The 120,625-nt window shown below is 36.6% G+C and overlaps 11 protein-coding genes and 1 long non-coding RNA gene across 19 annotated transcripts; 4 read left to right on the top strand and 8 right to left on the bottom strand.

Moving 5' to 3' along the window:
* On the bottom strand, positions 505 to 3,187 carry LOC18789545 (U4/U6.U5 small nuclear ribonucleoprotein 27 kDa protein). Its single transcript, XM_007227445.2, has 2 exons — positions 2,484 to 3,187; positions 505 to 772 (listed from the first exon to the last, which is right to left on the bottom strand). The coding sequence occupies exon 1, from the start codon at positions 3,112 to 3,114 to the stop codon at positions 2,491 to 2,493; it is 624 nt and encodes a 207-aa protein (XP_007227507.1). The 5' UTR covers positions 3,115 to 3,187; the 3' UTR covers positions 505 to 772; positions 2,484 to 2,490.
* Positions 20,310 to 23,817, top strand: LOC18788561 (probable receptor-like serine/threonine-protein kinase At5g57670). The gene is made up of 7 exons (XM_007223032.2): positions 20,310 to 20,771; positions 20,875 to 21,129; positions 21,262 to 21,419; positions 21,551 to 21,630; positions 21,728 to 21,863; positions 21,961 to 22,110; positions 23,419 to 23,817. The coding sequence occupies exons 1-7, from the start codon at positions 20,564 to 20,566 to the stop codon at positions 23,587 to 23,589; spliced, it is 1,158 nt and encodes a 385-aa protein (XP_007223094.1). The 5' UTR covers positions 20,310 to 20,563; the 3' UTR covers positions 23,590 to 23,817.
* On the bottom strand, positions 27,566 to 43,691 carry LOC18792849 (WD repeat-containing protein 75). Of its 2 annotated transcripts, XM_007221983.2 has the most exons (17): positions 43,669 to 43,691; positions 35,744 to 35,889; positions 35,480 to 35,653; positions 35,182 to 35,367; positions 34,545 to 34,953; positions 34,264 to 34,382; positions 34,097 to 34,174; positions 33,170 to 33,310; positions 32,497 to 32,541; positions 32,220 to 32,386; positions 31,933 to 32,011; positions 31,767 to 31,852; positions 30,968 to 31,097; positions 30,385 to 30,517; positions 29,969 to 30,135; positions 29,109 to 29,307; positions 27,566 to 28,283 (listed from the first exon to the last, which is right to left on the bottom strand). In XM_007221983.2, exons 2-17 carry the CDS (start codon positions 35,861 to 35,863, stop codon positions 28,078 to 28,080), a joined length of 2,439 nt encoding a protein of 812 aa, XP_007222045.2. In that variant the 5' UTR covers positions 35,864 to 35,889; positions 43,669 to 43,691; the 3' UTR covers positions 27,566 to 28,077. The 2 variants fall into 2 exon arrangements, with proteins under 2 accessions (XP_007222045.2, XP_020423062.1); XM_020567473.1 differs by lacking the exon at positions 43,669 to 43,691 and having other exon boundaries at positions 35,480 to 35,649; positions 35,744 to 35,795.
* Positions 49,880 to 52,959, top strand: LOC18793217 (uncharacterized aarF domain-containing protein kinase 2). Of its 5 annotated transcripts, none has more exons than XM_020563384.1 (6): positions 49,880 to 50,128; positions 50,436 to 50,531; positions 50,679 to 50,787; positions 51,179 to 51,414; positions 51,998 to 52,141; positions 52,396 to 52,487. In XM_020563384.1, exons 2-6 carry the CDS (start codon positions 50,478 to 50,480, stop codon positions 52,468 to 52,470), a joined length of 618 nt encoding a protein of 205 aa, XP_020418973.1. In that variant the 5' UTR covers positions 49,880 to 50,128; positions 50,436 to 50,477; the 3' UTR covers positions 52,471 to 52,487. The 5 variants fall into 5 exon arrangements, with proteins under 5 accessions (XP_020418973.1, XP_020418966.1, XP_020418978.1 ...); XM_020563377.1 differs by having other exon boundaries at positions 49,885 to 50,109; positions 52,396 to 52,485; XM_020563389.1 differs by lacking the exon at positions 52,396 to 52,487 and adding an exon at positions 52,531 to 52,959 and having other exon boundaries at positions 49,887 to 50,109.
* On the bottom strand, positions 53,301 to 59,572 carry LOC18791418 (lysine--tRNA ligase, cytoplasmic). Of its 2 annotated transcripts, none has more exons than XM_007226808.2 (16): positions 59,225 to 59,572; positions 57,880 to 57,955; positions 57,517 to 57,585; positions 57,255 to 57,420; positions 57,070 to 57,163; positions 56,412 to 56,497; positions 55,998 to 56,116; positions 55,858 to 55,920; positions 55,548 to 55,673; positions 55,134 to 55,422; positions 54,946 to 55,042; positions 54,692 to 54,851; positions 54,101 to 54,244; positions 53,931 to 53,999; positions 53,704 to 53,847; positions 53,301 to 53,593 (listed from the first exon to the last, which is right to left on the bottom strand). In XM_007226808.2, the coding sequence occupies exons 1-16, from the start codon at positions 59,422 to 59,424 to the stop codon at positions 53,408 to 53,410; spliced, it is 2,088 nt and encodes a 695-aa protein (XP_007226870.2). In that variant the 5' UTR covers positions 59,425 to 59,572; the 3' UTR covers positions 53,301 to 53,407. The 2 variants fall into 2 exon arrangements, with proteins under 2 accessions (XP_007226870.2, XP_020417925.1); XM_020562336.1 differs by lacking the exon at positions 59,225 to 59,572 and adding an exon at positions 58,156 to 59,209.
* LOC18792040 (L10-interacting MYB domain-containing protein) lies at positions 66,114 to 67,086 on the bottom strand. Its single transcript, XM_020564809.1, has 2 exons — positions 66,724 to 67,086; positions 66,114 to 66,620 (listed from the first exon to the last, which is right to left on the bottom strand). The coding sequence occupies exons 1-2, from the start codon at positions 67,084 to 67,086 to the stop codon at positions 66,114 to 66,116; spliced, it is 870 nt and encodes a 289-aa protein (XP_020420398.1).
* Positions 71,662 to 87,461, top strand: LOC18788242 (protein MOR1). Of its 2 annotated transcripts, none has more exons than XM_020564721.1 (54): positions 71,662 to 72,193; positions 72,284 to 72,389; positions 72,480 to 72,603; positions 73,320 to 73,399; positions 73,497 to 73,674; positions 73,765 to 73,829; positions 73,925 to 74,007; positions 74,206 to 74,291; positions 74,466 to 74,579; positions 74,744 to 74,863; positions 75,501 to 75,603; positions 75,794 to 75,930; positions 76,397 to 76,462; positions 76,567 to 76,684; positions 76,780 to 76,820; positions 77,032 to 77,103; positions 77,211 to 77,318; positions 77,421 to 77,526; positions 78,546 to 78,658; positions 78,777 to 78,798; positions 78,990 to 79,090; positions 79,255 to 79,362; positions 79,469 to 79,574; positions 79,653 to 79,732; positions 79,813 to 79,962; positions 80,050 to 80,125; positions 80,213 to 80,337; positions 80,432 to 80,542; positions 80,621 to 80,770; positions 80,900 to 80,974; positions 81,068 to 81,146; positions 81,222 to 81,331; positions 81,425 to 81,523; positions 81,602 to 81,676; positions 81,775 to 81,870; positions 81,955 to 82,056; positions 82,158 to 82,259; positions 82,381 to 82,563; positions 82,661 to 82,772; positions 82,902 to 82,978; positions 83,066 to 83,145; positions 83,458 to 83,520; positions 83,660 to 83,786; positions 84,008 to 84,130; positions 84,255 to 84,332; positions 84,464 to 84,622; positions 84,710 to 84,868; positions 85,091 to 85,188; positions 85,296 to 85,452; positions 85,544 to 85,660; positions 85,755 to 85,850; positions 85,987 to 86,058; positions 86,177 to 86,453; positions 86,578 to 87,461. In XM_020564721.1, the coding sequence occupies exons 1-54, from the start codon at positions 72,034 to 72,036 to the stop codon at positions 86,832 to 86,834; spliced, it is 5,982 nt and encodes a 1,993-aa protein (XP_020420310.1). In that variant the 5' UTR covers positions 71,662 to 72,033; the 3' UTR covers positions 86,835 to 87,461. The 2 variants fall into 2 exon arrangements, with proteins under 2 accessions (XP_020420310.1, XP_020420305.1); XM_020564716.1 differs by having other exon boundaries at positions 78,777 to 78,864.
* LOC109949339 lies at positions 87,776 to 89,839 on the bottom strand. The gene is made up of 5 exons (XM_020564757.1): positions 89,798 to 89,839; positions 89,029 to 89,238; positions 88,852 to 88,945; positions 88,574 to 88,672; positions 87,776 to 87,964 (listed from the first exon to the last, which is right to left on the bottom strand). Exons 1-5 carry the CDS (start codon positions 89,837 to 89,839, stop codon positions 87,909 to 87,911), a joined length of 501 nt encoding a protein of 166 aa, XP_020420346.1. The 3' UTR covers positions 87,776 to 87,908.
* LOC109949084 (rust resistance kinase Lr10-like) lies at positions 94,080 to 96,085 on the bottom strand. The gene is made up of 2 exons (XM_020563369.1): positions 95,741 to 96,085; positions 94,080 to 95,601 (listed from the first exon to the last, which is right to left on the bottom strand). The coding sequence occupies exon 2, from the start codon at positions 95,455 to 95,457 to the stop codon at positions 94,372 to 94,374; it is 1,086 nt and encodes a 361-aa protein (XP_020418958.1). The 5' UTR covers positions 95,458 to 95,601; positions 95,741 to 96,085; the 3' UTR covers positions 94,080 to 94,371.
* LOC109948543 lies at positions 105,355 to 107,672 on the top strand. The gene is made up of 3 exons (XR_002271171.1): positions 105,355 to 106,148; positions 106,217 to 106,324; positions 107,304 to 107,672. It is a non-coding gene; the product is annotated as an uncharacterized LOC109948543 (long non-coding RNA).
* LOC109948542 (telomere repeat-binding factor 3-like) lies at positions 107,128 to 108,946 on the bottom strand. Its single transcript, XM_020561829.1, has 2 exons — positions 108,342 to 108,946; positions 107,128 to 107,521 (listed from the first exon to the last, which is right to left on the bottom strand). The coding sequence occupies exons 1-2, from the start codon at positions 108,434 to 108,436 to the stop codon at positions 107,326 to 107,328; spliced, it is 291 nt and encodes a 96-aa protein (XP_020417418.1). The 5' UTR covers positions 108,437 to 108,946; the 3' UTR covers positions 107,128 to 107,325.
* On the bottom strand, positions 111,342 to 112,634 carry LOC109949293 (rust resistance kinase Lr10-like). The gene has a single exon (XM_020564613.1). It carries the CDS (start codon positions 112,632 to 112,634, stop codon positions 111,537 to 111,539), a length of 1,098 nt encoding a protein of 365 aa, XP_020420202.1. The 3' UTR covers positions 111,342 to 111,536.

Here is a 120,625-nt window from a genome sequence, read left to right as displayed (position 1 = left end):
CAAAGTAGTGAATAGCAGTCCTATATATGATTCTCTCTCATAATATCCGTGTGGTACTCTCTTATTTTGCGATTACAATATGAACGTCTTGAGAGGGCAAATTTCTGGAGGCCCCAATATAGAGGTAAAATTCTACCGCTACTAGCCTACTAACTTTTCCCATAGACTGAACCGCAGATATGGTATTAAACTATGACTTATGCACTGCCTTAGAGGAAATTTCAGGATAATTGCAATAAAACCTGTAACAGATTCAACTCAGTACCTTATTAAGTTATTAATTTAACTTTGATCTTGCTTTAAGTTTGTACTAGTTGTCTTGTTTTATATAGTGGGTTTTAGCTCAGGGCCTTAAGCCACTATCATTTTGCCAGTATTAACAAGGCCAGGAAGGCCAGGAAGGAACTATGTATATCCTTGAGTTGAGAGATATCAGCACCTTTGTTATCCTCCTTTTCACTTTTCGCATTTTCCTTTTATCTTTGTTTTCTTGAGAGATGCCCACGTTTACAAGTAGCTAGTCCCATTAATGTTGCGTTTAACAACTAATACAACTCCGAAGAGGCGAACCAAATGACTAATTTGTTCAAAACCGAAGACATAAGAATCAATCAATCACAAGAATCTCATGGGAATCCATCATTGGATGCAAAATACAAAGAACTAGAGAAAACCTTACACGGTCTGACTGATTCGGGTCCATCCTGCCGATGGCTTTCAAGTATCCAAGTCTCTCCACATGGTTCAACTCATGCTGGAAGACCCTCCTCGTCTGCATGTAAAAGAACCTGATAATTAGAGATATCCGAAACTACAACGAAGAAAACTTTCACATGGTAATACTAATAACTTATCATCCCTGTCATGTACACAACCCAAATGCAAGGTTTTCTGGTCATTTTAAATGATAAATAGCTGAGATAAAACCAAAGGCCAAGTGTAAAAGAAAAATGCATTTTGTAGAATCCTCCAAGCAGCCCATTTTATGTCATGCTTAAGCTACACATACAAAAAACCACTTAATTAATCCCCAGAATACACCAACATATCATCTCGCATCTTTCACAGCTTTAAGTCATCACGTAATAAAGACAAATTCTAACATCTCTAAATCAGGAAAGTAAAAGAATTGAATCACTGAGAAAGATATTGAAGAAATGTCATAATTTCACATCTATGTAACAAAAAATCAAAATCGGAAACGGGAGGCTCATATGAAAAAACTTCCATTGGCAACACAAACCTATGTTTAAACAATCTAGAGGAGATCAACTTAATTCTTTACACAATTTAACCAGGTAACATACCATTTTGCTAAACAGACAACACATTCAACACCTTTCCAGTTCCATTGCCTCACCACAACACTTTGAGAAACGCTGTGAAAACATGTTTGTTGTATTCATCCCCAATCACTCACATTTTATTTACAATGAAATCACAAATCGAAGCATCTCAGCCCTAACCAAGAAGCAAGAAAAACTTGACCAGAGAGTACAATAAAAATGATGTGAAACAAAAAATTCAATTTGAATGACCAAAAAATTATGATGAAAAAAAATATGTTAAAAGTTAATTCACACATGACAACAAGACACAAATGTTCACTCATGTCAAATTGTACTTCTACTTAAAATGTAATGATCATTTTTTTGACAATGAATCTAACATGATCCACGGTTTATAAGAATGACTTAATTAAGGGAGAAAAGAAACAAATCCTTTTTATGAGAAAGTCAGGTAAGCATCCTAAAAAACCTTGAAAAATTGCAGATGACTTCCACAGTAAATAGAACTACACATTAACGAAATTAGGCAATTCCAGAACATATGAACAATGTTGCATTACAAAATCAAATCAGAACCCAACTTCAAATGTTAAAGGCACTTGCTATCATCTGCACCCAAACTTCACATATACTCTACATCTTCAAGTTTTTTAGATTAGAAACTAGCGAGTACTACCACACAAGAAAACCATATGTCAACATTCACCTAGAAACGATTATCACCATGCAAATTAACTAGCTACCTGAGTTTATCCCACAATGTCATAACTCCAATGCACTTCTCAAGCAGAACAAATCACCATCTGAATACTAGGAACACGACTAACCTACCCTAGAAGGCTAGATCCTACAAAATGGGAACAGTACAAAATAACATGGATTTGTTGATGAATAATTTAGGTCAATTGCACCATGAAAAAAAAAAAAAAAAAAACTTGAAATATAAATATTGTCATTCTAATTACCACAAACAAGAACAAAAGAAAGCATAAACTAGCATATACCACACTCAACAATATCCAACTTAGTTTGTAAACTCAAAACAGCAAAGTAAGCACATTCCAAAACCCTAAACCAAAGAGCAAACAAGGGGATTATAAACCCTAAAATATACCAACACTATCCAACTTATTTAGTAAACTTAAACAGAAAAATAAGCACATTCCAAAACCCAAAGGGATTATAAACCCTAACCAGTAATCTAGCGATTACGCTCAGCAGGCAAAGGCCGATTAAATCCACCGCGGCGATTCATATACTGTCTCGGCTGCCGCTTAGTGACCGCCCTAATGCCGCTCACATCGGCGCCAGGCACGGGCTTCCCTTTCGTCGAGTCAAATCCAGTCGGAATCCCAAATTTCTTCATCATCTCAATCTCGTCCTCGTCCAGGCCTTCGTCACCACCGCCATCGCTGCTCTGCTTCTGCTGAGTTTTCTGCTCCTTTGCGATGCCCTCGACGAAGTCAGCCACCGCCGCCTTCTGCCTCTCCCTCTCGTCCTCGGCTGTCGGCTCGCGCCTCTGCCGCTTGCGTGCCTCCGCAGATGGGCTACGGTTGTGATGGTGGCGCCGCCGGTGGGACCGGTCGTCCGGAGAGCGAGAGCGGGAGACTGAGCGAGTGCGTGAGCGGTACCGGTCCGGCGAGCGCGTGCGGGAGCGGGTGTGACGTGGTCTGGTGCGCTCCGGTGTACGCGACCTCTTGCTGCGGACGCGGTCCCGGTCCCGATCACGATCACGGTCGTCTCTGTCCCGGCGTCTTTCTCTGTCTCGATCTCTGTCTCGGTTTCGCTCGCGGTCCCTGTCCCTGTCTCGCTCTCGGTCCCCCATAGTCCCTGAGAGAGTAAATGGGGGGTTTCATGATTTTTGAAGGAGAGGATGCTTTTATCAGGTCGAAGTGAGTTGATTCCAGTGTTGTGTTTGGATTCAGAGTTAAGACCCCAAAAACTTAGATAAATAAATAATAGTATCAATAGATTCAAAAAACAAAAAATTACTTAATCAAATCTCAATACTATATTTAGGGCTCGTTTGGAAGCGATTTTTGCGATAAATTCAAAAAACAAAAAGTTACTTAATCAAATCTCATTACTATATTTAGGATTCATTTAGGAGTGATTCTAGCAACATTGGTCATGTTTACGTATATGGTTTAGGGTTGATAGATTCCTTACTTTCTCTATTACTGATACGTAAACATATGGTATTAGCAAAGGAATGTGGTTGATTCCTATTGTTATTGTTTACTAATTTTCATGAATCAGAATTCAAATTAATTTGATTACTAAAATGTCATACACATTTTCACCACAGCACATATATAATTCTTAAATTGGCTAAGGAGACCAAACTAATCATACAGCAAACCAGCAACAACCCAGTTCAATGATAATGTTAACAACACCTTTGTCCAGAGTCAATTTCAAACGAAAAAATAAACTCCAATAAATATATATCTTTCACCTACGTAACTAGTAAACAATCAAATAATAATAACCTACATAATCTTCATACTACTAAAAAAAGATATATATAATCTCCACAAAAGTCATTCACCCAGTACTCATCAATCACAATTACTGTAAGCCATGCTCCATAAAATTAAATGCATAATTTTTTTTTTCTTCATCAATCATAGTAAAGAAGACTCGCAGCAAATCATGCTCTTTGGCTAAAACGTTGGTGATACATACATATATATATATATATATATGCATTGAAAAAGAAGTTGGGGTGTCTTTGAACTTCTTACAGTGAGTTTTTATTTTTTTTAGGTTTGGGGTGTTTTGGAATTATAGTAAAGTGGTAAGGGTATTTTTGGAAGTTAATAAGGGAAAACACGAATGGGAATCGTATCGACTACCCTCCACTAGTTGATCTGATACCTAGTTTTAAGGGGATGTGATGTAATGACCCAAACCTAAAATTCATATTTAATTAGTAATTTATTATGTGGAAAGACAATTTTACCCTTAGAATAAATTATGAACTCAAAGTTGATTTTTTGACCGAAAAGGAATTTGACAATTCCACACACACCGTTGCGTAGAGCATGACGAAACGAGTTCGTAGACAAGAAGTGAGCTCGAATCGGAGTTTTAACGAAGAAAATACGATTAAAATATCACGAAGGGCAAAACGGTAAATTGAAAAATCAGATTTAAACCTCAGCTTCTCTCTCTCTCTCTCTCTCCCGTCGCGCGAACCCCCTCCCCCCAGCCGATTTTTTCTTTCCTCGCCACCACCATGTCCGGCCATCAATTCCGTCGGCACCGTTCCCAAAAGAACCAGCTCATCCTCCTCTACACGTCTCAGCCCTCAGCCGTTCCACTCCGTCGCTGCCGTCGTCGGAATTTGTAGAAAACCGATCGGTTTTGTCAAAACTTCCAACCGTTCGTTCTCCTTCAATTCTCCTCCAAATTTGTCGAGTAAGGTATGGATTTCCATGCTCTAGCTGATGGTTGGGTAGGTTTGCATCGAATTGGACCGTAGCTAGCTCAGTTTTCAAATTGGAATTCGACCGACTTTCGGCCTCCGTGTTCGACCACTTCCGGTCAGTTTTTGGGGTTGGTCCAAGAACAAAAGTGGTTCCAAATATGGTGTTATACCTAGGATAGGAGTTTAGAGCCTTGGTTTTGTGATTTTCCGGCGATGCGTTATCGCTTTGGACATCCATCGCTGCCGGCGCGTGCGGCGGCGCGTGGGCGAGGGTGGTGCCGTGACACTGTGTTCTGATGCGATCCTTAGGTCGTCACGAGCGCATAGGAATTCGCAGATCTCAATTTGAGCCTCGAACGGATTTTCCATATTGTGCGATTATTGGGTTCACTACTGTTGAGCCGTTGGATCGTAATCACTTTTCGATATGTTATTCTAAATAATTTTAGAAACGTATAGGATTCGACGGATTGTGAATCGGAGTCCCGAATACTCCGAAATCGCGAACCCTAGGGCTAGGGTTTAGAAATTATGCGATTGCAGGATTGTGATCAATCCGACCGTCCGATTGACACCAATACCCTCGGGACATGTGTCCTAGATGTATTGGACCTTCTAGCGGCTTCCGGATCATATTGTGACGTCATGGACCTGTGGGGTCCCGGATTGACTTTTTGGACTTTAACGCTTTTTGAGTCCCAAGATACCGCTAAACTACCCCACGAGGAAGGAAAGCTGTTATGGGCATATGGATCACTTTACATTGACGCACGTACTTGTAGGAGCCGGGGGTAGGGTTTTTAATTTAATACTATATTGTATTAATATAATATTATGGTCATTGAATCAGGCACCCGGGCACCAGTTGACTCGCAGGAGGGACCTTCAAGAGGTCCAGCGAGCTCGGACTATCAGTGAGTGGACTCTTTGTTTTAATAAATGAATTTAAGCAGTTCAGTTTCAGTTATAAGCTGTTTTATGTTGTTAAATATTTTATGTTGCATGCTGCCGAGTGAAATTTCCTTTAAAGAATATAGGAAAAGATATTCTCGTTAATTATCAGATAAATGACAGCATAATTTTAAAGGTTACAGAAAGTTAATGATTTAACAATTTTGCTTCAGAAACTTTTTATTTTCTTCAATCACCTTGTACCCAGTTATTAAATGTTGCCTTCGGATTATATTTGTTGCCTTCGGTTTAGTCAGCATGCTTGACAGTTGCCCCACGAGTTCCTTGGTACTCGAACTCGTGTGGAGCGAGTAATGCGGATAAAGGTGGATTGCGGTCCCCTGAATCCTGCGAGTTGCGGCTCGGACTGACCTCGTGTCACTGAGACCTGCAAGTATGTGTCACCTGCGGTGATGCAAGGAATTGACGGAAATAAGGGTACACCTAGGTGATAGTTTAAACTGTTTTCAAATGTATATAATTATATACATGCATTGATTTCAGAAATAAAGAAAATAAGTTAGTTGTATAACTGTTTTTACAGTGGGGTTAGTATATTCTTATACTATTTTCTCAACTTTGTTTTTGGGTCCACTCACCCTTATTGTTGTTTTCCGCCCACAGGCAGTAGACGTGCACAGGAATCCACCACCGGGCCATTTTCCATCTTCCGCGCCTTTCTTCTGATGTAGGATTTTTGTTTGTAAAAGGATTCACTCATTTGTAAATTCTTAGTAGTCGCTCTGATATGTTGCCCTAAACTGAGAATTGAACTGTTGGAATGTATATAGATGTATGATGGCAGTTGGTTGTATATATATACTTGTTTTGGCAGGTGAAAATATTTTGGTATTGAGCCAGTTACAAGGGAAACTCTGCCGGTTTTTCGGTAGACGTTAACCTTATTATTATTTTATCGTGTTTTGTATAGAAGAGCAAATAGGTCATTTGTGCCCGACATTCACCAGGTGTCGGACACGCACAGGGTCTGACTCAGATTCCTAAGCGGAATTTGGATCGGGTCCTGTCATGTGATTACGGATTTTGAGGTGAGGTCCACTTATTTTTTCATTCCTGATTGCAAATAAATGCATGGGAAGTCAAGAATGGAAATCATTCCCTTTCCTTCCATATCCATTACTGATACATAAACATGTCTTACATTCAGCGGCATATCCAGTAATTTTTTCATAGAAAAGGCAACATTTAAAAGATTAAATGCTCCCACAAAAAAAATATATTTAGACAATTAAATATCCTTAAAATTTAACCTTTTGAATCTGAATTATTTTTAAAAAGAATATATAAAAAGATATGTTACTCATCTATTTAACACTACATGAAGATGACATAACAATGAAAAAGACAAAAAAAAAAAAAAGGCTTATTAATAAATATTAAATATGCTATTAAGTGGACATGGAAAAATATAACCTATTCAATTAATAGTGAATTCCAGAGTTTTTTCTCAGGCCAAACAAAAACCTATTAATAAATATTAGATTGTTATAAAATAACCTGGAATATGTGTGAATATTGAGCTGCACGTAAAGTAGATGAGACACAGTATTTAACGAGGTTCGGCTATGCCTACGTCCCCGGAGAGCAGCAGTAGTAACTTTTCACTATGTAAAATAATAGGGCTACAACTTTAGTGTTTACAATATGTGTGGCTCACTGAATTTTCTCTCTGCTCTCTCTCTCTCTTCACTCATTCACCCTCTTTCTTCCTTCTCTTCCTCTTGTCTCTTTCCCCTTCACTTTTTCCTCTTCTTTGTTTCTTTCCGTTTCCCTTTCTCTTCTTTTCTCTTTTCCCTTATTTCTTTCCTCTTTTCTCTTCTCTCTTTCCTCTCTTCTTTCTTTCCTCTTCTTTGTTTCTTTCCTCTTCTTTTTCCGTTTCTCCCTTTCTCTTCTTTTCTTCTCTTCCCTTTCACTTTGCAGGTTGCCTATTTATAGGCATTGATAAATGGCACCCGTGATTCATCTTCACTATTCACTATTCACCCGTGAATAAACTCATGCACCAAAGTCTACAAACAAATAGTAAGTGGGCTCCACTACTTTATACTTTACAACACTCCCCCTTGGAGACCACAAATAATATGTCAGTTGCTTCATCAGACTTTGCTTGGAGAAAACCTAGTAAGGTAGAGAACTGATGGAAGGAAGAAAGAAGAGTACAACAATCTGTATAGCATACTTCTGGATGCTCCCCCTGATGTCTTCATAACTATCTTTTGGAGTGAGAATCTTTCGGAGTGAGTGAATGATGTAGCCACCAACAATTCATATAGTAAATATATTTCCAGTGAGCTATCTCTATAGAAATTTTCAGAGTTCGCGTTTCGAACAAAACTTGGGCTATTTGTAAGTTCACTTGAAAGAATATGCCTGTACAAGGTGTTATGCGGAGATAGCATCAAATATACCTCACATCATTCCAAAATGATGGTGATGGAGTTGAGCCCTATCTGGAAAATATGATGTCCGGTCGAATATACTTCCGGAAAATCATTAAAGTGTCCAAAGGATAATCCTCATAAAAATGCTTCAATACTTTCTCAGTATAAGCAAGAATCTCGTTGGCATAATGCTCGATTTTTAAGTCGAGATAAATATTTCGTGAATTCTGCAGAAGTTTTAATGTGTTGCAATCACATTATAATCAATGTACTCACTGAGGTAATTTATGCATATTAATATTGAGTACAAATTTTGTGCTTCAAGCACATGTCCTTTAGGGACTTGCTTTATGTAATGTCAATCCTCTCAACGGATTTTGTTTAAAAGGGATTAAACTTTATGACACATTATATAGCTTTAACCCAGCTATTTATACATCTTTAGGAAATCGCTTCTGGCGATATGCTCCGTGCATTTAATAACCCTTAAAGATAATATGTTGGTCTCCGTAATTGTGTAATAAGGGGGGGGCACAATTGAATCTGTAAATATGGAGAAAACCCAACATTCCTTGTTTCTGCTAGAAACAGTGTGTCATACAAAGTAGGTATATTCCCTTTTATTCCGAACACCCAAGTATAAATTTCAGTATTAACATATCTTGGGGTTCGTACTGTGGGTTTGTTCTTTCACGTTCATTCTCATCTATAATGGAATTACCTCGTTCCATTTTGGCCAATGATATTGTCGACATTTAATAATTGAACGTGGTTCCAATCAACACAGCCCATTGATGATTTGAGTAGCTACTCCAAAATTAAAAATTGTCATTCATCAATTCATGATCCCACCATTCTCATGTGCATGCGCATGCATCAATTATAAGCATTTCTTTGCTTTTGGGTACCCAAGCCACTGCAGGGGGCTTTTATTATGTGAGAATGTGGATTATAACCTCCAATGGAGCGTTATTTTATAGTAGGGCGTGGATAATCTCCATTTAGGGAGTTGGAACATTTAGAACCCATATATCTGTCATGCTGCAGGCATGCCACAGATTAATACATACATGTCAATTAATTTATGGGACTTTAACCCATATTATGGGACTTTAACCCATATAATTTGCTACGCATTAGGCGTGCATAATATCAATATTGACATGTCAAAGGATTGTCCTTTCGGGACTTCAATCCACATCATTTGCTACGCAACAGGCGTGCATCATATTGATCACTGCTATACCCATATTTTGTTCTTATGGGACTTTAATCTGTGCAGTGTATTATCAATGTATCCACAGATTAATACATACATGTCAATTAATTTATGGGACTTTAACCCATATTATGGGACTTTAACCCATATAATTTGCTACGCATTAGGCGTGCATAATATCAATATTGACATGTCAAAGGATTGTCTTTTCGGGACTTCAATCCACATCATTTGCTACGCAACAGGCGTGCATCATATTGATCACTGCTATACCCATATTCTGTTCTTATGGGACTTTAATCTGTGCATCATTTGCTACGCAACAGGCGTGCATCATATTGATCACTGCTATACCCATATTCTGTTCTTATGGGACTTTAATCTGTGCAGTGTATTATCAATGTATCCAACTTGCAATCTGTAAAATTTGCGTTAATAATTCATGGATACATACAAGCCATTCTTTTGGAACGGACTTATCTCCCCATTTGGTTACCTTTCAAGATAAAATATCAAATAGGTATATAAGCATAAAATAACACAAGTATTGCTTACATCCTTAGGTGGGAGAAACTTTTCTCAAGTATCATTCAAGCTCATATCGGCCCAGTAAATATAATGTAGCGCTTGATGATCTAGTTATATCCTGCAAGAGCAAAAATCACAACTCTTTTGCCTCTGTCAAAACAAATAACCCTCATAGTTAGGATTACTTCATGGATTCATTCTTCAGATGTTCATTCTAAAGAAATAAAATCTCTTATGAACAGAGAGTTATAAAAAGAGAAAAAATGCAAAAAGATTGTGATATTGATTGCAAGGTAAGGTAAGCAATCAAGGAAGGAAGCTGGTGGGAGCAGACAACAAGCTCAGCAATCAAGGAAGGAAGCTGGTGGGAGCAAACAACCAGCTCTCATTTCTCCTAGTCTAGAAGAACTTCCGGAGATTAGAGCATAAGGTCGCCTTCACAGTTCCCTGATGTGGCGAAAATGTGATCAGGGATAGTCTCGCTTCCTGAATGGATGATCAGAGATAGTCTTGCTTCTCGGGCATATTAAGTGCTCACTGATAAGAAAAACAAGTAGATATCGCATCACTAGGTATGGAGAAAACTGGATGTCTTCTGCAAAGAAAATTTCGTTAGTAACACATTTATACACAAATACAATGAATAGGTAGAACCGGTGAATTTCAAATTAACCATAGGAAAATTGCGAGATTCTCGGGATACTTTTGAAAAAGTAGCTCCGTGAAATCCGCAAAGCAAGATCGGCTTTTGACAAAAATAATACTTGAAAACGCCGAAAGTGCCGACATGCATTATCAGAGGCCACGTGAAGTTTTGGACTCTGGGAAAGAAAAAGATAATATGGGGATCTGAGATAATATTGGGATCCTGGAAACTGTAGCCATATTTCCTCCTATAGATATGGCCTTTGCAAAACTTGATTGGAGCAACTGCGTTTTAACTTGCTCCTTTCCTGTTATAATAATTGCGCACATTCTTAAAATTTGCACCTGTGGTTTTTACGTCTTTTCAAAATGACGGTTTGGAACCTTGTGCCTTATAGGTTCAAATAACCACATCGACTTTCCCAAATTTCATATTTCAACGTATGGGAGCCCGGAACTTTTGTCTTGGGCTAAACACAAATTCAGAATTTATTTGCCCTTTTCAAGTGGACATGAAATATGAATTGAGTAAAAGCCATGATAATATCACAATATAGTAGTGAAGAGCATTAACTACTACATACCCACAACTTCAAGTTCAGGATCTCTCATATATTTGGATCCATGGGCTTCCGGCTCAGATATAACAAAATATGTGGGGAGCCTCAATTCATTATTTGAGGTTTATATTAATATTATCCATTTCGCGGTGTATTCTTAACAACCGGAATTCACAAAATATATTTCTTCCTTGAGGTGTCGATTATAACAAAATCGAACTTTATTAAATTCATCATCTTCTTATGCCAAAGAAATATGTGGCGTACCACAATTTGCAATAATACCTCAAGGGTTGTCCATTTAATTGTTGGAACTTCAGGTTCTCAACACTGTTAGATTTTGAACTTCAGGCCAAAATCACATATTCTCATGGTATGGACATTATTCATCAAGTCATGAATACGTATCTATTCATCTGCCAGTACAGTTATCATCAATGTGTACGGCACCATGAAACAATACGGTACTGTTACATCATTAAGGAACTCTAGGTCCTTATTTACATGTCAGGGATCAAGAACCCTTAAGTCCGATCACATGTTTACAAATACAGTACCGGAGAGACTGCCAGCTCTCATATTAATATCATCATCAAGGATCTTCAAGTCCTGATGTAATTGTATGATGAGGATCAAGGAACTTCTGGTCCTGATCTGCATACTGTAAAAACTCATCATACAACACAATTAATCCATAAAATAAATTGCTGATAAATAAATTACTGGTATGGACGATAAACCCGCACCATACTTTAAATAAATGTAAATGTGCGGTAAAATAAATTCATAAATTAAATTGCTTGCTGTATGGACGTTAATCCCGCACCATACCTTAAATAAATTAAATAGCTTGCTGTATGGACGTTAATCCCGCACCATACCTTAAATAAAATTAAATGTGCGGTAAAGTAAATGTGCTTGTATGGGCACTAATTCTGCTCCATACATTTATATAAAAGCAAAGGCGTGGACGATAAACCCGCACCACCCTTTAAATATTGTCGTATGGGTAATAAACCTACACCATACCATAAATAAAATAAATGTGGGAATAAAATCACCACTAAAAATATAAGAAAGTGAAAATTACTGTAGGAAGCTTTTCCAACCCCCCCTTTTTTTTTCGTTGGAATCTTATCAACACCATGATTCATTAGTTTGAAAGCTAGACAAATTATGTTGGTTTTTCTTCTTTTACATCAACATAATGGTTAGTAGTATAAATAATAGTGCAGCACAAAAATTATACCTGAGAGCTTCTCGTGCTGATAACGTGTTATAAAATAACCTGGAATATGTGCGAATATTGAGCTGCACGTAAAGTAGATGAGACACAGTATTTAACGAGGTTCGGCTATGCCTACGTCCCCGGAGAGCAGCAGTAGTAACTTTTCACTATGTAAAATAATAGGGCTACAACTTTAGTGTTTACAATATGTGTGGCTCACTGAATTTTCTCTCTGCTCTCTCTCTCTTCACTCATTCACCCTCTTTCTTCCTTCTCTTCCTCTTGTCTCTTTCCCCTTCACTTTTTCCTCTTCTTTGTTTCTTTCCGTTTCCGTTTCTCTTCTTTTCTCTTTTCCCTTATTTCTTTCCTCTTTTCTCTTCTCTCTTTCCTCTCTTCTTTCTTTCCTCTTCTTTTTCCGTTTCTCCCTTTCTCTTCTTTTCTTCTCTTCCCTTTCACTTTGCAGGTTGCCTATTTATAGGCATTGATAAATGGCACTCGTGATTCATCTTCACTATTCACTATTCACCCGTGAATAAACTCATGCACCAAAGTCTACAAACAAATAGTAAGTGGGCTCCACTACTTTATACTTTACAACATAGATATGTTATTACGCATATTTATAAGTTATTGAAGGCTCATATTTTTGGGCTTTATCACCAAAACACAGGCTTGCTTTTGGAGAACTCAGACTTAAATGAAATGATATGTTTCATTAAAAGAGATCAAAGACAGAGAGCAGTGTCATTTGAGAAAAATAAAGTAGGTCTTCTTCTTAACTTGAGCCTTAGACTCCATAGACATTGGCTGGCTGTGCCTTTTTGTGTCTTACACTTTAAGGAATTTTTCGGCGAAGGGAGGTGCAACTACACCTCCTTGCGCTTCTGTGAGTCCGCTACTGACTACATTATTGTTGTGTAATTTTTTATGTTGTTTGTAATAGTTATTCCTAAAGGTGGGCAAAGTTGGATTGAATCGGTTTTACATCAAACTACAATAGAACAAATCACAATAGAACAGTTTGGTTTTGACAAAACTCACTAAGGAAACCAAATCAAATTAATTTTAGACAGTTTAGTTCGAACGGTTTAGGTGACAGGACCCGCTCCGGATTTCCCCTTGGAATCCATGACGAATCTTGTTTAATCTAAACTACTTAAGACTTCGACTCCTACCGGCAGGATCTCCCCTGTAATTAGAACAATTCTCAAATTTCAAAAACCTGCAAACAAATATATAAATAATCCCAACATCATGCACAAAGTAAGGGCACACACGACAGTTAAGACAATTCAAATAGACCCTCAGACTCACTACCGAAACTTAAATCAAGCAAATTAGAGCAAGTAATGATTATAATTACAATATGGGGAACAAAATGTAGAGAATGATAAAAGAAAGTGCCTACGGTGCGAACAACGGCCATTCCTCAAAGGATTCTAAGACTTGATCATTAGACCAAGTGGGAGGATGTTAGGTGTGTAGATGTCTAACTCATTAAAGTGTGGTCTCATAATCATAAAAGGATTCTAAAACTTGATATCAATTAGGAGTTCAAGTGCAATTAAACCTGCAGCTCTATTTAAGTTAGTGTTTTAAGGATAAACATATAAGAGCTAGAAGGATTCCTATTTAATTGTGAATTAGAAGTTATAAACCTAATGCAATAAGGACTTCTTAAGAGTTTCTTGATGGGTAAGACTCGTAGGTATATGCATATAAATACAAGTGCCCCCGCTCAACTGATCAACCCAACCCACACAAAAAAATTCACCCCATCTAGAATGAGTGTATGAAGAGATTGAATTGAGGAGATGTGCTCTTGTATATTCTTGATATTTGACAACTCTAATGGAAAACAAAAGATATGAATTCTATCATGTGCAGTCATTAATAGTTTACACTCCTAGCTTAGCCTTTCCACTTTTATTTGCCCTCAATCGCAAACCCTCTTGTCACATCCCTACATCAATATATCCCCTAGTTACTGAGTTCTCCACTGACTCCTCATTCGTGTTCTCCATCACACAATGGTTGACATATGGGATTGGGCTATAAGGTTTTAGGAGTTAAAGATCTTGTTTGACCAAATGTGTATGTCGCGGTTTCACCCCTATTCTCGCATGTTGGTCCCTCCGAGTTTCTTTATGAACCTTTTTTAGCCTAATGAAATACATGGACTGGAACTTGGAGATGGATTCCAGGCTAAAAATTTTAACTATTTGTTTGGATGAATGAATTGAAAATTTTATAAAATTCTAAAGTGGCAGAATTTAGATTTCCATCATTTTAATTTCTGGCAATTGAAGATTTCAGTGTTTGAATTTATGCATGTCGAATTTTGTAAATGACATAATCTAGTAAATGGCACTATAGAAATTATGAAATGATGCTTATTTTGGTGGAAATTAAACTTGAAAATTTAATGCCTCAATTTCCATGGTTTTTTCTGTATGTCATTTAATAAATTCCGTGCTTAAGTTGCCAAACAAAGAAATTGTCAATTTCTCCTCTTAAATTCCCAACTTTTAGCGAAATTCAGAATTGTTTTTCCTCGTTCAAATTAAACGTAAATTTAACTTTTAACCCATTGAATTGGAGATGGCCTTCTAAGGCCATAAAATGATATAACAAGCCAATGATCCTTTTTAAGATCTCTAATTTGGGAAGTGGGAGTTTCTGTTTGGATCGATTTTGTATTTTGTTGGTCTTTATGTTTTGGGCTGTTGTGTTTGGTCTTGGTGTTTTGGGTGTATGGGTCGATTTTGTATGTGTAGTGGATTAGCTAGATGTTCAACGAAATTACCTAATAAATATTTATTATAACAGAGTGTATATTTCCAGAAGTTGTTCAGAATAAATCAATAAAGTAATCAGTTTGCCTAATCCCGTCTTGGTTAAGGTCAGTGAACCACTTCCATTCCATGGCTATTTTGGTGCTCCTTGTAGGATCCAACAAAAGGCCTTATATATTTGGAAATCGTTCATATTATAATTATTATTAATTATGAAAATTGTTATTGACACCAATAAAAAGACAACTTGTACTCATTCCCTATATATATATATATGTATTTACAAAGAAGAAGGAGTGCATCATAACTTTTTTGAGTGTCAATAGCAGCTACCTTTATTACTTTTTTGGATTTAAGATCTTTCATGGTTCACAATAACAATTTACAAAAGAGTGAAGCTATTCTTTTTCTTAATTATTATAAATGATAAAATACGACAAATATCTTCTTACAATGAAGTAGAGATAATACTACCACCATATCAAATATATATCGTCATCGTGTGAGTTAAATATAAGAGCTCTTCCACTAAAGCGGAGATAAATATCGTTATATCGAAAACTAGTTGATAAGTGAAGTTCTATATTAACTTAGTTGTGAGTTGTAACCTGATCAAATGTAAAATAAGCATTGTATATTTCTATATACTGAATCAAATTTATAAGTAGACATTTACATGCAACAAACCTCAAGCATATACGAGAAGATTTAATGTAGGTTAGTAAAACAAATATCACTAGATTTAGGTATTATCAATGGAGAAGATCGAAAACCAGTCCTTGACTCCTTTCTCACACCCCCATGATTAATTATCAGGATCGAAGACAGCTACTATTCCCTTAACCAAGTCCTTTTCCTTGCATGCGTACACGGAGAAATGGAAAAAAGCAGTTAAGACTTGGACCCTCCCATCTTCCAAAAACTTTTGGGGACCAGTGATCCATGTTGGAGGAGCTATTCACCAGATCCAAAGTTTAAATAAATACCACTAATTTTAATTTTTAAATTTTTTGTTCTTAAATGGGTGTATGTCCAAGTATAAAAGAAAAAAAAAAAAAAAAGCGGCTTTGGAGGAAGACTTCGCTTTTCATTTTGTAGTAGAAGTCGTTTCTCATTTCATGCCAATAACAGTTTGACACATGTGTGTCGAACTTTTTCTTTTTTGAAGAGATTTGCTAGCACAATCGCATGCAGTGACGAACCCACCTAGGCACAAGGAGGTGCACCTCCCTTACTTTCCCACAATGAGGGAAAACAAAACCAAAAGGGAGAGTAGGGCTTCATTTTCCCCCTTACTTTCTCATGTGCTAGGTAACCATTTCCCGAACTTACCAAATATGGGAAAGCAATTGATTTCCCATCCCCAAGCGTCCTTTCCCATGAACCAAACGAGGCCTAGGTTTATTTGTGAAATCTCTAGCAACCACTTCGTTTCTTCTTCTTATTATTTATTTATAATTTTTATTTATTTATTTGGCTCACACTGTATTCATATAATCAATAGCAAACTTGAGAATGAAGAGGTTGTGTAGTATATGACTCGATGTATGATCATGATTTGTTTGTCTAATTGATAATTTGATATATATTTTAATTAGATTAATTAATATTGATTTGTGTTAAATTAATTGATGATTTGATATGAATTTTAGTAACACTAAGACCCTTATGTGTTGTCTAAATTTTATTTTTTAACCTTCTAACCTTTTAAATATTATTTCTCTCTTGAAAAATTCATGAAGTCGCCAGTAATTGTATGTTGCCAACTTAATGCCTAAAATGTCATTTTTTTGGTTACCAGATTTTGATGACTTTTTGGGATCCCTGGAAAGATCCCACCGCTCCCCAACAGAACCGTCTCATTTCAGATTCTTTTCTCTCGTTTAAAAAACGAATAATGTGAGTAAAGTAATGATTCTGTTTTTAATCCCACCCACACACAGAAACCTACACTTTATTTACCGCAACTTGTGAAGACCAGTAAAGCATCACTTTCTTTATTTATTGCAGAACTGCCCCTGCAGGGATAATTAATTTGGTGGAAAAAGGTTGCAACATTTTTATAGTTCTTGGTTGGCGGGGAAACATCCCAATCTGAATGCTGGTGTGTTTTCGCCCTGCTCAAGAAAACATCTCTATCTGTCTTCGGGTACCATGCGAGTGGTCGGGGAGTGTGATCGAACCGTTCCACTTGAGAACTTCTCTCAATAGATTGCAATGTAACTTCTTTTTTTCGCCTCCTCCCTTCACTAATTAATCTAAAAAAAAAAAAAAAAAACTTTCGCGTCCTTGTTAATTGTGATTGTTATTAACTAAAATTTTGTAATATTTCTTTTTTCAATATCAACAGATATTCTAAATTCAAATATCACTCTCTATTAATAATAATATATATATTTTGAAGCTTGGGGCTATACAGATACAGTCAAAATATAGAGTAACCGGGTAGACTTTACCCACCTATGATTCCTTCGGGCTTGGGGTACCTCTAGAGTTTCCCAACAAATTTTGACCAAACAATTTATTATAGTTTTGAAAACTGTTATTAGCCTTCTTTAAAAGCAAGCAACCTTCCTCATTTCCTTTTTCTTGGACTTTAGTTCATTTCATATTAATTAATTAATTAATTTTATATCAAATATTATTAGTCATTATATCAGCATGTTTTAAATCCAAACTAGTTCAATAATATTATTATACCCTGATGTATTTTTTCTTCTTTTTCCTAGTGCACATCCTTTTCTTTAATAACAAGCACCGGCGATTTGATTCATCGTTATTCAAAGACATTTTGTTTCACGCTATAAACATAAAAATAAATCCATGTATATATATTCAAGATTGACTCGTAATTGAGTGACTACGTTCCATACCCTAAGTCCTAGGATGGCATTTAATTTAATGGAGCCCTAATTCAATATGCTCCTACTCAATGAGTCACTCTCTATGCAATATAACAAAAGGCTACTTATTACTTGTAGCTTCCTAATCTATATGGTCCTAATCAATTTGTCAATTTTGTAACTGATTTAAAGCTACATGGTGGATGTATACTCTGAGGAGCTGGAGGAATTGTACGGTCGCTCGTTCACATTATATCAATAGTCAAATTTAGTATGTGTATGCGTAATCAACTGATTATAACAATTAATGACTCAAATGGACAATCCTTTAAAATAAGGGGGCAGTCTGGTAGGGTAGGGGAAGAACAGTCGCTTTTGTATTTGATATATTGTACGTAGGTACAGCTGTCTCAAAGTTTAAAGGGAAGCTAATGGAGATTAGGGGAAATAACTAGTTTAAAGAAGCTGGTGACATGGGGTGGTTGGTCTTGTCACGCTTTTACAAACTTTTGTACATAACAATTAAAATCACATGGATTAACAGTATCATGTTCCAATTGGTGTCCAGTCACTTTCACTGATTAAGGTTCGATAAAGAATTTGAATTAGTGATTAATAAAAGTTACTAAAACTACAAAATCAAAAACACATAAGATATTGATTAAACTCTATATACATAAAATTATCCGTAAATCATGCCTATAAGATAAACTTGAAGAATTTTGTTTTCGCGAGGATTTGAATTTGATCATGTCTTATATTTGTCATTTTATATTGAACCACTCTTTGTAAACAAGTTCATTTGACTTGTTTTGCTTCTCTGCATGTTTTTTGTGTTTCCAATATTAGGAAGAAAAATATCATTAAACTAAAAGTTAATTGAAATACCAAGAGAAAAAAACTTGTGTAGCATGAGAAATAGAAGCTATAGGTTTCAACTTTCATAATTGAGAAGTATTACTTTCCATGGCATATGCTTGAGAATAACAAGCCGAAAGCATACAAATTCTTGTGCATCTACTAAAACATAATTTTTTTAAATGTTTATTTATTTATTTATGATTTTGCTATTTAATTCAATTTTTTTTTACTAATAATAATTAATTAATGCATTTACTAATACCCATGCATTTTGGCGTGTATTAACACTAAATAACAGAAATGATGATCTCTTGCGTCAATTAAATATTACATTTTGAAACTTTTTCCAGGCAAGTCATGTCTTCCATCTTGACTAATATTTTGTTTGGTTTATCGTTGCACAAGGCCTAAAAATATTGCTTTATGATACTACGCATGCAAAGTCTTAAATATTGTTGCAAGCTTCATGACAATTACGGACAAATCTAATTAATATTAACAAAGGTCAAAGGCCATTACAATTACGGAAAAATTTAACATTAACATTAAGACAATTTGGTGCATACGCTTTAACTAACAATCAATCCAAATGATTCATGAAGTGAACTCTTATTTGAATGCATTAATTCATATTAAGCGATTGACTATAATATATATTACTGTGTAATAAATTACATGATAGACTAATAATTGGTAAAAGTTCTCAGACATGACAATTAATGGTTATGAGGAAAGGCCGGCCAGAAGCAAGTGGACAATCGAGAAGGAGCTGAGTTTGAGTTAGCCATAGACCCGTTCCCTTACCCCACCGGAGCGCAACCAAATGACCCATTGCCGCTCCCAATTGTCTTTTGTCTCATGCCACTTTGCTAAAGCTAATGTCCAAAACTCTAATCAAATATTTATAATTTATACCCTTTTTATTCTCGCTTTTAACTTTTATTTTCAGTAACAAAAGTCTAAAACAAAGCATAAACGGCTATAAGGCACAGCTCATGCAATATTTTGAAGGGAATTGAGCTCTAAAATTAGTTGGCAATAGGGGAGTACCACAACTATTTATAAGTATTTCTTCAACTTCCAAACATTTCTCATATTCTTCCATCTCACACGTCCCTGTATGTGTGACAAATTTTCAAGTCTAATATGTGAACAATACATATTGGGTGACATGGAGCACGTATGTCCCTTAAGCTTCACACATGAGCAAACTTGCTCTGATATCATGAAAGAAGTTGAAGTTTCACCCCAAGACCAATTGGCAATGGGGAATAACCCAACTCCTTATAAGTCCTTACTAGATTTCTTAATTTTCCAATGTGAGACATTTCTTCACACATTTGCCTTATATTGTTTAGCTTGGAGAAATCCTTTTTACCCCCATTAAGAAGTTAAAAAATCAAATTAGTCGTAGAATAAAGACGCATGTCATCTTTTAATTAAACTGTTATGCGTGCTAAACATTTGACACCAAGACAATCCTACAAATTGTTTTCTTCATTTAACCCTTTATCGCCCTTCTATAAGAGTAATTATCCCATGCATGGATTAACCATCATTCCTCCCAACCCAAGTCCCACAACCCCCGCACCCACAAAAACAGGACAAAACACTGCCTTTGAAGTTTGAACCAATATAAAGAAGCAGACATCCCTTGACCCTGCCTCTTAAATTGAGAGAGAAAGATAAGAGACTTTGGCTCCCTTTGCGTTTGTTTCACTTTAGCTGCTGGAGATTTGTTTCTGTGTTGAGCAACTTTGCTTGCTCTGCATATGAAACAGGGCTTTCCCTGGTGAAAAGTTTATAGCAATGAAATACATTAGGACCAACAGCTTGAAACGGCTATTCTCACTCAAATGGAGAAGTTTAGAAGAAGCCACAAGCCTAAATGGTTCAAAAGGGGAAGAAAACAATGGAAGCTTCAAGAACGTTGAAGAAGCTGAGCTTTCTCCCAAACCCACCTGGAAATGCTTTTCCTATGAAGAAATTTCTGATGCCACCAATGGTTTCAGCTCAGGTTTGTTTGCTTCCCAGATGAGTTTAGAAACTGTTAGATATATTTTTTTTTGGCTTTTCTTTGGGTGATAGAAATTGATATTTTGTGATGTGGGTTTTGTCAGAAAATTTGGTTGGAAAAGGAGGCTATGCAGAGGTGTACAGAGGAATTCTAAAAGATGGTGAGGAAATTGCAGTGAAGAGGCTCACAAAAGCTGTCACTGATGAAAGGAAAGAGAAGGAGTTCTTGAATGAGATTGGGACCATTGGCCATGTGTGCCATCCAAATGTCTTGTCACTTGTGGGTTGTTGCATTGACAATGGGCTTTATCTCATCTTCCATTTCTCCTCTAAAGGCTCTGTTGCTTCTCTTCTCCATGGTAAACTTGCAACAATGATTTCTGGAAAATACCCATCTTGTTTTGCTTATTTGTTTGTTGGGTTGGTTTCTGGTTTGTTTTTCATTTTTGGAATAATTTTTCTTATGATGGTTCTCGAAATCCTTGTTGTAGATGAGGATTTACCACCCATGGATTGGAAAACAAGGTACAAGATATCTATTGGGACAGCTAGAGGCCTCCATTACTTGCACAAGGGCTGCCAGAGAAGGATAATTCACAGGGACATCAAGTCCACAAATATTTTATTGACTCCAGATTTTGAGCCACAGGTACTCATTTAGAATCATGGTTTCTTTCTTGTGCCTTTTCTTGATCAAGAACAATGTTGATGTGAAATTTTGTGAAGTGGGTTTCAAAATGCATTCAATTTGATGTTGTTTTAATGTTTGAAATACCACAGATATCTGATTTTGGACTAGCAAAATGGCTTCCATCTCAATGGACTCATCATTCAATTGCTCCAATTGAAGGGACATTTGGGTACTCAAATCTTACAAGCCTTCATCAACCAAATCAATGATTTGAATCCATCAATCTCAAAATGATTGCTGATTTTATATATGTATATATTGTGCAGGCACTTAGCACCTGAGTACTATTTGCATGGAATTGTGGATGAAAAAACAGATGTGTTTGCTTTTGGGGTTATTTTATTAGAGCTCATTTCAGGCAGAAAACCAGTGGATGGCTCTCACCAAAGCTTACATAGCTGGGTAACAATAGCAACCTTCTTCAAAGCTTATTATATTGATTCAGTCTATTTCAAGTTACCCCCGTATGCCTCAAGGATTTTAAATCTAACTTCAACAGGCAAAACCAATATTAAACCAAGGAGAAATTGAAAAGCTAGTAGATCCAAGGCTTAGAGGGGCCTATGATGTTACAGAGCTGAAAAGACTTGCCTTTGCAGGATCTCTCTGCATTAGAGCATCTCCAACATGGCGCCCTACCATGACCGAGGTAGCTATTAATTTTAATTATTAAGTGCATGCCTTGCTTTGCCTTAACAACAACATATTAGATATTAATAAAGCTTATCATACATTGACTAATTGAACAAACGCCAATGTCACACATTTGCAACTGTATAGGAAACTCATAATTAAAAGCCAACAAATCTTTCTAAATAAACTGCGTGTAACCTGAGAAATCAGATCTTCATAGATATTTGTGTTTCCATGGTCATATTGATGAATCCAAATTCCAATAGTAAAGTTTGGTTGACTGGCCAACTAACACAGCTAATATGCATTAAAATCTAATGTCTTAATATATATATATATATGTACAATATATAGAAATTCTACTATTCGAATGTCACGGACGTTATTACCGTGCGAATGTTATGTATTTTTTATTACATTTTCTTACTTTCCTCTATGTTTACAATGACATACGCAAACAATAATAACGTGCGGACATTCGGATGAGAGAATTACTGTATACATATATTTATATAAAACTTAGATTTAGTTTCTGCATCAATTTCTGCATGTGGTGGATGGTCTGTAATGACTTTCTGCATCAAGTTTCACCAGTTAATACCAAAAAGATGAAACTCAGATTTAGTTTTTCTTTTTGGTAGTTGGTGGCAGGGCATTTGGGCTTTTTCACGCAATTCTGATTGCCCAACAAATGGTTCCATTCCACCTAACCTAAATATATATATATATATATATATATGCTAAATTGTCGAATATCTATAATAAGGGATTAATGCACCTGATTAAGAAAGATTAAAACTATGATCACCAAAATGATTGTGAGAGTGGGTCCTAATTTGACTCATTATTGTAAAACCATGTCAACTTCAGCAGTCATTTTCATTTGCATATTGGATACATAAAAACATGTATTATTCTGCACAAGGAAAAAGCACAACAATTTCTTCCTCATTCATAAATCAATGAGTTAAACACGGCATCAAATCAAAACTAATCAGTGAGCTTTGTGGGCTTAATTTAGTTGTGTTAATTTCCATATATAGGAAATTTTAATTGGGTCCCTCTCCTAATAGCTTGAATATTAATGTAAAGTCCAAAAATAGTCCAAATACTAAATTTAGCAGCTGAATTTGCTGTCAACAAAGTAACAATCTTGTGACACAAGGAAGTGTGTGTCTCTGTCTACAAATGAATGTGCCATCAACTTTAGGAGAAGAACTTGTATGTCACGGGAGTATTAGCTTCTCCTTCTCCTCTGCAATATATGTATATATACATACGTCAAATTGACGTAAATAGTAACTTAATTTGCCACCATTTGCAGGTATTGGAGGTCATGGGATCAGAAGGGGACATAGATAAAGAGAGATGGAAGATGCCAGAGGAGGAAAAAGAGCAAGATGAGTTTTGGGGTTTTGAGGATCTAGAATATGAGTGCAATAACAGTTCCTTCTCAATTTCTCCACATGATTCCATTTCAACAGGAAGTTGTTGATTAAATTAGCATCGACGTGTACATATAGATTTACAGATGTTTGGTATATATATAAAGCAAGCATGGAGACAGAGAGAGCTGTTGTTAGCAAGGCCACTTCACGTGATGAGATTGTTATAAAATTTGTAGTGATTTGACTCCACAGCGCTGGAACATCACTTCCTCCCAACACTTTTTTTCAAATATCTTTCATGCTTTTGCAAGATTGAGAAAATTGAGATTGAAAAAGGGGCTGATATGGTGGGATATGTTTAATTTTATGCATTTCAGTTACCATTAATTTTGATTTTTTTATTACTAAATTTTTTATGTTGGTGATTTTTTATTATTTTAAATATAAGCGATGATCTCAATCAGAAAAAGAGAAATAAATTTTCTCACATACAAGTGTTATAAAAATTCGAATTTAAGACCACTAACCTGCACATATTGTTGGTGAGATTTTAAATATAAATGAAAGTTGCCGACTTGGGAGAAGTAACATGCAAGACAAACAATGACATTTGACATTCATTAAGAAAATGTATTAAGAAATCAGGCAAGGACACATATCATGCATGAATTGTCATATAATACAGAAAAACAACTCATTATATGATAAGGAAAAAAAATAGTAACTTGGGATAAGATGTACATATGTCATAATAGTTTTAGCTAGTGGGATATAAATATAAGAAATTGCTCCAACATGTAAAAGGGTTCTTACATCATCCCACATGTTGTACTTTTATTTTTATTTTTTATTTCTTTTTATGAAGAACGTGTTGTACTTCAAGTGGATATTCTTGGCCTATAAAAATAGGATAGAAACTCTTATGCAATGGGTATAACGCTTTTTGCTATATCCAACTAATAACATAATAACACGTAAGATAGTTTTTTAATGTGTCATTGTGTTATTGGTTGGAGATAACAAAATAGTGTTATTCCTGTTACAAGAATTTTTTTTTCACAAAAACAGGGGAGAAGGCTGAGATTAGTAAATACTTTATAATTCACAATTATACTAATTAGGTGGAGAAATGATGTATGAAAGAGCACGATGGGGTGTGTACGTTTCAATACCAAATTAATTACTAATAGTTGACAAGTATTAAAAAAAAAAAGAAAAAAAAGAGAGAGAGAGTGTAACGACATTATTTTAGTGTAATTTTTAACATAGAGTGAAACAATTATTATATATCAATCTACAATATTTGATACGTTGCCGATATTTTGTCGGTATTGTATTGACAGTCCTGATCTTTTGGACCACAGGAGTCCAAGAGATTGTGGTCACCCATCGTTGGATATTAATCCAATGGTTGAAATTTTTTTTTTAAAATGAGTGCAAGAGTGAGTTCACCGTTGAATTTACATCCAACGGTGAGTGACCATAAATTTCTTGGACTCCTGTGGTCCAAGAGATCAGAACTGATTGTATTGATATTTAGTAATAATCTGTATAATACAATAGGAGTGAGACAAGGAGAGCTTTCATGAGAGCAGCTGGCAAAGAGTAAGTCTTCCTTACTGTCATATAATATAGACAATATTATTGAGAGCTGAATTGATAATAAGTATTTAAGAAACACAAGGAATTATAATTTCCGTTGTATTTTTTCCCTGGTTTTTTGTGATTATTGAGTAATGATTTATATTGGATTATATCAACTATTAATCTGCCTGCTGTCATGACTGAAGGCATGTATGGTTCGAGCCCTACCCAAAAGGTCCAGTAAAGCTGTCACTGATGGAACCCAAGAAAGGCAAATTTGTTGTTGTTGTTGTTGTTGTTCTTTCTCATAATATTGTATGCCAGCAAATCATCTTTTAAATAATTGTGTTGCTACATTATTTTCTTGCAGCTCCATTGCCGACGTCAATCATTGAATGACACTTTATAATGATTACAATTAATTGATGCTTGATTAGTTTTGGTCACACTAATTTTCTCATGAACTGTAAGATGGTAAATACGGTTATATGATATAACTTGTTTCCATGTTATAACATGTTTATAAATTATACTATGTGACCATACTTCAGTATTATTCTATAATTTCTCGAGACGACTTTGGAGTTGATCATTAATATGCGGAAAATAATAACAATTAAGAATCGACTTTCCTTTTATGTTCATTTTGGATATGTATGTGTCAATGTGAGCTAATCATAGCCAACTAGGTGACCAAAGTATCCCACCAAAAATAGAATTAGGGTTAATATATAAAGCAGGTGGCCCAGCCCAGGAGCAGTTATATATGCTTTGGACCATATATATATATATATATATATATATATATATATATATATATTAGAAAAACATAGTCATTAGAGACACAGATTTTATATACTAGATTTATAGGACACGATCCACCGGATAATGTATGTATATGCATTGGAATGAATTAATTTCAAAGGAATTTAAGAAAGCTAGCTATTTCGAAATAAATAATAAATAATAAAGTATGGCTTTACATGCAAACAGTGGCAGTTGATATTAAAAAAAAAAAGGTGGCAGAAAATGGACGGTGCATGTATGCTCAGAATACCATTATTTTGAGGCCACATATTATGTGCAGTGTGTTAGGTGAACAGTAACCATCCACAGAGAGAGAGAGAGAGAGAGATTAGTGGGTTGAAAGTTGGTTAACTTAAAAAGACTTGGGGAATAATAGGGTGGTGCAACGACAATAACTATAATGCACTAAAACAGTGGTGCCCTGGAGCTTTTAGGAGAAAACTATGGTGTACAAATTTAGAGTTGTTGATCAGTGCCCTAATTTAATTAAACTATTATTGGAGAGAGTTTTCGTGGGATGACAAAGCTTGCTAATGACGTTTAAAAAAAAAATTAATACGTATTATTATTATATTAGTTAATGTCCACTCTTATTAGCTTAATTAGTTGTTTTTTTGAGAGCATATTAGCGTAGTGATAGTTTAACAAACTTAAATGGGTTCACCAGATTGTCTTAGTTTTGATCTTAGATCGCTCCGTTATTATAATGGCCATTTGTGACTTGTTTGTATTGGTCTTTTGTGGCTAATGACTTATTTAGCTGAATTATGAATGCAATCCCGGAATTTCTCAACAACAAAAAAGAAGTTTCAACAAGGAGCCTATAGATAAGAGAAAGGGCTTGCTTGCTAGTCTAGATGTTCATTATCAACTTTCTATGTACATTGTATTTGACTGGCTAAATAGATTTATGGGAGCTATACTATGGCATATATTCTCCTATGTAATATTTTATATTGGTGGTGACTAATATTCTCTTATTAGACTCTATTTTACCAGACAAATATTTATGTTGATAAACTGTATATCTAAACGTTCAGAAATCAACGTGATGATGATATAAATTTGTAGTCTTATAACTTAATTTTATCAAGAGAACGTTTCTCCTTGTATGAATTTCATGTATGCATGAAGTTATCTGTAAGATTATGTATCTAATCTACAAAATAAACAATGTTTTAAAGTAGAACAGTGTGGGGTTAAATATTAAGGCATGTAGCACTCTATGATTTTAAAACTACTAGTGAGACAAACCACTATTAGAATCTGGACATTGGTCTCAAATGCAACAAAAAGCACACTGTTTTGGTTCATATACCGCATGCGCAACACCAAGCTATTGGGGGTTACAGACGTTGCTTGCCATTGTTTTTCAACAGCATTCTGCTATGTGCATTCATATGAATTTACGCGTGGATCATAATGCATAAACAATGGAGGAGAGTAATTAACTAGTACCGGGTACCAATGTACAGTACTTGGTATACTACGGATATTTTATCGATGTTTCCACGTAACTATCAAGTACGAACAAAATATCGAATAAAAATCCACCATGTACCAAGTACTGTATAGCAGCACCCGGTTTCAAACAATCTTTTCCCATACAAATGAATTGTGACTTCTTGCTTCCAGTCTACTAGAATAGATCCAACTTTCTACGGGCCAACCATGCTACATGAGAGATGCTAATTATAGTATAAAACACCAACTTAGCAAATTGACTTCAAAATACAACGAAGCTAGCCTTAGTATGATTCAGACAAAGGTTCAAAGTACTGTGCAATAAAGCACACAAAAGAATTTAAGATACAAACTCATCAAAATTTACAAAATTTTCTGTAGAAATATAGGATTACAAAATTGTGCTGTAATCGTCCACTTTAAATTACAAAATTTCTAAAGACAACGGAAATTCAATTGGATGTGAATTCCGTGCTTCTCATATGGCCTCGTACTTCGGTCAACGATTCAAAATAACTCAAGATCATAACCCTAGCCGAGGCTACTAAATTTGCAAGTTCTAAGTTCCTTAGATTTGACTTGGTGTTGGCATCATTTATATTGCATTCAGTTTTGCCTTCTGCCCCAAAGCCACCAAATCTATGTCACACCCCAGCATTATCTTTGTTGATCAACCAGGCATCTAAACCTTCCTCACACTTTCGCCTGATCTAGATTGCCGGTCGAGGGCAACAAACAGGTTATTCTACGGTGGCAGTCCTCTTTTCTAGCAGTGATTCCATAAATTCTGAACACAGTTTGGTAAGGGGCGGAAGATTATGCGATGACCCACTAAATAGGGTCTCCCAAGGCCTCTGTGATGGGGCAGATGGGGCCAAGAAGGCCTGATCTCTCTTTAAATCAAACCGTGGTAGCTCCCCATAGATAGATGCATATCCAAATTGCCCTGTTAAATGAAAAATTAAATTAGTATCAAAATAAAATACTGTAATATAGGTACACACAGGTACAAACTCAAATATCATTCATCATTATGAGGTTCTCGAACACAACAGCTGCATTAGTTATAACTTCTTCAGCTGGCTTAATTTCCCAAGCAACTCAAATTATGGTGCTAATTCTTCAGTTGGAAAGCATATATAGTATGTATGTAGCTCAACTGACATAAGACAGACCACTGAACCAGTTCCTCTCACAAAAGCTTACGTATCAGCATATAATCAACTTCTTCTAACCTAAACGCTAATTTATGATACATATATTAACGTATGTATGTATGCAAACTCTATCTGTACATGCGGACAAAAAGTTAACTCATGAATATACGTTAACTTTTCATTCCAAACTGAGCTTGAAACTCATGGCGACTATAGGCATCTCACTTCCTACTAGAAAATCTCCTTGAATATTTAGACCCAAGTCAAAACCTAAGTCAAAACAACATACACATTCATATTCTTCTGAACACAAGTAGTATACGCGGTTTTTTTTTTATAATGATAATGCACCACAACAAAAGATCTAATTCTAGTCTCATTTTTAATCTGAGAAATTATATATACTATGCTATGTTAAATGGCACAGGACAAAATACAGTGATACGAAAAATTTACAAAAAGTTGGACACAGAATCATCAATAAAAAAACATATACTATATTCTATGCATGTTTTAAAAAAAAAAAAAAAACAATTATACATCGATTCCTTGTTCAAGCGTCATGTTCATCTTTAATCAATCACTCACAAAACTAATGCACAGTGAAGCTCTACCTGTTTCATCAAGGGCAACATGACTCTCCCGCTTGGTTAGACTAAGTTCATTTGTTTCATTGCCATATGGGTCAAAGATGACGTACTCATGGTCACCATTCATGTACACAAGTAAAGTTTGTGGTGGTTTCCCATCTAAAATATTATATTGGAAGGAATGCTGGTTCCCGTTCAGAAAAGCAAGACCCCCACCCTTAGCCTGAGATATAAGCACAGAGGATTAGAATACAATTCATTCTTTTCTAATACCATGAAGTGCGTGCAATTACAACACAGAAAAGCATCACGAATTCACGCCTGTGGAGTTCGGATTAAAGAAAATAATTGTGTAGATTTGTGTGACTTGAAAGAGTTGGACCTTTCCAACAAAGTGACAGGAGAAAATGCAACCACACTTTTTATCAGAGAGGAACCAACCTCCCGCCTAAAATAAATTAATAAACCAATAAATAAGGCACACAAATGTGCACAGACCAGAAATCAAGCAGTTGAGTTATTTTCTCTTGAATTCTAGGTTTTTCCTTGTTTTGGTTTTCCTCTCGTCAGTTTTTTCTTTCTGTTGGGTGGGATTTATGGATTCATGCATCTGAAAACACATTTCAACATGCATGTCCTTGTCCATATCAGCCCTCAGATTCTGCATGGCACTGCTGTGCCCACCGAATTATAGATTTATATCTTTGTTCATAGAAAAACAAATAAATCAGTTAAGTCTTAATGTTAATGAAGGTTAAAGGCAAAATAACACCGCATCATTTCTTATATTTTTTGTTAAATGGATTCTAAGTGTAAAAAGAAAATGGGGAAGCATATACCAGAATGGCTCTCAACAAAAGGAAGAGATTTTAGGCACAGCATACCTTCCTTACAGACCACATGGTCAACGGAACAGGATCTGTTGCATTGAATAATAAGATTACCCCATCTTTCCCTACGAGAGAAGGTTCATTAGAGCCCATACCAGCAGATGATTTGGGAAGAAGGGCAAGAACTGCAAACGATGATGAATCTGGCGCACAGGTAAGATCTGAAAAATGCACAAATAGCAGAATTTCAAATCAAAGTGGGATGCCAGTGACATGACTGTCATGATCAGTAAATAAAGGAACATTCAACTCAATGCCAGTGGAATAAAGAATGGGACACAATGTTGTCAGCGTCATTCTGAGCTCTTTGGGAGTTATAAACATAGGCCTAGCTGGTTGAACCATTACAAAGTTCATGTGATTAAGAAAACCTCAAGGAAAAGAAATAAAAACACACGAGAGATGCAAACCTTCTATGTGAAGCTTGTACGACCAAAATTCAGATAGTTTTGACATGCTCCACACCGATAGCTGTGGTTTTGAACCTTGGGAGACAGACACAAGATACTCTGATTTCCCAGCAAAAGACAGGGTCACAATTGGCTGGAAAAATGAAGACAGCTACATGAGAGAGAGAGAGAGAGAGAGAGAGAGAGAGAAAGAGAGAAGCAATTCATGAATACTGAATGCGGTCCGTTGAATGGTTTTTCTATATCTTCTACCAACATTGTAGCTTGAACCAGCATAAAGCATAAACATGATGTGGTAAACATGACAACAAATAGCATATTCTAAGGATACTCTCCATTTAAGGCCTTTTAAGACCACCCTTGCAAAAATTTACTAAATAAATAAAGACAACCATGCTCAATTTGGAGCAGTATGGAGGTCTGAAATTCTTCATAAATGAAAGATCAAGTCCCAAATGAAAAGATTGGAAATAGACAGGCCATGACTGGTGCTTTTTCATGCACTAAGAAAATGATTCACACAAAATAATATATGTTTCTGAAAAAGCATAATCCAAAGGCAATTGGGATCTGAAAAATTCACCATCTGCGCCTCTCCAATCACAGCCACAAGTGCATTGTTGTCAGGGTCCCATAGTGTAATCACAGTTTCAGCTGCAACAGCCAGAACAGAACCATCAGCAGAAAATGCAGCAGCTGTCATTGGCTTCTTCCTGCAAGGGAAATCATTGTTCATAATACTGAGAGTTTTCAAATAAGTTCATGTGTGATGAAGACAACCAAGAACCAAGAGTTTTGAAAACAAGGTTATTTTATATGTGCTGAAAACATCTGATCAGTGCATTATTCTATTTTCTTTTACCACTGTATTATATCCCCAGCCATTTTTTTGCATGAAGTATATCCACACATGAGGTGTCAACCTTTTTTTCTAATAAGAAACAAAATTTCGTTGAAGGAAAATGAAACAGTTTAAAACAGATGACAAGGTGTACACTGGTCTATAAGACCTGAATCCTGGCAAGTAATCTCCAAGAAATAAAAAGACACAAAGAACAGGACTCTAAGACACCTACAGCATCAAAAGCTTTATTGAACAAAGGCCCAAGACCAAGAAATCCACACCGCAGAATTCACATAGCTTCTATGACTAACCAATATTCAGTTACAACATCAACATTGAGATCTGAGCAACAGCCAAAATAAATTTTGTTCATTAAACACAAAATAGAATTTTAATAATTCATTCATAACTTTTGACTATTCATGAATTAATCATGTCTTAATAGTTGGTAAATTAAAAAAAAAAAGAGAGTAAATGTAGGATATTCAGACTGCCTCGACAAGAAAGTTTTGTCTTCCAAGATAGAGGGGGGGCATACTTGTATGAACCTACAGCATGACACATCCAACCAGAATGTTGCAGTGCCTCACGTTTCTGCTGAATCTCATCACTGCAAACCCAAATCTGAAACCGTGACATACATTTGTAAATTTCAAAAAGAAACAGAATCCTCAACAATAAATATACAAATCAATCAAAATTACCTTGAAATCCCCACCATATGATGAACTGACAACCATACGACGGGTGGGATGGAAAGCCAGAGAAGAAATTCCTGCATCCCTATACAATAAATGAATATTCAGCTTCACAACTTTGTAGCATATAAGAGATTGTAAATTAAGAAGATACAAATTTTCCTCATGCTTAATAAGTTCAGTAGCAATTGACAGTCTATCAGAAGCAGGGCACTCAATGAATATCACAACTGAAGAAAAATATCAAATTCTGCCAACTACACTTTTCTAGGTAGAATCAGTCAGGTCCAAACCTGTGAGGTTCGTAAACAATGGTGGACATGGTGAAATTTTTGTTCTGTGACCCTGATGCCCAAAACTTAAGACAAACAAGACCACCTAATCCCTCCTCAGGCAGCTTAACTTCAACAGTGCTCATCATAGAGCCATCTCCAGATAGACACACCAAAGTCACTATTACCTGTGACCACAATACCCCAAGATATGGTCAAATTAGTGATAAGATGTTTTAGTAGAATGTAAATAAATGAGATGGTGCTCTCAAGCTATAAAGTAAAATGAGCAACTTACTCTGATTTCATCACCTGGTTGATGGTTTCTCTCCCAGACTTGAACCTGCGAAATGCCCAATCCAAAATAACTTAACTAACATATAATCACTTATAAACAACAGAGCAATCTCTCTCTCTCTCTCTCTCTCTCTCTCTCTCTCTCTCTCTCTCTCTCTCTCTCTCTCTCTCTCTCTGTATATATATTACATATACACACATACATATACTTTATGTATGGAAATAAATTTGATGCATATGAACAGGAGAAGGAGCAAGTACATGATGCATCCAACTGGAAGATCCTCTAGTGGCCCAAAACTAACAACAACAAAGCAATATCAACCTTTTTAATTTACAAGACTAAAACAACACAGACCCCCCCAAAAGTATATTTATTCAATTGAGAAAATATATTATGTCAAGAGGAATATTTCAATTTAAAACCAATTTACTCTTCCCAACATGTACATACAACCACAACCACAAACATATTTATCAACACAATAATTTCACAAAGCTAGCAGCTTTGGCTAGTACTTGCACCTAGGAATTTATGTTGTGGGTATTTATTTACCAATGAACAAACTCCCTTACAAGGACAATTAAAAAACCCAGAAAGCAATAAAAAGTTCTCTGTAGCAAATTCAACAATTATCCATTGAAACATCAAATAAACAACAAAACATCTTCACCTCAGAAACTTCACGGTCATCAAATAAGCTGTAGAATTGGATGCGATAATTCTCTGTACGCAAGGCAACCAACCCAGCAGTGTGATCAAAGGCAAACCTGTTGCATATTCCTTCATATATCTCTGGAACTGAATAAGGAAGCTGAAAAGTAAACAGTTCTAATTAGAAGCTTTGACATTAGTTTATTCCTCACATAAATATGCTGGAACTAACTTCACAGGCAGATTCACAAAAGGTGAACGAATCCATCAAAACATTCAGCAGCTATCCTGACACATTCATAAAAAAGGTAGCTTAAGCACCAGCTCACTCTCTCACACATGCACACATAAGCATTCAACCTGAATGCAGGGTTAGACATTTAAGGCTCATCTTAAGGCAAGGCAGTTATAGAATGTCTCATCCCACTATTATTAAAAATTTCATCATGCACATACATCCTGGTATATCCCTGAAAACATACAGCAGCAATGCTGGTAAATTCATACGAAATGTAGTTTAAGCATCAGCTCATTTAATCTCACATATGCACGCATTAACATTCAAGCTGGATGAGCAATTTTAGCCTCATCTCAAGGCAAAGCCGTTCTAGAATGTCTCCATCCTATATTAAGTAGAAATTTCATCCTCCATATTCATCCCAGTCAAGGTATGGTGCAGACTTTTTGATGTCCTTGTTATCACACTTGCCTCACAAACAAAGGACCAGTTGACTCTAGCCTGCTCATCAACATGCACCATACCTGTAGCCAGGTCCTAATGATGTGCACTGTCAATAGTGTACCCTACTAATCTGTGTTTCTTACGAAAACATAATGTTTTTACTAATAACTGCTACCTCAATCTGCTAAACGTTTACAATAAGTCAATAACACACAAAAGTATGGCCTTGAGAGACACAAACCAGAATTTCCAATTGAAACAAACCTTGATCCCTGAAATAGACTTCACGATTTCCATTAAGGGCATTTTTAGTATATGAATTTGATTATCTGCACAAGATATCTAAAAACCATATATCAGTGAAACCAGTAGAATTCATTAGTTCCTCACCACAGAGAATGCACGAATATGTTAATTGAAAATCTTCTTACAGAAGAAAGTGAAGGATCTGAAGAATCAGTCAAATATAGAAGCGGAGATCCAATTCTGGGCAAGAATTTCTTTTTCCCTGTGTCTAGCTGCCAGACCACAAGAACTCCTTCCACTCCGCCTGGATACCACAGAAGTGTCAAATATAGGACACTTATAGGACACTTACAAATTAAGAAATTCAGACAAAGAAATGTGGGGCGGGGAGGGAGAGATATGATGAGGAAAGGGAAAGACATATTCCAGGTCCATTTTCACCTGCAATTGCTCAAAATCCACATACCTGAATATAAATAGGCTCCGTCAGAAGAGAAAGAAAGGACATTTATTCCAGCAGGATGCCAATGCCATGTGGTGCAAGAATCAGCATCATCATCTCCCCTAACTCCAGGTCTTTCTTCCTCATTATTCTTTGATGTTCCATTTTCTAGTTTGCCACCATCAGAAAACGTACGATTACCAAACCCTCTCCAGGTTAGAATTCTCCCACTTACATCACCTGCGGCAACAATTGTCTTGGTCGGATGAAATGCAAGAACCGTCAAGTTTCTTGTATGATGCAATGTAATCTTCTTTGAGACTAAGAGTTTAGAATCTATAGCAGGGACTCTCCATATATGAATCTTCCGCTTGTTCCGGATGCCAAAGAATTTTCCCGAGGGACTGACAGTTATAACCTCTGGTTCTCGAGTCTACCAAATTGAGTAATAATATCAATATCAAATAGGGTATAAATACATCAGCAGACAATATATAACAATACATGATAACAGATAGGTATCAACCAATACGAAAAAGGACTAAACAAATAAAGTCGTAGAGCTTTGTAATGAATAATATCATAGCACTTCCTTTTTGTTTCCTTCATATACGCAATAGAAAAAACCTAGAAGCAAATAATTTGTATTTGATTCTTGCACCTCTGCGAAAACACCGCCACCCAAACGAGATTCAGTCAAATCACACTTCCGAATTTGCCCACGCAAAGCCTTCGGTGCATTTGCTTGCACTTGGGTATTCTCAACAGACAAGTAAGCGAAAACATGAACCGGCAACGCACTTTCTTGCATTCCTTTCTCTGGTTGGCCCAAAAAGGACGGAATAACCTGAAAATCAAAACCAAACAACGCTACCCATGAACATTCACTCGGTTCCCAAACAGAAAATAAAAGAATAACAATAAAAAAAAAAAAAAAAGCAACCAAGCTAAATAAATACCATAGAGAAAATGGGCATTTTAATATCAATGGTCTTCATCAACTCAGCGACTGCAAAGTCCCAATAGCGAAGGGTGCCGTCGAGGGAGGCAGTCCAGCAAAAGCTCAGAGCTTTGTTTCCGGGAACTACTATGACGGAGGTGACCAAGGCATTGTGAGCCTCCAAGGAAGCTATCTAAATTAAACACATAAAACCAAATATTATCAGAACAGGGCGGGTATGGGAGCGTAAATTGAGGAGGAAGAGGAGGGTAGAACTGGAAACCTGTAAACCGGTGGAGGTGCTAAAGATGGAGACGACGGTGCCTGTGCAGACGAGGAGGCGCTTGGCGTCGGTGGAGAAGGCCGGAGGTGCTGACACGTAGCTCTTGCCGCCCCCAATCATATCTCTCTCTCTCTCTCTCTCTCTCTCTGCAACTGTTTGAGTTAGAGATTCAGAGAGTTGAGCAGCCTCCTTTTGGTGTTTTGGAGGGTTTTTGTTTTAGGGGTTTAAGGCTTTGGCTACTGAGAATTCTTGTACATTTTTTAACGAAGAAGCCGTCGAGGGTCCCTTCAGGCTTTTTTTCTTTTTTTTAAATATTTTTTTTACTGTAGGGCCCACGCTAAGGCCCAATTAAACAAGGAAACCACATAAGAATGGGTTCGGCCCGATCACAATTCTTTGAGAAATTTTCACCAAGCAGTTTTTACTCTTTCCATCAAAGAAAGAAAAATCAATGGAAGCTCGTCCAGTCCTTAGATTTATTGGCTTTGTGATATAATTAAAGGTCAGTAGGTTTTAGGTTCGAGGACTGGCACCGATCGGATAAACGCATTACCAGAAAAATCAATGTCGGGAAACACAAATGGGGAAATCAAGAGAGCTAGGAAAATGGTCCATTTGGGGCAATTGCCCCTACTAGCTATTGGTGATTTATAGTTGGGAAAAAAATAAAACAGCACAATGTAACTGTTTGAAAAAAGGAAAAAAGGATAATTTGAGTACAGAGTAGTTGATAGGTCCAAGTTAAAGGGAAATATTTTGGATGGATATGAAATTATGATCCAAAAATTTTCAACTTTGGCACACCCAAATCATATATGACATCCGAAAGTTCCAAAATACAAAAGTTTCAAAAGAAAACCGAATTACATGGGAATGAAGCAATGGAAGGAAAGAGTTGGCCAGTCTCTTACATAAGCAGTTGTAACAACACATGCAAATATAGATTAAGGAATAAAAACTATATATTCTCTTAAAAATAAAAAATAAAAAAAAACTATATATTTGAACTGCATATACTGATCATCACATCACATCTCTCACCCCTAGATAAAATGATATTAAGAGGTAATGCTCTTTCATAAACACAATTGAAGAAGAAAATGGCATTTCATTGATTAGTTATCATATTTAGAGTCACATACTCATATACAACCAAGTGATCCTTTAACTAGCCCAACAGAATTATTGCTCATCAATACCTAATCCTCTTAATTTTAACTGTAAATACAATTGAAAATAAATTTAAAACTATATCCACAGTGCTCTTCTGTTATTATGTTTCCTTCCGATATCCTTCTCTTCTAGTGAGCCGGCAGACTTGCTTCCTTCTGCTGTTGGCAGCTTCCCCTCAGAAATGCTACTGCATGTATGGTTTGCCTAGATGAAGGGAAATTGATTTTGTGCAAATATATCCTTCGACTCGTAGCATGTTCCACCTAATCTGGATGATTATGAAGGATATGTATCATTCAACTTTTTAATGGCAGGGAGTTGCCAAAGCCCAAAGGTGATTGCTTATGTCTGTAGCCTAGAAAAAAGAAACAGAACAAGAACAAGAGATCTAATGAGACTCGTGGATAAAAAAAAAGACTTAAGTCCAGGTGGAGAGAGCATCAATACTCATACCTGCATGGTAAGAAATTAAGACTAGGGCATTTCTCTTTTGAAAGCTTCCACCATGTTTTTGCAGGATTTGATTGTTCATGGATTTTGGGATAGATTTTGACAACCAAATTCTTACTTGCAAGCTAAATAATTAAAAACATTGAGTAAAACAAGGATCATAAAACCTTTAAAGTACAATGTTATAAATTCAACAGAGTTGGTAGATAAATGAAAATTGAATGATAAGCAAATACATACCTAGGCTCTGGTAAATCATTGATTCGATGTTCTGGAAAATGGAAAGGCAAGCGCTTCAATATGAGCATCATTGTCCTCTTCATCTTGGCCTTCAGCCGCCTCACAAAATTCACCATTTTCTCTCTGTATTTCATATTGAACCCTAAAACCTAATCGGTAATCAGACGAATAGAAAGGACTGGTTTGGTTACGTGATACACTGTCTCAGAGTCTTTATCAGGTGATCTTTATGGATGAGAAGGGAGAGATTTTTCAGAGCACTGTACATTCAAGGAAATCTTCATTCTCAGAAGGCAGGCCCAATTCCTGATGGCTGGAAGTTGAAGAGTGAAGTCCAAAAGGATGGATCTAAAACCTCGTGCAACTGGTCAGCACTTTTTCACCTATGAAGCAGATATTAGGAGCAGTGACCTGATAAATAAACACATTAAAAAGTTAGAATATTCTGAATTTTAAATTAGTGATATAAACCTAGCTACAAAAATCAGAGGTGTAAACACTGAAACAGAAAATGTTCTCTAGCAACCAGAGCATTAAAAGTACTTCAAGGATTTAAAAGCTGACATTAATTATATGACATCTAGAGCTCAAGTTTGATAATGAGCTCGAACCCTCAGAGTTATTGAGTTAGAAAATTAAGATTTATTTCATCACAACCTGGGCTTTAATTGAACTAAACCTTTATATTTGCAAAAACCTGTATTCAAAATATTCGAAATAAATACAAAAGACTAATTTTCTTTTTAAAATTAAATAATATATATATAAGCCTACTGATAAAAGGTGACATTTTGGAAGCAGAAAATCAAGAAAGAAATTAAAAATAATTGGGTCTATTCAAGATCGACCCAAGCAAGACGTACCCCAAGAAAGATACTTTTTAGCATATTAAAAGCATCAGTACGCTACAAAAAATAGACCCAATTGGGACTGTTTTTGGGAATCAGATATATAGGCAGTCCAATTAACCACAGTTGGCATCAGCATTAGATTTTTCTTCTCCGAATCCTAAGAAAGCTTCTGTGCTCAGAGACTAAGGTTTCATAAAACAGAAACAGAACTTCAACCATACATATGAGAGTAAATTATGATAAGTTGGAACCATGCTAAAAAAATAGGGTAACTAACAATGATCATGAAGCCTAAAGAGGGTATGTTTACTGAGGTATACCTCTCTGGTAAATCAAGGATTCGATGTTTTCCAACCCTAGCTAGGTCAGGCTCAGTAACGGCTCCATCATCCTCCTCATCTTGGCCTTCGCACAGCTCACAAACTTTTACCATTTGCTCTCCCTATTTCTGTCTCAGTGGAACCCTAAAATTTAATCAGTAATGAGAGGACCAAAGAGGAGGGGAGAAGTTTGTGCACATTTCTGAGTCTCAATATGGTCAGTTTTATAGATGAAAAGGAGGGTTGTAAAACAATTGGCTCATTTGAAATCAGGGACTGGTATTAGGGTTCTCAAATCAGATATGGGATGTTATCAGCAGATTTGGTAAGTAATGTTGTTACCTTAAAAAGAATAAAGAGAGGTTGCCAAGTGCAGGGTATGCTTCATTTCAAATTGGCAAGTAAATCTGTAAAAAATGGAAATCGAATTTCAGGCAGCGGTAAGTAAATTCTGCAAAAAACGATGTTATAAACATACTCTTGGTCTTGTAATCTTGTTTTTGGACATTAGAGCATCTCCAATGGGCTCTCTAAATGACATCAATCCATGCAAGGAAGATATTATGGATGACTGGTTACAGGAAGGATTGAAGTTTTTTCTTTTTTCAGTTTCCAATACCTGATAAAAAATATTGACCTCAATTCATGAAACAGCCATAAAATCACATGACAGATTTCAAAGCAAGTTCTGCAGAGGCATTCGAAGGGGAAGACATGAACCCACAAATCATTCTAATGGCCATACATTAACACCAGTTACCGAGCACCAACCATATATTAACACCTGCAAGGCATTCCAATAAGCATATATTATATATACCAACAAAAGAAACCATTCGGTTGGCAAATTCCACTTTATAAACTGGAAGGAACATCCATGCACTTACATAAATGTATAAGCACATTGCATCATCCTTGTTCGTACTTGGTTTTGGACAACTTACATTACCAATTGCTTGCAAAACAAACCCAATGCATAAACTCGACTTTTGCCATGCAGCCTCCTCCAACTAAAATGAAAAACAATCATCCAATAAAAATGAAGGTTAAAATTCTCAAATAGTTCAGTGTACAGATGATGAGTAATTTAGTAATGATCAATTCCATGATGCAATATTTTCTTGTACCAAACAGAGCTCTACAACTTAGAGTTCCATAAAAAGTACGTAGGATTTTCTCAGAGGGAAAAAAACAGTTCTCCTGTTGATACTCTTCATCCAAGTGCTCTGACTTGCAAGAGGTCCAAAACGTATACAGTTCCAAAAGGAATTCTGTGCTAAACCTATTATCATAACTATCACCATCAAGAAACATAACGAGAATACTGCTCAACAAATTGCACAATTGACAAAAACCATAATAATCACATTGGGAAGAGACTACTTCTCCAACTTAATTTGTATAAAATACCAGCACGAGATCAATAAATCAATCAATTATCCAAAGCTTAATGTATCTCTACACGAGACTTCCACATAGTACTCGACAAAAGATGGCTAGTGACACAAATACACATGCTGTGTGAAGCAGATTCAGATATATAAGTGATATTGATCAATACCTTAAGGGACAAAATTAAATACCCCTTCGTGCATGCATTTATGAAAAGAAAACAACAATTCGAGCTTATATGAACATAATTGATCGTTTTCCATGCGGGAGGTATATTGAAATGCTGCAACAAAAAAGGTATTTTAATTACAACAGCCATTGAACATCGTTAGATTCATTTTCTGTTGATACTAAAACAAGACTATTGCCAAAAACACACAAGACTGTTGCCAAGCCTGTCTCGTAAAGAATAAAAGCTGCAAAGAAACACCAAACCCTAGTGACTCATCATTCAATAAAAAACAGACTTCGGTACAAAGCCTAAGGTACCTATTCTTAGAGGCACACAGTACGTACCATGCCTAAATTGGCACTAAGCTTAAATTTTGTCTCCTTTTTTTTATAAAGAATTTCATGCTTTGAAAGCAAATAGGGATTGGAAGTGAACCGAAAGCTGGAGAGAGTCCACTGGTTCAGATTAAGACAATAATTCGTAGCTGCCACAACTCCAAATACTTTGGATGAATACACACCAAAAAGAAGTAAAGTTGATGTAATATACTTACAAGGAGGGAGGCTTTCTATGTATGTGTTAAGTCCGCCGGATAAGTGTTGAAACAGATCTTCATTCGTCAAATTTGTCCCAAGTTTGGACTGTTCTGAAAGGAAGGATAACTGGCAAATGGTACACAGAGAGATCTTATGAGAGGGAAAATGCACTGTGATTGTTGCAGGAAAAAAAAGAACAAAGAAAAAGAGAAAGAGGAAGAATCAACAATCTGCATGAAGAAGAAAGGCCTTCATTGATTTATCATCAAATTTACAATCACATAATTATATAAACCAAGAGAGCCTTGAAGATCAATAGATTTATATCTCGTCAATAACAAATTCTTTTAAAGAAGTATCATTACAATTGGATCTCGTTTACAACTTTATCAACAATGCCCTCCAGTTGAGATGTTTGCTTCTCTTCAAGTGAGTTGGCAGGCAACGCCCTTAGCCTGAGTTAGGAAATGTGAACAAGTGCAAATGGATGGCAGGGAGACATGAACGCTACCATACTAAGCCCAGGACAATAGTCACAGATAAAAATGGGAATGCATGCCTTTAGGATTTGCATATATGAAGGGGACTTGATTTGCTGCGAGATAATATATCATTGGACTCCAACCATGTTCTACCTAAAATTAAGGGTATGGTTCTACATGACCCATTAGTAAGGCCATTAGGTTCTCTGCCAATAGGTCTATCGAGTCAGCCAATGCAGTTGCACTGGCTTCACAGCTTCTTCTCCTAGCTTGCTTATCATCAGCTCCTGCAATCAATATGACTGAAATCAAATTAAAATACAAAATACTCTATATACTGAAACATGAAATGTAGTCCGATGATCTAGAGCTGTATTTATATGATGGCCTTTTTATCTAGAGTAGTTGATAGGTCCAAGTTGGAATATCTCCATTCTCCTGTTGATTCTCTTAAACCAGGCACTGAGTTGCAAGAGTTGCAAGAGGTATAAAGTTCCAAAAGGAATTCTGTGCTACAACTACCATCATAAGTATCACCATCTAGATGTAGAAATACAATGAGAATGATTGGTCGAGTATTACCATCACATTGAGAAGCTTTACTTAATCCAATTTTACTTGTACAAAATATGAGCATTATCAAAAAAATTATACATGAATGAATTTTCCAAAGCTTAATGTGTCCCTACATGAGCCTTCCATACAATATTCAGTACAAGATGACTAGCGACACAATTGCACACATTTGTTAAGCAGATTCATATATATAACTCATGTTGATCAATAAATTTAAACAACACAAACCTCAAGGGAGAATATTAAATAACTCTTATTGTTTGCATTCATGAAAAAGGAAATACAACCTGTGCTAATACGAAATAATTGATGCATTTTCACGCGGACGGTATTTTAAATGCTACAACAAAAAAGGCATTTTAATAACAAGAAGCACGAAATGCTGCTAAATTCCGTTTTCTGTTGAGATTAAAACAAGAGGTGGGAATATTAATTTATTAACTATTAATTCTTAGACGTGTACAGAGAACGTACTATGGCTAAATTGACACTAAGCACACTTATAAAGCAAGTAGGAAGCATTGGAAATGAACTTAGACTTTGAGAGATCATCCATTTGGTTCAGAGATTAAGGTACACAAATAAAAAGAAGCCATATATACTTACAAGGAAGGAGGCTTTCTGCATATATTAAGTCCACAAGAGAAGGCTTTCTACAAGTCCACAAGAGAAAGTTTTTCAAACAGATCTTTGATCAAGTTCGTCCCAAATTGGTCTATTCTGCGAGAAAGGAAAAAGGTGAATGTTAAATAAGGAAATCTTATAAGCATGTTCCCTCTCTTCAATTGTTGCAAAAAAGAAGATGTACAATGTGCATGAAGAAAAATGGCCTTTCATATCTATTATCAGATTTACAATCACATAATTATATACAACCAAGTGAGCCTTTAAGAGCTGAACAGATTTAGAGCTCATCAATAAGTAAACCTCTCAAGTAACTATAAATACATGAATCATGTTTACAACTACATCAACAATGCCCTCATGCTAAGATTTTATATCTTCAAGTCAGCTGGCAGACTCCCTTCCTTCTTCCTTCTTCAGCCCGTATTATTAGGAAATGTGGGAACATTTGGATTTGGAGGCATCTTTCCTGTGTTTCAAGAACTGTCCCATTAATGCCTTGTTGCCTTTGAAAGTTTAGGGTTAGAAGGACCCTCAACAAGAGAGGAAGTAGAAAGGAGATATTTCTGAGAGCATTGTTGAAGGAAAGAATCATTCTCAAATATGGCAGATAAGCATTCGGAAGCCCCAATTCCTGATGGCTGGTTTCTGAAAAATCTTTGCTGAGATTGAAGGCTGTCTCCAAAAAATGGCTTTTGTTGATTCAAGACAACCACATTTCCCAACATATGGACCAAGCCACCCTTTTCGACTCTTTGCGAAAACAAATGAGATGTACTTCATATTAATATCTACAGCTAAATTTATATGAAACCTAGAACTTATAAAATTTATTTTTCATATGAACCATATATTCTAAAAGGGGATGTTAATTCTCACAGTTTGAGTCGGAAAATTAAGATCAAATTTATCTCAACCTGAACCCTAATGAGCTAAAACATTTTGTAAGTTCAGGGGATTTGGTGGATAAATGAAAATAAGATAAGGAAATATACCTCTTCCGTTAGATCATCGATTCGATAATTTTGAACTCTAGCTAGGTCAGGCTTTCCAATACCAGCACCATCATCGTCTTCATCTTCGCATTCAGAAGCCTCACAAATTTTCACCTCTCTCTCTCTCTCTCTCTCTCTCTCTCTCTCTCTGTGTCACGGTTTTTTCCTAATTTTATTTTTAAAAATCGTATAGCCGGGCGGCTATACTCGTATTTTAAAAAAATAGTATAGCCGTTCGGCTTAACTACTTTTGACACGTGGCGCCTCGGCGCCTAGGCGCTAGAAGGATTTATTAAATAATAGTATAGCCGGGCGGCTATACCCGCTTTTTAAACTGTTTTAGTATAGCCGCGCGGCTATACTTGGTTTATGTTTCTGAAAATAATATAGCATAGTACAGCCGCACGGCTATACGCGGTCGCAAATGTCTGCTCCACTTGCTATAAAAAGAAGAATATTAGAAACTTTGGCCAAATATAGACTAACATCAAATACATAATGTAGATTATTAAGGAGGGGAACTTGTAACAGAAGCTTTCTGAGTTCATAATATCATTGAGGAACTGCATTTGTCTACAACCACAACACACAAACAAGATAAATGCAACGGATCTCCAGAACTGTTAAGGAAAAACTAACAAGGCAAAACCTTTGAAGGTGAATTAGGGTTCAAGAGAGTTGAGTTTCATAAACAAACATAAAATTACTAATGAATTTCCAAGTTCCAATTGAAAAATCAAATCACACAACCTTACTCCTAGTCATAAATTTAGCTCTGCAGACCCATGGGTTTATGTATAGGCGCTAAATAAGAGTGTGGAGATGATCCTAAATCACTCTCTCTCATCCAACTAAGACTTAGGCTGACCATTTTGAAAATGCCACTCAGGCAGGGACTTCACTTTTGCAGCAAGCCGCACTTGAATTAGTTTTTCGCTTGCAATAGCCTCCCGTACCTTGCTTTGAACTGAATTGCAAAGGTCATGAAAATAGCTGCTCAGTTAGAACACCCACCTACATACATCAATTACCATATTAGAGCATGCATGATCTACCAATAAGGGCGATATATGAATATGAGTGTGGTATTAATATTCCGTTTCAGTTGGACAAAGCAGTCAGAAGTTTGGGGGCAGTATAAGAGATCAAGGAGAGGTAACTTGTATGGCAGAATAGCAGCAAAGGTTCTCTGAAATCTTCTGCGACTGGCTTTCGGGAATCCAGTTCATTTCAGAGAATGGAGTACAGGACTGAATATTACTTTCAGAATTCTTACAATATGCTAAAAACAATTTTTGACATATCCTTTTATATATATATTGTTTAGATTTAGAATAGTAAACGTAGACGTTCTAGAATGAAACATACATGAATTTACAATTAATAGTTCGAGTGTGGAAGTGCAGTTCAAGATGCCTCTTTTATTGTTCTAATACAGATTGAAAAGACCAAGGCAAAGAGGAAATCTGTTTTAGCCCTCAGGAACTTTCAAGTTACAAGCCAGAATCCTTCTGCATTGTTGCTTTCTTACTCCATATTTGGTAAAATAGAACTAACACCAAAATCTTCTCTCATCCAGTTTAAGACTTGTAGCTTAAAAGTTCCTGACGGCTAAAACAGATTTCCTCTTGTCTTAGTCTTTCAATCCTGTATCCTGAACTGCACTTCCACACTCAATCAATTGTACAATTAGGTGACTACTATAATATGGACATGCCACATCATGTGGTATGAGGATTGGTGTTATATTGGCTGATCTGACTGCTGCGGCCACCATGGGAACAAGTGATCAACCTTTCTTTCTTCATCTAGTGTTTTTAGTTTGAAGCTAGTATAGCCGCACGGCTATACAATAAAATAAAAAAAATTAAGAAAAAAGCACCATCTTTGTTGCATTAGTTTATACTCTAGAGATATTAATTTGCTAGTTTCAACATATCCAAAGTAGATATTAATCAGTCACTATGTAATAATTTAATATATATTATTTTTATTCAATAATATGTAAGAATTTTTTGTATAATACGTGAATTTTGTGTCTTATTGAAAATTTTATAAAAAATACATGTATTAAACATGAGAAATACTTACATAGATTTACAATATGAGTATTGTACGTTTACTTTTTAAAAAGAATAATGCTACTCTTACCGCATTTGTATACCACATCTTTATACAATCTTATGTGGCAGCTGAAGTGGACAGCCACATCAATTAAAATGATTTAATATTTTCTTTTCTTTTCTTTTATGATTTATTCAAATATTTGTTTTTCTAATTGTCTAAATTAAAATACACTTCATTGATTTAATTGATATGACATATAATATGGACATACCACATCATGTGGTATAGAAATGTGGGATAAAAATGTGGTAAGTGTAGCATTACTCTTTTAAAAAAGGGAGATTCACTATTATACCCAATATGAGGGTCCAAATTATAAAAATACCCTATATAAAATGGACTTTAAAAACACACCCAAAACTTATTTACAACATAACAAAAAAGCTTTTAACTTCTTATAAATTACAAAACTGTCATCAATTTCTTAAAACAAGCCCAACCCCAAAATCTCATAAAAATACCCAAAACACTCAATAGGGCATCAAAGTAACTTAATAATCAATATTAAATTCAATAAGGTCAACTATCATTTTTTGGGTTTGTTTATAGAAATTCGATTGTGTAGGGTTTATTTATAATATTAGTGCTAGAAATGGGTATATCACTAAATTTCTCTTTAAAAAAATGTGAATTTTACTGAGTCTTTAAGACATGTACAAAACATGGATGTATTATTGAAAAATACGTACATACGTGTATAATAGAGTATTAAAACGAGGACAATAAAGACTCGAGTAATGGCATGTGGATAATATTATAAACTACTCTTATTGATAAATGAAAATCAGAGAAAAAATTTAAAAGAAAAAAAGGATCCCACTATATATATTAATTTTTTTTTATTATAAATAGAATATCTAACGGTATAGCCGGACGGCTATACGCTATAAATACAATATAATGACTACAAGATAGAATGGATCTCCTTGAATTCATTCGAACACGACCATCTTCTAGCCCCTCTCTCTCGCTCAGATAACCGGCGACCTCTCTTTTTCAATCCTCATCTCTCTCTCTCTCTCTTGCTCATAGCACCACCATCACTGACCTTGGAGATTCCAAAATGGCTTTTTTTTTTTTTTTTTTCTAGGCGCAAGCGCCTGCCTAGACCGCCTAACGCTCGCCTAGTGACCGCCTAGCCCCAACCTAGCCCGCCTAGCGCCCGCCTAGCCCCAGCCTAGCCCGCCTAGCGCCTGCCTAGGCCATTTATTCAGTAATATTAACAATATGAGTGAGTGTGTTCAACGATTTAACTTGTAAAGAAGATTTCCGAACAACAACAGATAACCCAGAGAAGTTTCATGGAGTTATCACAATGGTGGCTCTTGGCCAGGTAAGTCTAATGGAGATGGTGTTATCACAATGTGCTATTTGCATTAGCTCTTTGTCTTTTTTGTTATTTTTGTTCATGTCTTGTTTTGATTTATCTCTATTACGTGCTATGTTTATTCATTTTAGCACCTCTTGTAGTCATTTTCACCATTAAAGTATAAAGATTTTTGCTTAAATATTGGTGGCTCAAGGCTGGTTTTGTTAGTTTCTGTTGATTTGGAAATCTTTCAGATAATGTCCCGTGTCTATTTGCTTGATATTACAATTTGCAATTCTATTTTTCTACTTGAAGCCTAGTGCTAGTTCTATTTGACTGAGACCTTTCACTTACATTTCATGAACATTAGTGCCCACTTTATATGAGTAGGCTAGTTATTGTTTTTATTTAGTCAACTAGGGTACAAGTACTACTTACCTGACATAGTATCTTTTATTTTAAACGTCTTTATTTGCTGATTGTAACCACTTTTCCAATCGAAATCTTCTGGTATATAACTGTTGTGGGATACATTTCAAAATGTAATTTGGGAAAGCGTGCCAAATGGTTGTGCTATTCATGATATTTTGATGCTTGTTCACAGAATTCTGACTTATGTGTTTGTTCTAAGACAATTGGTTAACGTTGTTGCATCTGTGTCTTGTAGCACTGCTGTGGTTGCTTACTGCAGCATGTATCAAGACGGGGTGGCCTCAGACTTCTAAGAGGGCAATTGAACAGGTGGAGCAGCGGCTCTCAAAAGACGGGTGGCCAGAATACTATGACGGCAAGGCAGGGAGATATATCGGGAAGCAAGTGAGGAAGTACCAGACCTGGAGCATCTCAGGATATCTGGTAGCTAAACTGATGATCGAGAACCCAGCCAATCTTTCACTAATCTCTCTTGAAGAGGACAAGGAGATAGCCAAGCCAAGGCTCACCCGCCTTTTGAGTCAAACCAGTGGCAGCAGCATACATGATGCATTACAGGTATATGAGATTTCTCTTTACCCATGAATGCTAGAGGAAAACTAGCCGATTAAACTGATTGAGTTGCAGTTTTGTGATTCATTAACATGATTTGCTAGTATGCTACTGAGATATACAGCCCCTGCATTTTCCTTTCAAGTTTCTTAATATCTGGTTTTGAATAGTAAATGGTCTATAGGCATTTTGGAAAGTAATGCAACATGGCCATTGTTCTGCTTACCAATCATTTGGCTAAGTATTTCAAGCTTTTATGGTGGGAATTTGCCTCCTATTTTCCTGCCAAATTCAGTTTGATAGGTGTGCAAATATTTTTCTTTGTGTTGTTGATAAAATTATTTTTACAAATGTGCCAAATTGTGATTTGGGGAAAAAGTAATGCAAGAAACAATATATATTCAAAAGGCTTGTAGCTCAAGTGGTTAAGACAAGTTCAGATTTATTTTCCTCTCAATATATAGATAGGGGCAAAAATAACTATATATAATGACTCTTAAAAGACCTCGACCCTCTAGTTCAGATTTGAACTAGTGTCAAAGTCTGTACTTTTACTCTTTGGCTGCTGATTATGGCTTTGAGCCCAATGCTCTGGACCCTGTATGTTCTTTGTTCTTTAGGTGATTTCTTTCTGTAAAATTACTAATGGATCTTGTTAAGAAATGGTAGGGAGAAAATGAAAATTAGTCTTGGGGTTACAATTTTCTCTTCTTGTTGGCACTTTTAGTTCAAAATTTTGGGGTCTTTAGATTTTGGGCTTGAACTTGAGTTGCTAGTTGTGGACTAAATTTGGGTTATGTGATTTGAACTGATTTTGTTATACGACGTCTCTCATGTTGCCATATCTCATTATCAAAATGATAATGTGAACCAGTTTGTGTAGTGGACTGCTTGTAGAAGTGTTCATGAAACTAGAACTATATGATGCTCAATGGAATAGTGACAAATTTCCCGAGTTAGAATTTAGAAATAGGTGCAGACATGACATGAGTGGTGGTGGTGGTGGTGGTGGCGGTGTCGGTGGTTGTGGAGGTAGTGAATGTGGTGGTGCAAGTGGTGGAGTTGGATGTGGAAGTGGAGGTGGTGTCATTTTTTAAAATGAATGATGGTATTGTGGGAATTTAAAAAATTCATTAAAGGTTCATCTCTGCTTTTTTGAAAGCAGCTTTGAAAAGCAACCCAGAGTCTGCTTTTAAAAGCTGCTGTCAAAAGACCACTTCTTTTAAAATAATTGAGATGTTTTATTTTTATTAAACACCTTAAACTGCTTAACTTTAAAGTGAAGTAGGTTTTTGCCCAAAACAAGCAATCCCAAGCAATTTTATACTACGAAATTCAACCTTCTTTGATCCACAAAATGTTGGCTGATCCCTATTTTTTGTTGTTGTATCTATGGTTTTAACCCGTATTATTTGTTATAAATAAAATCCAATTTTTTTATTCTTGCCCAATGGGCTAATAGTTAGAAATCATTAGAATGTGAGGTATTAGAAAGAATTTAAATTTTAATTCCCCAATATCTCTTGTATAAATAAAATAATTGTAGAAATAACTCTAGCCCAATGGGGTAAAGTGGTATTTTAGCCCTAAAACCTAAAACAATATGATAAAAATGAAAATTTCAAGGGTATAGCCGCACGGCTAAACTCTTTAAATATTAATATATTCGAATATTTTCCGGCTGTACTCTTCAAATATTAACACGAAGCTTGCACTCGCAGGTCACAGCCATTTCGCTTCTCTATCAAACTCAAGCTTCGATTGGTTTTCTTCTGTTTCGGCAGCTTCGTCCTCCAGGTTCGGCATCGAAAAAAGACCCAACCCGCCTAGGAGGCCCGCCCAGCCGCCTAGCCCCCGCCTAGCCGCCTAGCGCCCGCCTAGCCCCCGCCTAGCCGCCTAGCTCCCGCCTAGAGCCCGCCTAGCCCCCGCCTAGCCCCCGCCTAGCCCCACATCGCCGGCTTGTTGCAGATTTTGACGGAGAAAATTCTGATAGCGGAGACAGCAGAGCCATAGAATTGGACCATATTCCGGAGGAGATTGAGGAGGTGTCTGCCGTTCCGGAAGTGAAGGAGAAGAAGAAGAGCAGAAATGCTTTGAGTAAGGGGACGGAAGGTGAAGAGGTCCGAGCTATGCAGGTCTGCTTGCTTTTGAAAGGCGAGTTTTGATTTTTCGGAGTCTATCATTCATTTCTTGTGTTTTGTTTATGATTTAGTGTTGTCTTTGAATTATAAAATGGTACTTTTAGATTTGGCAAATTGAAAACTGAGCAGCATACAGTTTATTACAACTTACAAGGGGTATTAACTTTCTCTTTAGTATAGAAAGTTGTAAACTTTTGTTTCTTTTCTTTTTCTGTAACTGGGTTTGTGTGGTTATTTCCTTTTCTAGTGTTCGCTTCGTTTTTGGATGTAATATTTGTGATTTCGACTTGTTCTAATATAATGTTCCTGTTATTTGACAGGAAGCATTGCAAAAACTAGGATTTTACTCGGGTGAGGAAGACATGGAGTTTTCCAGCTTCTCAAGCGGGACCGAACGTGCTGTCAAGACTTGGCAAGTAAGTTTCAATTATCATTAGATGTTACTATGCATAATGCATGAAGAGTAAAATTTCAGAATCATCAAGTTGAACAAAAATTTCACAATGCAAAATATATATATATATATATATATGTTAGTCAACTTGTAATATCTTGTTTGACAGGCCTCCTTAGACGCCCCTCAAGATGGCATAGTGACTGCAGAACTTGAACAATTATATACGGTGGCACAAATTGAGGGTCCGGATGAGTACTCTGACTGCTACACACAAGGTATAGCCTTCTGATGACATACCATTAGCCTTTATTAAGTGGAAGCCGTTGATGTTTTAAGTTTCAGTACCAATATATCATTCCTCACTTGGAACTGAACATAATGGTTTGGTAAGTCATTACTTGCATTCCTCAACAAGTGCAGTGAGAAATGATTGCTTGGAAAAGGCTCTCCGATAGATGGAAGGATGGGTTTAATTATTAGTGAGAGTTCAGAAGTTCTGGTCCTTGCTACTTTTCAGTATGTTCCAAGTTAAAAGAATTTCTTCTTTTAGGTGGACAACTTTATGTGAGAATGTGAAGGTAAGGGCTTATAAGGAGTTGGGCTACTCCCCCCATTGCCAATTGGTTTTGGGGTGGAACCTCAACTTCCTTCACTTTATTCATGCAGACATGCATCCTGGAAATATCCCTGTTCGGCTGGCTCAGAGCAAGTCTTCCCGGAAGCGACTCTTCAAAACAAAGCCTCATGTCATTTTCCTTGACTTAGGCACGACTGCTGAACTCTCTAAAAGTGATAAGAGTGATTTCAAGGCTGTTGCTCTTCGTGATGGGCGTACTGCTGCTGAGTGCACACTCAAACTATCCAAGCAACACAAGTGCCCAGATCCAAAGGCTTTCATTGAGGTAAAATCGTGAGGCAACTTAAATTTATTACCAGAAATGATTGGGATAAGGTTGTATGATTTGATTTTTCAATAGGAACTTGGAAATTCATTAGTAATTTTATATTTGTTTATGAAACTCAACTCTCTTGAACCCTAATTCACCTTCAAAGGTTTTGCCTTGTTAGATTTTCCTTAACAGTTCTGGAGATCCGTTGCATTTATCTTGTGTGGGTGTTGTTCCTTATTAAATAACTTGCAAGTTTGATATTTGCCCTTTAAATATATATTCCTCCTTTATGCTAAGATTACGCAAAGAAAGAATTTCATATTAGAATGCTTTTCAATCCAACTTCCCCTGGTAATACTTTCTTGTCTCAAAGCATGAATTTTGTCAAGCACAATTGAAATATGTGATGTATGTGTAGTATTCACTCCTTTTTTTCGTTTATTCATCACTGTGTGTGTGGTTGTAGACAAATGCAGTTCCTCAATGACATTATGAACTCGGGAAGCTTCTGCTACAAGTTTCCCTCCTAAATCTACATTATGTATTTGATTTTAGTCTATATTTGGCCACAGTTTCTAATCTTCTTCTTTTACAGCAAGTCGAGGAGGCATTTGCTTTCTGGGGTACTCCAGAAGCTGATCTGGTCCATCCTGCCGAGTATATGCAGCAGTTACTCGAGAAAGTTAGGCGTCATAGAGTCAATGTCTGTACTTTCATGGTAACCACTTTGGCTCTTGAGGTAATTTCTTTTTCCTTTATCTACTGCAGCTGAAGCATGCAAATTCTCTTATGAATTTCTGTAATCTTTGCAGATTTAAATTAATTGTCTCAGAAAAACAAATATGATAGTTTTTTATATTATAATAGGTTTACCATGAGTAGCCGAAATAGACAATAACTGCTCTTACACAAATCTGAGAGGCAATTTGCTCCAATTTATATTATCATTGGTGTGGTCATCAATAACTGATCTTATACAATTATGTTTTGGAGGGATGGCTGCAGAAACTTGATCCTGGGTACTATCTGCAGCATTTTGTTAGAAATAGTTTTGGGAAACTAATATGAACTTCATGGATGAAGAATCATCCCAATGAATAACCTGACTCTGATACCATTAAAGTGCAGGTAGAAATTGAGTAATATCATCCCAATGAATAACTCAAAAAAGCGCTCACATGAATAACATGATTCTGATACCATCCCAATGAATAACTCAAAAGACTGCTCACATGAATAACATGACTCTGATACCATATTAGAATGTGAGCTTACAACTCGAAACCAATTGGCAATGACTACTCAAGATCATTTAAACTATGGCAAGGCTTTAATTCCCCGATGTGGGATTCTCTCTCAGCAAGAAGCAAGAAGTCTGCCATCTCACTTGAAAAGAACAATCAGAAGTGCTTCTCAATGGCGGGCATTTGATATTTTTGTAAACATAATTCAATTGTATTCTCAATGTTATGCAACAATCACAGAGTACTTTCCTCCCGTATACTCTGAAGAACTTGATGGTTTTGATTAATCTGAACAAAGTTGATGATCTGGCAATCTCTTTTGAGATATTCGAAGTATTTTGACATTTTTGTTCCCAATTGCTTTTCGAGCAAATTGGTAACACAAGAGAGCAACTTTAAGAACGGTGCTAGTTCAGGTAGTAAATGAATTTCCAGCTTAAGACTTTCCCCCTAGATGTTTGGAGTCATTCTCAATATGGGCTGGGGTTTCAATTTCATCAAATTACACCCCTAATATTTTCAAACCTGTACAATTTAACTCTTCCGTTAAATTGACCACACAGTAAGTAACAATGGAAAAGGACAACAAAATTCAGAAACCAAGCATATCATACACCGGACCGAAGTGCACTTTTTCAGAAACCAGGCATATCATGCATGTAAACATACTCGTACAATTTTCAGACTTGAGTCTTAAAAAATAAATTACAATATCAAATTACAATATAAATTTCACTGTCTTAACTTGAAAAAGAAAATTCTTAACGATTTATTTCATATATACAAAAGAAACATAACATTATGAAACTCGTCATCAAACAGCAACAGAATTCACGGGACACCAGAAGATTTTTAAAATTATGCCAGAAAGGTCTTCCAACATCAGAATTAGCCCCTTTAGCAGAAGGCTCAGCATGTGGTTTCATAGCCGGGAAGAGAAGAACTTCCTATCCAACCACAAACAATAGACAGTGAGAAACCATTAAAGGTGACATCTCACACGACCACAACACAAGATTATTGAAGGGGAGAGGGAGGAGGGATGGAGGGCACAAACCTTGATATTCTGTGAATCAGTTAACAACATACAGAGCCGGTCGATGCCCAAACCCCAACCGCCAGTTGGAGGTAAACCATACTCAAGAGCTCTACAAAATGTTTCATCCAAAGGCATTGCTTCATCGTCACCTGATTGTCGATCCTGAAACTCGAACCACAAATCATAAGAAAAAAAAAACCAAACAATTTATAACAAGATACCAAAACTAAACAGTGAAGTCATACCTTGAGTTGATCAGCAAATCGTTGGCGTTGTACCACAGGATCATTCAATTCAGTGTATGCATTGGCGAGCTGCCCAGCAAAATAACATTTGGTAACAAGCACAACGCAACAAACCAAAAGATGCCAAATAATTAAATAATTCAAACAAGTCTTCAAGTTGGTAAACATACCTCGTGCTTGTTGATAAACAATTCAAAACGTTCAGTCAAGCCCGGTTTTGATCTATGCCACTTTGCTAAAGGACTCATTATCTCGGGATGGTTAATGATAAATGTAGGATTTACACAAGTCTCTTCCAGAAAGTGCCCCACAAGCTGCAATGATAGAAAATGTCATCAACACAAGAAAAACATGAGATTGCATTACCACATTAAAATGCTATTCCCTGCCACCCAACAGCAACTATAGCAAAACTGGAATTTTATTATAACCAGATATGTTTAGCATTTGTGAGAACCATTTGAATCAAGTAATGGAAATGGAATGATTCAAATGGTTCTTAATGGTTTACATGAAGTTTTCATATATATACATTGGCATAGAGAATCTCAAAGTTATGTGGAATTTTTTTTTTGGGATGAGAATATGCCATCATAATTCTCACTCTATTGAAACTGCGATGAGTGTATTCAATGTCATTGCACCTATGAAAAATACCATTAGCTCCTCAAAAGACTCTAGTTCAAATTGGATAAAATATCCTGATTCATGTACTGGATTTAGAAGAATATTTTGGAAAGGGGAAAAAGAAAAAGGTTTACCTTGTCCAACAAACGAGTTGTTGTTTCAGGAGGAGAACATTTGATATCAAACTTCTTGCATGCCTCCTTAAGATATTTGTTAGCTTCATCACTAGAGAGATCTGCTGGATTTATGTTGAGATCTGCGATCTTATTTAATTCATCAACCATGTCGATCCTCCTGCAACACAGTACCAGTTAAAACCATCAGATAAGTTGTTTCAAATCTGTTTCAGTTATAACATGCATGACCAATAATGAATTAGTTTGCATACCTGAAAGGAGGAGTGAAGTCAATCTCAATTGGATCCTTATCGAGCCCATTCGAGTGATACTTGATTTTGTATCCACCAGTGAGTTCCTTGACCATCTCTATTTTAGATTTAATATTATATCAGCAAAGAAATCCAAGTAGTTTTAAAGACATGGAGAAGTGCAAAAGAAGCATATGTTTGAACCATACCACTCAACATTTCCTCGGTCAGGGTCATCAAGTCATTGTAGTCTGCATAAGCCATGTAGAATTCACAGGTAGTGAACTCAGGATTATGAGTCAAATCAATACCCTCATTTCTAAATTGTTTTCCAATCTCATAAACACCGGAACGAGACAGGTCACCAACAATTAACTGCTTGAGATATAGTTCAGGTGCAATGCGCATGAAAAGCTTCATGTCAAGTTCATTGTGATAAGTCACAAAAGGGCGGGCAGCCGCTCCACCAGCAATCATATTCATCATCGGAGTTTCAACCTGAGGGTGGGAGAAAATAGAAGAACCAAATGACAAAGATAGAAAAGACACAAAATGTAAGGCACCATCAACAAATGGCCATGAAAACGCAATGGATACAGAAAGCAAGCTGATGAAAGACTAACCTCCACGAAATCACGCTTGTCCAGGAACCTTCTAACATATTGAATGATCTTAGATCTGGTCTTGAATATTTGTCGAACCTCAGTGTTCAACATTAAATCCAGATAACGTTGACGATAACGAGTTTCCTAGCAAGAAATACAATTAAGTTAACAAGTAAAATAATGGAAAACGAGAACAGTATAAAAATTTGAAAACTAAGGGAATAACGTAGTATGACTACTTAATCAAAACCCAGAACTGTAATCTTAGTGTTCTCACAGATACTGTAAAAAAAAAAAAAGTGGTAAAAGTTTCTTCATCAATCAATACCTGGTCTTTTAAAATATAAGTTTCAGGATCCCTTGGGCTTCCTGGGACCCATCCATCAGTCTTCTGCAGAAGTTTATGTAATGGAGTCAAAATAGAAGCAGAGGCAGTGTCAAAGCAGTAAAAATACAAACATTGCTCACCTTCGCATTAGCATTATCAGAAGCAGGACCAGCTTTATGCCTTGGCATCATATGAAGACAATGTGATAAGACTATAAATGATCTTGGGAAAATGCTCAGCTCCCCCCTCTTCGTCTTCCCTAAGAGAAAGAAAGAAACAAACAAAACAGAAAATTGTGTAATCCAGACAAAATGAACAGTTCATAGTCCTGAAACATACAAAATCCAGCAGAAAATTATGTCACAAGTCAATGTAGAGGAAATGAATTTGTTCCTATAGTACTTAGTAAGTGAAACACATAAAACTATAATCTGGATTACACCAACAGCTATTACAAAAACACTTGTGCTTAGTAAGTGCTTATTCTACTGGATCATATAATTCGAAAGCAAATTATTGTAAATAACAAGTAAATATCAACAGCTATTACAAACCTGGGAACCCAGTCACTCCAACAATATCACCACGCTTAACACTAGAATGGAACTTAGAAAATTCAGATTCCTCCAACTCCGATTTGCTGCATGACAAAATGAAGTCAATCACACATAAGGAGAAGCAAAATAGTATACATTTATCTAAGAAGGGGTGAATCCAGAATATTCCATGGGAGTGAGCATCCAACAACACTTCAATACAATAATTAGCTTTCCACTTTCTACAAGACCCACTTCATGCCATCATCTGATCAAGGTATTTTTATTTCATAGGATTGGAAAATTAGATGGAAGATGAGAAAAGATGAAAAGAATCAGTGGATCTTATTTACACGTAAAAATAGTATTTGATGACTAGCAACTTCAGAGCAAAATCAAACTTAAACCAACTGCTATATAAGTTTCATATAAGTTTCACCAAAGAAACTTTATAGACTTGGGCATGCTCTGTGTGTGTGCCTGCACATATGTACTAAATACAACTAAAATCTTCAAGCAATTTTTAAACCCTAAAAAAAGATGATATAAGAATTGTTTCAGATAATAACAAATGCAAAGATGGCAAATGTAGTTCATTACATTGTTCTAAAGGATTACTACTACATTAAGATATAAATTACCAGAAAAAGAAGTGGGGTTGGCCACGAATTTATACCTTAAATCAGCCATGACTTGAACCTTTTCACCGCCACCATGTAAATCATAAAAGAAAAGCTTAGAGCCGGAGGACCTTTTGCTCATGATTCGCCCTTGCATAGGAGTAAAATTATTCACATCAACAAAGAGAATCAAAGTGATATATGATACCCTAAATAAATATAAACCCATAAGTTTGAATACCAGCTAGCGATACACTGATCTCCTCCTGATGCTCCCCATTGTTTAAGCCGTCATACTTTTCTACATATTCAAGCAGAGTCATTGAAACAAAGAATTTGTGAGGATATGGATTTTTATTATCTGCCTTCTGTGTAGCAAGATGCTTCAGCCTGTTTTCAAAGTATTGCTGCGACATGATAAAAAACAAAAGAAGAAAAACGGATGAGGCTCGGGTCATAAATGAGTGAGAACAAAATCTACACAGAAAATAATTAATGTATACCGTTGGATCCATTTCTTCATCTTCAGTAGCTATATTTTTCTTAACCTGCGAGCTTGCTGTGGCGGCAGCCTGTAAGATAAGATCAGACTTCATAATCAACTACGGTGAGCTTCTTTGTGTACAGTAAGAAATTACACATTATCCTTCTTTGTGTATCCAGAGTTCAAAAGACTATTTAGTATGAAATCACTTTCATGGTTGTTGAAATATTAATTTTATGCCTTCAAATCACCAAAAAATTTATACAAAAGATTACTGGGAAACCAATACTTATATATAATTAAGCACGCCACAATTACTTCCACCCTTTTCAAAAGACCAAACGGAGAAAAAGAAATGAAAGCATGCTAAGATATTGGGTACCTGCTTTGCCTTCTCCTCCTCTTTTTGCCGCCTCTCCTCTTCCTTATGCTTGTTCTTCAGCTCCTTCTTGCGTGCACTGTAAGCATTCCATAAGATTCAAAACAATCAAAAACAAAAACCCATATGGATTAAAAATAAAAGAAAACGCGTCATGGACAGAAATTAACATATTTTTACGTTCATTATTGTTTGGAACCCAAGCAAAATGCCTAAAATCCCTCAATTCAAACACAATCCCTTTCTCAGGGACCAAACAGGGTTCTAAGAGGCACGTACTTTTTGCTCATAGTTCCTTCCGATTCCATTGTCAAATCTGAGACCTCTTTCGTTGTTTCGTCAACAGGGCCTGCCATTGCAGCGACTCCTTATGGGAAGGGGGGTTTGGGCCAGATAGAGAGAGAGAGAGAGAGAGAGAGAGAGGAATAGGAAAATAAGATAGAGAGAAGGGCCATGGCCGGCAACCATGGCCGCCGGTTAGGGAGGGGGTGTGAGTGAGGTGTTTGTCGAGAGGGGCAGTACGGTGCTGGTGGGTTCACAACAAAATTTTCCGTTATGAATTTAAGGGCAGATTTGTCATTTTGATATGTTCTTTTTATAAAATCAACAATTATTAAAGGAATTTTAAGAAAAATGAGTTTTGTGAAAATGTCAAAAAATTTAGGGTGTGTTGGTATAAATAGCCCTCCAATAAACTAGAAAATTTCAAATCAAATCCTACTAAAATCTAGAAACTAGAGAACTTAGGAAACTAACAACAAATAAGGAAATGTGCTAAAGTGTTTTTCCTTTCCCCTTTTTACAACGAAAGGGGCTGGCCTTTCTGTGTATGGCAATATGGATTGGACATTTATGTTAGGCGGGTCTGCACTTTCTAATTTCTGTTAAAGTTTTTTTTCTAAATAATATTTTTTTCATACTTTTTTTTGTTCAAGTATTTTTATTTTCTCCTTTTCACAACAAGATAATACTGGTGCTGGCCTTTCTGTTTCATGTGACTGAATTTAAGGTGGTAAGACATTTTAAGTTGGAATCCTTATTTTATTAATTAAGAAAAATTATTTAATTAGTATGTGTTTGAATGGAAAACGGCACTAACAAATGCATATATTAAAGTCAACTGGGAAAAAACCATTTTTATGCCAAGTGTATAAACTAATTTCAATCTCAAATGGGTTCCCACCACTGCGGTGGTCACTTTCCCATAGCAGCACAGTTTGAACCCCAGAGTCGAACTCCAATATAACAAAAAATAAAATAAACTAATTTCAGTCCCTACTAAACATTTCACATAATAGTCAGTCAATAAGAAAATGACCAACCAAACAGGGGGGTCTTAGGCACGTACTCTTTGCTCATAGTTCCTTCCGTTTCCATTGTCAAATTTGAGACCGCTTCCGTTGTATCATCAACAGTGCTTGCCATCGCAGTGACGCGGTATGTGAGGTGAGGAAGAGTGGGCTTTCTGGGGTGGTTTTTTTGTGCCACAGTGTAGCAAGGTTTGGCATATATATAGGAATGTGATAATGTGACGTAGGAATTCTTCATTCCTTGCTAACCAAGAAAGTCTAGAATTAGGAATTCTTCATTCATTTTTTTAATGCGGGAATTCTTCGTTCATGTTTTTTTTTAAATGCGGGAATTCTTCATTCCTTGCTAACCAAGCAAGCAGAAAGTAGTCCGTCGTCTAAGGTTGTCTTTTTCTGTATAAAAAAAGAAAATCAAACATGTGTCTTTTTTTCAGTTTAAAGAAAGGAAAAAAAGGGACCCTCCTCCACATACGGTTTTACTTCCACCCATCCATGTCAATTTCTGTATCTAAATACTTTTATTTTTCACACATATATATATATATATATATATATTTTTCTCCATTTACGGACGTCTGTATTCTTTCTACTGTCTGGACTACTTGTTTTTTTACCTTCTTTGTGCTAATAAATCAACCCAAACACTTTTATCACTTTTCTTTGTAAATTTAAGGTAGATAGAAACCATGCTCTGCGAATACTTAAAAGTCAAACATCACCCCTAGATTAGGCTTTTCCTTCATTGGTGGACCGTAGAGAGAATTTGAAGGCTGTTATGTGTGCTCTAGTGCCTTTTTTTTAAAATAAACAAATTTAATGATAAAGAAGAGAGATGCATAAACAAAATGGAAATGGTTTCCTTTCCATTGAATGAATGAATTCATTCTTATCACGTGAAAAAACAAAACGAGTCCGGATATTAAGCAGTTCTGTTTTTTTTTTTTTTTTTTTTCCAAAGTTAGAAAGGGGTGAAGGAAAAACTCACACACATACAGGTATCATTACCATAGGGTGGGGATTTGAACCCAAAACCACTTGGGAGAACACCATTGATATTTTTCACATATTTCTCAATTACACCAAAGTGCATTTTTCAGAAACCACACATATTATCATACATGTAACATATTCATACAATTTTCAGACTTATTCTTAAAAAATAAATGAAGATTAAAATACAATTTAAATTTCACTGTCCTAAATAAGTAATCATATGTAAGGCACCATCAACAAAAGGCCATGAAAACGCAATGGATACATAAAGCAAGCTGATGAACTAACCTCCAAGAAGTCAAGGTTGTTCAGGAAACTTCTAACATATTAATGGCATGTTTACTAATCCATAATTGAATTAGAAGGAATTGAATTAAGGATGAGTTGGATTGAGGAGAATTAGATTCCGGATTCCTATTGAAGTTGTTTACTAAACCATATACGAATTGAGAAGAGTTAGATTCCGGATTCATATTGAAGTTATTTACTAAACCACATGGAATTGGGGTATGAGTGGTACTAATTACTAAAATGTCCTCGTTGTTAAGTTAAAGTAAATGGCAAATTTTGAATTTTAAAAATTGTGTGAGGATATAATGGGTAAAAAAGATGAATTCCAAATGGGTTAGTTCTCCATGAATTAGAATACCACCTCCCACCTAAGAATTGAATTCTTCCAAAATCATAAATTCAATTCTTAATTTTGTGTGGACCCCACTTACTTTTTAGTTCCTTGATGTGAAGTAAACACATGAATCATCCATATGTGGAATTCAATTCTTGATTTGTAAACACACCATGAATAATTTGAAGTCGAACCTTGGTAGTCAATATTAAATCCAGATAAAGTTACGATAACGAGTTTCCTAGCGAGAAATACAATTAAGTTTACACGTAAAATAATGGAAAACGAGAACAACATAAAAATGTGAAAACTTAATACGGAATAACATAGTATGATCTGAGTGATTTTATGGTAAATCACATGATAAGTGATTCTCACCATATAATTACTTATAATCACTTAAAGTGATTATACAGAGAAGCACGTGAGAGATCGTCTCCCCATAATGGTGCGTTTGGATGAAGGAATTCTAATTTTCATAGAATTTGTAAATGATAGAATTTGTAATTACAACATTTAAAATTACGTCAATTCCAAATTTCAATGTATGGATATCTTGCATGAAATCTAATGTCAAGTTGATCACTCACTTCTATGCTTTTTTATTCTTAAGCCTCCTTATTCTGCGAGTTTTAGTTTTAAAATGCTTTCTATGATTATCCAAACAATGGAAATTGTAATTTCCGTCATTTCCTTAATGTTCATTACATTGCTTCTCTTTTCTTTTCCTTTGCTTTAGTTTGGTTGCTTTCTCTGCCATTTTATGTAATTGAAATAATTACAACAACAATAATAAATATCATTCACAAATTTATTCAAATTGATAAAAATATTAAAAATTCAATACATGAAGTAAACACTTATTTAAATTAAAACACAAAAAGTTCAAACTGAAAAATGATGAAATCGTAGGGCCTCATGCTTGATAATCATGAAACATCTGCAATGCTAACATGCCACGAAAAGTAGTCCACTGATCATGATCAGTAACTTGAACACTTGTAATCCTATTTGCATTACCCTCTAACGTAGAATGATTTGATATCTCATGATCCACAGAAGCTAAAACCCCCAATCGTGATCTTGTAACACAGGGTCATTATGTTGCTTGAGTGGGATAAAGTTATGCAACACAAAGCATGCATTTATAATCCTAATTTGGGTTTTGATGTCGAAAAATGAAGGGGTATGCAATATACTCCCTTGCTTTTTTAAAAACCAAATGACCTTTCAATTACATTCCTTGCAATTGAATAACGCAGATTAAATAATTATTTGTAAGTTTCACGGCGATTGTTTCTAGTCCATTCATTTAAGTGATATCTAGTTCCTATGTACGGTGCCAAAAAACCTTGTCCATTAGCATATCCAGCATCCACAAGATAATACTTATCTACAATGCAAAAGGTTTTAAAGAATAATTAGTTATTTATCCTAAGTTTGTGCTTAATTAACAACGAGTATCATAAATTACCACTTGGGACTTGAAACGGATTATCCATGGCTAAAGCATCTTGCAAAACATGAGCGTCAGAAGCAGAACTCTTCCATCTGAATATTACACACATGAATTTTAGATCTGGATCACAAACTCCTAAAACATTGGTAGAAATATGTCCCTTTCAATGTCGATATCTTGTTCTCTCCTCAGCAGACACTGTTATGGAATGTGAGTTCCATCTAGTGCTGCTATACAATTCTAATGACATGAAAGAAAAAACAAATTAACAAATACTTTTAATGTAATTACAAGAACATACTTTTGTTTAGCTCAAACCTCTCCCACTTGTCTCTTTATGAACCACTCTATCAGCTCATGGATGAAGTTTCAAGTAATCTTGACTTATTCTCATCATTGCATGCAACACACTATTAAATTGTGGACTATTTGTTTCTTCAGAGTAATAATAGACAAAACCAATTACCCTAAACTTCAAGTTGTGCAAAAGTATATTTAAGAAAATAGCCACAGACTCTTTAATTGAAACATTTCTTGTTTGAGTCAATCCACCACTTCCTTGCAAAATGGTGCATAAACTCTTAAATACATTCTTGCTAACTTGTAATTGTTCAATACAATTAACCTCCCCTCCCATTATACAAACGGTTCAAGTAACATCGTCTTTCTTGATCCCAATCACGTGAAGGCTCTTTAACTAGATAAGTTTCATCATACCATGCTACAATTATGGCAATGACTGATGTAATGGTACCAAGAATAATGTTCATTTTGTCCTTATTTTATTCTTCATCTATAGCACACTTGCTACTTAAACGTGTAAGAAATTTATCTACATAGTCACTAGCCATACATGTTTATATTTCCAAATAATCTTATTATGTAGTCATATCAAACACCAACAAAAATGTCATTGTAGAACTAATTAGTCATACTAGCCAAATAAGAGAAACTGATAACTATTTGCTACACATGCAACGACTCCAATTACCATCTAACTCTAACCTCTATGTTTAAATGTAGTGGTCAAGCTGGGTGAATATGAATCTAAATATGGTGACTCAAATAATGGTACAACTTATGACAATTATTAACTAGCAGAAACTACAGACAAAATTTACATTCTGTGTCCACCTTAATGCACCCTGGATCATTCAAGAACCACACCACACCCAAAACAAATCACTCAACACAAAAACATATTCAAATCCACTGAACAATAGGACAATTGACTTCTGATTAGTGTGCATTAAATACTACAAATGAATAGAGATATGAATACAATTAAAGAAAACAAGAAATATAAGTATGATTGGTGAGGGCTTCTATAGCATAAACTACAAGGAAGCTATAATCTCCTCAACCAAAACAAACCCTGACGAACCCATATCATAAATACAGAGTAAAATTATGTAGCCAGAAAGTGCAGAAAACAATAATTTCACAACATATAATCTTATCCTTTTATTAAGACAACCTTCTTTCTCAATTATGAAATAACAAAAACATGAATATCTACAACGAAAGAAAAACACTGAATTTTTCCCTCACACACTTCTCTTATGATGTTTAACTTTATTTACAATTGAATCAACCCAACCATTCTCCTAAGCACACATTCACATTCCAAAATAACAACAAAGAGGGTAATGAACAAATAAACAGAATCAACTATAATATGAAGCCATAAATTGTTATTAAAAAAAAAATTGAAAAGAAAGGATAGGTTGAGACTATACCTTTATTGGAACAACACCGAGTCTTAGATTGAAAGGCAGATATGGTAATAATCTGAAAACCAAAGATTCTCTCTATAAGATTAAGGGCTAGTTTGGCATTGCTGTGCTGTAAAAATAATCGCTGTCAGATTTGCTGTGAGAGAAATCAGATGTGAGAGAAAGCAGTTTGGCGTTTGGTAAACTTTTTGTTATAAGTGCTGTTTGTACAATAATCAGTTTTTGAGTGTTTAGTAAATTTTTTTGTAAAAGTGCTATGAGCTGTGTATAATGACTAAAAAGGGCATTATATTGAAATGACTTTTTTGTTCAAGTGTTTGGTAAAAGGAAAAGCACTTTCACTTTAACATATATAATTTTTTTGTATTAAATATGTTTCCATCACACCGTAAAAATTATTTTAATTATAAAATAAATAAAGTATTCAATTAAAAATAAATATATTGTCAATAATATGGTCATAACAAAAATTAAACTAGTCATAAACAAGCAATCATATACATTTCTAACCAGATGAACTCATTAAACTTGCGGCTATATGATTTGTCAATGCCTCCATTTCTTGTGTTACAGGACCATCTTTTTGTTGTGCATCAACCTCTCTCTCAATCTCTTCATCTTGAGTACCATTTAGGTCATCTTCACTTTCATCAAAATGACAATCACGTTTGGCATGTCTTCTTATATAGTTATGAAGTGTCATGGTTGAATAACTATTTTGACTTGTTTTGCAAAAGAATAACTAGGCATGTCGCGTAAAATACTCCATCTCTTTTTCCATACTCCAAAAGTGCATTCAATAACACTTCTCAGGGAAGAGTGTGCATGATTGAATACCTCTTTATGACCCATCGGTTGAACACCTCTACGAAAATCAAGAAGATGATATCTTTCACCTTTATATGGTCCTAAGTAGCCTCTCATTTGTGGGTATCCCGCATCTACTAGATAAAATTTTCCTAAAAAAAATTTAATAGATTATTCACAATGTAAAAAAATTTAAATATAAATTATATGAATTTCATTTTCTTTAGATAGAAATAGTACCATTTGGAGGTTTAGGAAAATGCAAACGTTGATCACGTAAAGCCGATAGAAATATCCTTGTGTCATGGGCTGTGCCTTCCCATCCGGCACATGCAAATATAAATTGCATGTTAAAATTGCATGCAGCCATCACATTTTGGGTAGGTATCCCCTTTCTACCAATAAATGGTATTTGATTAGAAGGAGATACTACAGCTTGCACATGAACATCATCTATAGTACCAATACAATCCTACAAGTGATAAAAAGACAAACATAATATTAATTATAACATTATAAAACATAGACAAATATTTAATAGTAGATGCAATAGTTACCTTGAAATGAGGCATATATCTAGAATCCTGTAGGATTTCCTTTGGAGTGTTGGTAAACGCATTTTCCAATGGTTTAATTACATCCGCAGCTAAACGACATACAACATTAAGTAAGATACTAAAATATCTGCTCACAGTCTCACCAGAATGTTGAAAGCGATCTTGTGCTTGCCTATTTGCAGATCCATGTCCTAAGATGTTCAAGAACATCCCTAACATCTCAGCAGCACTCATTCTTCTTGAACCCTTTAATCCATAATTGTTTTGCAATTCATCACACAATCTTGTAAATACATCTTTATCCATCCTAAACATATTATGGCAACGACTTTCATTTCCTTGTAACACTCCCATCAACCAAATATTCCCTGTTTGGTGGTCATTCATACAAGAGGTCTTATGAATATATTTCACGTAATAAAGTTCAATAAGACGAGCAGTGACACATATAATTTGGTTGATCTCCTTCTCCTCTTCTGGAATGGACATGTTCTAAAATAACCTGCAAATGTGCTTATTTACTTCAAATATCATTTTCACTGTGCATACATGTTTAAAATATCACTAACAAATTCAAATAAATGATCATCCAGCATTAATTCAAATATCATTTACAAATTCAAATAAATTAACAACATAACAACGAAACATAAATTAAAGCTACTAAACTATCAAATTATAGTCTTCAGCTAACTCATGATTAAGAAATTGAAGATTAAGGTCACGATCTTCCATGACAACAAACATCTCTCACTTCTCTTGAGCACAAAACAATTTAGTTGCAAACCACCACAACTTGCTACCACGCTCTGCCCCAGGTAAAGTTGCAACATCTTTCATCACTTCAGCAATACTAGTTCCTTGTGAAACTATATTAGCCATTGATGTTCCAGTACTCCTACTCTCAACCACCTCAACAAGACGTTCAATTTGTAGTGATAATTTTGCAGCACCTCCTATTTTTCCCCCTCCTTTACCTTTCTTCTCATTATTATCTTGAATTTCAAGTGATTGATTAGTTCTCTTTTTTGGCACATTGTTTGTAGTTTGAGTGATTTCAATTGGCACAGACTCATTCGAATCACTGTTAACTTCAAGTTGGTTGGCATCATCATCACTTTCAATTGGTAGTACACCAGATGAAGGTGCCCAAGAATGCTTACCAGTGGCTGTGACATTCAAAAACATCATATCTAACTTCTCCTCCATCTCAGGACTAATACCCTCAAATTGGAATCTTGCATATTTAGGTTCTGCCTGCATTATGACATATACAAATATTATAATGAATTTTTAAACATAGTTAAAAAAACATGGATATTTATAGTATATTAAAAACAAGAACAAAAAATTAAAATACCTTAATTTTATCTTGCCACCATTCCGCAGATGCATCAACGGTATTCTTAGTGACATTCCACCCAAGACCAGTTTCCTTCCCTTTTAGATCTTTCCATAATTTCCATTCTTTTTTTAGTAAGTCCCACTTGTTTTTCAATTGTAATTTTTCATACGGTCTTCCTATCTCTTTACTAATATTTGTAACCAACCTTGCCCATCCAACCTTATTAAAGTGAGTACTGGGACGATTGCCTAGATCCACCTCCTTAATACAAAGGTCAATGAAGATGGCTATAGTTTGAGCATTCCACAATACTGACAATTTTCGGGATCCACATGCAACATTTTCAGTTGTGGTGAAGTTACTATTCTTCTTTGACATCTTATTGCAACAAAGACATTATATATAAGCACAAAAGAAAATAATAGGAATACAAGCAAATTACAAAACAAACCAAACTTGCCACAACTCAAATGCAGTGCATAGATGTTTATCTAATCTAAACAATGCATAGATGGTTCAAACTAGCAAAAAGATAAAATTAAGGAGAACTACGAATACAGCTTTGCTAATAAAAATTAAAGAGGAAAGTTTCATACCGTGAAATACGTAGGAATTTTCGGAATCACAATCTTGAATTGCTCAGGAGATAGACCCTATCACATAATTAATGTAAAAATTGGGTAAACCAAAATGTCAAAAGAAATCTTATAATAAACTACCAAGTAAATGTATTCCAGCAATAAAAGTTCCCAAAACAGTGACCACATTTTGGAAAGCAGACTCTGTGTGAAACGGCCCAGTGATATAAATTATAATCCAAAAGTCTCATACTCTCCTTCAATCATTTTGTTTTTTAGGATATGAAATGCTGTTTTTATTTACACTGCTTGTGGAAACTAGGCCCTTAAAACAAGAAACAACACCGAACAAAGTCACTACCATTTTAGGATTTAGGGTTGAAAGTCACTATGATTTGAAATGCCTACAAAAATGTCCAAAGTTGAACTATACGCCTCAAGTAATCCCAGCCCCAAACTACCACTTATTGTTCAAAGGCTTTGTCATTCAACTCTACAAAATAAACCAAAAGGTTGCCATCACAATAAAATTTCATAACACAGCTTTCTTCCCCCTTCAAACACACATGAAAATAAAACAAGCTTCCCTCAAAAGTCTCAACGATATGATCAAAGCACATTAACTATTAATGACCCAAATATCTTTCAATCAAATATTATACATAACATATAGGGAAATGTTTGGGATAGAAATATTTCAATTGTTTAGGCTTGTGAAGCTGATATTCACCAGGAAAGTTTGTATGGACTTCTACATTAACTAAGGTACATGAATTAGTTTGAAAATACCAAAACTCTTCTATAATTAACAGTACCAGAAATAGAAAGCCTCTTGAACTGGCTACACTTCACTTTCTTTATCTCTATCTCCAAACTAATAAAAAGAATTCACCTAATCAACTTGCAACTCAATAAGATACCAAATAACAGTGGCTCAATACTGATATAAAAATTCATCTAGAACCCAAAATTCCAAACTGAAAACATAACCAATGAATCAATAATAGTTTTTCAGGATACAGAGATTAGGAAGAGAAACAAAACAAGACCATAACAAAATCTATCATATTAACACAAATGCAAGCTTTTCAAGTGCAGTGAAATATAAAAATATTTAAAACCACCGAGAGGTTCTTTAGAGCTTTATGCTTTGAAGGTTATGACCAAGATAATATAGAAAATTCCAAGTAGAAATTAGAGCTTTATGCTTTGGGGGTTTGACCCCCTCGAAATCTATTTGCCCAAATAGAGAGAAACAGCAAGAGAAAGAGTGAGTAGGTGAGGAAGGCTGTGATATTTTTTGCAAGTGAGACAAACAGTAACAGAGCAAGCGAGACAAACAGTAGCAGAGCAACAGACAAAGACAACAGGGATGTTTTTCCAAGTGCATTTTTGCTATTGTTTTCTATATCACGTATTGGCATGAGAATGACATTTTTCCATTTGGGAAGATAGTTAAAACCCTAGAAATTAAAGAGAAAGAGGGACGATTGAAATTGAAAAGAAATAAACATAATATGCATCTCTTACCTGAGTCTTATGGCTCAGCAATGCGCTTCAATTGATCCAACAAGAAAAAACTGGAGGCAGAATGGAAGAGAAGGAGAGGAGTGGGCTCTGTGAAGAGATTGTGAGAAGAAGCAACGTGATGTGAGGGAAGGAGGAAGAGAGAGCGTGAAAATAGATTGGGGTATTTTCGGAAGTTTGTAAAGTTCATTAAAACCCAGCGCTTCTCAAATCTGATTACCGTATAATCAGAAAATGAAAGCAGGTCATTAGCTGCTTTCATTTATTGCTTTCTCTCACAGCAATTTTTAACAATAAGTGATTTTCTTATAGGTTACCAAATGGGTTGGGCTTCCCAAAAATTTTTAAAAATCACTTATTACCCCAAATAAGCAATGCCAAACGGGTACTAAAAGAGATGATTAACTTGAATAGAAAACACCGAAAACCCATTAGATAAAGAACCAGATAACAAAAACAAATTAGAGATAGATTAATCGATAAAAAAAATTAAAAATTGCAACTAGATTGAAAGTTCACAAGCGAAACTTAGATGGATGGCCTTCTTCTCCCACTTTCGTTAGAAAACTGATATGGGTGTATTTTTCGAGGAGATTTGGCGAGTAGCAAATGCAATTTCCCCCGCACTTGTTGCACAATTCAGCCAATTATGATAGGATTTGAACTTGGGATTTTGGATTGGGAAATCCCTCCATATTTCCGGCATATGATTTGCCAAATCTCAAGTAGAGTTTGCCAAACGCACGAATTTTCCTTTTTCATCCCTGAATTTTTTTCCTTTTGCCAAATAGACGGTAAGTGATTTTAGGAGGGCCAAAATCACTCCCAAACATGCCCATATTAGCTTACTAATAAAGGGAGCACGCATACATGGGCATAGCCAAGTTGGATATAGCGAATATGCTCCCCACTATGCACCCGAGTTCGAATCCCCCTCTATATAATTTATATTATATTAAAGTAGAATACCGACTATGAGAATTTGAAGGCCTTGCTACTTTTCATGAAGACAACCATAACCTAGTGTTATTGTGTGGTAAAATTGTTTAATTGGTAATGGGTTCAATGCTCCTTAATGTCATTTTAGAGAGAAATTTTTGTTATTTTGAAAAAAACAAGTAAAAAGAAACCACTAAGTCACACAGGTGGGAGTCAAACCAACACCCTTAAAAAGTATAAAAGAGTGAGAAAATGAACATTACATTGCATGCGTACTTACAACATATACATGTAAGAAAATTCGCAGGCCTTCAAAAATTGGGGGCCTGTGCAATGGCACCACTTGCACACCTTTAAGACTATCCCTGCACAAAGAACATATATACTACAAAAAGAACACAACTTGACGAGGAAAGAAAATTTGTACATCAATAACTTTTCATCTTGATCTCTATATAAATATCAAATATGAAACTTGTAGGGCATTTGAAAAAGAAAGAATAACATACATGACATACATTGGATTCATACTAAGTGAGGAATCTAGGTACTTGTTTCACATTAAATTAGGATAATGTGATCATAGGTCTAAAATGCAAGAACCAGTCATGCAAGCCCTCGACGGAAATTTTTCTAAGTAGCTATAGAACATCAACTTGCTAATTCAATTACATTGAATTGAAATATAAAATTTGACTCAACTACTCACAATCATCTTGATTCAATTTGACAAGAGTAAATAAATATTATATTATATTATATTAAATATTACTTAAAACTAATTATATTACATATTGGGCCACGCTCAAGGATATGGATAACAATATCATCTCCGACCCATTATGACTGGGGATTTTTAGAATTTGGGGATCTCAGTACTCGCCCTTAATTTTCTCCCGAGATCGCCCCCCATTAGGGCCAGGGACTCAACTCGACAGGGATTCTTGTGATCCCTAATTTTGAATGTTTTATCATTTTATTTATTTTTCTTAATTATATGTATTAGCATCACCCAACGAGGTCTAGCCTAATGAAAAGAGGGCCTTGACCTAGTGGTCTCAGGGTCGAATCCATATGGCACCTTGATAGTGTGTATGTGAAAAATTCTCTCCTTTTGTAGTTTAGACTATCGCTTGTATCTAGCACCACATGTGCCAATTGATTTTATTTTTTGCCTTTTGTTTTTAGTTTAGAATTTTAATTTTAGAATTAAGAAAGATAAAATGGGTTTAGTTGTGGTTTATAGAGATATGACCCATGTTCTGATTTTATTTTTTATTTTGAATTTTTTTAATATAAAAAAGTGTAAATTTACTATATTATCCTCATTAATACTTTCAATTCTTAACATTTTCATTAACTAAGGGTATCTTATAGTATTTTGAATATTTTATAATTTTTTTATACAAACAGTATTCTACTTTAATATAATCTTAAAAAAATGTAGATAGATAAATAGATGAAATAGATTTTAATTTTCTTTGAAATTTGAATTTTTTAGATTTAAATGTTCAAAAAAAATAAATGAAGGTAATATAAACATAACTCAGAAATTTATTTAAAAGCAAAGTTGAGGTTACAACAATTGCTAACCAAATAACAAACTTTGGCTATTCATATTCTAAAATTGAGGGAAAAAGTCACATTTAATGGGGAAAATTTGATTTTGACTGGTGTTAACCACCCAAAACTGACATCACAAGCACAGGGCTAGCATCCAGTGCGCGACAGACGCAGCTCCATACCGTGGAGCTCCTGCAAGAGCGGCCTTTAATTTGAAATAAAAGGTCAAAATCGCGACACCACAACGGGGAAACTTCAATCGCACGGCCAGAAAATTTCAAAAGAAAATTGAAAAAAATTAGAACGGCTGCCGTCTAAATAAAGCCAAACAGCAACAGCGGCATTTCTTCTCTCCTCGATTGGGCTCTCGCTCTCTCTCTTCCTCTCTTGCCCAACACTCTCATTTGTTAAAATCTCTCACTCTTAACAAAATTAGGTTTCGTTTCAAATTCCTTGTTCAAAATTCTGGATCCCGATCTACCTTTTCATCTTCCTTGGAAGACTGACACCCGAGCGGTTCGATCTATTTCTTTATCCCCAACAGGGACATAATTTTCTCAGTTGCAATCGACCCGTCGTATCGTGTCTATTCTTTTGAGTTTGCTCTCTCTCTCTCTCTCTCTATCTGCATTTGCATTTGCATTTGTGCAGATCAGATTGTTAGGGTACAGAGGGATTTTTGTTTCTCTCTGAATTTTTCAAATTTTTTTTTTGAAAAATGTCGGAGGAAGAGAAATTATTGAAGGAGGCGAAAAAATTGCCTTGGGATGATCGGCTTTTCCACAAGAACTGGAAGGTGAGGAACGAGGCCAACATTGACTTGGCCGCTCTCTGCGACTCCATCGCCGATCCCAAAGACCCTCGCCTTCGTGAATTTGGTAAGAGATAAATTTTCATTGCTGGTCATGAACGCTCTGCATTTTGCATTTTGTTTTTACAGTTTTTTTGTGTTTCGTTGTTTTGGTCAGGTCCGCTTTTTAGAAAGACTCTGGTGGATTCTAATTCGCCGGTGCAAGAGAAGGCGCTCGATGCATTGGTTGCTTTTTTAAGAGCTGCGGATGCTGATGCCGGAAGGTTAATTAATTTTATTTTTCTTCTTATTTTAATTTGGTTTTTATCAAGCGTTTGTTTGGATTTGTTAGCTTAACGTTTATATATTTACAGATATGGCAAGGAAGTTTGTGATGCGATTGTGGCGAAATGCCTCACTGGTAGGCCGAAGACGGTGGAGAAGGCTCAAGCTGCATTTATGCTTTGGGTTGAATTGGAGGCTGTGGACGCTTTCTTAGTACGTTATGCAGCGTAACTTATGCCTTTTGGTTTGTTTGAATAAAAATAATATGCTCCATTAAGTGAACGAGCAATTGGCATAACGATCTCTATTATGTAAAGTGTTGTAGTTACTAGTCTCACAATTTGTAGTGTTTTTTATGTTATGACAGTTCGCAAGTGAACTCTGATATAATGTAGTATTAGTAGTAGCAGCAGTAAGATGTGAAGCGTTGGTGGTTGTTTCCTTGAATTTGATTAGTCCTTGCAGTTTTGTCTTAATTTTGATCATGTGGCATGAAGGGCTTGTTAACTACAGACATATGGTCTAAGTTTCAATATCAAAATTTGGCAGCAGGCATTTTGTGTGCAATAGAATGTGGGCATTGCCTTATTGTGGTTGGAAGTTCAGCTTATTCCTGGTCTGTGTGTAGGCATATATGTACTTTAGATGAGAGAAAGGAAGGGAGAAGGGGGTGGGGGAGGCTTATTGGGTTGGAGTATGTAAATCAAGTCAGGCATTTATATACCAGAGTAGGTTGTTTATTTGGTGTCTAGAGCAATTGAAAACAGGGACAGAATGAGGTTGGGATTATTTGTGTGGAATGTAATTAATTTGTTTATTATGTTTACTGTGTTTGGTGTGCTAATGTAATATTGGGATAGTCATATTTCCCATTGCTATTGTTGATCAATTTTCTTGGGGACCTTTACGATGGTTGTGGTTTGTTGTAGGATGCCATGGAGAAAGCAATAAAAAACAAAGTTTCCAAAGCTGTTGTTCCTGCAATTGATGTCATGTTTCAGGCCTTAAGGTTTTCCCACATAATTTTTTTTTGCTTTTGTGAAAACTATTTTTCAATTCTTTTACTTGATTCTCTAACTGGTATGTATTATTACTTGCTGTAATAGTGAATTTGGAGCAAAAGTTGTTCCTCCGAAAAGGATTTTGAAGATGCTTCCTGAACTATTTGACCATCAAGATCAAAATGTTCGTGCATCTTCTAAAGGACTTACTCTTGAGCTTTGTCGTTGGATAGGAAAAGACCCTGTAAAATCAATATTGTTTGAGAAGATGAGGGATACAATGGTATGCTAAGTATTTTTATGTTGTGTGTACCGTTTTGTCAAATTTTCTTGGGAAAACAAATAATTACATTGTCCACTTTTTTGGTTGAAGAAAAAAGAGTTGGAGGCTGAGCTCGCAAATGTTACAGGGACAGCCAGGCCATCTCGCAAAATCAGGTGAAAACTTTGTTGGTAATGTGTTTTAACTGAAGCCAGAACGCATCTATTTTGTTGCATATCTTAAGCTAGATTATTTTAATTCTATTTATTAGATCCGAGCAAGACAAGGAGCCAGAAAGGGAAGCTGTTTCTGAAGTTGTTGGTCCTGGTCCTTCTGAGGAATCTACAGGTGATGGTATGTGATTGACTCTTGGGACTTTTAGATGCTTTTCCTTTCGAAAATGATATTTTAGTACAGTATTTAGATATTTGTTGTGGTGGATGGGAGAAAAGAATCTTATATGCCAGGCTTCTAGGCATTGCGGTGTGATTATTGAATTTTTTTTTTCTTTCACATTTTCTCATACTTATCTCAATGTTTCATGATTGTCAGCTCCTCTGGAAATAGATGAATACGAGCTTGTTGATCCTGTTGATATATTGACTCCATTGGAGAAGTCTGGATTTTGGGACGGAGTGGTCAGTGTTATCTCCCTATCCTAACGTGTCGCTATTTGTGTTTCATAGTGAATGTGAATTTGATTGTACATTCTTCAGAAACTGTGATATCAAATTGTGGTTTTTAACTTTTCAAGTTATGCATGTTGTCTTCCTATGCTGCTTATTGTTGTCAATTTTGTCACTATGCTCTAGAAAGCTACGAAGTGGTCAGAGAGAAAGGAGGCTGTTGCAGAGCTAACCAAGCTTGCTTCCACTAAAAGAATTGCTCCTGGTGATTTTACAGAAATCTGTCGGACATTAAAGAAGGTATTTTTTGTACTTCGGTTGAAGCAACTATTTTTATCTTCCACCCACCTCAACATTGTACTTTTTCCATGATATTGCCTATGGAACTGTACAGATGATGTACTACAAAAGGGATTTTTCTCTCTTCAATCCATTTCTCTCAATGGACTATCATTTTTGTGCAGCTCATAGCAGACGTGAACATTGCTGTTGCAGTTGAAGCTATCCAAGCTATTGGAAATCTTGCCAAGGGTCTGAGAACTCATTTTTCTGGCAGTTCGCGTTTTCTGTTACCAGGTTTACTTGTAAGTTTATTTGAATACTTTTGTTTTTTCCTCAGGAAAGGAAGGAGCGTTACTATTATAATTTGTTCTGGGAATTGAAACTGACGATCCTTAAATCTCAATGTTTCGACATTATAAATCAATGCTCTGATCAGATACTACTGTAAAAATCAAATTGATGAAACGAGTTAGTGTGATGTAAATATTAAGAACAAGGTTCCTCTTTGTCAGATTAAAAAAAAAAAAAAAAACACTAATTTCCTAACTGTGTGAGAGACACATGGTAATTCAAATGTTGTATTTGAGATTTTGTTTTAGCCTTGATTATGTTTTTTTAAAAGAAACTTAAAGCTTAGTTGTGTCTTTGATTGTTTTCAATTTAAAATTTAAGCTTTGCATTTGACGTCGTTGTTTATAGTTTGCACTCTTGATATCGGCATGCATGCTCTGATGTTTGTATGCTTCCAAGTTTTCATTCTTCATGTAGGCTACCTTTTCCTCTTTACTTCTCTTGGTCATGTATTATGAATGGTAGTGCGCAAACAATCTTTCTTCTTTATTGATTTATTTTCGAGGATAGCTTATTGAGTGTATTTTACAGTATATTATTAGAGTATCTATAATTCAATACTTGTCTCTTTTTGTTGTCTATTTGTAGGAAAAATTGAAAGAGAAAAAGCCAACTCTGTCCGAGGCACTTACCCAAACTCTTCAGGCAATGCATACAGCTGGATGCTTAAATCTTGTTGACATTGTTGAAGGCAGGTTTTATATTTTTTCTCAGTAACTTATGTACCAATTGTACACTTTAATTTTGTTTGTATTGCTTGTTTCATTTATAGCTTCTTGGTATTGATTATTGTCTGGAATTACAGTCTATGTGAGGGCAGACGTAACTCTTTCGGTAGGCTGTGATTGAGGTTAAAGTTTTATGAATTCTTTTTATTGCAGATATTAAGACGGCAGTGAAAAATAAAGTGCCTCTTGTGCGTTCATTGACTTTGAACTGGGTAACATTTTGTATTGAAACAAGCAACAAGGCTGTTGTTCTGAAGTTACACAAGGATTACGTTCCTATCTTTATGGAGGTCAGTGCATTCTCGCCAAAATGTCTGATGTTTTTCACCTCCTTTTTAGGCTTACGGTTTTGTGTTATTTTTTTGTTGAAAATTTATTTTGTAACCTTGTGTAATATGGTTTTTATGTTCCAGATGCTGCCATATATGTGCCAAAAGAAAAGAAGGAAAAACTTTCAATTTTAGAGTAGGGGTTGAATTTTTCTTGTCTGCAGGATTTGGATTGTCCTGTTTACAGTTTTGCATGGTGTTGGAATTTGGATTAGTCAGTTTTAAAAGTTTTAATAGATAATTGGGAATATCATAAAAACCAATCCCATGACCTATATTGCTGATTAGAAAAATAAGTATAGATGTAAACCTATTAGAACAACAACATTTTCTTTTAGCATGGATTTGAACTGCATGATGCTATTACTTTTTTTTCAATTATATAGTTGTATGTAATTGCTAAAAACAAACAATCTGAACGTTACAGTGCCTCCAAGATGGAACCCCAGAAGTGCGGGATGCAGCCTTTTCAGCTTTGGCAGCAATAGCAAAGGTAGTATGTTCAGTGCATTAACTGATTTATGTTTTGATTTTTGAAACTTTGATTTTAAATACTGACATAGTTTTATTCATCTCCACCATGTTCATTTCCTTTAGTTGGTTGGTATGAGACCTTTGGAGAGGTCACTGGAGAAACTTGATGATGTTAGAAGAAAGAAGCTCTCTGAAATGATTATGGGTTCTGAAGGTGGTACATCCACGAGTGCAAGCTCAGGTTTGTGTTCTGTTTTGGTACTCATGGTCATTAAATCTCTTCTTTGCTTAATGCGATGTTTTCTCACTTTGCTTCTATACTTCATGATATGCCAGCCACAGTCAAAAGCTCTGGGGTTACTGCACCTTCTCTGGAGGTGGGTTTCTTGTCTTTCAGTTTAGGGATGAAGCTTCTATTGCCTATGCTTATAGAATGTGGTTGCACTACAGTGTGGTGGTTGTGATGCCTTTTATTTTACCTTTGATATTATATAATTGGACATATCCTGTTATATCTTTTCAATTGTTAGAAAACTGTTTTGGATGCCAGACTTATAACGGCTTATATGTTGATCAAATCATATGCAGACTTCGGACAGTTCATTTGTTCGAAGGTCAGCTGCGAGTATGCTTAGTGGGAAGAGGCCTGTTCAGGCAGCTGTGAGTTCATTTTAGCTATTTTTAATTTTTGGTTACCTGTTTTGAAACTATCGTTGGATTATTATATCGTCATTATGTTTCAAGACTGATGCATTTTTTTTAATTAGCCTGGCAAACAAAAAGGGGGATCTGTTAAATCAGGTGGCAGTAAGAAAGTAGATACAACTGTACAGCCAAAAGCTTCCAAGTTAGTTGAAACCCCTGAAGATGTTGAGGTAATGTACTTTTTGGCTGTGAGATTGCCCTCATTCATTTCCTAGTAACATTTAAAAAAGATGTTTTCTGTACTGCACCTTTTGGTTTGTGAAATGTTGCAGCCAGCAGAAATGAGTCTTGAAGAAATTGAAAGCAGATTAGGGTCTCTTATACAAGCAGATACCATCTCTCAATTAAAGAGCTCTGCATGGAAAGAACGGCTTGAAGGTTGGTGATGATACTGATTCATCATTGAATACGATTATGACATGAAAAGCATTTGCTTCGTGTTTCTAAAATTATTTATCTATAGTTATCTTTTGCACTAAAATATTAATGTAAAGGCAAAGCATTTATTGTTTATTTGACATTTTCATTGCCTCATGGATGCTTTTGGCGATATGTGCATGTGTATTTGTTTAGTATGTAATTACTCCTAGTTATATGTTACGTAATATTGAGAGTTGGAATTCCACTTTGGGGAATTAAGGCCTTTCCTATTAGTTTAATGATCTTAGGCTTCTTTTCCCATTGCCAACTGGTGGTTTTGGGTTGCATGCTCACATTCTAATATGGTATAAGAGCAGGCCATTCACATTTTTGGCCCAATAGCCACACACATGTGCTCCACTTCACCCAATGTGTTTGGATTGGGTGACGCCACATGTGATTGGGCGTGTTGACAGTGTGAATACCGCATAGGGGACTTAAAGCTTGGTTAATAGTTTAAATGATCTTGGGTCTCTCCACCTATTGCCAATTGGTTTTGGGTTGGATGCTCACATTTAATAACTAATGGCTTGAACTGTCATTATTTCATCTGATGGTAGCCTAATGTCATGAATTTACATCATGATCTAGGTGCTGAAGCTATGCCTTTTTACCTTCTTTGCCTTCTGAAGTAATGTTATGCTGATGAGTTGTATTGCAAGTAGGAAAGGTACCCAGCCCAGTACTAATTGTTCAATTTATGTTTAGTTTTTCTACTTCGATACTAGAAAACATTTCTTCTTGAGCAGGAATAAGGGATATGAGACTTTTAAAATCACAAGTTTCATGTTAATTTATTTCATTGTATTATATATGTGACAGTTTCTTCAGTGCTAAACTACTTTTGATTCTGTTTTGTTGGTGATTTGATGTGTTTTGTGTTTCTTTTATGGTCCATTCACATGGTTGATGGTCCCATCTTTTCCATGCAATATTCTGGTTGACTTTACTATAACTTTGATTTGATTTTGGTGCAGCCATATCCTCATTTAAACAACAAGTGGAAAGTCTACAGGACATTGACCAGTCAGTTGAGTTATTGGTTCGTTTACTTTGTGCTGTCCCTGGTTGGAGTGAAAAAAATGTTCAGGTATTTTGTGGTTTTGAATTTTTCGTTCGGCAGATTTAACATTGTCTTTTGTTGTTTGCTTTCTTCTATAACTGTTGTGATGAAAATATTTTAAGGGCATGTATTTTGATTAATACAGGTTCAGCAACAGGTTATTGAAGGTATCTCTCATATAGCCTCCACTGCAAAAAAGTTTCCTAAGAAATGTGTAGTACTTTGTCTTCTGGGTGAGTGTTCTGTAATTTAGATTAGACATTAGGGTATGGGGCATGCTTTATGTGTCTCCTTGGTTGTTGCTGTGGATGGACAGAGAGTTGTCAACTGGAGCATTTAATGTTATGCACTTTGACAGGTATAAGTGAACGAGTTGCAGATATAAAGACCCGGACACATGCCATGAAGTGCCTCACTGCTTTCTCTGAAGCCATAGGCCCAGGATTTGTTTTTGAAAGAGTAAGTTCTGTTGTGATTCTTCCAAGTAGGCGAAATTGTGTTAATAATTTTATTCTGGATGTCTTTTTCTTTTTCCTGATGCACAGATGCCTAAACTTATATTTATGAGCATGTGATTTATTTTGCTCGGTCTCTAATGATTGTTTAGTATTTCTGTTTTGTAGTTATACAAAATTATGAGAGAACACAAGAACCCTAAGGTTCTGAGCGAGGGAATATTGTGGATGGTTTCCGCTGTTGATGATTTTGGTGTCTCACATTTGAAACTTAAGGTTTTTACATTTCTATTCTGATTCTGCTGATTTTATTTTCCATTATCAGTTTCAACAATTTATTATTACTTAGTTTGTTAGATAAAGAGGATATTATGTTTTACAGGATTTGATTGATTTTTGTAAAGAAACTGGACTGCAGTCCAGTGCTGCTGCTACTAGGAATTCTACTATTAAGCTTTTGGGGGCTATACATAAATTTGTTGGTCCAGGTGACTATTCATTTTACTTTGGATGCTCCATATACGTCAGTTTCATTTTGGTGCTTCTAAGATTTATATCCCTTGCAGATATTAAAGGGTTTCTTAATGATGTTAAACCTGCACTACTTAGTGCACTGGAAGCCGAGTATGAAAAAAATCCTTTTGAGGTATTCCTAATTGATAGTCCAAAATTGCATACATCAGTTTTTCTTGTTATGGATAACCCACGTTCTTTATTATTTTCCAGGGTGCTTCCGTGGTTCTGAAGAGAAATGTTCGGGCAACAGAATCTACTTCATCTGTCTCTGCTGGTGGGTTAGATAGCCTTCCACGTGAAGATATTAGTGGAAAGATCACACCTACGCTGCTGAAGAGCTTGGAGAGTCCTGATTGGAAGGTCTGTTATATGCGTGTGACAGTTGCTTCAAGAAACTCGTCATTCATTTGATGTCATATTGAATGTGTTTATTTTTGCTTTTTCCAGGTTCGCTTGGAGTCAATTGAAGCTGTAAATAAAATTTTGGAAGAGGCTAATAAGCGCATCCAGCCAACTGGAACTGGTACAAAACATCTATATTATGTTACCTGCTTCTACATAATCTCTCCATTCAATTTCTTGATGACTACATATTTTTTTATACTTCCAGTGGAGTTGTTTGGTGCCTTAAGGGCCCGCTTGTATGATAGCAATAAGAACTTGGTCGCTGCGACTCTAACAGCTGTCGGTAATGTTGCATCTGCAATGGGAGCACCAGTTGAAAAGTTCAGCAAGGTTTGTTTATTATTAAATTGGGAACTACTTACATTACTTAGCTGTTATTTTGTCTTTAAGACAGTTGAACTTTAGCATGAACTGTTACTTGCAGGGCATTCTGTCGGATGTTTTGAAATGTTTAGGAGACAATAAGAAACATATGAGAGAATGCACTTTGACAACATTAGACTCATGGCTCTCTGCTGTTCATCTTGATAAAATGGTTAGTGCTTTTTTTTATTTCTACTCACGTTTTGGAATTTTAGTTGCATGTCAGGCATTGTAACAGTTGTTGTTGCAGGTTCCTTATATTACAGCAGCAATATCAGAAACCAAGCTTGGTGCAGAAGGGCGCAAAGATCTTTTTGAGTGGTTGACAAGACAGCTTTCTGGGTTAAGTGATAGTTCTGATGCTTTTCATCTTCTAAAACCAGCTTCTTCTGCTCTGACGGTAAATGTTAATGGATATTTATTTATTTATTTATCATGAGAAAATCTACGCTTAAGTCTCAGCTTCAACTCTGCTATGACAGATATTACTCACTTATGAAATTACTTGAATGTCTGGAATCTCTTATAGGATAAATCCTCAGACGTCCGTAAAGCAGCCGAGACATGCATTTCTGAAATTTTGAGAGTTAGTGGACATGAATCAGTAAGTGTACTATAAAACACTGGTGGTTTTTTTTTTCTTTTTGTTTATCAATTGATCATCTTCTCATTTTATTTGTTTATGCTACTGGTTCAGGTTGAGAAGAGTTTGAGAGATATTCAGGGGCCAGCTTTAGCTCTTGTTGAGCGATTGAAGCCTCATGGGTCTTTTCAAGGTGCGTTTGCTGATTTCTTTGCTCTGATGTTTTTGCTTGTGTTGCTTTAAAGTAATTTGAATTGTTTCCTCTTAGAATCTTTTGAGTCGAGAGCAATATCGATGGGCCCAACTTCCAAAAGCATTTCCAAGGCTGGAAAATCTGCTTCCAATGGAGTTTTGAAGCATGGAAGCAAAGCTACTTCAGTATGTTCCTCTGATGTACTTGACGGCATTTAGTTTTTCATTTCTTATGTATTGGAATCAGCATAATAATTGATTGTTCTATGAATTGCAAAGAGGACCATTGCAACAAAAGGATCAAGGTTGGATTCAATAATGTCCCAAGATATATCTGTCCAGTCACAGGCCTTGATAAATGTTAAAGATTCAATTAAGGTATGTATGGCAATAGCATGGATTTTTAACTTGCATACTAGTTTTGGGTCTAGTGATGAATAATCATTTGAACTGCAGGAGGATAGAGAGAAATTGGTGGTTAGGAAGTTTAAGTTTGAAGAGCCACGGCCAGAACAGATTCAAGATCTTGAGGTTTGTACCTGTCCAGGTTTCACATAATAATTTCTTGTTTTTGTTGCTGTCATTGATGTTATGCTTATATGTGAACTTTTTGCTTGCATTTTAAGCAGAATGATATGACAAAGTATCTTAGAGAGGATTTGCATAGGCGACTTCTTAGTCCAGATTTTAAGAAGCAAGTTGAAGGGCTTGAGATGCTGCAGAAGGTGTTTTTCTGCCATTCCTAATATCTTGATTTGTTTTGGATATGTCTGCATAGTTTTACCAATATTTTATCGTATGCATTCCAGGCACTTCCAACCATTAAAAAAGAGATTATTGAAATTTTGGATATACTGCTAAGGTGGTTTGCTTTACAATTTTGTAAATCGAACACAACATGTCTGTTAAAGGTATGGTATATGTTTCTTTTATCCATTCTTCTCTCCTTGGTTTTTAAGTCTTATGGTGTTTAGGTTTGTTGCTTTCTAACCACCTCTGTTGTGATTCTTAGGTGCTGGAATTTCTACCTGACCTTTTTGATAGCTTTAGAGATGAGGCATACACGTTGACTGAGTCAGAAGCAGCCATATTCTTTCCATGCTTGATAGAGAAGGTTTTTTATTTTGATAAAAGTTGATAGTGTGACCTTTGAATGTTTCTGAATTTAATAGAAAGGTCGGGTCTCTGTTGCATTATTAGATTTCACTTATGGTCTGCTGAATCTTGTGATGCAGCTCGGGCATAACATAGAGAAAGTACGAGAAAAAATGCGGGAGCTGACCAAACAAATTGTTCAGGCATATACTGCAGCAAAAAGTTTCCCTTATATTTTGGAGGGCTTGCATTCTAAGAACAACCGAACTCGAATTGAGTGTGCTGATCTTGTTGGATATTTGATTGATCATCATGTAGCTGAGGTAAGCGCGTGTGTGTTTGTCTGTTAAAATACAATCTTATATGATACATTTTTATCTGGTTGTGGTATAGGATGCTTACATCTATTTTTTCTGACAGATTAGTGGACAACTAAAGTCTTTGCAAACTGTTGCCAACTTGACAGCAGAAAGAGACGGTGAAATTAGGAAAGCTGCTTTAAATACTCTAGCTACCGGTTATAAGATTCTTGGTATGTCGTGATGCCACGTAATCAGTGTAAAGTTTTCAGCCATAACTTAAAAATAATTGATAATGTGTGCCACAGGTTTTTACTGATGTAATATGCTCTCTTAGCAAGAAATTTCTTTTTCCTTCTTAGGTGAGGACATATGGAGATACGTCCGGAAGTTAACAGATGCTCAGAAAAGTATGTTAGATGATCGGTTTAAGTGGAAGGTCCGTATATATTTATGCTCTCTATTAAGTTTAAACATATAATGTGATTTGTTTCTGTTTCCATTAATTAGTATTGTTTTATTTTAGGTTCGAGAAATGGAGAAAAGGAACGAAGGAAAGCCTGGTGAAGCTAGGGCTTCTCTGAGGCGTTCTGTCAGGGAAATTGGGTACATGATTTTTATGGATTTTGCAGCCTAATGTTGGTGCTATTTTACTGTTGTCAAAGTCCACTGGCTAGATTCAATAGTTTATAATCCCAGTAGTATACAGTTTACATTTTGATAGAAGATAGGGAAGTTAACAATTCAGTTAGAAAGAAGGAACTTCATAGTGTAGGCAGTCTTTTTTTTTTCTCAAGTGGTTACTAGTTTGCACGACCTACAACTACCATAAATTAATTCGTTATTTTTGGGGTTACACTTATGTCATTAGTTTATTGCTGAACTAAAGTTGCTTATCTTATCTTTATTTGTCATTAGGTCTGATGTAGCAGAGCAAAGTGGGGAGGTTACGCGGTCTGTTTCTGGTCCAGCACTTTCTAGGTATTTCAAAATTTAATTTAATTTATTTAAAATTTTTAATTCCTATAATTTCTATGAAGAAAGGTCATGCTTCAATTTCTTTCCCAGTGTAGTTATTTTATAATTATTGTGGTATATGATGTTGATATCATCCTTCTAGGAGAAACTTTGGCCATTCTGAGCCTCACATGGAGAGCCAACTGATGCCCCATGTACTTTCTGGTGCCAATGGCCCAACAGACTGGAATGAAGCTTTGGATATCATTTCTTTTGGTTCTCCTGAGCAGGTGTGGAACTTAGCTTGTTTAGGTGTTATTTTTTGGATGCGGTAGCAATCTATTTCTTATAATCAAAGGGACGTATGCTGTCGTCAAGGTTGTTCTATCTTAATTTGGTTGCTTGTGGGCACATTCTGTTTGTGGGTTGTTGGGTGTTTTCATCTTTCCTTCTATTTTGTAATTACTTTCAATTGAAGAACATGCTCTGAGCAAATATGCCTGTGTTCCAGTCGGTTCAAGGAATGAAAGTTGTGTGTCATGAGTTGGCACAGTCGATCAATGATCCAGAAGGCGGTGCTATGGATGAGTTAGTGAGGGATGCAGATAGACTTGTTTCTCGCTTAGCAGATAAGGCAAGTACAGTAACAGTTCAGTTGATAACAGACACTTCTACTCATGCCTTCGTCCCGTTTTTTTTCGAACTCTGGTTTTTTTGAAAGCTATAACCCTTTCCCCTTCCTTTTATTCTTCAAATAGGTAGCCAAGACTTTTGAATTCAGTTTGACAGGAGCTTCGTCAAGGTCTTGTAAATATGTCCTGAACACTCTTATGCAGGTAAATTTACTATCTAATGGTTGTTTGGATTTCATTCATGCTTGCATGATCTTCATTTACCAATGTAAAACATTATTAGTCCTTTTGAACATATTGCCCTTAACATGCTGATTTTATCGAATTTTCTGCAGACATTTCAAAATAAAAGACTTGCTTATGCTGTGAAGGAAACTACTCTTGACAGTCTAATCACTGAGCTCCTGCTGTGGCTTTTGGATGAGAGGGTTCCCCATATGGATGATGGCAGCCAACTTCTGAAAGCGTTGAATGTCTTGATGCTAAAGATTCTGGTTAAGATTTACCGGTTTTCTGCATTGGTTGTCTCATAGGAGTTTTTGGTCTATTACATCAGTTATAACTATGATTTCTACATACAGGATAACGCAGATCGAACTTCGTCCTTTGTTGTTCTCATCAATCTCTTACGTCCTTTAGATCCCTCAAGATGGCCATCACCCGCTTCAAATGAAACATTTGCTTCCAGAAACCAGAAGTTCTCTGATCTGGTTGTCAAATGTTTAATCAAACTTACAAAGGTATTGTTTAATACTTGGCCCTTCTATTCAGCTTCTCTTTTCATTAGTAGTGTGTCTGTCAAAATGTATCCCATATGCACATGCATACATCAACTCTAATTTTCTTGGTTGCCATATTATCCTGTTGCCGTTTGATATATGATGTGTGCTAATAAATATCTAGTCTTTTTATGAATTAGATAATCTTTGGGTCTTTCTGAAGTTCTACTTTCTCTGCTGCAGGTTCTTCAAAGCACAATATATGAGGTCGATCTGGACCGCATCCTTCAAAGCATATATTTGTACCTACAGGACTTGGGGATGGAAGAAATTAGGAGAAGGTATTCTTCAAAATGATTCCTAACCACCCCCCTCCCCTCCCTCCTAGTTCCTTTTCATGCACTAATCTTCTCTCCTGTATTGTGAAAAAAAAAAAATATCATAATAGAGCCGGTACTGATGACAAACCATTGCGCATGGTCAAAACTGTTCTACATGAGCTTGTGAAGCTTCGTGGAGCTGCAATTAAAAGTCACCTTTCTATGGTTCCTATAGACATGAAACCACAGCCAATAATTCTCGACTACATTGATCTGAATCTTGAGGTAATAATTGAATTAAATACTCCCGCTTTTATTTATACAAAGACACTGGATTTATTTATTTTATTTTTTTGCCTTTTGTACAACATGGCAGACTCTAGCTGCAGCAAGGATGTTGACATCAACTGGGTCTGGGGGCCAAACTCATTGGGGTGATTCAGCAGCCAACAATCCCTCATCTGCGACACATTCTGCTGATGCACAGTTAAAGGTCGAACTGCAACGGTTTCAATATTTATGAATCTCTTTAAAAAGGTTATATTTTTCTTTTGCTCAAAACTTGTTTGGTTCTGTTCCACTTTCAGCAAGAACTTGCTGCCATATTCAAGAAGATTGGCGACAAGCAGACTTGCACCATTGGTCTGTATGAACTATATCGCATAACCCAGCTCTACCCCAAAGTAAGTAATTGATGTTTCAATAGCATTTTAGGAGATATTGACTTGATCTAAGTTTTTGCCTCCTGTTTTGCATGTCATTGGCTTTTTTGCATGGATCTTTCTTCTGTTTATGAATTTAGTTATATATGTATTTCAGGTTGATATATTTTCTCAGCTCCAAAATGCTAGTGAGGCTTTCCGGACGTATATTAGAGATGGTTTGATGCAGGTCAGTATCATCATTACTTCCCGTAAAATGTTCCGTCCAGCCCACACTTGATGTTGATGATTCCTGAAAGAGGAACTTAGGTTTCTTTTCCATGAAAATAAATTACATTTTATTACAGATGGAGAAGAATGCTGCAGCTGGAAGGACGCCTTCAAGCTTGCCAATGCCGACTCCTCCCCCAGCTTCTCTGAATGTTTCTTCCCCTGAATTTGCACCCCTGTCACCCGTACACACAAATTCCTTAGTTGATTCAAAATCATTAAATGTGAAATCTGAACCAACTAGCTTTAATCTACCACCATCATATACTGAAGAGAACAGGCTGAATAATGCCACTAGAGGTCTCACTGAAAACTCAATGGTCGACCAAAGGAATGAGAGATATATTAGTGGAGGTAATTAATTGTACTAATGTTTTTTCCTTTACCCCCCCAGCTTCTCTGAGTGTTTCCCTGAATTTGCACCCCTACATCCATGATTCTTGTTTTTTGTATTGACCTGTCATCTTGGGAACTGCAGTCACGAGTGGAACCTTAGATGCGATTAGAGAAAGGATGAAGAGCATGCAATTAGCAGCATCTGCTGGGAACCTGGATCAAGAAACAAGACCATTAATGTATGTGAGCGACAACGTAAACCAGGCTGTCTCTGGTCAGATTCCTCGTGCGTCAGAGAATCCCCTCCAGAGTGGGGTTCTCCCTATGGATGAAAGGGCATTATCTGGGCTTCAAGCCCGGATGGAGAGACTAAAAAGTGGGACCATTGAGCCCCTTTGAAAAGAAGACGATTCTCGAGCATTTGCTTGTCACCCTATCACGCCTCTATTCTCGAAAATGGGAGGGATGCAGTGCTGTGCAAGTTGAGTTGCGGCTTCAGTACTGGTTTCTCATTGCAATTTAAGATGTTGTGGCAGAGTTTTGGGAAGTAGGCCAACATGTGCTATTGGCTTATCGTATACTGAAATTGCGTGGCTAGTAATTTGGCATTTGTAAATTGTAGAGTTTTGGGGAAATATGAGTCGTTGCGTTCATTTAATACCAGCCCAGCATAGACCTCATTTCTTAGATCCTGAAATTTTTGGCACAGTTGTTTTGGGATGTAGCACTGTCGTGCTATCGGCGTAATTTTTTAATTTTTACTATACAATTGGTTTGTCTAGCAATTTGGCTCTGTATATTGTTTTATAAGCTTAGGCCTTGACGATTATGACACCTTGCTTTTATTTAATACAAGTAGGGCTGGGCACGGTTCGGTTTGGATCGGTTTCGGGGAAAAAATAGAACCTGATCCGATAGTGCAGACCGGTTCGGTTTGGACCGGTTCTGCTCAACATCCATACAGAAATCCGAACCAAACCAGACCTGTCCGGTTCCGGTTCGGTTCCTGCGGTTCCGGTTTTTTTTTTTTTTTTTTTTTTTTATAATTTAAAATTTAACAAATCTGCCCAAAATGTATTTATATACTAACATACCCCAAATTTGAGGTTCCATCAAGCTTTCAACACATCAAAATGAATCCAACTTCAACAAAAATACAATCCAAATTCAAATGAATCCAACTTAAACAAAAATTCAATCCAACTTCAACATCATCAAAATGAATCCAACTTCAACAAAAATACAATCCAAATTCAAATGAATCCAACTTCAACAAAAATTCAATCCAACTTCAACATCATCAAAATGAATCCAACTTCAACAAAAATACAATCCAAATTCAATCCAACTTCAACATATAAATTACAACCCAAATTAAATCAAACTTCAACAAAATAAGTTCCAAAATAAATTACTAGCCAAATACAACCCAAATTCAACCAAATATACATTACAACCCAAATTAAATTCCTCCTAACATTGAAAAGTAGTTGGAGCTATGGTGCTAGGTGTGGATGAACTCATAATATCTACATAAAAAAAATCAAAGGATCAACATACTCACATTAACACTTTGATTTACAACCCACTTCCACTTGTTGGGTTTGTTAAACCAATATATCCATTTCTTAGGACAATTCTATCTCTTAGAAAAGCCTCTGATCATGATTCTGCTCTGGACTAATAAAAAAAATCAAAGACTTCCATTAAAAACAGAAACTTCAGTTTTGTTAAACAATTTAGGCAGGAACACTATGCCTTTGGGAAATCATTAAAAATCCATTTTGATTCAAAATGGTGTGAACATTTCCAGATCACACGTAGACATATAAAACTTCAACATATCAAAAATTCATCGAATTCCGAGTTAAGGAAGCCAGTCAAAGACTAAATCCAAAATAGACTAGGCTGCAGAGTTTTCTATTTTCTGCAGAATAATGCCAACTTCGAAAATTTGCCAAATTGAATTGGATTAGTACAATTGTAAAAAATAAACAATTGCATTAATAAATTTGCCAAATAAATCTACTAAATTATAAACTGTTTCCAAACCAAAGAGTACATTAAGTCTTGCAGTAAAAAAAGTCTGGTAGAGTTGTATATATCAATGTCATGTATATGTAGGAAAAGGAAATTACCTAATTTCTCAGTGTGGCGAACATCATCAACCAGCAAAACTCTGTAACTATCCCTACTCCCAATACCTCTCTTGTCCTTGAGTCGTCCAATATCTCCTCCTGTAATTTCAACATTAAATAAGGCAGAAGAATAGTACAGTACAATGCTACATTGCAATTGGGTTTTCTAATATGTTTTTCTCCCCCTTTTCATAACAAATCTCAACTATTGAATACAAAACAAAAATCCCAGATGAGAAAAATCAAGACAGTTGAAGGATAAATGATAAAGTAGGTACCTTGTTCAAGCTGGGTAGCAGGGTCAAATTGGGATTGGTCAAACTTTGGGCGCTCCAAGACCCCAGCACCACCCTTGGAAGACCTAAACCTGGCCTTCACAGCCATGCCAGAGAGAGTCAGAAAATTGAATTGGGGAAAGAAAAAAAAAAAGGAGAGAGATAGAGAGAGAATCTGACCTGCAATGCAACGACTGAGAGGCTAAGAGAAGAGCGGCGGCAGAGAGGGGTGTGACTGTGACGTGCTGGTTGAGAGAGAGGTTTGGAATCGGTGGCTGGCGGCTGGCTGGCGGCTGGCTGAGTGAGTATGAAACTAAATGGGAAGGAGAGGAAAGAACGAAGAATGAAAAAACCCAATCTGAATTTGGTGTAATCCTGTGTGTGCGCTACCTATGGTAGCAGCATACACACCCAATCAAAATTTGACAGGTATGAAAATATATATAATTTCAAATATAAATATATATAATATTTAAAAAATATATAAATTAATTCTATTGGACCGGTTCGGATTGGACCGGTTCCTTAGGATGGAAAACCGGAACCGGAACCGGTCTGAACCGGTTCGGTTTGGATTTTTCTCGGTTTTTGACTTTTTTGGTCAACACGGTTTTTTTCGGTTTTTTCCGGATTGGTTTGGTTCGGTTTTGCGGTTTTGCGGTTCAAATGCCCACCCCTAAATACAAGTGCATACAACTTTTCCTGGTCGATTCGTTTTTGGACATTATTTTTTTCCGTTCAGACCGACTCCAACTTTGCTTTTATTTTTTAAATAATGGGTTTTTATATCTGTCATAAGCTGTTAGAAATTTTCTAACTTTTCGGTCCTGTTTGGTGGGCTGGACTAGATCAGATTTCTCCAGTTAAAATGGACCAAAATCCTATCTGTCGTTAGATGGGCTTAAATGCACTCTTGGACTGGTTGGGCTTGATATTTCGCTTGGGATACCAATCCAGCAAATGGGGGTATTATAAACCCAAGAGAAACCATGGGTTTCAAAGCCTCCTCTGTGACTTCATCACTGCCATTTTGAATGTAGATTTCTTTCCTTTGTAAATCTTTTTTCTTCTATGGAGGTGTGATTCTCTCTTCTATCATCTCCTCTCTCTCCTCTCCTCTCAACTCTCATCTATGATATCAGATTTCTCTCTTAATTTTATTAATTTAATTGTTAAATATTGAGATGACTGCCATCTCTTTTTTCAGGATTAGAGCTCAAGTGCTATGGTTTTTTTAGGGGGGGCGCTTTGATTGTTTGTTGATGGTTCATTATGCTAATATTCTGCATTATCTTTTTAGATTTTGATTTGGGGTCATTTATATGTGTGGAATGATATGTTAGTTGCTCGCTGATGTTTCACATGTCATGATGTGCTGCTTTTTTCACTATTTTTTTTAAAGGGTCCTTTTCCTGCTGCTTGAACCCTTTGCAAGATTATTTTTTTCATTTTTCTTACCTGTAACAGGTGATGAATAAATATTTTTACATTGTCTGGAAAAGGATATATCATTGCTCCCATTAAGCTTTCATAAGAGCATCTAGATTGTTCCGTCAAAAGTTTAAGTTTTTTTTTAAAGATCAGATTATCATCTGAGTTCATTTAATACTCTCTCTTCCTTTTCGTTAGAAAACTTGAGAACTTGCCGTTTTCGTTTTTGTATAAAACACAAAATACATCACCTGCTGCCTGCCACATTTTTTTTCTTCCCTTTTTACCTGATATGGCGATGTGATTATATTTTATTGTATCAGTTTTAAGTGGTTTTTTTTATTTTTATTTTTTTTATGTTGGTGATTTTAGTTTTGAGAAGTCCCCACAGCATGATGCATATGTGGCCAAGTTTGAAGCTGAACTTGCTCAGCATGATGCATCTATTGTAAATTGGTAACTGGAAGGAACTCAGTTTTATTAACTTACTCATGCAATTTGTAGGCTAACAATGCTCCTATACAGATTTGCAGGTGACGTTGCAGACCTTGGTATTATTAGAGCTGGAGAATTCAAAAAATATAAAGCAGTTTTGAACACACGAGTGCATTTGGTAAGTTGTAAATTTTTGGTTCTTTTTACAACGCCATAAAGTTATTGTTGTCAATCTTATTATTATTGTTTTCTTATAAACATCCTGATGCGTGGTTGTTGCTTTATGTAGATGTCTAAGGGTAAGGCTAATAGATATGTATGACAAGCCAATGAAGAGGAAGCATTATTAAATATCCTTGATGAATTAGTTGCGAGTTTGTGACGCCGGCACATTCGAAGCGGGGGCGATGAAATTGGTAGAAACTAAACTCAGATTATTGATCCCACATACACCTATTAGAGTTAAACCCCATTTGGATTCTAAATTGAAGAGATTGAAGAAAGATTAGAGTATTGTTGTTGACATGTTAAACCAAAGTGGTTTTGCTTGGAATGATGAGAAGAAATATGTAGAGGTTGATAGCGACGAAATTCTTGTAATGCCAAAAGAAATCCAATAAGATATAGCAATTGCCAAAAGAAAATCTATTGAAAAATAAATGACATTTTGCTGAAATATGTCCTAAACGTTATGAAAGACCGGTATACAGCTTTTTTAAATCTTGGAAATACATAAAAAGAATGAGATCATTCCTAAATTTTGGTTGAACTCCTTACTTTTGTTTTTCCTAATATTAGAGAGGAGAAAATCTAACCTAAAATCTCAAGTCCAATAATGAAAACTTTTAATTACTTGAGCTACAAGTCATTTGCTCCACTAAACTCCTTGTTAACGTCTTGTTTAAGTCAGTGAACTCAAAGTAAACGATCTTGATTATGAGCCTAATCAACACTTATTGGGGGATGATGTACCATCAGTGAATTAATTGTGGGAAGAAAAAGGTAACACTGACCGTCCCCTTCGTTTTGTCAATTTTCATATTTTTTCTCTCTCTTGACGTGCTTACTTTGGTAAACTAGCTTGGAGCTTCCAAGCAACATCCCATCAAGCTCCAGGCAATAACACAGCAAAGAGGCCAAGTCACCACCGTCCATAACGACTATGACTATCATTGTGGGGTTGTACATAGAAAATAGGGGATGCTTTGATACCTTAGATACCATGCTAAGATTTCAGAGGGACGGACTTTTGGTCCACTACTAGCAACATTGATATTGTCTTCAACTTAATTACATGTTTAGCAGGTGTGGGGTTTTATACAATAGGCATCGATGTTTTTTCTAATTTAGTTTATGTTTTGGTTGGATTAACAAATGTTAATTTATTATTATTATTATTGTAGCATAGTGATGCTGTTGGGTGGATAGATAAATATTTTACAAAGTTTGATAGGCTTTGAAAAGTATTTGGCAAGGACCGTGCAACCGGAAATTCTGCTTTAGCTCATGCTGAGATGGTTCTAAATGATGATGATGAAGCATCTGAGGGTAACATTCCTGATGTATAGTTGGATGGGAGCCATCATACTGATCAAACTCAAGCTCAATCCAAATCATCATCATCAAGAAACAAAAGGGTAAGACAAGGAAATAAAATGGTTGATGGTTTGGGAAGAATTGCCAATGCATTTGAGAGTATGATGGAGAACTCTGACGCCAAAGTACAAAGGTTGGTTGAGAGTTTAAAGGAGCATAATGCAGATGATGATTATAAATTTGTTGGAGATGAGTTAAAAAAGATGAAATTTTCTATTTAAGATAGAATCTCTTTACTTACTTTATTTACTGATTCGGCAAAAGTGCGTGTGTTCAAGACATTATATGAGGGTGATGATAGGTACGAGTATGTGACGACACTGCTTAGAGATCATAGATCTTGTGGTTGAAACATAGTTTTGAGCTTTTACTTTGTTATATTTTGGACTACTTGTATTTTGATGGGCAAAAGCCAAATAGGTATTTTAATTGCTTTGTTAAATTTGGATATGTTTTGAGCTATTTTAGAAGTAGTATGTGATGGGGCTTTCTCAATTTTAATTATGTGCATTTTTTGAATTAACTATTTTTTATATTAAATAATTTAATAAGCATTTTTTTTTTGAGGTCCAGTCTAGTCCAGTCCAAAGTTAAGTAAAGTACCAAACAACATACTCAAAGTTTGGTCTAGTTCTAGCCAGCCCAATCCAACACTCCAAGTCCAACTACTCTTGTCCAATCCGGATGGACTGGACTTGATATATTCAATTAAAATGGACATAGGTCCAGCCTCATTCATAGCTTTCTCCACCTTCTTTGCCTTCACGGACATGTACTCATCAAATTGGAATAAGGGCAATTGGGTAATTTCATATATATATTCGTAGGGTTTTTGGAGTATTAGGAGTTTGTTCAGTGCAGTTTAGCGCAACTTAATGTAACGAATAACTTATTAAAGTCCAGTCCAATCCAAGCCAAACTAGTCCAAAACTCTAAGCCCAATCCTAATCAGTCCGCCTCATACTTGAACTAAACAACGAACGCGCTTGACTTTAGTCTAGTGTAGAACTACTGGTTTGTATCTACTTCAAGTGACTTTTAAGAGCAAGACCGAATTCAAAACCAACTTTACAGTGATGAAATCTAAATTTGTAGGCAAATGATTTGTAGCTCAGGTAGTTAAGGACATTTATTTAGAATCTGTCTTAGATTTGATTTTCCCCTCCCCAAATATCGCTTGTATATATATATATATAAATCTAAATTTGAAGATTATAGTTCTCATGCTAAAACATTATGAACAGAAAATCATTAGTTTGTGCAGTAAGAAGTGAAATAATTTTACCCAAAATTAAAAAAAAAAAAAAAAGTTATAGAGCTCATCTTCATCACAATTAAATGGCGGTTTTCAAGTACTAGGACGTTGCTTCTTATTGAAAAAGCGTCATGTGATGCTGTTTACCACAGAGGTTTTTATATAATAACTATCATGGTCTATTAGTAAAACATGGAATTTTAAAATTAATTGTCGTCTTATGACAATTAAAATGTCAATTTTATGAAGAATGAATCATGTTTTTTATATTATTAAATGGCTGATAATTCTCCTAAAAAGGTTGTAAATATTCTGTACTATTCTGTACATTATCACAAGAAGCAAAATTTCGTGGCCAACTCCTAACCCTGCAGATGAAAAAGGGATGAACAGAAATACAGATAAGGCATTAGAAGATAAAAGTCGTGACTCGTCAAACAGAAACATTAGAAGATTACAACTCGGCATCTCACAAAGTTGCAAATTAAACTTCTTATGCGAAAGAACAAAAGGAAATGTTTCTCACTAAGGCAAGCATGATTTTGAGCAATAAACACTGCGATGGCTATATGTTTTTGCAGGTTTGCAAAGAATATATATTATTATATTAATACAAAGAAGGTGCTTTTCCAATTTCCATCAACTTTAATCAGAAACGATTCAATATAGACAGTCATGTGGCTGTATATATAATATTGATTTTGGAATCACGGAAATATTGATCCTATATGGAACTTAGGAAGAAGCACCATGTTTTCGTGACATATTGCAAGAACAGAGAGAGTGAGGAATGTACTTCACCCTGCCTATGTAGAGGCTATTTCAATCTCATGATTCTTCATGATAGGAGTACCAGTTACCATTTGTGAGGGATCCGAACCGTAAGCGCTAGTGCTATATGTTCCATTTGAAGTATCATAGACAGGTGCAGTTGGGTATGGAGTATCCGACATCAAGTGTTGAAACGGGTTAGTTGAAGGTCTAGGAATCTCAACAGATCCTTCCAACATTTTCACCACAAAACTCATCGAAGGCCTTGCCTCAGGCATATACTGGACACACCAAAGAGCAACCTTTACAATTCTCTCAGCCCTCTCTTTATCTTTCTCCTCTATTCCGCACACTGCCATTATCTCTCCTAGTTCTCCAGGCTCAAACTTCTTCCAAACCCACCTTGGGAACCAGTCTTGGCTGTCTTGAATATTAATGTCAAGATTCCTTCTCCCGCCTACGATCTCAAACAATAGCATCCCAAAGCTGTAAACATCACATTTGTGTGTTACAGCAAACTGCATCCAAACTTCCGGTGCAGCATAACCAGGAGTGCCTCTGCCCCCAGTCATGGTTATATGAGTATTATCCCTGTTACAGAGCTTGGCCAAACCGAAATCAGCTACTTTTGGAAAGAAATTTGCATCCAAAAGAATGTTTCCAGGCTTTATATCGTAATGGACTATTCGTTGTTGGCATTCTTCATGCAAGTAAGCAATCCCTCTCGCTGTCCCCACCGCAATTTCATGAAGCTTTTCAAATCCTAAGTCCTTGTTGCTATGAAATAAGAACTTGTCAAGCGATCCATTTCCCATGTACTCATAAACAAGTGCTCTGAGGTATTTCCCAAAGCAGAAGCCATAAAGACGGACCAGATTGAAATGATGAATTTTTCCAATTGTACTTACTTCTGCCATAAATTGTTCCTCTATTCTCTTGTCTGAGCTCCCATTTAGAACCTTCACTGCTACAAGGGTTCCATCACTAAATATCCCTTTATAAACTGCACCAAATCCTCCTTGCCCCAACAAGTTGGTGAAGTTATCAGTTGCAATCCGAAGATGTTGAGAAGTGAACCTGATGGGCTTCTCTCTTTCCATATCATTTAGAAACTTGTCCATTGTGAGTGCCCGGAAGTCGGGATTAAGGAAAGAGATGCCTGTCCGACTTCTTTCCTGGCTTTCTCGAACCACGAGAACTTGACTTCTTTTCTGGCATTTTTTTAACCACGAGAACCACTATAACGATCTTCACTAAGAGGACTACTGCATAATTTAGAACTCAATGAAAAGCCATTAGCACTTGACAATTGTTGCTTTTTTCTAAAAAGAAATAAAGATCAACAAGTAATTAACACAACCAATGCTTTAAACAAAAGCAAACGGGGAGAGGGATAGATCTTACCCAAACCTACGGCAATAAGTGCTGTCTCCTCCACTGTCTGACGGTGGTGGACTCCCAAATGTGTTACTCGACATTAATCAGAAGATATATTACAATGGAATTATAAAAAGCATTCGACAAACTCCCAAATGTTCTGTAGTAGCACAATTTAGATTACACATGACACGATATGGATTTCTTTAGACGGAAAGCTTAAGGTAAAGAACAGTTCGGTAAGTCCATTCTTTGACCAAACTGAAACTATTCTAATGGTTGAATCCGTGTGGGGTTTGTTGACTTTGGTCCCAATTTGTACCAAATACCCACTGCTGTAAAGTGATGGAGCCCACCAGTGAAGACTTTGGGGGGTGGTTTTGATGGGGATCGGGATCCGGACACAGGTCACCAACCACATGCACAGAAATTTAGGGTTAGTGCAAACTCACATATATCGTAGTAAATCCATGCCACTAATAAACTATTTTATTAATCATCAACATATACTCCCTAACAACTATTACATTAGCCTTATTTATAGGCTTTACAAGACTTAGGCACCAAGGCTACTTGGTCCAAAAGTAAACTAATTAATTTTAAAATCGCACATAAATAATAAAAGATATCATAAAACTACATAAATAAGAAAATAACAATATATCATGAAATAACTAATTAAATGATAAATATCTATCTTGATCCACCCCTATGTCCTGCATCAGACTCCCATGGTTGGAAAGAATTCATCCTCAAATTCAAGCCTTTGATTGAGGAAAATTCAAATAGAATCTTCAATTGCTTCATATTAATTCTGGATCTTTTAGCATCCAATTGAAACCTTCCTTTCCAAATAAAAAGATATTTGGAATATTTCGTTATTCTTGGCTTCTTACACCCTCTAGCAATGCAAATGTTTCTCTCTATAATCTTCAACCGATTGAAAAATAATTAAATATTTTAATAATTAAAAATAAAATTAAAAACATTAAGAAACTACATTAAAAATACCAAAAAATTTAAAAATTGATAACACAGACTACCTCACTCCATCCCCAATCCCCCAGCCTCAACCCCAGCCACCTCATCTCCACCCCCTTCCCTAGCCACATCCACCCAACAGACCCCTCAACCCACCCCCCCAGCCCCGACTCCCCAACCCACTCTCTCCCTGTCTCCTTGTCTCTATCTCTTCCTCGTTCTCCCTTAATCCGTCGCACTAGACCCCCACTAGATCTAAACCCCACCACCATCGCAACCCAATCCTTACCTCCCAACTCCCCTCGACCTCAAACCCAACCCCACAGACCTGCCCTGACCTCAACCCAACCCCCACAAATCTGTCCCTCCTCGACCCACTTTCTCATATCCTTCTCTTCTTCTCTCTTCCTCTGTCTTCGTCAACCCCCTTATCCTAATAGTATAAACTAAAAATTCTAGGTAATGATTTAGATGAACCCGAATTTTAAGAGTGCTGCAATACTTATGAATTAGCTTCTCCAAATAAATTGAACCTTTTTCATAAGCCAAAATGAGAGGAATGTATCTTTGAACCCTTTTCCGAGATTGGTCCTCTTCCCAATAAATTGAGCAGTCCAAACATAACCCAAAAGGCAATTATATGTAGGGGAATGCTAGCAACTTTCTCTTTAACTTTCTCCTTTGGACCTTCTCTCTTTTCCTCATGACATGTGTCATTCTCATTACACTTAAAACAATGTCATTCATGCATTATACAAGCTAACTTTTGCTTTCCAAGTTTACCCTATTCAATTAATCTTTTTTTTTTTTTGACAACTCTCTTACCATCTTAATAAAAAGTTTTTTTTTTTTTAACATAATTTTTTTTATATAAAGAAAATGTCTGCTTTTTAAAACGGAGGAAACGTTTGTTTTTTTTTTTATAACACAAAAGAAATGCCAATTTTCTATTTTATATATAAAAAAGACGTCATTCACATCCGTAAGCACCCCAATGGTACAGAGTTTACAAACTAAATTTTTATTATTATAAAGGAAATTGCTTGTTTGCATTTTTTATACTACTAAATAAACCAAAATATCCCTTAACAACATAGGCTTGAGATAAAATATATAGAAGCAAAAGAATAAAAAATCCCAAAATCGAATTCAATATGAAAAAAAATAAATAAATTATAGTTTAGATTAACAAAAGAAAAACGAAAGAGTGGTCTACATCTATATTATACAAACAGCTATAATATATTGCTCTACTCTATTTTTATTATTTTCTAATGGTCATGAAGATAAATGTGGCAAAAGGCTTAGAGGAGAACCAGAACCTGTACAAACAAGAAGCAAAGACCGAAAAAATAACTGACGTTAAAATAAAAAAATAAAAAACTTTTTATTAAGATGGTAAGAAAGTTGTCAAAAAAATTTTTAGATCAATTGAATAGGGTAAACTTGGAAAGCAAAAGTTAGCTTGTATAATGCATTAATGACATTGTTTTAAGTGCAATGAGAATGACACATATAAAAGGGAGAAGGTCTAAATGAGAAGGTTAGAGAGAAGGTTGCTAGCATTCCCCATTATACAAACGGCTATAATATATTGCTCTACTCTATTTTTATCATTTTTGAGCTGCAGTCAGAGCTTCTCCTTCTTCCTTCTTCACAGGTTGCTCATACCCATTTGCAAACATATCCCACAGCTTGTGAGATTTGAATATCGTGCACATCTTTATTCTCCAAAAATCATAGTTGCTGCAATTGAAGATGGGGACACGAAGCTCACCCATTCCCCAGATCCAGCCATGTCAGACTAGATAGAGATTTCCTCAACTGGATTGCTGCAATTTCATGACGCCCAGTCTCATATCGTAACCTGGGCTCTGGATACCATGTTGGAATTTCTCAGAGTAGCAGGTTTACTTGCACAGAAAGTTTATGAAGAAATGTTGCAGAGAGAAAAGGAGAGAGACGTTGAGATAGAGAGAGAGAATCTGTTAGGCAATGATTGTAATTATACACACACTCATTGTGTGATCTCATTCCACTATCAATATATATTTCAACCAATACAAAAACGACTCAGCCTTACACAATTGTACCAGCCTGTGAGCTGTACACTTGGCATGAATCTAGGACATGTAATAAGTCCAGTAAAATGTGAAGGCATATGAGCCTTACACCTGGCTACCTAACGATTTAGAACCTGGAAACAATTTATACTTTAACATGGACTGCTCGTTGTTGGCATTCTTTATGCAAGTAAGCAATCCCTCTCGCTGTCCCCATCCACCGCAATTTCATGAAGCTTTTCAAATCCTAAGTCCTTGTTGCTATGAAATAAGAATTTATCAAGCGATCCATTTCCCATGTACTCATAAACAATTGCTCTGAGGTGTTTCTCAAAGCAGAAGCCATAAAGACGGACCAGATTGAAATGGTGAATTCTTCCAATTGTACTAACTTCTGCCATAAATTGTTCTTCGATTCTCTTGTCTGAGCTCCCATTTAGAACCTTCACTGCTACAAGGGTTCCATTATTAAATATCCCTTTATAAACTGCTCGAAAACCTCCTTGACTCAACAAGTTGGTGAAGTTATCAGTTGCAATCCGAAGTTGTTGAGAAGTGAACCTGATGGGCTTCTCTCTTTGCATGTCATTTAGAAACCTGTCCACTGTGAGTGTCCAAAAGTCGGGACCTTTCTGATTTCTTTTCTGCCATTTTACAACCACGACAGCCACTATAACGATATTCACTAAGCCTGCAGACCAATGCAGAAAAGGTCAAGAAGTAATTAACAAGTTGCAGAAAACAAAAAGCAAACGGGGAGAGGGATACATCTTACCCAATCCAAATGCAGAAAATAGCTGTTATCCCGTAAGCGTAACTCCACATTAATCTGGAGATATATTACAATGGAATTATAAAAAGCATTCAACAATCTCCCAAATGTTCTGTGGTAGCACAATTTAGATTACACATGACAAGATATTGAATTCATTAGACAGAAAGCTCAAAGTAAAGAACACTTAGGTAAGTCCATTATTTGACCAAACAGATGTTAGAATTCAATGTTTTCAGCATTTTGGATGTTTTGGGAAGAAGGAAGAGATCACAGAGAGAGTAAAAGGAAGAGAACGTTGCTCTTAGAAAAATAGAAAAGCTTCAGATTACTATTCATCATATTCCACTGTTCATGTATATTCGTATGAGTGAGAGAAGTGAGCTACTTCTCTAATTGATTTACAAGGGAATTAAATCCTAGCCTTTGATCCTATCATCCTATGAGATGATCCCACTTGTCATAATCTGACACTTAGATCCTAGGCAAGATAAGAGACCACATGGACTATGATCCAAAGGCTCAAATTACATCAACAAACAAAAAAAAAACTTATAAAATGAAATTAGAAGAGACTTTGTGACTTTGGCTCTAAGGCATTCAGCTTAAGGGTTACACATCAACACTCCTTTCTAACCCTTGAGCTGATTTCACACCAAGTAGGTCTCTTAGATACACAAATCGCTCCTTAGATAGGGCCTTGGTTAAAATATCTGCAATCTGATCTTCTATTTTGCAGTAGATAAGTTCAATCTCCTTTGCTTGAATAGCTTCTCTAATGAAGTGGAACTTTCAACTGATATGTCTAGTTTTCTGGTGGTGAACTGGATTCATTGCCATTGCTATGGCTGATGTGTTATCACACATGATTTGAGTTCCTTCAACTTGTTCTTCTCCAAAATCCTCAAGTACAAACCTCAGCCATTTTGCTTGGGAAGTAGCTTCAGCAGCACTGACATATTCTGCTTCTGCAGTGGATAGTGCCACTGTGTTTTGCTTAATCGATGCCCATGAAAATATACTAGATCCTAGTGTGAATGCATATCCTGAAGTACTTCTTCTATCATCTTCACTGCCTGCCCAGTCACTGTCACAATACCCTATTAAGGTAGTTGTCTTCCCTTTTATAAACTCAATTCCAAAATCAAGTGTCCCTTGAATGTATCTCAGCACTCTCTTTGCTGTCCCCAGGTGTTTCTTGGTAGGATTATGCATGAACCTCGCCAAGAGACTTTCTGCAAACATCACATCAGGTCTAGTTGCTATCAAATAGAGCAAGCTGCCCACAATCTGTCTGTATTCTCCTTCATTTGCAGCTTCACTTCCATCAATCTTGCTCAATCTCTCATTCATTGCAAGTGGAGTAGCCACTGCTTTGCAATCTTTTAAACCAAACTTCTCAATCAACTTCTGTGCATACTTCTTTTGGTGTATAAAAATACTCTTCTCGGTTTGTAGTATTCCCATTCCAAGAAAATGTTGTAACAATTCCCAAACTGTCATCTCATAGTGCTTCATCATGTCTTTTCTAAATTCTTCAAACATTTGTGGACTATTAGCAGTGTATACAATATCATCTACATAGAGGGAGACAATGATAATACCTGAATTCTCACTTGTTTTAACATACAAAGTGGCTTCACTTGAACTTTTCTTGAAACCAGCACTGTTGAAATATACATCAATTTCATCATACCAAGCCCTTGGTGCTTGTTTCAATCCATACAGTGCCTTGTGTAGTTTGTACACCATTATTTCTTCATTTTCTTTCACAAAGCCTTGTGGTTGTTCAACATACACTTCTTCTTTCAATACTCCATTGAGAAACGCAGACTTAACATCCAGCTGATACAAGTTCCATCTCTTCTGTGCAGCAAGAGCAATCAAAGTTCTAATGGTGTCTAACCTTGCCACTGGGGCAAAGGTTTCATTGTAATCAATTCCAGGCTTTTGTGAGTAGCCTTTAGCCACCAATCGAGCCTTATTTTTCTACACAGTACCATCTCGATTAAGTTTGGTCATATAAACCCACTCGACACCAATGACAAGTTTATTAAACGGTCTCTCAACAAGCTGCCAAGTGTTATTCTTCTCTATCATTTCCAACTCAGCTTCCATTGCCTTTCTCCATGACTCATCTAGACTAGCCTCTTCAAAATTCTCAGGTTCCATTATGCACCATATTACACTAAGCCATGATTTCTTTAACACTTTTCCATTTCTTTGGTGTATGGTCAATGGCTTGAGAACTTTCACTTATTCCTTCATCTTGCAGGGTAATACCTTCATCCATTTGAGGTGTATCCAAGCTTTGACTTGGGTTATAATTTTGATTCTCAGTAGGCACAGGGACTGTCATTTCTCATGCACTTGCATTCTCCCACTTCCATGAACCATTCTCATCAAACTGCACCTCTGGACAGAATAATCTTTCTAGTACTTGGATCAAATAGTCTGTACCCCTTTTCACAGAGTCCATAACCCACAAAGATACACTTGTGGCTATTTTCTTCAAGTTTATGCCTTAATGTTGAAGGGATGAGTACATGACAAGGATCCGAAAATCTTTAAGTGTGCAATTCCTGGTTTTCTGCTAGTATAAGCTTTAAACGGTGTTATCTTCTTGAGAGACTTGGTAGGACATCTATTCAGTAGATAGACTGCAATATTTACAGCTTCTGCTCAAAAGTCATAAGAAATGCCCTTCTCATGCAGCATAGATTTTTTCCATTTCCACTACTGTCCTGTTCTTTCTCTCAGCAACTCCGTTTTGCTGAGGAGAGTATGCAATAGTTAGCTGCCTTTGAATTCCAAGTTCATCACAAAACTTGTTAAATTCACTGGATAAAAACTCTCCACCACTGTCACTCCTCAAACCTTTTATCTTATATCCACTTTGCAGCTCAGTCATAGCCTTGAACTTTTTAAAACATTCGAGTGCACTTGACTTGTTTTTGATGAAATATACCCATGACATTCTAGTGCAATCGTCTATAAATAGCAAGAAATACCTATTTCCAGAGATGGATTCAGTCTTCATTGGTCCACAGATATCTGTGTGAACCAATTCCAAGGAACTTGTAGCTTTCCAAGTGGACTCCAAAGGGAAAGAATCTCTGTGTTGCTTTCCTAGCATGTAGCGTTCACGTACTATTGAAATATGTTCCAAATGAGGTAAACCATGAACCATGCCTTGATTCTCAAGCAGTTTTATGCTTCTTTCGTTTAAGTGCCCCAATCTCTTATGCCATGTCTGCAAGCAATGTGTAACACTTGCCTTTAAGGCCAAATCACTTGCAGGCATCATTGTAAGTGGAAATCATCTGTTATTGGTCATTTGAACCCTCACAATCAGATTTCTCAGTGACTGATCATCATAAACATTCACCATATTCTCTCCAAACACAAGATAGTACCCATGCTCCATCATTTGCCCAACACTAAGCAGATTTTCTTCAAGACCAGGTACAAGCATTACTTTTTGAATGTGCTTCTTACCCAACTAGGTTTTTATCACAAGAGTCCATTTTCCTGCAACTGGAACTATTTCTCCAGTACCCATCTTTACTTTAGAGGTCAAATTCCTTTGAATATTGACTAACAGACTCTCATCACCTATCATGTGGTTACTACAGCCACTGTCAATGTACCAAGAATGATTTTCCTTTACATTTGTCCCAGCATTGCATGCATAGAACAAGATTCCAGTTTCTTCAACTTGATTTGCATAGTTCAATTTATGTACATTTTTATTTCCATGACACTCTCTGAGCATATGTCCAAATTTTCCACACCCTTTGCATTTAGGCTTTCCTTCAAACCAACATTTGCCAAAATGCAATTTCTCACAGTGTTTACAAGCCGTTTTATTCCCATCGTTAGATTTCCAATTCTTCTGAGGTTTTTGATCTCCAGAAGAAGCTACACTCTTAGAATTTTTTTCTTCAATATTCAGACTAGTAAAGGCCCTTTCTGTAGAGTTGTCATTGTGTCGATCCAATCTGAGCTCAAAGCTCTTCAGAGAAGCAACCACTTCTTGAATTTCAAGAGTCTCAAGATCCTTAGAATGTTCAATCACAGAGCAGATGGAATCATATGATTTTGGCAAATTAAACAGTAATTTCTGCACAACTCTCTCCCTAGATAGTTCCTCACCGTAACTCTTCATGTGATTTAATATATCAAACAATCTAGCAAGATATACAAATAGGGATTCACTGTCTTTCATGCGAGTATATTCAAATTCTCTACGCAATCCTTGCAATTTTACATTTCATACCTGTTTATCTCCTCTGAATTCCAACTTTAGAATATCCCAAGCACCCTTTGAGGTATCTTCGTTCACAATTCTGGGGAAGAGATGATCTGAGACAGCACTTTGGATCAATCCAAGTGCACGAGCATCCTTCATCAGAAGCTCAGCCATCGTAGATTTCTCAGCAACCTTAGTCTCTTCTATCTCCTTCTCCTTCTTTGGATCTAAAGCATCGAAGCCATGTTCAACCAGATCCCACAATTCATGAGATTTCAGTATTGTTTTCATTCGAATGCTCCAGAACTCATAGTTTTCTCCATTGAAAACTGGTGTGTGAAGCTCAGTAGTGCCCAATCCTGCCATATTAGACATTGGATTCAAGAAATCTCAGCTGCAATCGTCGAAGGAGCTCAGACCTAGCTCAAATCAATTCCAACTCCTTGTTCACAAATTCATGCCCAGCTCAAGCAATCAAACCTGGCTCTGAGGCCATGTTAGAATTCAATGTTTTCAGCATTTTGGATGTTTTGGGAAGAAGGAAGAGATCACAGAGAGAGTATAAGGAAGAGAACGTTGCTCTTAGAAAAATAGAAAAGCTTCAGATTACTATTCATCATATTCCACTGTTCATGTATATTCGTATGAGTGAGAGAAGTGAGCTACTTCTCTAACTGATTTACAAGGGAATTAAATCCTAACCTTTGATCCTATCATCCTATGAGATGATCCCACTTGTCATAATTTGACACTTAGATCCTAGGCAAGATAAGAGACCACTTGGACTATGATCCAAAGGCTCAAATTCCATCAGAAAAAAAAAACTTATAAAATGAAATTAGAAGAGACTTTGTGACTTTGGCTCTAAGGCATTCAGCTTAAGGGTTACACATCAACAACAGAAACTATTCTAATGGTTGAATCCGTGTGGGGTTTGTTCTGAGAGGAATAAAACCTATTGTGAATTTATTGCAAACGCACAATTCGCACAAGCAATACATTGATAAGTGAAGTGTCGTTCCCACGAAGAGTGATTTAATTTACTAAGTACCTATTGTGATTAACCCAAGGCTTTATTTGAACAATTGAATGATGAGATTTGATTGGTTAATTAACTAAAACAATGAATAAAAGCAAGCGTAGAAAAATAAAGTAGTGAGATTCAAGTTATGAGAACACTAGAGCTTCTGATTTCACCACAGTCAATTCTACCCAATTCCTTTAGCATGTTAATCCTAATTATTCTCCATGTTAACAGTCGATTTTCCTACATTATCTGATACTCCATCCTTGCTTATACCAAAAGTATTTTTTATTACCAACCTACTCTATCCCTAGTGATGGAATTAAGATAATAGAAACCCATTAAACTCATTGGAAAACCTGTAAAACAACCACATAAGTCATGACTAACATCCCTGTCTAATCATGTAACTCATGGCATCTATTACAAGAAGCAACCCCAAATTGGATATCCCTATCGTCAATTTAGCATCAAAACAATTAAATGTTGGCCAAACATTCAAAGCATTAAGTATAATAATAGATACTCAACATGAAAAAATACTCGGAATTAACATTGATTAAACTAATTGAGTATTCATGGCTAGGCTACATCATAGCCCTAGCAAGAAGGAATTAGTTCATGACAACTTTAATAAAAACCATGATAAACAGTGTCATAGGAAAGAAAAAACCAATTGAAGATTTGATCTTTGCACAACAGCGACTCTAGCTCCAAGTCGTCTTCTTTTATCTCTCTAAAACTCTCTTTCGTGTCTTTTGGTCTGTGGTCTCCGAAAAATAAAAATAATAGAACCCCCAACCTTAGGTTAAGGCTTAGTATGTATAGGTAAGAAGTAGAGGAATAATAGGAAAGCCCAAAAAGAAAAATCCAAACTGAAGAGGAAAATACAAGTAGCTGGCGGCAAAGAGAGAGAAAGGAGTATTTAGCATTTGGAGAGAATAAACTCAATTAGAAAAGGAAAACAGGACTGAGACTTGTGGAGGTAATCTTCTCCAACTCAAAGGAGGAAACCCAACTTTGGAGAAAAATTGGTCACGCCAATTCTTTCATTTTGTTTGGACTTTATTGTCCAATCAGGAGCTCCCCTTTCAATGTCCCAAAGGCTCCTTGATCAGGAAAAGCAGATAGAAGATGAACTTGTTGATGGGTTCCGCACTGTGGTGCCATGGCAATGCAACGAATCTGAGGGTTGTCAAGAGGGCTTATCTTGACTTTGTTGCCCATGTGCTCTCTGTTCAGTCACTTCAACCTGCTTTTCTCTATTGCATTATATTGCTTTTCAACAATCACTACAACTCCAATTTACATATTAGAACTGGATCTTGATTCCAATTACAAAGGTGAGTTATTAATGAATTATTCAACTGGGCTTTCAATTTTGCACCGACTGAATTCTTCTTTTCCTTAGAAATAGCCAAATAGAAGAATACTTCCTTCAACTCTCAGCCAATCCAATGCAGCCCACTGCTCAACCAAAATTACCAGTTGCAAATGACATTAGTTTCCAAAATTGAAGGTAAACCTCTCTAACTCTATCTTTTTGGAGTTAGTCACTGAGACCAGTTGTGGTTATAATTTGACACTTGCACAGATGCACTCCAGGTATTTGATAAAATGACAGAGTGAGTTCTTGAAATTTTGTTGAGTTGATAAATCTACCTCTTTCGGTCGCTTCCAAAATCATAGTTTTATCTCCAAACCCTTGCTAGGAACCAATGCCTATAAAATCTTCATTAAACACATTAAACTAACCAATTTGATACAAAAACAAAGCAAATATAGATATATTATATATGCAATAAATTAATCTATCAAAACCCTTCTGCTGCAACCCCATGGGCTAAACCCTAAACCTATCAGAATTGTGAGCCCAAAAAACCTCTCTCTGATAATGTAGAACAAGAATACCATGCTTTAGAAACCAAATTCAACCCGTTATCGTCATACTAAAATGATGTGTATACGAGTAGTTAAGGGAATGTCAAGGATGTCCTTTATCATCATTGTTCATGTATAAAATTTTGTTAAATTCACAAAATGGGTATCAAGAAGATTAAAAGTTGGCCATACAAACTTGTTACAACAAGTACACCTATTACGCATTTGAAATATATACACTAATTTCTGTATGTGCTAAGATTTTGACAAAAATATACAGAAAGAAGATAAATTGATGTACAGGTCTAAAAGCTTTAGGCGTTTGGGAAAGGAGAGTTAGAGGTACTCCATCCATAAGCATGCATTCTGTTAAATACCAATCTATGAAGCCACTGCCATCTCCATTCTTATATTTAGCCATAATGCTCAACTCGTACGTAGTCAAAACAAAATTGTGGCATATACGCGGCACATATTATTATCACAGGCCAGGCCATATATGAATGTCATCCCTACATAATTTCCTTCCAAGGTTCTAATCACATGAAAGTTTTACACAAAACTGAAATCTGTTTTTAAGAATTAATTTACACGATCCTTTTTTTGTTTGTCAATAGCTAGCTTGTTATGCTTCAATAGCTACTTCCAGTACCTTGCTTTCCAAGCTGCCTCTTCAGCTTCCCTAGCTTCCTCTTCAGCTTCATCAGCTTTCCTAGATGCCTCTTCAGCTTCTGCTGTGGCAGCTTCGGCCTCTGCAACTGCTCGAGCCATAGCCACAGCAGCCTCCTGTTGGGCCATGTTCCTTCTTATGATGATCATCTTCTTACGTTGTGGTCTAGATTAATAGTCTAACAACATAAGCATTTATTTCATAGCATAATATATATATAAATTTGTATTCTTTCATGCAATGTCATCCTATGCATGTTAGGAAAAGGAAAAAAAGCACTAAGAAGAAAATAAATTAATTATAACATCTTCCTAAATCCATGTATATTTTGAATATATTTATTAGATTTAAAACATGAAATAAATATTGCTTTAATTTTATTTTTTTGTGTGTGTGTGTGTCAATGATCAGGTATCCATCCAACTTGCCATTCATGAAATAAATATTGAAAATTACAAAATATATATATATATCTATATATATATAAAGCAAAAAGTAGAGAATGGTGAAACATTCAAAATACCAGAAAATGCCATTGGTTAATGCAAACATTAAGAATTCAAATTATTAATTAAATGAGGATAATATGGTAACTTCACATTTTTTTATATTTAAAAATTATTATTAAAAGAAAAGGCAGATAATAGATCTTATTTTTATGAAACACAACTACCCATTATCTTTTTTAATTCTAAAATAAATTTAATTCTTATATATAAAAAAAAAAGCCTCTTAAGCGCGGAAGCATGTGCGGAGAGGATAGTATATATATATATGTGTTGATTGGACTGTGGGATAGTGCTTGTTATACAAAGAATTCGCCTTTTAAGGGCAGGAAGAAAAAAAAAATCAAATTGAAATATAATTCTGACGAGAAACCTGCCAATGATTTTCTAGATCTGGATCAAAAGAAGACTGCATGATTATGAAACCCTAACAGAACAAAGTAATTGTAACAGATGATTAGAACTGGAGATGTACGTACCTCTGGTACATCATCGATTCGCTATTTTGAAGTTCGCATGGCTCTTTAGCTCTAGCATCATCTTGGCCTTCAGATGACTCAAACACCCTCCCCATTATCTCGGTATCTCTCTCCCTCTCGAAGAGAAACCCAAAACCTAATCAAATAGAAATTAATTGGAAGCAGGGTTTAGGGATAGTTTTATAGATGAGACGGAGTGGAGAGTTCTTCAGAATGGTTGTTTGGGAAATACTATGGGCTGTTTGTGGGCTAGTGCATGAACATATGATCCGGATCTCCTAGGTTATTATCAGGTTCCATCCTAATGTCTATCCTTGATTATATAGGGGAGCATTTTTACTCATCACTTTAACCCAATGTGTACTCGTCTCATGTCTTGACACATATCTATAGTATAACGTTAACTATGGTTAACCATAGTTAACTTTTTACTTTTAAATCTTCTAAAATATTTAAACCAAACTCTCTCCTCCCCCGTCGCCCCCCTAAGTCCACCCTAGTTTCGATTAACATAGGAGACAATCTTGAGACAACCCAATATAATACTCCCTCCTCCTCCTCCTCCCTAGAGAATGACAAAAACAAAAAACAAAATAGAGTTAACTGCATAAATACCTTATTTTATTTTTTTTGTTTTAAATATTTTAAAGGATTTAAAAATTAAAAGTTAACTGTGGTTATGGGAAGGGTGGTGAGGGTAGACATTGGATTCAAATAGAATACCAAACATACCCTTAGTACTTGAAGAGCTATTGTTAAAAATAGTTTTATTAAAAATAGCCAAAATTACCCCTTATTTTCATAAATATTGACTTGTATAAAAACTTTCTAAAATTATAAAATAAAATAAAATAAAATAAAAACTCACCAAAATATATTCAAGTGCCTTCAAAATTAAAACCTACATAAACCTATAAAAAAAACAAAGAATTGTCCAAGCAAGTTAACTCAAAATAATATAAAATAAAGAGAGAAAAAGTCAAACTGCGTTTGGTTCATGAGCCAATAAACTAAATTAGTGCAGTGACAACAAAAGAAAACAAAGCGGGTTTTGTTACCTTTTCTTTGGTTCGATTATGTATGCAATGTTCTGCGCAAGCAAGGAAGTGCAATGTGCTATGTGGAAAACAAAGTTAGTCACTACTCTTTCTGAATTTTTTTTAAAGCAAAAAAGAAAAAGAAAACTGTTAGAGTTTGTATAGGAAAACACTTTCATTTTGTCCCACATTGGAAGAGAGTAGCTTTCACACATGGTTTATAAGCACCAACTGACTGGAAATGCTATATAGAAAGTGGGCTTTGGCCCTATTAGACTATGTTGACTAAATTTTTTTTTTTAATCATCTAAAATTTGAATTCTGTTTGAACAATTATTCCAACTATTCGATGAAGAGGTATCAAACCTCTGTACAACAGACAAGTCATTTAAGCCATGGGATATAGAATTTTGGAATCACATTATCACTTCTCCACAAATAATCACTTCCTGAGAGAAAAATATATACACTGCAACTGTCCAGAACTCTATCACCCAACCAAGTCAGTATTTTCTATTTTGATTCTACAGTTGTATTGAATCTTGCTCTATTAATTTGATTTAATAATATATATAATTTATTTTCGTGTTATTATATTCTGTTATTTGGTTATATTCTGATTGTTGTCCAACAAAAAATAATTGAAGAATGGAAAGGGAATAAAAATGGAGGGCTCTACTACATTTACTTGTTTGGCAGCCGGAGTATGCCAAAGCGATGCAAAGTCACCAGAAGAAATCAAGTATGTGCTTAACATTGAAGAGTCATGGCGCAACTTGGTGTAATTGTTTCCATGCGAATCTGCTGCAAACAATTATTAGAATGTAAAAGTATTAATCGAGCACACATCAGTAAATGGCTCAGTTTCCATAATCTACAATCTGCAGCACATATAGAAAATATATATAACCTTCCACACCAGTAAAAATTTCGAGTAAAATCTAAAATAGCACTGACATTTACAAGGGAAGCCAAAATATATGGGAAGCCTTGTTCCTCAAAATTTAATTAAAGAAACGAGGGAATTTGATTTTCTCTTCTTTTTTTTCTTTTTATTTTGGGTTAACTTCTCCGGACACTTATTTTGTTTTTTAGGTTTATGTGGGTTTTAGTTTTGAGGGCATTTAAGTCTATTTAGGTGAGTATTTAGCTACTTTTGAAAAAATTTATTAAAAACTGACATTTATAAAAATTAGGTGTAAATTTTGGCTACTTATTTTATAAAAACTCATGAAAATAATGATACATGAAAATGAGAAGTATCTAGAGAGGTAAACCATTGATCAAGTTTATTCTTACCTAAATGTGTCGTCCGAATTAATAGTGTAACAACATAAGTATTTGTTTGGCAGCATAATTTAAAGAATGTGTGCAAAGGACCCATTAGTGTAGTGGTTTGGAGTATTTACTCCCTCAGGCAAGGTCCTGGTTCGAGTCCTAGCATTCGTGCTGTGTGTGTGTGAGTTTAATATGCTATCGCCCCTTTTAATAGGAAAGGTCCTCAAAAAAAAAAAAAAATAAAAAAAAATTAAAAAACAAAGAATTGTGTCTTCTTTCATGCAAATTAATGATTATATCTTCCTAAATCCATATATATTTGGAATATATTGATTAGATTTAAAACATGAAATAAATATTGCATTTAAAAACTCATGAACAAATGGAATTTGTATCATTCCTATTTTTCTTCGCAATTTGACAAAGAAAACGTTAAAGGCAGAACTACGTGCTTGACGGTGTATGTAGAAAGGGACATGTTTTTAAAAATAAACAAAAGTATTACGTACGTTGGTGGGATCGAAGAAACTGAAAGGAAAAAAGCAGAGAGGATGTTTTTGGTAGCTCTGTTGTGCGCTATTCTGCAGAAACAAGACCTATCATGTTCTTTTCTTAATACAGTCATGTGTGGACAGTGGCTGTATGATATTGATAAGACAAGCCAAAGAAATAGCACATTTTGGAATCACATCAATATATTGTAATCAATTCTATAAAATTTACAAACTTTTTATTCATTCCAGACAGATATAACTTTAACCCTTAACTTAATGCTATGATATATGAAGAAGCACTATGATGTGCAGAAGGAGATGTTTTTATGACCTATTGCAAGAACAGAGAGAGACACAGAGAGAGTGAGGAATGTACTTCAGCCTGCCTAGGTAGACGCTATTTCAATTTCATATTTCCTCATGATAGGAGTTCCATGTACAACGCTGTATCCAGTTACTGTTCGTGAGGGATCTGAACCGAAAGCGCTAGTGCTATATGTTCCATTTGAAGTATCATAGACAGGTGCAGTTGGGTATGGAGTATCCGACATCAAGTGCTGAAACGGGTTAGTTGAAGGTCTAGGAATCTCAATAGCTCCTTCCAACATTTTCACCACAACACTCATCGAAGGCCTTGCCTCAGGCATATACTGGACACACCAAATAGCAACCTTTACAATTCTCTCAGCCCTCTCTTTATCTTTCTCCTCTATTCCGCAAACAACCATTATCTCTCCTAGTTCTCCAGGCTCAAACTTCTTCCAAACCCACCTTGGGAACCAGTCTTGGCTGTCTTGAATATTAATGTCAAGATTCCTTCTCCTGCCAATGATCTCAAACAATAGCATCCCAAAGCTGTAAACATCACATTTGTGTGTTATAGAAAACCGCATCCATACTTCAGGTGCAGCATAACCAGGAGTGCCTCTCCCCCCAGTCATGGTTATATGAGTATTATCCCTGTTACAGAGCTTAGCCAAACCGAAATCAGCTACTTTTGGAAAGAAATTTGCGTCCAAAAGAATATTTTCAGGCTTTATATCGTAATGGACTATTCGTTGTTGGCATTCTTCATGCAAGTAAGCAATCCCTCTCGCTGTCCCCACCGCTATTTCATGAAGCTTTTCAAATCCTAAGTCCTTGTTCCTATGAAATAAGAACTTATCAAGCAATCCATTTCGCATGTACTCATAAACAAGTGCTCTGAGGTGTTTCTCAAAGCATAAACCATGAAGACGGACTAGATTGAAAGGATGAATTCTTCCAATTGTACCAACTTCCGCCATAAATTGTTCCTCTATTCTCTTGTCTGAGCTCCCATTTAGAACCTTCACTGCTACAAGGGTTCCATTACTAAATATCCCTTTATAAACTGCACCAAAACCTCCTTGCCCAAACAAGTTGGTGAAGTTATCAGTTGCAATCTGAAGTTGTTGAGAAGTGAACGTGATGGGCTTCTCTCTTTCCATATCATTTAGAATCATGGGGGCAGTTGTCCACTAAATACACAGAATCACTCGGTTCTGCTACTGAGAAGAGAAATATATGAAGGCTTTCAGATGTAAAGAAGCATAAGAATACAATGTGCTTGAAAGTAATCTTTTTTTAAGAATCAAGACTTACAATTACCAAGGCCACCCCAGCCTCGGTTGATGACGCCTCTCTGTCCAGTTATTTCCAGAGCTTGAAGAATAATATTGGTCATTTTCTCTGGTTCTTCAAGAGGCTAATACAATACACATAAAAAAAAAATTTAGCAAGCAAGACAATTTACCATTTCAATCAAATGCACAATCAAGTAACCTTAACTATGCAATTCAGAGGTATACTCTGCATGTATTAGACATGCCTCAGTCAAATTAGATATTGAACAACTGAACAACCAAAGGGTCGATTTGTCATCTGTCATGAATAGACCCCCACAACCTGTTCGTTGGGGACCAACATGAAGGTGGTCACTCTTTGGAGATTGTGTCTTTGGTTGATTGTTTTAATTGGGAAGGAACAAGTAATTTTTTTAGGGCAAGGACAAACAGAGCTACTCTGGGATAGAACTGGGAAAAGAATATTAAACATGAATAGAAGCCGCAACAAACTCACAAGGCTATCAAATCCAATATAGATAGGCTGTTCACCAGCTTCAAGCCACTCCGCAAGTTACTCTGGGGGTTCATAATTTGAAGCAAGGTCAAGAAAACAAAAAACAACATCAACCTTCGGTCCCCAATCTGCCAAACAAGTAAAACGCAGAGCATACGAGCTAATAATCAGCATACTGTATTCTCATTTGGTCAAGCTGGTCTATTTCTACCACATCAAATCATATTCCTGAGGCTTCTGCAACATTATCAGCATACTAATGCTAGAACTAGAAGAAGCCCAAGTAATAAGATAAGATATGCTTAATAATCCAAAACCACCATGAGGATTCTGAAATGACCATGTATCTCTATCATATCTTCAGCAAGAAATTAAAAAAAAAAAGTCTCGAGTAATGCGAGAAGGCATCTTCTGGTACTCTTTCTCCATATTAAATGAAATTATGACTTTAGTTTACTTTTAATAAAATAAATTACCTCGAAGATTCATAAACTAGTGGAGGGATCTAGTAGACAGTAGATTGTGAAATTATTCACAAACATTTTTAGCCAACGAGATTATCAACATACTTTAAAGTGCCAAACAAGTAAGAAACAAGGTGAAGAGTAGTAAGGAAATCCACAAGGAAAAAAATAGTAACAAGCTCTGCGAGTTCATACTTGAACTGCATCAAGTGGTATCAGAGCGTCCTTTCTGCATTTTGCATCCTTCCTTGAGTTTAAAGCAAAGAGCTCTCATAGCAGATGCTGCACGTGCCCTGGACAAAGCAAAAATGATGCGCTTTGATGAGAAAAGTAGCAACTTCTATTGTACATAAATTGGTCGAATTGCAAGCCACTTTTATATTCAATGCTCAAGTGTTGAACCATACAATGAAATGTTGAGACGCCACATGAATGAGACTGGGGTTATTGTTTTTGTGAACTATTTTATCTGTATTTTAACTCTATTTTACTACCAGTTACACCCCATTCATTTCTTCTATCAAACTCGTTTTCAGAAAAGAATCCTAGGCAAAAATTGTTAGAATTCATAGTTTCAGTAATTAGTTTTGAGTATTTTGGATATTTGGGAGGAAGGAAGAAGGCACAGATAACGAATGAAGAAGAGAACGTTACTCTGAAAGAAAAAACTAAAGATTACTGTTCATCTCTGTTCACTATTCATGAATATTCGTATAAGAAAAGAGAAGTGAGAAGCTTCTCTAACTACTTTACAGGGATTAAATCCTAGCCTTTGATCCTATCACCTTATGAGATGATTACACTTGTCTTAATTTGACAATTATATCCTAGGCCACTTGGACTATGATCCAACGGCTCTCATTACGACCAGAAATTAAAATATATAAAATAAAATTCGAAACTTTGACTTTTAGCTCCAAGGATTTCAGCTGAAGGGTTATACATCAACAAAGGTCTGCCACAATTCTGCACGCGATGGTCATAGAGCAAAGGTCTGCCAAGTAATACATGTGCAACATTCATAGGCAGTAGGTCCAAATAAATGTCTTCATCGCAGGTCCCGAGCTTAAGGGAAACAAGACACCGCTCAGTGACTGGGAGTTTAGTTTTATCAACCCAAGCTACGTGAAAAGGGTGGGGATGTGGTTCGGTCTTAAGATTAAGACGAGTAACGGCAGACTTGGAGATGACGTTCATGGTACTACCACTATCAATAACCAGTTTACATGTTTGGTTATTGCATGGAACGTAGGTATGGAAAATACTAGTGCGTTTCCAGGAATCAGGCAATGTGGGTGCAGAATAGATACAACACATAACAGAAACCTGATTGAGTATGTCATCATCAAAACAATCGTCAATTTCTGGGTCATACACACCCTCAAGAGGATCCACAATCTCGACATCACAATGGTCGTCTGTGCTAGCGCTGATAGTTAATGTGCGTTGTGGACAACGAGAGGCAATATGTCCTTTAGCATGGCAATGGAAACATTCAATGTGGGAATTATTAGAGATGATCGGCCCTTTGGTAGGTGGCGCAATAGGATTAGATGGTTGTGGGAACCTAATTAAATCAAACCCTAGGTCAAATAATTCCTACCATTTGGGGATTATTTGACCAAATTGGGAATCAATCAACCTAATTAGGAGTTACTCAATTTAATTGGGAATTATCCAATTAAATTGAACGTTACCTAATTAGGTTGAGATTTGATTTGGTTAATTACCACGATCCCCAATTAAATGAGAAGCTACCTAATTGAATCGGGATTTGATTTGATACCTACCACAATTAGGGATTTGATTTACCCTAATAAATCAAATCCCTAATTAAATCAAATCAATCCCAAAAAGGGGAGGAATAATTCCCTTCCATCTACGGAATTATTCCTCAGAAACCCTAGCCTCCGAGACTACTATAAAAGCATAGCCATACACAATGGTTGAGGTACGTCAGAATTACTACTAAAATCTCTACAGAAAATTCCTCTCAAACCCTAACCACCTCCTCTCTTTCTCTCTCTTACACAAGGCTCCGGCCACCACACACGGCTCCGGCCACCCGGTTTTCCTTGAATTACCCTACCTAACTTAGGCATCGGAGGGCCTTTGGCCAACACCCCCCGGGTGTGGTCTTTTACTCCGATATGTTTTGCAGGGAGAAAGAGAGGCGGAGAAGACGAAGGAATCTTGGGCGAATATTCTCCCGTGAGATTATTTGCACAAACAAATTGGTGCTTTCATTGAGAGCACGAGATATACTCGAAGCGTGCTCCAAACCTATTTTTTCAATCCACCGAAGCCTTCCAAACAACCATGGTTGGAAGCAAACGCCTTAGGGGCAAAACCACCGCGATGGCGCACTCCGGAACGGCCGAAGCCTTGCTGCCACCACGAGGTACAGCTGCTGCCAGAGTTTTGCAGCAACCTCCCATCGCTGCCAGCACGTTCCAGCAGCTTCCCAGCGAGTTCCAGCAGCCTCCCATGGCTGCCAGAGTATTCCAACAGCTTCCCGAAAATTTCCAGCAGCCTCCCATGGCTGCCAGCGCATTCCAACAGCTTCCCGGAGATTCCCAGCAGCCTCCCATGGCTGCCAGCGCATTCCAGCAGCTTCCCGGCGGGTTCCAGCAGCCCCTCGTGGCTGCCCATGCTGTCCAGCCACCTCCGGCAACTACGCAATCTCTCCAAACAACTGCTATAGTAACCGGAACGCAGCAGCAGCTGTGCCATGTGGCTGCTGAAATTGCAGCGCAGCCACGCAGCCCCGTGGCCCCCTCCGTCGTGCAACTGCAAGGCCTAGGTGCCGGTACCGCCACCTATGACAGTGCCGCCATTCGTGACCACCTCAATGCCATCTCGGGCTATTCCCTAGTCTTAGAGCAAATCCATTCACTCGCTCCTTTGCAACCACACTTGACGTATGCACCCGTGTGCACATCTAATGGAACCCTAGCCCATCTGCCATTGGGCCTGATCCATACCTCTATTCCCGACCCGCGCAGTCAAGTGAGCCTTAACTCACGAGTAGATCAGCTTACACAAAGGGTTGACGACCAAAACAATTTAATTGGCCAGCTCCTCAGGCAGATCAACTTCGGTCAAAACCTTGGAGCCCATGACAATGAGAGAAGGATCTGCGAGCATACCGGCGAGCATTTTGAGGGATCCCAGACTAGTCAGTCAGAGACAAACTGGCAGGGGAGAGAACAAGATCGAGCTGGCGAGACGCAGACATCTGCAAGCCGTACTCTGAGCCAATCGACGATCCATTCAAGACTAGGCACACAGGGGGCACGAGTCCGTGAACGATTGTGTGACGAACGCAACGACCGAAGTTTACTAACCCGCTCGAGAACCAACTTGCGACAACAACTCGTGGAGGAATCTTCGCAAGCTCAATCCACCAATCTGCCTCACGGGCAAGGTAACCGAGGGGCTCAACTTCTTCAAGTCGATGAGGAAGCCAACCATCCCCGCCTGAATCACGAGGGTCGCCAACGTGATCGGCAAGCCATGCGCGCGGAGGACGTCAAGAAGCTCGTAAACGACCGACTACGTAACTTAAAGATTGGTGAAAATTTTGAAGATGCTCTACGCAGGGAGGTGGACCAAGCAAACTCTACGCCTTTCACTGCCGAGATCGAGCAGACCGCTCCCCCAAAGAAATTCTCAACGCCTTCATTCACGCATTTCAAAGGGGATTTCGATCCCGAGAGTCATCTAAAGCACTTCAAAAGTATCATGATCTTCTACAAGGCTAACGATGCGCTGATGTGCAAGGTGTTTGCTTGCTAGGAGCAGCCCAAGACTGGTTCTACTCCCTGCCATCTGGGTCGATCAACAGCTTCAAGGAGCTAGCTTACGTCTTCACCAAAGAATACACCTCTTACCGGACGATCAAGAAGAACCCTGATCACCTGTTCAACCTGCAAAAGAAGTACGAAGAATCCCTTCGAGATTACATCAAGAGGTTCAAAGCAGAAAGGGCGAACATCATTGGATGTGACGACCGAATCGCGTCATCGGCCTTCAAGAGGGGCTTGCCAATTGAGTGTGAGCTATATCGTGAGCTGACCATCTCTCCCTGCCAAACACTAGTAGAAGTCTTCGCGACAGCAGAGCGCTATGCACTTTGGGACGATGACCAGACCGCGGCAAAGAAAGCTGCCAAGCAGGCCGATCAACCGGTTGAACCGGCAAGCCAAAGAAACGACATGATAAAAGACAAGGATGGGGGCAAGCGCGAATTACAGCCTCAGGGGGGTGCTCCAACAACTGAGACCTACATCAAGTTCACTATTTCGATACAGCAGATCCTAGCCCAAGTAAAGAACATGCCTTGGTTGAAGAAACCATCGCCTTTGAAGGGAAACCCCGCCAAGAAGGATACCAGTAGATACTGCGAATTCCATGAAGGGCACGGTCATTACACAAATGACTGCTTCGCCTGGAAAAAGCACCTCGAAGAACTGGTCGAAGACGGCCATTGCATGAAATTCATTGCAAAGGGGGCTATACAGCAAATCAAAGATCGTGACGCGGCCGCCAACGAACCTCCATGAAAAAAGTCATATGGATCAGCATGATCTTAGCCGACTTTAAGAGTCCAGGCTGACCACCGAGGAGTAGAAGAGAAAGATCATGCAAGCGACAAGCGAAGGTCTCCCAAGCTGTCACCTGCTACCCAGTCATGGAAGACGATCCTAACATCACCTTGTAAGGGAAGGAAGTTCCAAGACAACGGAATGCCCATCACCTCCGAAGGTACTATCTACGAAGCTCCTCGTCTATCAGCTCGGCTCTAAGCAGGCACCCAAGCCTCCCTCACCTCCATTGAAAACAAGTTACTTTTGATGTTACTCACGCAAGCTCATCTTTTTGTTCAATAAAGCAATGTAGTCACACAGACATCAATACAAGTTCAAGCTTTTCTTTCCAATGGAGTGTTCACAAAAGCCATCGACACGTCTCCGGATGTAGGCCAAACGGGCCACACACATCGACACGTCTCCGGACGTAGGCCAAACGGGCCACACTCATCGACACGTCTCCGGACGTAGGCCAAACGGGTCACACTCATCGACACGTCTTCGGACGTAGGCCAAACGGGCCACACTCATTGACACGTCTCCGGACGTAGGCCAAATGGGCCACACTCATCGACACGTCTCCGGACGTAGGCCAAACGGGTCACACTCATCGACACGTCTCCGGACGTAGGCCAAACGGGTCACACTCATCGACACGTCTCCGGACGTAGGCCAAACGGGCCACACACATCGACACGTCTTCGGACGTAGGCCAAATGGACCACACTCATCGACACGTCTCCGGACGTAGGCCAAACGGGCCACACACATCGACACGTCTCCAGACGTAGGCCAAACGGGCCACACACATCGACACGTCTCCGGACGTAGGCCAAACGGGTCACATACATCGACAAGTCTCCGGACGTAGGCCAAGCGAGCCACTCATCGACATATCTTTGGACATAGGCCAAACATGCTGTGACCTGGGAAAAACATCCTACGGGATGTGCAGAACACACCCGGAGTCTCTCAAGGGGGACCCTGGTGCTTGCCAACTTCCTAAGGGGGGTCATCCTACGGGATGTGCAGAACACACCCGGAGTCTCTCAAGGGGGACCCTGGTGCTTACCAACTTCCTAAGGGAAATCATCCTAGAGATGTGCAGAACACACCCGGATTCTCTCAAGGAGGACCCTGGTGCTTACCAACTTCCTAAGGGAAATTATCCTACGGGATGTGCAGAACACACCCGGAGTCTCTCAAGGGGGATCCTGGTGCTCGCCAACTTCCTAAGGGAAATCATCCTACGGGATATGCAGTGCATGCCCGGAGTCCTTTAAGGGGGACCCTGGTACTCACAGATCTCTAAAGGAGGACATGCAATCAAAACTTGGCTGGTTACTCAAGCAGTTCACAAGTCAAATATGCAAGTTGAAGTTGGAAAATGTAACTGAAATTTCCATAACAAACAGACCAACCGGCCAAGTTTAACAAAAAGAAGATGGTCAAATAAGGCCAGTTATTCTAAACAAAAAAGCAAACTACAAAAGCTGAAAAGAAACAAAAAAGAGTCTTCGTCTACTGGGAGACGCCAGCAGAAGACTTTTAAGCTGCAGCCTCTTCGGCATCCACCTGACTAGCTACGTCTTCAGCAACTCCATCTGCCTGAACCGTGACACCTGCCATCATCTCTTCTACTGCGTCTACCTCTGCTTCATCCTTCCTGGTTACCTGCTCTCCAATTCCCCCTTCCATAGGGGGTGAGTCAGGGCAGAGCATCTCGATGTCTACATCGTCAATCGCATACAAGGAATCAGTCCCATTTGCGCAATGCAGGTAGCCCAACTTGTACGCATCTATGGTGGCTTCAGACTTGGATTCTTTGGCAGACTTATGATAGGCATGAAACCTAGCCAGGAGTTTGTCATAGCTAAGGGAGATGTCCGCATTCTTACGCTCAAGACGAAAGAAGGCATCTTTTCGACTAGCCAAATCAGCAGCGAAAGAGTTGAGCTCAGAATCCTTCTCGGTAAGGGAGCTTTTCAGCCCAGATATCATAGCCCTTAAATCAGACGTCTTCTTCTCATAGCGGGCCTGCTCGGCGGAAAGCTGGCTGGCCAATTCAGCATTCTTCTTCTCCAACTCGTTGAGCTGGGCAGAAGAGGGGGCAACGGCAGATGAGTTCCGAATAGTCTCAGCAGCAAAAATCAGTCCTTTTTGAATCAGATGGAGTGACGCTTCCCTTTGTTTTTCCAAGGAAAGACACGAGAAAGTGCCAACATCGCCAGCCTGACGGATGTGATCAACCAACTCAGCCCAAGACGACGGATTTGATAGGAAGTTCGTCTTGAGCAGATCAGATACGCATGCATCCCC

The sequence above is a fragment of the Prunus persica genome, chromosome G1 (genome assembly GCF_000346465.2).
Source record: "Prunus persica cultivar Lovell chromosome G1, Prunus_persica_NCBIv2, whole genome shotgun sequence".
Lineage (NCBI taxonomy): Eukaryota > Viridiplantae > Streptophyta > Magnoliopsida > Rosales > Rosaceae > Prunus > Prunus persica.
This window is presented reverse-complemented; position numbering and strand designations above follow the sequence as displayed.

Excerpts from the sequence above, each read along its gene's own strand:
- LOC18789545 (XM_007227445.2), bottom strand. The coding sequence starts at position 3,114 with ATGGGGGACCGAGAGCGAGACAGGGACAGGGACCGCGAGCGAAACCGA.
- LOC18788561 (XM_007223032.2), top strand. The coding sequence starts at position 20,564 with ATGAAATACATTAGGACCAACAGCTTGAAACGGCTATTCTCACTCAAA. Across the intron at positions 21,130-21,261 it reads TGTTGCTTCTCTTCTCCATG|ATGAGGATTTACCACCCATG; the intron begins GTAAACTTGCAA and ends TCCTTGTTGTAG. Across the intron at positions 21,631-21,727 it reads CCAATTGAAGGGACATTTGG|GCACTTAGCACCTGAGTACT; the intron begins GTACTCAAATCT and ends TATATTGTGCAG.
- LOC18792849 (XM_007221983.2), bottom strand. The coding sequence starts at position 35,863 with ATGATTGGGGGCGGCAAGAGCTACGTGTCAGCACCTCCGGCCTTCTCC. Across the intron at positions 35,654-35,743 it reads GCACCTCCACCGGTTTACAG|ATAGCTTCCTTGGAGGCTCA; the intron begins GTTTCCAGTTCT and ends TGTTTAATTTAG. Across the intron at positions 32,542-33,169 it reads ATGACCGTGAAGTTTCTGAG|GTTCAAGTCTGGGAGAGAAA; the intron begins GTGAAGATGTTT and ends GGCATTTCGCAG.
- LOC18793217 (XM_020563377.1), top strand. Across the intron at positions 50,788-51,178 it reads CTCTGACTGCTACACACAAG|ACATGCATCCTGGAAATATC; the intron begins GTATAGCCTTCT and ends TTATTCATGCAG. Across the intron at positions 51,415-51,997 it reads ATCCAAAGGCTTTCATTGAG|CAAGTCGAGGAGGCATTTGC; the intron begins GTAAAATCGTGA and ends CTTCTTTTACAG.
- LOC18791418 (XM_007226808.2), bottom strand. The coding sequence starts at position 59,424 with ATGAAGAATTCCTACGTCACATTATCACATTCCTATATATATGCCAAA. Across the intron at positions 57,586-57,879 it reads AGGAGGAGAAGGCAAAGCAG|GCTGCCGCCACAGCAAGCTC; the intron begins GTACCCAATATC and ends CTTATCTTACAG. Across the intron at positions 55,674-55,857 it reads CTTATATTTTAAAAGACCAG|GAAACTCGTTATCGTCAACG; the intron begins GTATTGATTGAT and ends ATTTCTTGCTAG.
- LOC18792040 (XM_020564809.1), bottom strand. The coding sequence starts at position 67,086 with ATGTCAAAGAAGAATAGTAACTTCACCACAACTGAAAATGTTGCATGT. Across the intron at positions 66,621-66,723 it reads GGTGGCAAGATAAAATTAAG|GCAGAACCTAAATATGCAAG; the intron begins GTATTTTAATTT and ends GTCATAATGCAG.
- LOC18788242 (XM_020564716.1), top strand. The coding sequence starts at position 72,034 with ATGTCGGAGGAAGAGAAATTATTGAAGGAGGCGAAAAAATTGCCTTGG. Across the intron at positions 74,008-74,205 it reads TGAGGAATCTACAGGTGATG|CTCCTCTGGAAATAGATGAA; the intron begins GTATGTGATTGA and ends CATGATTGTCAG. Across the intron at positions 83,146-83,457 it reads CGTTCTGTCAGGGAAATTGG|GTCTGATGTAGCAGAGCAAA; the intron begins GTACATGATTTT and ends ATTTGTCATTAG.
- LOC109949339 (XM_020564757.1), bottom strand. The coding sequence starts at position 89,839 with ATGGTTTCTCTTGGGTTTATAATACCCCCATTTGCTGGATTG. Across the intron at positions 88,673-88,851 it reads TGCTACCCAGCTTGAACAAG|GAGGAGATATTGGACGACTC; the intron begins GTACCTACTTTA and ends TTGAAATTACAG. Across the intron at positions 87,965-88,573 it reads TCGCCACACTGAGAAATTAG|ATATTATGAGTTCATCCACA; the intron begins GTAATTTCCTTT and ends TTTTTTATGTAG.
- LOC109949084 (XM_020563369.1), bottom strand. The coding sequence starts at position 95,457 with ATGGACAAGTTTCTAAATGATATGGAAAGAGAGAAGCCCATCAGGTTC.
- LOC109948542 (XM_020561829.1), bottom strand. The coding sequence starts at position 108,436 with ATGGGGAGGGTGTTTGAGTCATCTGAAGGCCAAGATGATGCTAGAGCT. Across the intron at positions 107,522-108,341 it reads GAATCGATGATGTACCAGAG|ACCACAACGTAAGAAGATGA; the intron begins GTACGTACATCT and ends CTATTAATCTAG.
- LOC109949293 (XM_020564613.1), bottom strand. The coding sequence starts at position 112,634 with ATGATTCTAAATGATATGGAAAGAGAGAAGCCCATCACGTTCACTTCT.